The sequence below is a fragment of the Engystomops pustulosus genome, chromosome 2, assembly GCF_040894005.1.
Source record: "Engystomops pustulosus chromosome 2, aEngPut4.maternal, whole genome shotgun sequence".
Taxonomy (NCBI): Eukaryota; Metazoa; Chordata; class Amphibia; order Anura; family Leptodactylidae; genus Engystomops; species Engystomops pustulosus.
In genome coordinates this window covers 53,420,618-53,564,796 of record NC_092412.1, presented here as the reverse complement: position 1 = coordinate 53,564,796, position 144,179 = coordinate 53,420,618, and the positions used below count along the sequence as shown (strand labels likewise).

General features: G+C 43.2%; 2 protein-coding genes across 5 annotated transcripts; both read left to right on the top strand.

Moving 5' to 3' along the window:
• The first annotated feature begins 75,148 nt into the window (after positions 1-75,148).
• On the top strand, positions 75,149-81,981 carry ATP5MC2 (ATP synthase membrane subunit c locus 2). Of its 2 annotated transcripts, none has more exons than XM_072134632.1 (5): positions 75,149-75,269; positions 76,870-76,948; positions 78,748-78,825; positions 81,261-81,421; positions 81,743-81,981. In XM_072134632.1, exons 2-5 carry the CDS (start codon positions 76,910-76,912, stop codon positions 81,855-81,857), a joined length of 393 nt encoding a protein of 130 aa, XP_071990733.1. In that variant the 5' UTR covers positions 75,149-75,269; positions 76,870-76,909; the 3' UTR covers positions 81,858-81,981. The 2 variants fall into 2 exon arrangements, with proteins under 2 accessions (XP_071990733.1, XP_071990732.1); XM_072134631.1 differs by having other exon boundaries at positions 75,150-75,269; positions 81,258-81,421.
• A 2,493-nt stretch (positions 81,982-84,474) lies between these two features.
• Positions 84,475-141,498, top strand: ATF7 (activating transcription factor 7). Of its 3 annotated transcripts, none has more exons than XM_072134634.1 (12): positions 84,475-84,632; positions 112,552-112,607; positions 127,591-127,687; positions 128,316-128,437; positions 129,975-130,094; positions 131,808-131,962; positions 133,426-133,525; positions 133,628-133,744; positions 133,956-134,087; positions 134,510-134,707; positions 134,805-134,913; positions 135,445-141,498. In XM_072134634.1, the coding sequence occupies exons 2-12, from the start codon at positions 112,560-112,562 to the stop codon at positions 135,660-135,662; spliced, it is 1,416 nt and encodes a 471-aa protein (XP_071990735.1). In that variant the 5' UTR covers positions 84,475-84,632; positions 112,552-112,559; the 3' UTR covers positions 135,663-141,498. The 3 variants fall into 3 exon arrangements, with proteins under 3 accessions (XP_071990735.1, XP_071990737.1, XP_071990738.1); XM_072134636.1 differs by having other exon boundaries at positions 84,478-84,614; XM_072134637.1 differs by lacking the exon at positions 84,475-84,632 and adding an exon at positions 104,686-104,854.
• The last annotated feature ends 2,681 nt before the right edge of the window (positions 141,499-144,179 follow it).

Here is a 144,179-nt window from a genome sequence, read left to right as displayed (position 1 = left end):
TTGAGGTGCTTGCAGAAAAGTCAAGTAAGTTTAGAGATGGACAACTTGTCAGAACTATAGTGACACTTGTTTTAGATGACCAGCCAATTCCCATTGAAAAGTGTTAGTGGTCCTCTCACAAAGCAAGGCCTCTAGTTAGTATAATTTAAGGTGTAGTTAAACATCTATGATAGAAGATCCAATCTACATCAGTTGGTCATCTGGAGAGGTTTTTTTTTACTTTGGAGACTCTGTACCCCAATATTTATTGGACTACTTGATATATAATTGTTGACCAAACCAAAATGGAAGGCAGGACACATAAAACCATATAGATCCACCATGTGACAGCATAGCTTCTATACTATAGTCTTGGTTTATTATGTCTAACGCATTGTGCCTCCGTGCAGGCACTCATTTGCATTGTGATGGATATTTCACAGGCAGCATATAGTTAAGGGCACCATGTTCCCCAGGCTGTGATCATCCTCAAGAGCCAGAAGCCGAGATGGCGGCTATTCATCAGAGTCTATTCTTCAGAGAGTCTGCAAGAAGAGAGGGAGAGACTGTCCACTGTCACTGCCTCATTCATCAGGTGTAAAGAGGGAATGTGAGAGCCTGAGAGCGACGGATAGACAGACGCACAGACAGACAATGGATGATTTGGTTTGGATGGAAAATATAAACCTATGAAGATATAAAGAAATGATGTGCCCGGCCATGACAGCACATAAACCTGCTATATCTCAGGCTTACAGTACTTCCAAACCGCCGGAACATTTGCTTATTTTGCTTCGGTCTAAGGTTTCCCTTTATATTCACCCTGTCCCCCCCTCCTCGCCCTTTGCTTCGCTGTGATTCACGGTTTGCTGGTGCCATTATATTGCCGTATAAATTTACTTTATTCGCATCCAGCCTCATATTTCTAGCCTGGGACCTTGCGTCGGCTACACAATCCATTTATAGACAAATCAATTAAATATTTCTTCCTAATCTGTCACTTCTTATACAAAGATGCAAAGAATTATTGGGTGCCACGGGCATGAGTAACTGTGGACTTTGCGATAAGAAACCACTACCATTACCTGTACTGCTATTCTGCATAGAACCACTACCATCTGCCAAATGTCACTATTCCAATGGGGATCCATATTTTACCGCCCCCTATGGCATTTCTGAAGGCTTCAATGTCTCCAGTTTGGAAATGAAGGAATGACACACAGTATCCGGAAATTTTGAGCCCCTTTGGGGAAAAAGGGACCGATTTGGCAAGCTCTGTGCAGCGCTGCGTAATCTGTGTGCACTATATACATAAAGGATTATTATCAGGAAGGAAAGACGTGACATTTATCTAAAATGTTAAAAATCTAGGATAGAATTCATGGAATAAGACTGATGGTTTCATTTTAATGCTCTGAAATGTTAAAACCGTGTCACGCCATCTCATGTCCGAATCTGCAGTTTTTTCCACTGAATGTCTATTATATTAACAGGGAATTTTATGCAGCGTTTTCCTGATGTCAAGCTGTTATCTGGGCTATGCTTGGCAGCTCTCCCTACCAACCAAGATGCTACAGGCAGAGCAGGTTAATGAACCACGGAGAGAAGGAAACTTCTATAGAAAGAGCCCATAATTCTTCCACAGTGACTTATGGGTTAATAAATTATCCAAGACTCGTTCACTGGCTCAAACGAAGGAAATCCATGCGCGTTATTCGCACTCATAGGGTTAAAATATCCAGGTGTCTGAACACCTCCTCAATCTCCTGCCATAAATCTGGCTTGTTCTCATCACCTGAGCCTCTCTCCTTATTGATTTCCCTTTAATGAAAGTTAATTATAACACCGATTTAATTAATGGAATCCCTCTGCCGCTTTACGGCTTCCCGCATTAACGCTTTGAAGGGGGGAGGGGAGGAAAGTTTGCAGGCTAAGAGATAAATCAGGAATGTATGGTGGTCGTGCCGGAAACCGGTGAATATGTATTCAGATGGAAAACGGTATTAACCAAATTTGCGCTGGAGGGAATCGGGAGCTACGTGTCCCTGTATTATGTTAGATATTTTTCTCATTTTTTTTTACTCATATATTACATTGACATATTTAACCGCGGCGGTGTACAGAGATTCTCATTCCTATTACCCCAGGAGCTTGCAATCTACATATGGATAGGTTTATTTGCGTCAGTTCAATGTAATATTTGTGCATCTACATCGACAACTCTGCGATACGTGACTGTACAGTGTACCATGGAGTATGTTGGCGCCATAAAAATGGTTAATTGAAAAGAGGACAAAGGAAATCAGGGAACATAGTGCAAAAGTCCGGGTAAGGCTAACCCTATAAAAAGTGGGTGGTATAAAAGATACACATAGAAGCAGAACAAGGTAATTGGATAGAAATGAAAGATAAAGAAATAGTGAAGCAACTCCAAGACAAAAGAAAGAAATTACAGAGACCCACAGACATGAAAGCAGAGGAAGCATGAAGGGGGAGGGAGGCGCAGAGCCGCAGCTGCACAGTATAAAAGATTCCTGAGGTGCTGGGGACCCCTACTGGAGCAATGTGCAGGACCAGCTACCTGCAGGACCCAGGCTGAGTGTGACACATAATGAGATCTGGGGGAGACTAATGAAAGGCAGGGGAGGTAAATTTCTCTGGTGGTGTGGTCACAAAGTGGGTATTAATCATCCGCAAGATTCATGGGGCTGGAATACAAAGCAGGTGCCGGAGCGTGTTCCCTACAAACCATCACAGCATTTGTTTATATCTCTACTTCATCAGGACATGTTCAGACACGGGGACAGAGAAAGAAAAAACTACATGTGATGGATGTATGATAGGAAAAAACTCTACATGAGAAACCAAACGGAACATAAATTATCTGATAGTGAGCGAAATAGAATCGGTCCTGCTTCATACGCTGACTATGTGTTACACAAGCGTTACCGTAAAAGATAAGCTCCAGTTCCAACCAGATCCATAATCATCCTATAAGTACAAGAAGCATTGTGTATGGCACTTTATAAGCTTTCCAGGCCAGAAGTATAGCAAGTAATTATGGGGCCCCATAACAAAACTTTGAATGGGGCCCCAACTACAATACTTTCAGCAGCAGACTAAATTAATGACAGTGATGTCACCGTACAATGTTATTCAATGCAATGATGTCATAGGGCGAGAATAATGCACACATGGATCTCACAGTACAGGGATAATAAACAATGATGTCAATATATATAAATAATCATTGTAGTGATGTCAGAGCAAGGATAATGCACACAATGATGTCACTGTACAGGAATAATATACACAGTGATGTAACAGTAAGGGTATAATACACACAGTGATGTCACAGTACAGGGATAATACACACAGTGATGTCACAGTACAGGGATAATACACACAGTGATGTCACTGTACAGGGATAATACACACAGTGATGTAACAGTAAGGGTATAATACACACAGTGATGTCACATTACAGGGGTTATGCAAACAGATATGTCATAGTACAGGAACACACAGTGATGTCACAGTATCAGGGTAATGCACACAGTAATGTCACAGTAAATATATAATAAATACAGAGGTTTCACAGTGAAGGGGTTAAACAAACAGTGATGTCACAGTACAGGGATCATAAACACAGTGATGTCACAGTACAGGGATCATAAACACAGTGTGCACGAGACACAAATCGGGGGGTGGGCTATCGGATTACGCGCAGGATTTAACATTTTGAATTGTGTGGCAAGACACGCACTTAGAAGCAGCAGGAAGAAGAAGGTGAACTCTGGCGGACCTCGGCGGGGAAGTGACGAATGCAGGAACTCGGGCGCACAATCTTAGTGAATTGAGCCGGACATCATCTTCGTCGGACCGTCCAAAACGGGGATCGCGATAGGACCAGGTAAGTAAATTTGCCCCACAGTGTTACACTATGGAAGCTCATACTCAATTCTACTGCGTTTTTAAGATGCAAATGTTATTGATTATGGCATATTTTGCAGGAAATGAGGGTAGATGGCTCCAAATGGCTGGCGCTTCAGCAGTCGTACCACTAGTTGAATTCTACAAAGACCGCACTGCATGGAAATCACCCACAACGGGTACCAAACACCGTGTAAATTTATTACAAATATATAGCCAATTCATAGTAGCAAAGCATTACTGATAAAAAAGAACACATAGAACAGCCAATATTAGACTTATAATAAAACTACAAACATGTTTTGCTGGCCACCCAGTGGTTGTGTTGTTTGTCACAGCCTGTCACAGGCTTTTCTATCATGCTGTGACATTGAAGTTATCCGCTGTTATGACAAATAGAGTCTTAATCCACATGACTACATCTGTATATAATCAAATTAAAAGTAAATTAACATTTCTTGTGTGAAGAATACAATAAGTGTTTGTTTCCTAATGCTCATTTTCCAGGACACATTATAGCAAAATAACAAAAGATTGTGTGAAGCTACCAATAATGGGTTTAGCTCACAGAGCATTGTCTAGATTGGATCCAATGGGGCTTATTTACTAAGTACACTTTCGTCGTACTTTCCGACGTTTTCGGGTTTTACACGACTGTGACAGGTATTTAACGGGATTGTGTCACACGCGATAGTTTTTTGGCACAGCTGCACTGCTTCCATGCGACACAGATGGGGGGGTGGGCTGTCGGACGATCCGACTGATTCAGACTGAGCGCGGGATTTGACTTTCAAATTCTGTGGCACGCCCAAGCACTTACATGCACCACTAAAAAGATAGTGAACTCTGTCAGACCTGAGCGGGGAAGCGACACATGCAGGATATTGGGTGCACGATCTTAGTGAATCGCGGCACAGTGCGTTATCGTCGGACAATGGTGATCTCCTCCGTACGGGTAAGTAAATGTGCCCCAATGTATCCACAATGCATCAACGTATGTCATTTGCTGCCTCTGAATACAATTTAAGCAAGACTGTTCCATTGGAATCGACAGGGAATACAAAATACTTGTATATTCATTGTACAAATTTAATTTTAAGCATTATTTACAGAAAACCATGAACCCCTTTCACAATGTAATGGGGTCTCGTCAATGGTTGATCAATGAGCGGCTGCTGTAGACGATGTCTTCTGGCTTCCGGGTGCACTTATTGCTATGGTCTCTACAGGAAGTTTCCACCATGAGATTAACAGGATTCAGATTTACTGTACTGCGTGTAGCCAGTGTCTTACCATGTATGCGCACATAATGAACTATCACGTATCCTGATGAGAGCATACTAAAATCAGACGTTGTCTCACGCTGCTTTCTGAGCATTAAACATGCTGGGACATTATGAGCGCACTTTATGTTGTTAAAAATGAGGATAATAAACAATCGCATTTAGAACATTGCAGCTGCACAAACACGTCCCCCCTAATGGATACAGATACATACCAATAGATGAGAATTAAAGTCATGGCAAAAAGATTGTCAAGAAAATAACTATTCAAACATGTGCAATGTTGTGTCTCTTATCCAGTATTTTCTTTGTTTCTTTTATACAGGCAGTCCGCAGATTACTTACAAGATAGGTTCTGCAGGTTTGTTCTTAAGCCGAATTTGTATGTAAGTTGGAATTGTATATTTTATAATTGTAACCCCAGCCAAAAACGTTTTGGTCTCTGTGACAACTGGATTTTAAAACTTTTGGGTTGTCATAAGAACCAGGATGAACAATAAATCTAAATGGCAGACACCTTTGGTAACTGTTACAGCTTATCATTGTAGCCTGGGACTAAAATACATTAAATTACCAACATCCAGAGGTCCGTTTGTAACTAGGGGTCGTCTTTAAGTCAGGTGTTCTTAAGTAGGGGACTGCCTGTAGTTGGAAAGCATTCTATATAAAACAGCATCATGTATTTCATAACGCAATATTGTGCTCATGATACAGCGAAGAAAATGGAATTTAACCCCTGCCATACGGCTATAGACATCATATATGTACACACTCCGTGCAGATAGCATGTGTATAAATGTCATGATAGTGGTCATTTTGAAGCAGCTATATCTTCTGAACCATGGTGTCATACTAAACAGGAGAATTTCCACTCTTAAAGGGTTTGTCCAATTTCAGCAAATATTTCATATGGTTTCTATAAGGAAGTTATACAAGTTTTCAATATACTTTCTGAATCAATTCACAGTTTTCTAGATCTCTGCTTGCTGTCCTGCTATAGGACGCTATTTATTAATTCCAGTGGATTAAAATCTGTCCATGTGATGTGATTGATGTGCAGGTGCACGAACCGTTGTTATCACAGAGAGTAAGGCCCCTTCCACACTTGCGAGTGTAATGCGCTGAAATCGCATCACACTCCCAGCGAGTGCTGCTTGGATCGCCGGGGCCCGAACACTGCAAACCGGAACTGGACTGTCATGCTGAGTTCATTTCCGGTTTGCAGCGTTCCGGGTGGGCAAGTGCATCACAAAAAATAGAAATAAAAATAAAAGCTTTTATAGCAGGACAGCAAGCAGAGATCTAGAAAACAGTGATGTATTTATACAGAAAGTATTGCAGTGTTGATGAAGTATTAGGGCACATCGCCAGGAAGCGCATATGGAGAGGACTCACACACAAAGGCCTTACAATAAAGTTTGGGTGTTGCTTTTTTTTTTTTTTTTCTCTTCTGCCGGGGGACCAGTGGGGTGGGTGGGGGATAGGGTCACTATTGTGATTAGTATTGTTTGTGGTATGAAGTCAGAAGAGTTATAACCTTGGTTATTTGTACGGGGTACTTATGTGGGACAACCTGTGATGATCTTTTATAAGAGCTAAACTGAGTAAGGAAGGCTTAATGAGTCGTACCTCCTTTCCTTTTTGATGCTGTTCTCTGTGGGTGTCAGTAGACAAGAGAGTACCAGAGGAAAGTATTAGGAATCTATGGATTATTAATAATCTGGTAACTGTACAATATGGTAACTGTACAATTATTAATGTACTGTATTATACATGTAAAGTGAACATTTGAAGTACGACCATGTAATTTGTTGGCTGTGCCTACATACTTTGTTAACCCCTGACTTCGTCTGGCAATAAAAATGGTTTAAAAAAAAAAAAAAAGTTTGGGTGTTGCAGCATATTGCAGCAAACACTCACCGGTAACACCTGTGGTTGATGCTGGCATGCTCGCTGACATTTTGCTCCCCAAGGGTTTATATACCCTTGAGGGTCTAAAAAGTTTTTTTTTTAAGTTCTAAATAATAAGAAAATAATAAAAAAGTTTTAAGAAAATAATAAACACATAAATAATTAAAGTCATAAACATGTTAGGAATTGCTGTGTCCCAAAATTGGGAAATCGGTCTTATCAAAATATAAAAACAGTTTTTCCCAGCAATGAACCCTATAACAAAAAAAATAGCACTGAAATGTCTGAACCGCAACTTTTTCACCAACACATTAACACATAACATTTTAAGTAAAAGTGATCAAAAGGTTGTACAGTCTGCAAAATGGCTGCAATGAAACTGGCACCTTGTAGTATGAAGAAATATTTTTTTCATCCAAAAGGTTTTCATTTAAAAAAAAATCTATTAAAACGCAAATTTTAAAATTATGATAAGGAGGCTAAAGAGCTCTGGGGGTATTATCAGAGCCTCTCCATGCTGCAGATTCACAGTTTAATGAATGCAAAGTTCCATCCTTTAGAAAGACAAAACCAAAGTGGCGATATATGACCGAACACAGGGGTTCACATTTACTAAAAACAGGGCAAAATGCACTAAATCCAAATGTGCCTGTGTTATGTGAAGGGTGTGCCAGATTCTGTTTTTCATGAATCTGGCGTCCCTGCACTGCGTTGCGAGTGTGGTGCGAGTTCATCGCATCACACTCGCAAGTGTAGAAGGGGCTCTAGGGCTCATTCAGTTGGGAGTTTCTGACATCTGTATGGTATCTGTTATTTTTATGGATGACATACAGACCCATTGATTTCTATGGGTCTATTTACATGTCCGTTTTTTCGCTGTGCAGACTGTGAGAAAAAAAATTGCAGCATGCACTATTTTTTTTCTCACTTGGACTCATCTTTCTTTCTTTCATTCTCATTTCTCATCTGGATACTCCAGTCCATGAAACAGTGGAAAGGCAGAAAAGGGGCTTTAGTTATACATTTTTACAAGTTAAATTCAAAATGGATATATTCAAACCCACATCTATGGTTCATCTACAGTCCGGTGGGGGAAGGCAAAGGAAGTGAAAGATAAGCACGCACCTACATTGTCCATTATTATATGTTTCAATGTGTCTTTTCATATTTGTAGTGTGCAGTGTATAATCATTGGAGCTGCATGTAGCAAAAAATAAAATGGTATTATTTTTAATTATTATTATACGGATGTGTAAAAACGAATTCGGATACAATACAGATTGCACGCGGATATAACATCTCCATAAAGGATACATCCCCTTGAATGAGCCCTTATACAGTGCCAGAAGCCTGATCAAACTTTGCTTTGGGAGATTTATCAAAATTGTCTGAGGTAAAACTGTTGCAGTTGCACGTGGAAACCAATCAGAGCGCAGCTTTAATTTTATAAACAGCTGGAGGAAAATAAAAGCTGAGCTCTGATTGGTTGCCAGAGCAACTAGAACAGTTCTGCTCTCAGACACTTTTGATAAATCTCCCCCATATATCATCTAATAGTTGGTCTTGTTTATTGTATAATTTTGGCACAGTATCTTTTACCCACCAAGTCACTCACCCTTTGTTGTACTTGGAATAGTGTCTACAATCAAGTATGGTTCCTCCTTGGTGAGGGAAAAGTTTAAAGATCAAAAAAACATTCTTAAAAGTTGTAAAATGACAGTCATATACTATTTCCCAACCACTGGGCAAGGGAATAAGGTGGTTATGGAAAAAGTAGGCCCAAGCTCAAATCCCATTATAGCCAAGAAACACTTCACCGAAAGGAACCTTTCTAAAGAAAACTTGATTCCAAGCAGTGGCCAAACTTACTACACACAAGGTCAAAGTTGATTCACAGGGGGATGCAACCAGGCCTGAAGATGAGCAATGTATGCTTTCACTGTTACACTGGGCTGTCTAGGGCCCTCCAGTATAATTTTGTTTTCTCAGGCCCAGAATTCTGCAGTTACATGTAAATATTACGCGACACCCATACATTACTTTCAGTGGTTGCCTGTTGTCTAACCCTCTCAAGGACTGTTATGGTCTTGGAGGTCCTATGTATAATGTGTTGACTGTCTCTTTAGCTTAGGCACTCGTAGCAATGTGAGCCAAGACTGGGGTCCACCTAACTCAAGGGCCCACCGGTGGATCCCCTGTTTACCTGCAGACCAGTCTGAGCAGTATTGGATTATAATATAGACAGTTTGGGTGGTAGCCCAGGGCCCAAGCTTTCTAGGGGGCCCATGGCCACCCAAGCCACCTACCAGATTTTATATTGAAAAGGACACTTACCCATGAAATTCTCATACATCTGTTGAAGGTCTTGCAAAAGTCCTAAAACCACAGATTGACAGCAGGCAGAAGGGACACATCCTCCATTCTCCAACAAGCTTGATTCTAGTACCATATGTAGCAAGTGATTCTAGACTTGTAGGGGCAATAATATCCAGACTGCCCAGGGCCCATGGGAGTCTTGATTCACCCCTGAGTCTGAGCCTTTATGAACTACCAATATACGTAGTGTCAGCCAGGCCTACAGGGTGAATATCATTGGACAAGAAGTCTACAGTCACTACATTATTGTGCAATGGTTACTACCTTACACATTTGTTCTCCCCTCTATAATACTGCAGCTTGTTCTATGTAAGATAGATGAACCCCAGGGAAACATGCAGAGACCCATTGACATTAAGGTACAGGTCTAGCTACCAGTAATATGGTATAAAATGCTATTAAAATCTCCAAAACATAAGGATAACACACTCAGCACAGCACTGTAGGTCGCCATAGTAGATAATGGACTAATGGGGCAATGTACCATAGGCTCCAGGAATAAAACAGGGTTAATGAACCAATAACCTCCATCTCCATAGCAGGGGTTGTGGTAATGATGCTATGTACTGAGTACCCTCACAACACGACATGTAAAAGGTGAATGGCTTACACTACATAAGTTAACCCTTTGGTTCCCATGCCTGCCATATTTTGTCATTTATTTATTTTTGCACTACTTTATTATTAGAGTGATAACACAAGCTACACAACTAGGCAAGTGGTGTAGAGAGATCTTAGCACTAAGACATATTGGGGGAAATTTAGCATTATAGTTATGCCAGCCTTATATGACTCACAATTGTCTCAACTGCTGGTTTGCCCAAAAATGTGTCACTTTTTGTAACATTTGCCAATTTACCCCACTTCACCCTACTTAGGCTAGATTTAGCAAGTGAATTCAGCTGGAGAGATTTATGAAGTGCAACCTGGGGTGTAACTACAGTGCTAGTAGCCATAGCAGCCACTATGGGGCCCACAATGTCAGTGGACCCCATCATCTGGTCTTACACTAAAGAATGGAGGATGTGCACCATAATATACATGTTGTACTGCACATTGTACAGCATTTTATATATATATATATATATATATATATATATATATATACATATATATATATATATATATATATATATATATATATAATTTATGCTGTATGTATATAAGGTGTGTATATACTACATTTGTGTTTATATGCTGTACATCTGGCACTGTATGTGTGTATACATGGTGTACACATGCTCTAAATATATGTGTAATTGTGTGTATTGTACTGTATGTTTATGTATATATCTATATAAATGTTTGTTTATATATGAGTCTACTATGTATATTTTTAAGCGGGAAGAGGGCCCCATTCAGAAGTCTGCTATGAGGCCCTGCCTCTCCTAGTTACGCCCCTGAGTGCAACTTATCAAAATGTTGCAAATTTAGCCTCCTATTAATTTCAGTCCCATTCTTGCTGTAGGAACAACACAGGAATTAGTGGTGCAAAAATGTGTGACTTGTCTAATCTAATCCAATGCAGTATTACCCCTCATATGCCACACTGATCAAGCAGTCTAAGCCCCTTTGATAAATTTGACATAAAAAAACTGTCTAAAAACAGGTGTAAGAAGCCTGCTTAGTAATAACTACCACAAGAATATTCTTTTATAATCTTTATAACCTTTATTCAAAACCAATTTCTACATGAATTTTAATTTTTTTCTGTACGTGGTTAAGATTTTGTTTTCTGAGCTGATTATAAATGTTTCAAATCTGCTCAGAAAAACTGTAGCATTTCTTATGCATATGAATTAACCTTTAGGAAGAATCATATTATAAGTAATTTGCTTGGAAGTAACTCAAAATGTCACCTAGTATTGGTTATTAGTTTATGACCAGTTTCACAGGAACGTCCCCAGCCCACGAAAATGCACCTATATGTTGGGCCAATCCCATGGACAGAAATATGATGCTAGGACTCTCTGCTGGCCCAGCTGCAGCACCCCCAAAGTAACAGTTAATACAATTTCGGCTGGCAGACGGCTGGGGCACATGTATCATAAGTCTGCTTTTGTCCATCTGTTTTTTGAGACTTTTCTTGGCTTTTTTGCTTGATAGATGTATCTTAGCAGTTTTTCCTTATTGATAGATGTGGTGTTTGGTCTATAGGCAAAAAGTCTCCAAAAGTCGCAATCTAAATTTGTGACTTTTTAGAAAAGTCGCTACTTTCACATCTGGATTCCGGTGATAACTCAGGGAACACTGCAGAAAACTAGAAATTGACAAACTTTAAAAGGAGACAGTTTTAGGCGCAAAAAAATTTCACAAATGAGCACCATGAAAAATTAGCAAAATTAAAGAAAAAGGCAAGTCAAAAGTTTGATACATGTGTCCCCTTGCATCATATTTCTGCATGATGCAAGGACTCCCGTGCTGTGTAATGTGTGCAGTCAATGCGATCAGACACACATACGGGTCAGTTTGCACATGCTGAATGTGTTTGTGTGCATCCATCTTCTATAAAAGGGACATGTAGATGGGGTTCACAGTCACTTCAATAATAAGTACTATTAGATTAGAGACAAATAACAATGGTGCTCTACAATAAGAATTGGGATTACGGGGGAGAGCATATTTACTAAGGGTCGCACTTTCGTTGGACTGTTCACGGTTTTTGGGATGTGCACAGCTTTCACAGGTATTTAACAGGGGTTTGTGCTGGGATTGTGTCGCTTGCGATCGGATTGTGCTGCAGCTGCGTTTGCTTCCATGTGACAGAAATCAGGGGGAGGCTGTTGAACAATCCGACTGATTTGGACCAAGCGCAGGATTTAACTTTCAAATTGTGTTGCAAGACAATGCACTTACATGCACCGGGAAGAAGAAGGTGAACTCCGGCCGACCTGAACGTGGAAGCGTCACATGCAGGATATCGGGTGCACAATCTTAGTGAATCAAAGCACAGTGCATTATACATGGACTTTTGTGAACTCCGTGGGATCGGGTAAGTAAATGTGACCCTCTGTCTTTGACTGACACTTATACTATACTATATAGTATGAAACAATGTATCAAGACAGGAATGAAATAAAAAGGAGAAACATAAACATGGTCATTGCCCATGACAAGCGTCTAGATTCCAATTATCTTTAGAAAGTGAAGCTAAGAAACTTGTTTTATATCTGACGTGGTTAAAAAAAACACTTAAAGTAAGGGAACATCATTACTTCCACCCAGCCTGTAATCAATAGTATCACCAGCCCTCCATTAATTAACAACGTAATTATTAATTGACCTCTAAGCAGATTGCTCAAGAGCCATTTGCTAGAACTGTAAAACGCTGATGAGCTGTTGGCGCCCAAGGACATCATTTTCGATTCAAATTAAACATAGATAACACTTTCTGGCAGGTACAAGGTAGAAGCTGGAAGAAATGCTGAGTAATAAATCTTTTGTGGCCACAGGTTGGTAACATTGACCATGGCTGGATGCTAGATCACTGCACTCTGCTACAGACCTGGCATAGTCACTGCATATTCACATACATGTTTAATTTCAATTATTGCTATTATTTTAATAAATTGTACCAAAATCAAATGTAGGTAAAAAGATTGAACGTAGTGTCCTATCTGCAGTATGTTTTAGAGGGGTAGGAGCTGAGCAGATTGCTCATAGAGCATACCTACCAACTTTTGGAGTGGCAAAAGAGGGACCAAAGATATAGCATACCAAACCACGGAAATTTTTTGTGCCTTGCCCCTTTCCCCACACCCACACAATGTAATTTTCCCCTTTGTGTTCCTCATCTCCTGCTCACATTGTGTCTTTCCAGATCCCTGTCACATTGTGGCCCCCTCATACTGGAGCCACCCAGCAGCTCCCCCTCATATTATGTCCCCAAGCAGCTTCCCTTCCTCCCGGGCCCCCCTAGCCGCTCCCTTCATACTGTTTCCCTCATCTGCTTCCTTCATAATGTACCCCCCAGCAGCTCTACTTCATACTGTGCCCCCCCCCCCATCTGCTCCCTTCATAATGTGCCCCCCAGCAGCTCTACTTCATACTGTGCCCCCCCCATCTGCTCCCTTCATAATGTGCCCCCCAGCAGCTGCTGCAGGAGAACATTCCAGCCACTAGGAGTTTTATGAACTTCCTTTTGGAGGTGGAGACATCTAGTTATCCAATCAAGGAATCTTGTTACAAATAGATTTACATAAATCAAACATTACATCATCATTGGCCATTATGTAAACATTCCTGCCCAGGCAAGTGTTATGAAACTGCAATACTAGATATAGACAGTAGATGGCGCACAGAGATGATCAGGCCCTATAGATAGATGCAATCTAATAGGAATGTAATATTTTGTGATGGCTGCGTTAGCAGGGCTATTATAACAGCAGAACAATGAGAATTGTTACTTCCAACCATATACTTCCCCAGGTGGCCATCAGCTACTGGGCCTGGAATTAAAAGTATATACATTTGTGTATGAGTGTATACATGTATGTGTGTGTATATACTGTATGTGTGATTATTTTGTGTATGTGTATATGTATCTGCTGTATGTGTGTATATGCTTTATGTGTGAATATCCTCTATGTGTGTGTATATTCGCTGTATAAACTGTATGTAAGTGTGTATATGCTGTATGTGTATATGATGTATGGTGTGTATATACTGTATGTGAGTATAATGTCTATAGACAGACTGTATGACTGCATATGTAGAATGTGTGTATATGGTGTCTATATACTGTATGACTAACTATAAGATGTATATATAATATATGTTTATATATAATGCACATGTAATATATAGTATGGGCAAATTCGATGTATATACTGTAAGTGTGTATAAATGTATGGATGTGTACATACTACAGTGTGTATATACTGTATGAGTTTGGAAATAATGTATGTATGAGTGTATAAATGTATATGAATGCATAAATGTGTGTATGTATATAAGAATGTATACATGTGTGTGTGTAGAACTTTATGTGTGTGCATTTAAGTATATAAATGTGTGAATGTAGGAGTGAATAAATGTGTGTAATTGTATAACCATGTGTGTGCAGGAATATGTGCAAATATAGGAATATAGCAAAGTGCTTGCTATAAGCTTTCTTTGGAGCCTACTGGTGTTTTCTGGACTTCCATATTTTTTGATCTTCTGACCCCCTCCTGCAGCACCAGAGCCCTCTCACCCATAGATGTGTCACTTTACAATAGCATTGTGTGACACGTCCTGGGCTGCCTGGGACTGTAGGAGGAGGCTTTGATTGTGCTGGGGCAAAGATCTGAGTGCCCACATAGATGTGCCATAGGTTTGCCACCACTGGTCTAGTGTATGATAGGCAAGTACAGGCGGTCCCTGACTTAAGAACACCAACTTACAGACAACCCCTAGTTACAAACGGACCTCTGAATGTCAGCTAATTTACTGTACTTTAGCTGTAGGCTACAATAATCACCTGTAACAGTTATCAAAGGTGTCTACAATTAAGATTTATTGTTAATCCTGGTTCTTATGACAACCCAAAAGGTTTAATTTCCAATTGTCACAGAGACCCCAACATTTTGGCTGGGGTTACCACTATAAAATATACAGTTCTGACTTCCATACAAATTGAACTTGAGGACAACACTAACCTTTCTTATGTAACCCGGGTGCTGCCTGTATAGGTAGGGACGGCTGCAGGGGTCTAGCATTATGCTGTCCATGTCTCTACTTTCCTTTTCCATCTTATTGTCCGTTCCCAAATAGCAGCATTACAACTATAGAAACTCTTAGAAACTATAAGGTTTCTAAAAAGATCCCACAAACTGTTCTAGGAAAGTTTTAGAACATTTGTAAAACTCAACCCAGTGTACAATGAACTGAATAAAATGTTCTACTTCTATTAAATAGAATATACTTCATGAATATTTTGTTTATGTAAGAGATCCCACAAATGCCACATTACCGGGGACATATTTACAGCTTCCGATCAAATACACTAAAATACTGGAGTAGCCGGCTTAGCAAAGGACATAAAACCTGGATTGTCTGGCCACTCATACTGTAATGCCAGGTGGTCACTTTAGCCAGGCTTTGGATACGTCGAGGCCTATTGTGCAGCTGCGGTGGGCTGCACTCTTCGTTTCGTGGATCAGAGAGAAACACAAATCCATAGCAGACAATGTTATGCCCAGAAAAATTCCCACTCGCATGTGATGGGAGTGTGGGACCAAAGACATAAAGCTACATCTGTGTGTGAAGGAATGGCGGGGACCGGGGTGTGTTTGACTACACATTGTGTATCAGGGGGTTTGTGTGTTCACACTTGAATGAGTTTTATGGGAGCACATCACATTGTATTCGTTAGGGATATTGTTCAAGAGCGCTTAAGCCAATATTTCACAGTAATGAAGCAGCCGTATACCTTAGGATCTCCTTAATAAATATATAATAAATATTACCATATCACAGAAATGTAATAAGGACTAGGACATGGAATGCCATTTCATGCTCCTAATACCACCCCTGGGACCCCAGCGCCCACAGAGGCTGTAATTCTCTCTTCCTAACCAGCATTGACATTGTACTTTGCCTAAGACAAATTGACTAGTATGTGCATATGTAACTAGAGGGAGCAGAAGGGTATAAATATTGAGAGGGATTGAAATTGTAAAGGGAAGTCTCTGCTTTTGACATCTTGAAAGAGAAGTTCCGTGCCGGAAAACAAAAAGAAAACTGTAAGCCGGCACATTGTAATAGATTGTTGTGACCGCCCAGATAAATGTACTAGAGGAAGCGGAGAACCATATGTAATCTGTTCTGCTAAATAGATCTGTGTGTTACAATGTGTGTCGACAGCAGATGAAAAAAAATTACCTGCAATAAAGCAGTTAAAACTTCATCCTAAACACAATGGGGAAGATTTATCAAAAGCTGGCTATATCAGCCAATCTGGTTACTTCTTTTATTTTTAAAGAGGTCTCTGAAATATTAGAGCTGGAATCTGATTGGTTGCTACAGGATACTGCTTCACGTTTTATTTTCCCTATCTTTAATAAATCTTAATCTAATCAAATTTAGTAAATTAGGATTTGTAGATCCTTGTAAGGGTTTATCCACAAATAAGTTTATTTCTACAGTATTCTGTCTTTTTTCATATATGAGTGTAAAAAAGACACAAAAAGATGGACAATAGCTAGTTATTATTATTTAGAATAATAAAAGTGTCCCAAAGTGGTTTTGCTTTAGAACAAACTAATAAATAGGACATGGAGAGCTACCTAGAATCATTTAAATTCAAAATTCATGTGACATATTCCTTATGTGAAATGTATTACATGTTTGGATCCTTTTTGGGCATTACCAGAAAGTGTCTAGTAAAGACAGCTTGGCTTAGATAAAATGTGTCACCATGCGCCAAAGGTGGTGTTAGGAGGTTATCATGCCTGGCATGATATTAGCCCCTTAAGTACCAAGTCACTATAGGCCTTTCAGACCATGTGCTTAGATTATCAGGGTACAGGGTTTATCTACACTTTTATTTAGCTTCTGAACATTCTACTAGCATCTGACACATAGAAAAAGAGAGATGAGACAGATCAGAGATGATGAGATCCATGAGATGGTTATAAAACACGATGTCACTCTAATTGCTAACTCACCTAATCAATAAAACACACAGTCAGCTCTGCTAACTCACCTATCACACACAGAGTAAGCCCTGCTATATGACTCCCTCCCAGATAGATAAGGTTTCTGTCTGTAGCTTGTAGTGTAAGTCTCTGCACAGGCAAGAAGTGCCTGTGTCTGAGCTGGTCTTGTAATACATGGAGGAGAGCACTGCAGAAGAATTTGACCATAATCAAAAGATTTATGGTCATATACAGGGCCAACAAAAATTGTAAACACCCAGACTGATAGAGACAGGTTGGACTTATATTTGTGAAATGCTGTATTTTTGTTAATAGTGAATTGGAGAATGTGTTATTTTGTTTTCCTGAGTATATTTAAGAATCTTATCTCCATGGGAATACCCCTTTAAAGGGGTTGTCTGGGTTCAAATATCACTATTTGTGTCATGACTGTACTTTTTTTTCGGGTAACATATTTTTTCAAGCTATCAGCATGATAACTTATACTTTGCTTTACCAAAAAATCCTAATTTGTCAGTTATCACTCTCTATTCTTTTTACCCCATCCCTACTTTACAATCTTTTGTAGATTTTTACCTTCAAAACTTCCTTCGCCTTTCCATACTTCCTGGCCCATTGGTCAAGTGATTAAAGACTGACATTAAAATCAGACATGAACAACACTCAACGAAAGACACATGGCTAATATAAGAGGCAAAGTACGTGGTAAGGAGAATGTAGTTACAATGGAGTCTAAATGTCCTCCATTGAATGCTTTAGATTCTGGACCCCAAAGCCATACTACTGCTGTTGTACTGCGTTTGACTGGGGATGTGAAAAACTGTAATTTTCCCAGAGAAAGGAATAACCAACAGGAAGCTGAATTGGATTTTTAACAATTTTTCAACTTTAAAGACTTACAAATAAGTAAAAGATAAAGTAGTTTAACGCATTCCTTCATCACCTGCTTTGTCCGCCTTCAAGGTACAAGAGAGGTATAAACAGTGCGTCATGCATGTCATGTGCTGTGGCAGGTGCTGTCTGTATTTTCGGCTACTTAGAGGAGGACTGTGCAAGAACATCCCCTGTGTATGAGAGCAGCGTGTGTGGCTGACAGAGGGAGGGGGCAGGGAAGAAGGTTTGGTTAGACTAGGGGAATAATTCCGTGAAGGACATTACATCCCAAGCAGGCTCTTCCCCCCACCTTTCTATGAATGCTGCGTATCTCTTCAGACATTGTATCAGGACCGGCGTATAGAGCGGCGCAGTAAAGATGAGTTATGCGCTTGTGACAGGCTGCGAGATCTGATGATGGAAATGTTAATGGCCGCTCGCTGCCTTGCTTTATGGCCGCTGTAATACAGACTTCAATCATAAAAAGCATCGCCCTACATTTTAATGGCCCTCATCATCCTCTCTCCTCTGCCTATATCCCACAGATAAATCACGCCCAGCGCTGCAAATGAACAGCCCGTCTTTGGACGCCACACTACAGCTTCTGATTGGCTTTAGTCAGCTACGACATGGCTTGAGGGAGATGGATCTTATAGTATCACTGGTTTTGGTTCATTCTTGCCATGTCTTTTGGACTTTGTGGTTCAGATTTTGTTTTGTTTTTGAGTCTGAAGAATTCACTTTCTCATAGATTGTGATTTGGATTGGATCTGTGAAAGGTTATACAAATTTATAGACGCCTATAATAGAGATAACATATGGAAGAGATGAATCTAAACACAATTGATTTTGGGGATTATATAATTCCATGGCTGTTTATTCATCATGTGTCTGAATGAAAAAGTGTCAGAGATCAGAGCAGGATGGGGTTGTCCTTCTATATAGACTTTAAAGGACATTTATCTTAAACTCAAGTATACAAGTGGACCAGCATGTTCTACACTGCAAAAACACCTAAGGAAGATGAATAAATACCATAAGTACTTAAATATAATGTAGGGACACCCCACATATAGTCAGAAGAGGAATAGGAAATCCAACCACGGAGTATGAAGTACATGTAAAGTAATATTGATAAAGGTCAAATGTAAGGTTGGCGAGTAGAGCTTTTGTTTGTCCTGGTAAATGTAAAAAAGAGGTCTAGAACCAATCAATCCAATGTTTCTTGTAATGTTTTGTCTTGTATAAACCCAGATTACGATTTAACTCTACATCTGAAGGCAGGGTAGGGGAAGATCATGTCAAGTATACAATATCTACAAGGCACAAATAACTTCAAATAACAAATAATGTTCCAAAGCCTTAGTATAGGTTCCTCTTCTTGCTAATTCTTGTGTGTGTTGCTACTTTAGCTATCTTAGTTAGACCCAGGCATTTTATTAGACCTTAAACCTGTGCCATATGTCCTCATGTCTGCCCAGATACCTGACCTTGAACTTGTGGCATCTGCCCTAACTGCCTGGACCTACATAATTTATCCTGTCCAGTTCTGGGACCATCTGTCCTGACCTGAACCATGAGGCTCCACATCTATGTTGACTCCCATCACCTTGACCCGTTCTCATACCATGTTATTAGCCTGTCTCTTCAGTGACATGCAGCAAGATTTCCTGAACCAATCAGAACAGCTGTCACTAAGGCTTCCTTCCCTATAGAAAAGTTAACATATGAAAACTTGGAAAAACATTCCATTGTCCTTAGGAGGAGTCAAACCAATTTGTGCAGCTTTCCTCAGTAATGTGATGAATGGACCAGATTATTGAAGTCTGGCGCAGGGTCCTTAATAGTCTGGCACACACTACACTTGCCAATCTTGCTTAAACTGAATGTACCAGTGTTTTTTGCATTTTTTCCATTTCAATTTTTTGCTCCCCTCCTTTCAAATGCCATAACTTTTTAATTTTTCAGTATACAGGGCTGTATGAGGGCTTTATTTGGGCATAACAAATTGTCTTTTCTGGTGGTGCTGTTTAATATTCCATTTAATATAATGGGAAGCTTTGATAAAAATCCAAATGTTATGTAATTGACAAAAAAATACAGTTCGTGCCATTTTCTCATGGGTTCTGTTTACGGCTTTCACAGTGCATTCCAAAAGACCCCTCTCATGTATTCCTTTATTTTACTTTATTTTAACACTTTCCCTTACTATACAATCTACAATCACAATTCTACACTTATAGCATAAATTAACATAAATTAATATATATTTTTTTTGTTTAAAAATAGTGGGTCCCAAAAATGAGCGCAGTCAGATCTATGTAAATCTTGATGTGAAGCAAGGCTTCCCACCTTCAATGTCCCCATTTACGGTATGCTTTTTTGAAAGTGTTATTTTAAAAATGACTTTTAATTGTTCAAAAATTGTTCAATTAGATATCAAATGCTGCTTCTTTTATATACTGATTTGAAACTGCAACAACTTCTGCAATGCTCTATTGAATTTACACCAATTTAGAAAATCTTGTTAATCTAACACAAAAAAATGTCTAAATTCTAATGTCTAAAAGCTGACTGTAGAGATGCACCAAAACTATTTTAATTTTTTTATTCAACTTCCTCACTCTACATGACTTACTAGTACACCATGCAGCGCTAAAAAATGTGGAGGGCCCCATGTAGACATAGGATATGCTGCATATTGCAGAAAACACCCAACGCTGACACCTGCAATTGATGCCACCTTGCAAAAAATTACACCTTGCAAAATAAAGCCTGTATAAATGTTGTATCCTTGTGATCATACCGACCACAGAATAATGTTGAGGTGTTATTTGGAGTGCACTGTTAAAGTCATAAAAACCACAAGAAAATGGTGCTAACGTGTTTTTTCACCATTTCAGTGCACTTAGCATTTTTTCCCCGCTTCCCAGTACAAGGCATGGAATAATAAATAACAGCACTGCAAAGTGCAATTTGTTATGCAAAAGTAAGCCCTCATACAGCTCTGTACATGGAAAAATTAAAAAGTTATAGATTTTTGAAGGTGGGGAGCAAAAAATTAAAGAAAAAAGGCTGCGTCCTTAAGGGGTTAAAGAACAACTGTAAAGTTGCCGTGTCTGGCGAAATCCAGGGTTGGCCGGTCGTGTGAGGCTGGTGTCCCATTTATGTTATATCCGCATTTTTATTCAGTGTTTGTAAGTAGATCTCATTTTATTAAACTTTTATCTGCAAGACACACTATGCGATTTGTGTACGTATTTCTTTCAGCGGTCCACTGTGGTGAATGGTGGAAAAGGGGGAGGAATAAAACCACAGTCGCGTTGGTCTGAATGGTGGGCTATTCATATTGGAGGATCTATGGATTTGTGCCAGCATGAGAAAGAAATTATAAGTGAAGAGGACTGCTTGAAATATCCTTGAAAGAAAGTAGAACAGTGGAAAACATTTGGAGCTCCGGTCAGATAAAAATTTTTATTTTTATTTTCATGTGTTTTTAATGTTGGGACTTTCTGGATCGGTTCTGGACTGTTGTGAAGCTCGTTAAGAGTGAAGAGTGCAGCACGATATCACAGGAACGTTAATCTATATACATATATACAATGGAAATTGAGACAAATTGGCAAGTTAGAGGGTAACTCAGTTCATGCAAAGCTCTGGATGCTATAGTCTCTGTTTAACCCATCAGGAGCCTGTCTGTAGGGTATGAATCCAGAAGGATTCCTTCCTCTTTAGTAGGGTGATGTGGTCATCCCCACGTCTCAGAAAGTCCACTCTGTCAATCACCTGGAATTTCAGTTGATCGAAAGACCGGCTTTGGCAAACGGGCAACAGGAGGTTTGATGTCTGTATGGTGGACCTATGTTTCGACGTGCGGTCGTGCACATGTTGGGTGGTTTCCCCAACGTAGACGAGGCCACAGGGACATTTTATGATGTAGATGATGTATGCCTTTGATTTGGAATCTCTTACCCGTATGTGGGTGTGTAAAAGAGTCTCCTTTTTCAACATTAGTACATTGGGCGCAGTGCAGACATGGGAAGGTGCCCTGTTTTCTTGTGTTCAGGAGCGTCTGTCTGGGGACCCTTGTGTCTGAACCTATATCAGCCTATATCTGTCTTTTGAAGCATGGAAGGAATGGATTTTCAAATTCTTTGATCCCTGGATGGCCTTTTTGTAGAATGGGCTTAATGGATTTGTGTATCCTATACATAAATGGGTGGATTTGATGTACGAATGGTATTTGGGGTGGTTTGGTTCCGAATATTTTAGGCCTGGGAGAATAGGTTCTACCTTTGTTAAGGATTGAGTTTGGGTAACCTCTCTCTTCAAATCTTTTTTGCATGTTGTCCAGGTGCAGTGTAAGGTGGTCCATCTTACTGACAATGCGTTTGACCCGCTGGAATTGTGAGATAGGGAGAGAGTTCTTAGTTGATGTAGGGTGACAGCTCGTGTAATGTAGAAGGTTATTCTTGTCAGTTGTCTTAGTGTAGAGATCGGTCCAAATCCGCCAAAAGGTGGAGTCTTTTTTGACCATAGTGTCAAGAAAGCTGACCTCATCCGTGCTGTTATGCATTGTGAACTGGAGTTCTGTCCAGATAGAATTGAGGAAAGAAAAAAACTCCTCTAGGGATTCCAAAGGCCACTCCCATATGCAAAATATATCATCTATGTACTGTTTCCATACTGTACAGTGATCTGAAATCAGTTTGTTAGGGTAGATCATCCGTTCTTCAAAGTCTGCCATGTAGGCATTTGTATATGGGGGGGCCACATTAGAACCCATTTGCCATTCCCCGAAGTTGTATATAAAAATTGTCCTGGAACAGGAAGTAGTTTTTTGTTAAAACTATTTCCGAAAGTTCCATGAGTAGGTTCACTTGTTGTTCTGTGTATGGGGTGTTCTGAAGTAGTTTAAAAGTGGCTTGTAGACCTTTCTGGTGTTCTATTGAGGTGTATAGAATATTTACATCAAATGTCACTAAAGTGATGGTGGGAGTTGCTTTCAGAAGGTTTCGTATAAGTTCCAGAAAGGGGCTTGTTTCCAATAGGAATGATTTTGTACGGTGAATCAATGGTGTGAGGATTTTTTCTAGAAAAAAGATAGAGGTGACAGTATGGAATCTGTAGCCGGAACTATGGGCCTTCCAGGGGAATTGGTTAGATTTTTGTGAATTTTTGCAAGTGTGTATAGTACTGGAATGATGGGGTCTTGTTTGGTCAGAAATGTCCTTAAATCTGCCGAGATGGTTCCTAGCCTAGTATGTCTCTGAATAGTGTCTTGGATGGTGTTGGATATAGACGACGTAGGATCATGGTCTATGGGGTGGTATACTGTAATATCCTCTAGGTGTGATTTTTTTTGGCAATGTATTTGTGTTTGTCCTGTACAACTATCGCCCGCCTTTGTCTGCTGGCTTAACTATGATATTTTTGGGGGTAAGGAGTGAATAAATACATGATAAATGCATAGTAAGATCGACAGACAGACATCTCATGTAAACTGGACTTACACTGCATGTGGACACTGGCATGACTGGACTCTCTCAGTTGGATGGCCCGCTTCCCAAATATAAGGGAAGTGCTGGCCCTTAGCAGTCACTCCAATGTGTCCAGAAGTTAAAGTACTGTATTCATGTATCTGAATGTTACTGCATATTTGGATGTACCGTGTAAAACCTCAATAAAACTTTTTAAATGAAAAAAAAATTTATTAAAAAGATTAAGGCCCAGTACACCAATGCTAATGGAGTCCATTGCTATATTTCCATTATTTATAACTGCAAATATAACACGGCTGCTGTGCTACATTTTACCTTTGTAATTATTAGGAACATGATTGAAGGTAATCTTCCATACATGCAAGTCTATGGGAAATAATGGTATGCAGAGCTTTCATTTATCAGTATTAGGTGTCCATTAATAGAAAATTGTTTCTGAATAGCCCAATGCCCTTCAAGTCTATCACACTACAAAATCTTACATTGCAGCCTTAGGAGGACAGAATTATGTATGTAAAACATGGAAGGAAGTTAGCTGACTTCTTCTAAAAAAACCCTTATAGGGGTTGTCCAGTTATGACTTATACCCAAGGGTACACCCCTGTTGTACCCCAAAAGAATGGAGAAGCAGGTCAAACATGCATACTGCTGCTCCATTCACTGTCTATAATAATAATAATAATAATTCCTTTAGTTATATAGTGCACACAGAGCTTCCCAGATCAGTCCCTGTCCTCATGGGGCTCACAAACCAATCAACCTACCAGTATGTTTTTGGAGTGGGGGAGAAAACTGGAGAGAACATACAAACTTTTTGCAGATGTTGACCTGGATGGGACTTGAACCTAGGACCACTGCAAGGCTGAAGTGCTAAGCACTGAGGCACCGTGTTGCCCTATGGAAATGATGGAGTACGACGCTCGGCTATCTCCGCTTAATGACTAGAGCAGTAGTTGGGGTACAATGGATCCTGGTTCTTGGTTCTTCCTCGTCACTTCCTATCCAGTACATAGGTGGAAACTTAATTTTTCATGTGAGTGGTTAGATAACCTCATGAAGTTCACAGCCCATTCAGTCTTGGGACATAGACTTTTTTAACTTATCTTTTTAATCTCTATATTCGTAGCTTTTTTTTTTCGTTTACAAAGTTATATAGAGCCTTTTTCGCAGGATGAGTTATAATTTTTAATACCTTGTCTAACTTTTAATACTATATTTAAGAGGAGGGCTTGAAAATTGTGCAATTCTACCATAACAATTAGGTTTCCATGCATAAGTGCATGATGCTTTGAAAAACTCCTTACATTTTTACCTTTCCATGTGCAGAGCTGTTTGTTGCTTCTTATTTTGGGGAATAACATAACAATTTACATTGGTGTAGTTTTTTGGGTACAAATAACTTTTTTAGTGTATTTTTGTAATTAGGCACAGGGAATTGATCCTTATGTGAATATCTTATATAGTTCAGGTTCATCATTATCCATATTTTTCTATTAATAACATTTTTATTCTGCATATAATAAGTATGTGTGCTGTGCAATCACCTAAATAGCAATGGTTTTGCATATTTATGGGTCGTTTGTATAGTCAGTCTCCCGCATTGAACATTCTCCATATCAGTATTTAAAGCATATGAACTTCTGTATCCAGGATCAAGTATATTTTTCCTGTCTTAATCTAGGCATTATCTTTTAATGTGATTATGTCCAGTTCACATAAAATTCTTCTCGATGTCGGAGCGCAGTCATTTCAATCCAGCCATTTTGATTAATTACGTTGAATAATTGCTGTAGTAATATTTATGTTCTCTGCCTAATCTGTATTGTTATAAACTTGGATGGATTAAGCAGCTGGTAAGATGAGCTCAGGAATTTCGTTACTAATGAAAGCATGGGTACATTATTTTTATGTCTTCCTTGAGAATACTTTACAAAAGATGAACTTCCTACTATCACAAGAAGACTTTTATATACTGGATAATTTAGGGCACTGATTTGTTCGGCAGTCAGCATATCCATAGCTGGTGAAAGATTTTTTTTATGAAAGGAGTCCTCTATAAACATAAACAGTAAATATATTTCAACTGAATATGAGATGCTGCACATATGATGATTTGGGGGCAATTAATAACATCTGCATCTAAAATGTCCACAGATCAATCAGATTTGTGGAGGTGAAACTTACAGCCACCCCATATGACAGGTGTCCTCAATAGGTGGTAACCAGTGAATGAATCAGAAGCAGACAGATTACTTTTCAGTATAGTGCTCAGACCAGATTACAGTGAATAGGAGGCAAGGTGCCGTGACACAGTTCAGCCACTAAAGTGAAAATGGAGCCATTTCTTCCTTTTCTACTCTCTGTATATCTGCTACTGAGAACTGCTGATCCGTGTGTTGTGCTCAGTGTTGGACCTTCACCAATCTGATATTGATGACCTATCTTGGGATATTTCATTCCATGTTTAGCCTAGAAAACCCCTTTAATGCTGTCTTGATTCTCACAAAACATCTAGTATTGCTTTTTCCTGGCAGAAATGTCTTTGAATTCCACTTTAAACTTGTTGATTTCCATGGCAATTTTTCTTCTGTTATCAAAGTAGATATATCTGGCTAAGGGGAGGTTCCCTAGCACTGTTCAAATGTTGTCATCTGAGCATTCTGATTTTTTCAAAGACAATCACTGCTTTAGCTCAGCTCTCCCCCTTCCTCCTCCTCTTTCAGTGGCTGATTAATAATAACTATGTCCTCTTTCAGATGTTGTAAATTATCTTCTCCCTACAGTGGGTTACAGACTGGCTATGAAATGTGGTAGATGACAGTTGCTGAACACTGCTATGATTTTCAGTAGATGATCTTCCCCCTGCATTGTGTTATGCACTGGCTATGAGTTGTGGCAGATGATCTTTCCCTATACTGTGCTATTAACTAGCTATGATCTGTGGTAGATGATCTTCCCCCTGCATTGTGTTATGCACTGGCTATGAGTTGTGGCAGATGATCTTTCCCTATACTATGATATTAACTAGCTATGATCTGTGGTAGATGATCTTCCCCCTACACTGTGTTATAACATGGCTGTGGGCAGGTGAAGATAATGTGCTGTGAGCAGTTGTGGACAATCTTCCCTTATACCGTACAGTGAACTAGCTTTGAGCTGGCTAAGCAATGGTCAAGTAAACACACATTCATGAGAGTAGTTAGAGACATAGGGAGACATTTATCAGTGCTTCTACATCAGTTTTCTGGTGTAGAAGCAGTGAAATAATTGCAAACTCTAGCACAATGCAAGAATTTGTAATTAATATCGCGGCCACAACACCTCCACGCCATGTGGGCATGGACGGGACGTGAAGGGGCACATCCTCCGCTGGAGTGTTTGCAGGTTTTTACTCAAAACTATGTTCTGTCTACCAAAGCAGATTTTTTTTTTTTTTTTATAGAAGAACATAATATTCTTCCCAATATATTTGTGAAGTTTAAATCTCAGATTCTAACTGAGAATAGGGCATCAATCTATACGTTAAATTGCTACCAAAAGCTGTCACCAGAGGGAGCTTAAAGCTACACTGTATATTGTTCAAGTTCTGTATATTATCAAGGTTTAAGCTCTTGTTAAGCCAAATGGCATTCAATATATTGTGATTTTTGGATTATAGGACCTAAAAAATAGTTAGGTCTTAGTTATAGTTTTTTTCATTTCCTTGCCACTCTCACAAGTGACTGCTGTTGTGTATCTACATCTATACCTGCAACCTATCATTCACTAACAGGGACAAGAGGATAAAGAGAACCGCTGGAAATTATGGCTTCATAAATAAAGAAGTCTCATAACTATATTCTTTGATAGTTGTAAATGATAGCAGAACATTTAAACACTTTTTCACTTTATAAAGGAGACATAAAGTTCTTTAGATAGGCCTGGATGGGCCTGACCACATACATGTGACCCTGAAGTGAGTGCATGACAGGATTCTCATTGTATCTAATGAGATCCATAGACTTTTTTTTCTTCCCTTTTTGATATATTTGCTTATAGTCTATTATAACGGAGCAATTCCCTTTATCTACACCATTGCCCTCAGATGAGCAGCCCTTGTGAGTGACTTGTAAAAGTATCCATCACGCCTCATAATCATGTTTCAGGACCCTGACGTGAAGAGGCATGCTGTGTATAGAGCAATGATCGAAGAAAGCTGCCGTCTATTACATTAATAAGATTAGAATCTTATTACACTGTAGTTTGCGGTATGGAATGGAACAATCATTCAGTCCTCCTCATTCTTCTTGTCTACTTTACCAACCTGATCCTTAAGTCATATTCTCAGCCACAATTATACCGGAAGCTAGGATGTATTAATAAAGTAGACGGCCCTGAGTTATGGTGAGCGGCGGTAGTTAATTATGGTTCAGTGACTTACACTTCCCTGTCGCTGTACACCGTAAGTCAGCCACTTTATTTTTTATTTCACCACAAATAAAATTATGGACCTTTTCCTCATGGAAAAGAAATGGAGGATGGTTTAGGGTTGTGTGCAATCTACAAGTCAAAGGCAATGGTCCGTTGCAGATCAGTTTCGGATGGGGTGTGTATATGTTTCTGAGATATAGTGAATCAGGGGAACAAAATCTTTATAAGATAAGGAGTATAAGAGGAATGATTTCATCACAATCAATAACATTATTTTTGGGGTTTAAATAATTCACCAGTTTCCTACATATTGGGGCACATTTACTAAGAATGCAGTTTCCCTTTGTATAGAGTAGGGTGCGCCAGATTCAGGATTTCTGTAACCCGTTCTTCATGGATCTGGTGCCCCCTGCACTGCCCCAACAGAGTGCACAAACTTTTTACTGGTGCACCTTTAACATGGGGCGTGCAACACAATTCTGTAGGACTTTGCATGTTAAATCTGGTGCACGGTCTGAATGAGCACCGGAACGCCCCCTAATTTGTGTCGCATGATGATTAATGCAGTTGTACCACAAAAGGGTTGCATGCAACACAAATGTGGCGCAGGCACTTCTTAAAAGGGTTGTCCACTTTAAGCACATTCCAGCAAATAATTGATATTGTTTGTGTAATGAAAAGTTATTTAAATGTTCAAAATGTTTTTTCTAGATCTCTGCTTGCTGTAATGCAACAGGAAACGTCATACTTTACTTCCTGTAGATAAATACTGGTCCATGGTCATGTGATGCCACACAGATGGCCAGCTTGTTAGTATCACATAGCTCTGATTACTCTGTCTGATATAATGAGCCGGTCATAGGTGTGTCATCACATGACCATGGACCAGTGTTTATCTACAGGATGTACAAGAATGAAGTTTCCTGTTGCATTACAGCAAGCATTGATAGATTGGAAATTTATATACATTTTCATTACACAAAGATTAGCAAATATTTGCTGGAATGTGCTTAAAGTGAACAACCCCTTTAAATACCCGTGCAAGCAGTTTGCACTAGAAGGAACATGCAAAGTCAAAGATGATTGCCATCAGATGGTTGGCAATCCAACACCCAGAACCCTTAAAGGACATCTATCATCAGCTTTACTGGTGGTAGACTGTTATAATTTACTTTCTTTTAATGGTCTTTAGGGTCTAGCAATGTTTTGGATTAGTCTTAGAAGGACCAGATTCTCATAAAAATTACTTTATAAAAATATGCAAATTAGCAAAGAAAACATTATAGATTGGATGTATATATGTCATTAACTGGAAGCCCCAGCACTTACACACATGTACATCATTTCGCAGTGTGGTCACAATATCAGGAATGGAGAGGGCATCTTAAAAAACTGCAATAAGATAGAGGAGGTTGGACCCCACTATATTATAGCCACATATAGCAGAGTTGCAGGACATATGCCGGTACTCTGAACTTGTACCAGTGGACCATATTTTCCTGCCTGGTCAGGGCCCCAGACCTAGTAGTATTATGCACTTGCTTTGTAAATAAGGGCAGCCATTGGTATATTTTAAAAATGTTGGATTGGGTAGTTTGGAGGAGCTAGATCGTGCATGGAGGATGAATGGTAGAACCATCTAAGTCTTAAAGGTAGTGTAGGGCCTCAGAGAATATGGACTCTCCCTAAAATTAAGACCTGCATTTAGTCACATTCCCACCTTATACCCTTCATCAAATCACATGGTGGTAGTTGTGAACCCTAATATTCCATAGCTGATCTACTATGGTTGCAGAGAAGCCTGTATTTATAATTCAGGTCTACATTCTAGTCATAGATTCCTATAATTATCTGTATTATTGCAGGGAATGGTAAATAATATGATAAAGCACACCATGTATAAAGTGTATAAATGGAGCAAATACAGCAGAAAATATATGTAGACACTGGGTACTTTCTAATTAATTCTAGGATTACATATTAACACCAACTCTAGCGTGAGGATCTACATGTGAGAACATTCTTGGCTCACTGCTGGTTCCTTAAATGGTATTCTGAGCAATTGTGAATGGAGCTATCCATTATGTGACAATGCATGGTCACCATAACAGAGCACATAGGAAACAGGAATCCTTTTCATCCCATCATATACACACACGCCAATATTTTCCACTGTAAATAAGAAAAGATGTGCTTTTCCAACTGTCTGCTTCATATCAAGCTAAACCAAGGATGTCACGCTCAAATGTGAAAGAAAGCTAAATGTAGGAGATACAACACAAAGAGCCACTTTACTAAAGATCATAGAGGGTATTTGATATAACTTCTAAAATATATTCTACGAAAAAAAAGTCCATTTGTTCTCCACAAAATAGAGAGAATAATTTTGTAACTATGGTTATAGAACTATATATTGTTAGGGAAATATAATAAGAAATGTGATGTTTCCGTTCCCCTTCTTAATAGGAGAGTCTGATACTGTAAGTACTGAATGGGCTGTCCCACACTATACAGTCCCCTCCATCAATTATAAGGGGTATTGTGAGAGATATATATTTCTCTGCAGATGCCATCTTGGTCCAATCAGACGCCATCTTGTCTTAGCCGGGGGTCATGCTGACCACTGTCCAGCCTTGTCATGATTCAAACATCATTTTGTGTGAAATGTTTAGAAATTACTTTGTCCTCGCTGTTGTTTACCTTGTTTTTCTGTAGCTTCTCTGCTTGAAGGCCATGTTGTGACATAAACAAAGCTAACACAAAGACAAACATTGGGGCACATTTACTAAGGGTCCGTGGACCGCATTTCCATCAGGTTTCCAGACTATTTCCGTTTTGCGCCATATTTAACAAGGGTTTATGGTGCATGCGATTGGAATTTGGCGCAATAGCACCAACTTTCACGCAACACAAATTGGGGGGCGTGGCTGGCGGACAACCCGACTGATTCGGACTAAGCTCGATTTAAAATTCAAATTGTGTCGCAAGACACGCACTCACATACACCGGGAAGAAGATGGTGAACTCCAGCGGAACTGAGCGGGGAAGCGACACATTCAGCAAATCGGGTGCACGGTCTTAGTGAATCGCGGCAGACTTCATCCTCGTTGGACAACGCACCTCGGGGATTGCGCAGGAACCAGGTAAGTAAATGTGCCCCATTCTGTTTATATGAGAACAAGGCCTCTGGAAGAAATGGTGCATAGTTCACCAACATTTTTGGAGGTTTTGGTATATTCAGATGGCCTTTAGCATTGCAGTATTTTATCAACTTTTCACTGCCCCAAGCAGATGATTTTCTGTGTTTTATGTATGCGGCTGCGCGCTAATAAACATTGTGAGTCTGCATTTTTTAAGAGAATGGAGTGTCTTAGTGTCTGCTCTGCAGTTAATTTGGAAGTCACCTTAAACTGATAAGGGCTGTTTGAGGCCTAGACAAAATATACAGTATGGTAAACCCAGGTGTCAAAATATAAGTAGTAATTGGCACAAGACAGTAGACATATTCTCCATAAAAGTCTCTTTACTACAGATAAAGCAGGAGAGCTGCCAGGTCCTCTTTTTTCTTTATTCTGCACCATAGGCAAATAAATTGCTGAAATTCTTCAGGAGGTGCTTCCATGCTTTTTTTCTGGATTTACAAAGACTGTGAAGTCCCTCCTTTAACAGTGCTACTCCACTTTGGGTACCTGTAGTACAGACATAGAGCAATACAGTACATAAAGTACAGCTAGAGATCAGTACAGTATGTGCAGTACAGCTAGAGAGCAGTACAGTACATGTAGGACAAGTAGAGATCAGTACAGTAAATGTAGTACAGGTAGAGGGCCTTACAATACATGTAGTACAGGTAGAGGGCAGTACAGTATGTGCAGTACAGCTAGAGAGCAGTACAGTACATGTAGGACAAGTAGAGATCAGTACAGTACATGTAGTACAGATAGAGGTCAGTACAGTACATGTATTACAGGTAGAGGGCAGTACAGTACATGTAGTACAAGTAGAGGGCAGTACAGTACATGTAGTACAAGTAGCGTGCATTACAGTACATGTAGTACAGGTAGAGGGCAGTACAGTACAGATAGTACAGGTAGAGCGCAGTACAGTAGAGATAGTACAGGTAGAGAGCAGTACAGTACATGTAGTACAGGTAGAGAGCAGTGTAGTAAAGGTAGAGAGCATAATAGTACATGTAGTATAGGTAGAGGGCAGTACAATACATGCAGGACAGGTAGAGGGCAGTACAGTACATGTAGTGCAGGTAGAGAGAAGTACAGTACATGTAGTACAGGTAGAGAGCAGTACAGTACATGTAGGACAAGTAGAGATCAGTACAGTACATGTAGTGCAGGTAGAGAGAAGTACAGTACATGTAGTACAGGTAGAGGTCAGTACAGTACATGTAGTACAGGTAGAGAGCAGTACAGTACATGTAATACAAGAAGAGGGCAGTACAGTACATGTAGTACAGATAGAGAGCAGTACAGTACATGTAGTACAGGTAGTGAGCAGTATAGTATATGCAGGACAGGTAGAGGGCAGTACAGTACAGATAGTAGAGGTAGAGGGCAGTACAGCACATGTAGGACAGGTAAAGAGCAGTACAGTACAAGTAGTAAAGGTAAAGAGCAGTACAGCACATGTAGTACAGGTAGAGAGCAGTACAGTACATGTAGTACAGGTAGAGGGCAGTACAGTACATGTAGCATAGGTAGAAAGCAATACAGTACATGTACTACAGGAAGAGAGCTGTACAGTAAATGTAGTACAAGTAGAGGCAGTACAGTACATGTAGTACAGATAGAGAGCAGTACAGTACATGTAGGACAGGTAGAGAGGAGTACAGTACATTTAGGACCGGTAGAGGCAGTACAGTAAATGTAGTACAGGTATAGAGCAGTACAGTACATGTAGTGCAGGTAGAGAGCAGTACAGTACATGTAGTAAAGGTAGAGAGGAGTACAGTACATGTAGGACAGCTATAGATCAGTACAGTACATGTAGTACAGGTAGAGAGCAGTACAGTACAGATAGTACAGGTAGAGAGCAGTACAGTACATGTAGTGCAGGTAAAGAGCAGTACAGTACATGTAGTACAGGTAGAGGGCAGTACAGTACATGTAGGAACGGTAGAGGCAGTACAGTACATGTAGTACAGGTAGAGAGGATACAGTACATGTAGGACCGGTAGAGGCAGTACAGTACATGTAGTACAGGTAGAGAGCAGTACAGTACATGTAGTACAGGTATAGAGCAGTACAGTACATGTAGTGCAGGTAGAGAGCAGTACAGTACATGTAGTACAGGTAGAGAGGAGTACAGTACATGTAGGACAGATATAGATCAGTACAGTACATGTAGTACAGGTAGAGAGCAGTACAGTACAGATAGTATAGGTAGAGAGCAGTACAGTACATGTAGTGCAGGTAAAGAGTAGTACAGTACATGTAGTACAGGTAGAGGGCAGTACAGTACATGTAGGAACGGTAGAGGCAGTACAGTACATGTAGTACAGGTAGAGAGGATACAGTACATGTAGGACCGGTAGAGGCAGTACAGTACATGTAGTACAGGTAGAGAGCAGTACAGTACATGTAGTAAAGGTAGAGAGGAGTACAGTACATGTAGGACAGCTATAGATCAGTACAGTACATGTAGTACAGGTAGAGAGCAGTACAGTACAGATAGTACAGGTAGAGAGCAGTACAATACATGTAGTGCAGGTAAAGAGCAGTACAGTACATGTAGTACAGGTAGAGGGCAGTACAGTACATGTAGGAACGGTAGAGGCAGTACAGTACATGTAGTACAGGTAGAGAGGATACAGTACATGTAGGACCGGTAGAGGCAGTACAGTACATGTAGTACAGGTAGAGAGCAGTACAGTACATGTAGTACAGGTATAGAGCAGTACAGTACATGTAGTGCAGGTAGAGAGCAGTACAGTACATGTAGTACAGGTAGAGAGGAGTACAGTACATGTAGGACAGATATAGATCAGTACAGTACATGTAGTACAGGTAGAGAGCAGTACAGTACAGATAGTATAGGTAGAGAGCAGTACAGTACATGTAGTGCAGGTAAAGAGTAGTACAGTACATGTAGTACAGGTAGAGGGCAGTACAGTACATGTAGGAACGGTAGAGGCAGTACAGTACATGTAGTACAGGTAGAGAGGATACAGTACATGTAGGACCGGTAGAGGCAGTACAGTACATGTAGTACAGGTATAGAGCAGTACAGTACATGTAGTACAGGTAGAGAGCAGTACACTATTACAATAAAATATGTTTATGCTAACCTTGATCCAGTGCATCCTGTGCCGTCACGCAGTTTAGCCGGTTGTGGTTATTATAATTACATAATGGTTAATTATGCACCATTAATGTGATGATATTATTGCATGTTATATTTAGCAGCTATGAGTTTTCTACTAGTTAATAGCATAATTTACCGTATTTTTAATAACCATATATAATGTAGAAGGATCAAGGATCAGCACTAACAGATGTTTTTGACAAAAAACACTGAAAGAGCAGGTGGGGGAATGGAAAGTCTCAATGCAGTCTGCAAATTGATGGGATTAAGTCAGATCAGGGTTTATAAAGCCTCTCAGATGTTACAGCCGTCTGTGTGCGTAATCTCTAGCAGTGTGTGCAGCTATACTACACACACTGATACATAGGCATACCAGGAGGCTTTACATGACAGCCCCTAGTGGTAAGTCTATCCCTTAAAGCAGGGGTCAGGAACCTTTTTGGCTGAGAGAGCCATGAACGCCACATATTTTAAATGTTATTCTGTAAGAGCCGTACCATATGCACATGCCCCCCAGTAGATAGGTAGTCCCAGTCTCACGGGTGCCCCTGCAATCTACGTCTCGGATCGCAGGCAAACCCATGCCCCTCTCCATGGTGGTGCCCCTTTCCGAGTTCACTTAACTCTTTCCGGCTCCTATCCCAGCTGGCCAGCGCACGCGCGGCGCCACTCGCAGATTTAAAGAGCTAGTGTGCCGCTGATTGCCCCTGCCACTTCTCAGGTTCCTATAAAGACCGGTGGCTCCCAGCATTCCCCGCCGTATCTTAATGCTTCATGCCTATGAGGAAGCTTTCCACAGTGTTTCCTTCCCAAGTGTTGACCTCCCATTGTGACCCCAGACCTGTTCCGGGGTCACACACATACAGCACATACTCCCAGTAGATAGGTAGCCACAGCACATGCCCCTAGTATATAGGTAGCCAAAGCACATACTCCCAGTAGATAGGTAGCCAGAGCACATGCCCCCAAGTAGATAGGTTGCCACAGCACATGCCAGCCCCAGTAGATAGGTAGTCACAGCACATGCCCCCCAGTAGATAGGTAGTCACAACAACAAAAAAAAATTAATATAAACTTACCAGCGCCCCCTGCAGCCAACTCCTCATCGCACCCATGTTCTCATCGCACACATAGTATTTTGAGTAATATTTTGGCAGTGATTCTAGCAGTTACCATAAAAGTGGATAATTGTCTTTTCAGTCTAAAGCTTCAGATAGACTACAGCAGTAAATAGGTGATCTTTAAAGGAAACCTACCACCACGGATCTACCTATTAAGGTAGCACTCGTCTGCGCAGTCTCGGCTCTGAAGATGCATTGTTAGGTGGAACACAAGAGGCTACTTGGGCGTGGAGTAGTCACGCCGTGTAGCCTCAGCTCCGGCCACTCCACACCCCAGTAGCCTCTTTAGGAAATTTACATATTGGGGGAATTAAAATGTATAAAAGTTCTGGGCCACAAAAGAATTAGCCCTTAAAAAAATGCTATACTACTGTACCTTAATAGGTAGATCTGTGGTGGTAGTTTTCCTTTAAAACTTTTTTCAGTTTTACATTAATAAATTGAACATAACAAACTTTCATGTGTACTTGGGTTCAGGCTCACGTTTATTTCCAAGATCACTGCTTTCTGGAATTATTCTAAGGCTACATCCAAGCATACAGTGGTATACATTCTACTATTCGGCTCTTTCCCCCTGAAAGGGGGAAGAAGAGTGAACATCGGCAACGAGCAGAATTAATACAGTTACATTGTGGGAAAACACCCTCAGCGTATGCTCAGTGCAGGCTGGGGATGGATGCTGTACACTGTTATCCCCATAGCCTCTAATGGCCTCCGCTGAATGTATGCTAGGCAATTTACTAGGAACGCTGGACAAAACTTGTGGTGGAATTGACAAAAAAACACATTTTCTAATGACCCATCCTCTTTATTGTTTAGGTGCTTTTTCCTATATAGTGTAATGTGCTACTGGTTGTGGATGTTCTTCCTGTACCTTTTTGTTATACCCTGTTTTCAATTATTTTGCCTGTTCTCTTTGTGGAAATTGTCTTTTAAGCTGCACAGGTACCTGATTGCTAGATAAAGAGAGAGACTGGGGACATCACCTAAGGACTTGAATGGATTGTGGACTATTCCTGGTGGGTGCGGGGGATGTGGGTTTGTTTGTGCATCTGTTTCTGATGAAAACAAATGATATATATGGCAGCCAATCACCTTCCCCATTTATGAGCATGCGTCACTGCTGTTTTTGTTCTGCAATTGGGTTCAATAGCGCCATCTGTTGTGATCAGGGTCAGCACCAATAGAGGCAGTTAATGACAAAGATTAAACTGGGCATTTTTCTGAAATTACATAATAAACAGACATTTAAAAAAAAACTACAGTGCATTTCACTACAACATGCAAGTAATAATGCTTTGGGAGGTGGTGGAGTCCCTTAAAGTTACCGTACCTTCCTGAAAAGAAACTATAAGAACATCAGGGGACATCATATGTAACAATAATAACTTAAAAGTGAAACAGCAAAATGCAGACAAGAGCTTTCCTTAAATAATGTGTTTAATTTAAAATGTATTTGATGCAAGAAATCTAATACTTAACCATTGGACAAACCTGCCCTGTATACAAGGAATATTTTTTTATGAATAAATTCTTCTCTCGCCTGTCCTAATCTTGTCCAATCCCTAAGGGTATCAGTGCTTATAAGTTTATATCTTCTATTCTATTATTCCCAAAAGGTAGAAGAGAGGAAACAGGCATTTTGTAAAATAGATACATTACCTAAAGGTTATCGCATATATAATAATGTGGTCAAAGCTGTAGGATTTGGATATGTAGCATGGTGCATTGTCCTGAAGCTTGTTACTATGTCAGATACAGGGGAGTTTTCTCACATCACAAACACACTATTCATTTTCCTCATCTCCCCATAAAGAAAATATTATCTGGATTATATACACTGAGGTTTATGGTTACAGGAGGAGGACAACTTCAGATTGGAACTAGTCATAGGGATTCCCATCATCATATAAACATTCACAGGAGACCCTGTCCATCAGTCCCTGCTCTATTTTTTGCTGCGGTTTACAAGAGTTTCCTGATCAAAACATTAACTTCAGAGAAATTCATGAACTGTTCCAAAAAGTTAGACCTTAGCAATAAATTTCCTGGAACGTGTTCAAAAACACTAAAACTTTAGCAGCCAAGTGATCTTCAAGTAAATCTGAGGTTGTTTCTTTTTGGTTATTTTCTTTATTTCAGTAACAAGTTAATCCTCTTTATGACATAGGCACAAAGCAGAGAGATAATACAAAAAACAAAACAAAGCAATACAAAAACTATGGCAGTGAAATACAAAAATGTAAGTTGGATTCCTCTGATATTTCTATGAAACATTTCCCTTTTAACTTATTCAGTAATCTATTCTCCATTACAGGGGTTGTCATAGCAAACCTGCCAAGTCACAAAGACGAGGCCATCTCTCCACTGACATGGGATGGAGGACCCCAGTTACAACTTATTATGCATTTATAACATATCCTATTGTTTTAGAAGTGCCCTAAGCACCAAGTCTGAACACACCCCAGTCAAGGCCATATACACTTCACCATTGGGGGGTATTTATCAGAGTTTCTATGCCAGAATACAAGTGTAGTAGCCCTGAAATAATCACAATTATTTGCAAAATGCCAGTGATTGATCATTTTCCTCTTTCACTCCATCTTCACGCCAAGTGGATGTGGACAGGATGTGAAAGGGGCATGGCAGGGGGCAGAGTGTTCCAGCCCCGCACCTGCACACTACATAGGTGAACGTTTTCATGTTTTTTTCTGCAGCTAGCAGCTGGAGACCCCCAGAGTAGACCTATAATACTGGAGACCCATACCTCCCAACTTTTGGAGAAGAGAAAGAGGGACACAAAGCTCCTCCCCTTTTTCTAAGCCACGCCCATTGTCCCACCCTCAAGCATAGTATAATATCGAACTTGATGGTCCCCAAATGCTACAACGCCCCTTAATTTGCCCCCCTTCCCGTGGACCAATATAATATCCCCTAATGCAACTCTGTAACATGTAAAACATATAGACTGTCCTCCAGTCTCCTCCTGTAGCCTCCAGCCCCCTGTCCTCCTCCTGTAGCCTCCTGTCCTCCAGCCTCCTCCTGTATCCCCCTGTCCTCCAGCCTCCTCCTGTATCCCCTTGTCCTCCAGCCTTCTCCTGTATCCCCTTGTCCTCCAGCCTTCTCCTGTCCTCCAGCCTCCTCCTGTCCTCCAGCCTCCTCTTGTAGCCTCCTCCTGTCCTCCAGCCTCCTCCTGTAGCCTCCTCCTGTCCTCTAGCCTCCTCCTGTCCTCCAGCCTCCTCCTGTCCTCTAGCCTCCTCCTGTCGCCTCCTCCTGTCCTCTAGCCTCCTCCTGTCGCCTCCTCCTGTCCTCCAGCCTCCTCCTGTCCTCCAGCCTCCTCTTGTAGCCTCCTCCTGTCCTCCAGCCTCCTCCTGTAGCCTCCTCCTGTCCTCTAGCCTCCTCCTGTCCTCTAGCCTCCTCCTGTCCTCTAGCCTCCTCCTGTCCTCTAGCCTCCTCCTGTCGCCTCCTCCTGTCCTCCAGCCTCCTCCTGTCCTCCAGCCTCCTCCTGTCCTCCACCCTCCTCCTGTCGCCTCCTCCTGTAGCCCCCCTGCCTCCTCCTGTAGCCCCCCTGTCCTCCAGCCTCCTCCTGTCCTCCAGCCTCCTCCTGTCGCCTCCTCCTGTAGCCCCCCTGCCTCCTCCTGTAGCCCCCTGCCTCCTCCTGTAGCCCCCCTGCCCTCCAGCCTCCTCCTGTAGCCCCCCTGCCCTCCAGCCTCCTCCTGTAGCCCCCCTGCCCTCCAGCCTCCTCCTGTAGCCCCCCTGTCCTCCAGCCTCCTCCTGTAGCCCCCCTGTCCTCCAGCCTCCTCCACGTGTCCCCCAGTCTCCTTCTGTTCCCCAGCCTGCTCCAGCATCCTCCTCCTGTCCCCCAGCCCCTCCATCCTCTATCTTCCTGCTGTCCTCCAGCCTCCTCCTTCTGCTCCAGCCTCCTCCTTCTGCTCCAGCCTGCTCCTGATTTCCCAGCCTCCTCCTCCTGTCCCCCAGCCTCCTCCTCCTGTCCCCCAGCATAATCCTCCAGCATACTCCTCCTGTCCCCCAGCCTCCTCCTCCAGCCTCCTCCTCCTGTCCCCCAGCCTCCTCCTCCAGCATACTCCTCCTGTCCCCCAGCCTCCTCCTCCTCCAGCATACTCCTCCTGTCCCCCAGCCTCCTCCTCCAGCATACTTCTCCTGTCCTCCAGCCTCCTCCTCCAGCATACTCCTCCTGTCCTCCAGCCTCCTCCTCCAGCATACTCCTCCTGTCCTCCAGCCTCCTCCTGCCCCCCAGCCGCCTTGAGCATCCTCCTGTCCCCCAGCCGCCTCGAGCATCCTCCTGTCCCCCAGCCCCTCCATCCTCTATCTTCCTGCTGTCCTCCAGCCTCCTCCTTCTGCTCCCCAGCCTGCTCCAGCCTCCTCCTGTCCTCCAGCCTCCTCCTGTAGCCCCCCTGCCTCCTCCTGTAGCCCCCCTGCCTCCTCCTGTAGCCCCCTGCCTCCTCCTGTAGCCCCCCTGCCCTCCAGCCTCCTCCTGTAGCCCCCCTGTCCTCCAGCCTCCTCCTGTAGCCCCCCTGTCCTCCAGCCTCCTCCACGTGTCCCCGTCTCCTCCTGTTCCCCAGCCTGCTCCAGCATCCTCCTCCTGTCCCCCAGCCCCTCCATCCTCTATCTTCCTGCTGTCCTCCAGCCTCCTCCTTCTGCTCCAGCCTCCTCCTTCTGCTCCAGCCTCCTCCTTCTGCTCCAGCCTCCTCCTTCTGCTCCAGCCTCCTCCTTCTGCTCCAGCCTGCTCCTGATTTCCCAGCCTCCTCCTCCTGTCCCCCAGCCTCCTCCTCCTGTCCCCCAGCCTCCTCCTCCTGTCCCCCAGCCTCCTCCTCCAGCATACTCCTCCTGTCCCCCAGCCTCCTCCTCCAGCATACTCCTCCTGTCCCCCAGCCTCCTCCTCCAGCATACTCCTCCTGTCCTCCAGCCTCCTCCTGCCCCCCAGCCGCCTCGAGCATCCTGCATCTTCCTGCTGTCCTCCAGCCTCCTCCTTCTGCTCCCCAGCCTGCTCCAGCCTCCTCCTGTCCCCCAGCCTCCTCCTCCAGCAGCCTCCTGATTTCCCAAACTCCTACTCTTGGTGATCGGCTGTCATGGTAGCCTAAAGTCCCATTGAGACTAGTAGGCCTGCCATGTGTAATGATCTCTAATAGCAGATGAGAGGCTATTAGAGATCAGCAGTAATATTGCTATACACTAGTATTCCAGTATATTATATTAGAGAGTCTAAAATAATGGTAACATTTTTTTTTTAAAATTGAAAAAAAAAGAAAAATTTTAAAGCAACCCCCTTTCACTAGATCACATATATACACATTATATACCTGTCACACTGCCCCCACACATTATATACCTGTCACACTGCCCCCCACACATTATATACCTGTCACACTGCCCCCCCACACGTTATATACCTGTCACACTGCCCCCCCACACATTATATACCTGTCACACTGCCCCCCACACATTATATACCTGTCACACTGCCCCCCACACATTATATACCTGTCACACTGCCCCCCCACACATTATATACCTGTCACACTGCCCCCCACACATTATATACCTGTCACACTGCCCCCCACACATTATATACCTGTCACACTGCCCCCCCACACATTATATACCTGTCACACTGCCCCCCACACATTATATACCTGTCACACTGCCCCCCCACATTATATACCTGTCACACTGCCCCCCACACATTATATACCTGTCACACTGCCCCCCACACATTATATACCTGTCACACTGCCCCCCCCCACACATTATATACCTGTCACACTGCCCCCCACACATTATATACCTGTCACACTGCCCCCCCACACATTATATACCTGTCACACTGCCCCCCACACATTATATACCTGTCACACTGCCCCCCCACACATTATATACCTGTCACACTGCCCCCCACACATTATATACCTGTCACACTGCCCCCCCACACATTATATACCTGTCACACTGCCCCCCCACACATTATATACCTGTCACACTGCCCCCCCACACATTATATACCTGTCACACTGCCCCCCACACATTATATACCTGTCACACTGCCCCCCCACACATTATATACCTGTCACACTGCCCCCCCACACATTATATACCTGTCACACTGCCCCCCACACATTATATACCTGTCACACTGCCCCCCACACATTATATACCTGTCACACTGCCCCCCACACATTATATACCTGTCACACTGCCCCCCACACATTATATACCTGTCACACTGCCCCCCACACATTATATACCTGTCACACTGCCCCCCCCACACATTATATACCTGTCACACTGCCCCCCATACATTATATACCTGTCACACTGCCCCCCACACATTATATACCTGTCACACTGCCCCCCCCCACACATTATATACCTGTCACACTGCCCCCCACACATTATATACCTGTCACACTGCCCCCCCACACATTATATACCTGTCACACTGCCCCCCACACATTATATACCTGTCACACTGCCCCCCCACACATTATATACCTGTCACACTGCCCCCCACACATTATATACCTGTCACACTGCCCCCCCATACATTATATACCTGTCACACTGCCCCCCCACACATTATATACCTGTCACACTGCCCCCCACACATTATATACCTGTCACACTGCCCCCCCACACATTATATACCTGTCACACTGCCCCCCACACATTATATACCTGTCACACTGCCCCCCACACATTATATACCTGTCACACTGCCCCCCACACATTATATACCTGTCACACTGCCCCCCCACACATTATATACCTGTCACACTTCCCCCCCCCACACATTATATACCTGTCACACTGCCCCCCCACACATTATATACCTGTCACACTGCCCCCCCACACATTATATACCTGTCACACTGCCCCCCCCACACATTATATACCTGTCACACTGCCCCCCCCACACATTATATACCTGTCACACTGCCCCCCACACATTATATACCTGTCACACTGCCCCCCACACATTATATACCTGTCATACTGCCCCCCACACATTATATACCTGTCACACTGCCCCCCCACACATTATATACCTGTCACACTGCCCCCCACACATTATATACCTGTCACACTGCCCCCCCACACATTATATACCTGTCTCACCTCCTTGCACTGCTTCTGTATAACTTCTCATACATACCTCGGCATGCATGGCAGCAACCTCTACCGGGGTCTTCAGTAGCTCCTCCCACATAGGCGTCACATGGTCATGACCTCATCGAAGGTCCTTGACCACATTCACTGCTGTGATGATCCCCAGAGGTAGTGTGTGCTGCAGCCAGCAGGTGTGCCCTGCCCACCCGAACCCCCCGCCCCCCCTCGCGGTTATTGGCCCCAGGGACAATTGGAGTTTAAACATTTTTTGCTGTAATGGGACCAGGGATTATCAATAAAGCTTCAGTGCAGACACCTTACAGCTGATTTCATGGGTGAAGGCCCTTCTCAGTATAAAATTTGGTGGGTGGTTTGGGTGGCCACTACTAGAAGACCCTCCGAGCAGACATATAAAACAGGAGACCCCCAGAGAAGATTAATAGTACAGGAGACCCCCCAGAGCAGACTTATAATAGTGGAGAACCCTGGAGCAGAGGTATAATAATGTAGACCCCAGAGAAAATGTATATTACTATACTATTACTCCACTATACTATAGTGGAGATCCCCTCCCCAACCCCCCCGGTATACCATTCCCATCAGCTCAATGTCCCCCCTTTATGCCACCCCCTATCATCTCCTAATCCTCCTTGTATGCCATCTCCCCATCAGCTCCTTGTCACCCCTCTATGACAAAGGGTGCCACTTAGACTCCGGTCCCAGGTGTTGGCTAGTACCATCTCCCGCGTCAGATACTGGAGGCACGTCAGATACTGGCTGAACTTTCCGGTGTTGTCGCCCAGCAGTCTCAGCAGATTGCTGCCCAAGGAGAACTTCTTGGCCAAGTTGCTTCCGCTCTCCAACAGTTGCTTGACTCCCTGTGACTACTCCTGCTGCAGTTCCAGGACTACCCCTGCAACTTCTCCTGTCATCCCGGCTTGTCCACCAGCACCAGAGCCTAGGCTGAGACTATCTATGCCTAATAAATACGGTGGCAATCCCAAACTGTGCAGAGGATTTATCATCCAGTGCTCGCTGCATATAGAGTTAATGCCATCTCAGTTTGTCAGCGAGCGCTCCAAGGTGGCGTTCATCATCAGCCTCCTCTCCGAAAAGGCCCTGGCCTGGGCTATTCCTCTGTGGGACAGGAATGATTCGACTTCAGACACCTACGCCAAAGAGACTCATCTGTGGGTGAATACGCTGTCCGGTTCCGCACCTTGGCGTCTGAATTCTGTTGGAACGATGAGGCCTTATGTGTGACCTTTAAGAAAGGACTGTCCTCATGGGTTAAAGATACTTTGGCTGCCCGTGATATGCGGACTACTCTGAGTGGTCTTATCACCCTGGCCACTGTGATAGACATGCGGTTCTTAGAAGGATCTGAAGATTTGCGGCACGAGCAATCTCTAGTTCACCTTTCACGTCTGCCTTGTTTGGCTTCGGTCTTCCAGAAGCCATTCCAGCCTTTGGTTGTACAGTGTGCAGGTGAACCTGTGCAGGTTGACAGAGCCCGATTTATGCCTGGGGAATGTTCCAGACGTTTCCAAGAAAACCTCTGCTTGTACTGTGCCAGTCCCAAGCACCTCATCGGGACTTGTTAAGTCCATCACCAACGTCCGCGAAACATCAGCACCTAGGGCTTTTGGGAGAAGCGTCCTTAGTTGTGAATTGAGCTTCTCCACGCCTGACTGTTCCAGTGCTCCTCGGTGTCGGTACCGGCGCTCCCGTGCAAGTCTCAGCATTCCTGGACTCTGGTTCCTTGGGGGAACTTTGTGGATGGTGATCTGATCCGGTACCGCACGGAACCCATCCGCCTTCAGGTTGGAGTCCTACATCAAGAAAGACTGGTCTTCTATGTCCTGCCTCGCTCCATATCAGCTCTCCTTCTGGGTTTTCCTTGGCTTCAACTCCATGCTCCGGTCCTCAATTGGAACACTGGTATCCTGCGTTGGGGCCCTGAATGCCAATCTCGATGCATTTCCGTTCACCACTTCCAGTCTTGACTTCTTCTGTGTCTTCTTTGACTTCTTCTGGAGGGTCTGCCAGCTTGTTACCGGGACGTTGGGGATGTTTTCTCTAGAAAACAAGCAAAGACTTTGCCACCGCATCGTTCCTATGATTGCCCGGTGGATTTCATTCCGGGTGCTACTCCCCCCAGAGGTCGTTTCTATCCGCTTTCTGTTCCCGAGACATCTGCCATGTCCGAATACATCAAGGAGAACCTGCAGACGGGTTTCATACGCAAGTCCTCCTCTCCAGCTGGATCACATTTCTTCTTTGTCACCAAGAAGGATGGCTCCTTACGTCCCTGTATAGACTATCGTGGGCTGAACAAGATCACGGTTAAAAACTGCTACCCCCTGCCGTTGCTTACGGAACTCTTTGCTCGCCTGCGCCGTTCCAGGGTGTTCTCCAAGCTGGATCTCTGTGGTGCTTACAGAGAGTCCGAAAAGGTGACGAGTGGAAGACGCCATTTAATACCCATGACAGGCATTTTGAATATTGAGTGATGCTCTTTGGACTGTGTAAAGCCCCTGCTGTCTTTCAGTAATTTGCTAATTACATTTTCCGGGACCTTATCTATACGTGTGTCATGGTCTACCTAGATAACATCTTGGTGTACTCTCCAGACCCTAAATTCCACCAGACACACGTATGTCAAGTTCTTGGTTCATGCCAATCACTTCTACACCAAGGTGGAAAAATGCCAGTTTCACTAACACAGCCTTCCATTCCTCGGTTATATAATCTCCAGATCAATCCCTCAAAACTGTCTGCAGTTCTTCAGTGGCCACGTCCAGAAGGCCTCCGAGGCACATTCCACATTTTTCCACTCTGGTGTCTCCCATCATGGCACTCACCAAGAAGGGTGCCAATCCACGTGCCTGGTCTCCTACAGCTGAAGAGGCTTTCCCCCAAGTTGAAGTCCGCTTTTGCCTTGGCTCCAGTACTCACCAGGCCTAATACTAACAAGCCCTTTCATCTTGAGGTGGATGGTTCCTCCGTAGGAGCTCGTGCGGTGCTCACCCAGAAAGGGTCCAAGGGCCAAACTTCCACATGGGGCTTCTTTTCCAAGACCTTTTCTCCAGCTGAGAGAAATTATTCGATTGGAGACAGAGAGCTGTTAGCCATCAAACGTGCTCTAGAAGAATGGCGGTATCTTCTGGAGGGAGTGCTCCATCCCGTGAGTGTGTGCACCGACCACAAGAACTTACTGTACCTCCAGACAGCCAGCTCCTGAATCCTAGGCAGGCCCGGTGGTCATTATTTTTCTTCCCCTTCGACCTGCTCATTCATTTTCGTCCGGCTGACAAGAATGCCAAAGCTGATACCCTGGGGTGCAATGCACCGTGGCCCTCATCTCCCGTTACTACTGGTGGCCAGACCGGGTCAAAGATGTTCAGAAGTTTGTGGGATCTTGCTCCTTCTGTGCACGCAACAAAGCCTATCATCTTAAACCGGCTGGACTGTTACTTACGTTGCCGATACCCAGTCGCCCATGGTCCCACATGGCAATGGATTTTATCACCGATCTGCCTGTCTCTTCGGCCAGTACTGTTATCTGGGTGGTGACAGACCAGTTTTCCAAAATGTCCCATTTTGTTCCCCTTCCAGGTCTTCCGTCTTCCGCACGGCTTGCCAGATTGTTCTTCAAACATATCTTCCGGCTGCATGGTCTTCCGCTACACATTGTGTCTGATCAAAGTTCTGGCTTTCCTTGTGTAACCAGCTGCAGGTCAACCTTGACTTTTCTTCTGCCTACCACCCTCAGTCAAATGGTCAAGTAGAGAGGGTGAACCAGACTTTGGGCTGTTACCTCTGCCACCCCGTCTCAGCTTGTCAAGACAACTGGGCTGACCTTCTACCTTGGGCTGAATTCTACTACAATTCCCTGGACTCTGGGTCTACTGGCTCGGCTCCATTCTTTGTGGTCTATAGACGTATTCCTCGCCCTCCTCTTCCGCTGTCTACTCCCTCTGATGTCCCTGCGGTAGAGGATTGTGAGACACTGAAGGGGTTAACTGTGGATGGGCGGTATGTTTCCCCTAGGTTTTGCTTCTATGCAAGGCCTTAGTGCTGAGGTGGGTTTGTCCAGCACCTTGGACACAGGTGATGGGAGCAGCCTAATTAGCCTGGATAAAAGGACTCAGCAGAGCTGAGTGTGTTGTCTCTCTGTGGAAGGAGGCTGAGAGGACACAGCTCTGACCTGTGTGTCTGGAGCAGCCCCGTGATTTTTGTTTAGCGTGAGTTAGTGGACTCATTGTATAGTTAGCACCCTGACGGGTAGGTTTTCTTTTGTTTATTTAAATACCTGTATGTAAAGGCTGGTTTTATTTTGCTGCAATAAACGCAGGCGAGACCTGTTTGGACTGTATCCTGGTGTCCCTGTCTTGAAACTGCATCCTAGCACCCCGCTCCCACGGTCTCTACTGGGCCAAATCCCCACAGGATCTGGTGCAGGACCTCAAGTCTATTTGGGACCAGACCCACCAGTCCCTTCTATGAGCTACAGACCGTACCAAGACCCAGGCTGATAAGAACCATCGAGCTCCTCCTGTCTTCTCTCCTGGTGACAAAGTATGGTTATACTCCAGATACCCAGCTACAAACTTGGTCCCCGGTTCCTTGGTCCCTTTTAGGTAATCAAGCGCATCAACCAATGCGCATCCCATGTCTCCCTCCTGAAGCCAATCGTCTTGAACCGCTTCTCCTAGCTATCCCCTCCTCCTGCTCCTGAGGCGTTTTCCCCAGATGTCTATGAAGTTAAGGAGGTTCTGGACATGAAGATCGTGAGGGGTAAGCGGTTCTTTCTTGTAGACTGGAAGGGGTTCGGGCCTGAGGAGAGATCCTGGGAGCCCGAAGAGAACATTTGGATCGGACTCTCCTCCAGAAGTTTCTTGGGACCAAGAAGAACAGGGGGAGGCCGAAGGTGGGGTACTGTCACGGGTGCTCCTGCGATCCCGTGTCCCCCCGTGTGCCCCCGGAGCCCAGCTGAACTCACCTCTTCTGGCTCCAGCGGCGGTCTCTTCTGCTCCCGCGGTTAATAATAATTGGTGCTGGCCTGACATAAATTCCTGTTCCTTCGTGTAACCCTTGCCAGATCTTCAAGCCATCTCCTCAAGAGAAAGCCCCCCCTGTGTATCCTGCGTTCCTGTGTATCCTGGGTTCCTGTGTATCCTGCGTTCCCTTGTATCCTGAGTTCATGTGTATCCTGAGTTCATGTGTATCCTGCTGTCCCATGAGCCAGTCTGTTCCTGTGTCCCTGATCCGTGTGCCAGTCCGTTCCTGATCCGTTTGCCAGTCCGTTGCTGTGTTCCTGATCCATGAGTCCTAGTGTGCCTTCCTATGCTGTTCTCCCGCTGTCTCCCCGGGTACAGACTGTCTCTTGCATTACTACCTTGGCTGCCACCGTGGGCTAGTCGCACCCTGCCGCAGCAAGACCATCCCTCTTTGCAGCGGGCTCTGGTGAAGACCAGGTGCCACTTAGACTCCAATCCCAGGTGTCGGCTAGTACCATCTCCCACGGTGGTCCAGAGGATCCACAGACTCACAGTCCTGACAGGTGCATTTATGGACATGCAACTTTTTTTGACACAAAAACACAACATCGTATCTGTCAGAGTTCTGATAAATCCCCCGGATTATCTTGTTCCAGCATTCTCTGTTTTTCTCTCTAATCCAGCTCCCTTCTTGTGCTCATAGACTTGAATGTGATCTGGTGACTCTGCAAGCTCCAATTTTTCTTGCTTGCTTATGCCCCAGACCACTAAATCTACTATAACCTAAACAGGTTGCTGACGGGTGCTATAGCTGAAATCTATACCAGGCAGGACCTGGCATAGATATCATTTGGGAAGAACCTCTTAGTAATGGGGACATCATTTGGGAAGAACCTCTTAGTTTGGGGACATAAGGAGCCGCTCTTAATACATCCCGCCAATATCTATTGCTCACCTTGTATGAAGACAGATAGCTTATGTAGCTTACACATAAAAACTAAAAATTTAAAAAATGAAACCATGGACTTTTCCGTGTTCGCAAATGAATATAATCCAATTACTGCCAATAAATGCACGGCTAACAGAAAAGAAGAATTGTATTTACTGATACGTAGCAGCCTCTCCAGAAATATATAGCCTTAGGTCCACAATATAAACTAATTACATATAGTCTATGCTTTCATCATCTCTTAGCAATTTTATGTTGAAGTTTAATGTGATTTGCTCCGAAATTCAAAGAAAATGTATCATAAACCAAAAATACAATCAAACCGTCTTTCCCGGTTATGGACAACTGCGGGGCATATATCATCAGGCAATGTACAACAGATAAAACAGCACAAATATGTAGAAGAAACTAAGGAATACGCACATGTATCAATGAATTGCACCTTCCCATTATGACAGCCCCCCCTCCTTTCCAGACATGGCTAACTATTAGCATAAGGCTGCATGCACACTAACAAGTGCCCGCAGTACTGTAGCATGGTAGCCACATGTCGGCGCATGGGAGAGGAGGAGGGGGTGAGCACTGCTCATATACATATATACTGTATATAGTAGTCATTCATTATGTATTATACAGTATAGATGTAAATTAGAAGGCTCTGTAAATGTGTGAAGTTATTTGGGATACTGTAAGTATGTATTGGGCCTGGGAATTGGTGAATTCTATATGTAAATCGCTTTTATAATAATTAATGACAGACACAATATTATAATTTGGAAGACACTACATTTTAATTTGACGGGGGGACACTGTAAATGTTAGAAATAATTTGGGGGGAGCAATATCTAAGGTTAGTGAGATAGAGCTGCGTGCACTTTAATCCATACATAAATGCGAATATTTTTCATTTGTGGGTTATGTTAAAAATTTGGGCCCATTGCATATATTTTAATTACCTCGGGGAGGGGGGCAAGTGATTTCTTGAGATACGCCCTGTACAACACATTGGGGCACATTTATTTACCCATCCCGTCGCGATACCTGATCCAGAATGTCTGACGAGGATTCTGAGCTGCCACGATTCACTAAGATTGTGCTTCCAATTTCCTGCATGTGTCGCTTCCCCGCTGAGGTCCGACAGAGTTCACCATATTCTTCCCAGTGCATGTGAGTGCTGATCTTGCGACACAATTTGAATTTTAAATTCTGCGGTTTGTCCGAATTAGTCGGGTTGTCCGACGTCCTAGCTCCCCAATTTGTGTCGCATGCAAGTCGGCACCGATGCGCCACAATCCGATCGCGTGCGCCAAAAACCTGGGGCAATTCAGCGCAAATCATGAAATAGTCGGGAAACCCGATGGAAATGCGTCCAACGGACCCTTAGTGAATGTGCCCCATTACCATAAAAACAATGGCTAACACACATCTATAAAAAAACAGCCGTGTGAGAATACCCTAAAGGAGGAGAGAAACAGCTGCCGTGGCCTTGGAAGACTTGAAACCTCAGGGTTTAGCGCTGCTGGTTATAGTTACAACACACGGGTCACATTTATAGACCCCGCTGCGATTCTTACCCATGTGGTCTTGGCCTAAGATACCTATTTTGCTTTCTATGCACGAATATGATAATCAAGCATGAGTGTAAAACATCAGTGATATTATCATAGATTTTGTGTTACGTGAATTACACAAATACTACATGACCCTTTTACTCAGACGGCTCAACATATCGCTAAATAACTCCTGGTCTACCTCGCTGTAAACACTGTGCCCAATAGAGACGCCTTAAATATACTGTACAAGGAACCATTCATTTGTCTACCATTGTCTAGCACTTTATAAAAGGGTTGTTTAGGCCGAAGCCTCTAATCTTCTACTCGTAGCTTTCCAGCCTCTGGCAGCTGGTTGCCATATCAACGAGACCTGTGCTGGACTAATGGCTATTTCAGGATGTTATTTATGGCGGCGATTAGAGCGGATGCAGGATTTATGATCGCTATCTCTCAGAAGCCACATATATAAACACATGTGTACATATATTTAGAAATTGGGGAGAGAAAATGCTGTTTCTTGATTGGATAAAATGTCAGAGATGACTGTATATAAATCACGGATGGACGGCGCACCTGCACTGTTTTATATTGTAAGCCGCCCTGTCTAAACCATTGTGCCCATTAAATTAATCTATGACACAGAGTGCATGTTTTATCTGTTACTTATGTGCTGAAACAAAAACTACAACTCCCATGATGCACTGTAGGTAATAAAAGCAATCATGATGCACACATATTATTACACTGTCACTTTTTCTAGTGGTGTTTATACCAATATATCTTTTTACTTCAAAGAATAGAAACATGTCCCAATGACTGTATAATATACAATTTACCAACACACAGATATTAGAGACGAATAGTCACATTTCTGGCCAATAAAAATATTACATCTTTATTTGGTTACGGGTGCTCCTGCAAGTGGCAGGGTTGGGTCGCAGGAGCACCCATGTGTCTCCCTTTGCCTCCTCAGTTGTGCGGTAGGCTCACTTACCTGTCAGCAATCCAGCGCTGTCTCCCGTGATCCTAGGTCGCGCATACCAGCTTCTCGAGATTTAAAGGGCCAGTGCAGCACTAATTGGCAGTGGCCACCTGGCAATTTAATAAATAGCCAGCCTCTTCCCTCATGGCCTGCCGGACTTTCGTGCCATGTGCCTTAGAGGAAGCTGGCTCCTGATGTCCCTTGCGTTTATGGTGATTTCCCATTGTGACCTCGGCTCCGTTCCTGACTCTTTTGCTGCCAGCCCTGACCTTCTGCTACATCCCCACTCTGATCCCATGCTGCCTGTCCTGACCTTCTGCCTGACCACAACTCTGTGCCTGCCTTCTGATTCTCTACCTCCCCTTGACCGCCACCGCGTCTGTGGAGCAACCTGGTGGTCCAACCTGCTTTGTGGCGGGCTCTGGTGAAAACTGGGTGCCATTTAGACTCCACTCCCAGGTCAGCTTACGTCATCGTCTGCGGTGGGGCAGTGTGTCCACTACCCCTGGTTCCTGACACAGCATTTTATAGATCATTGGGGAGATATACAAACAAAATGAGATATGACAGAGTAATAACATAGTCAAATGAAATAATAGGAGTGATGGCCCTGCTCAAAAGAGCTTACAATCTATCATATTGACAAAGTATACTTTGTATACTAGTACGGCGCGCGTCGGGAAGGGGTTAAAGGGGTATTCCAGGAATAAGCATAATTTAAATTCAAATGGGTCATTAAAATATAAACTGATATGTAAATAGTAGTTATTTAAAATTTTGCTCCCCACTACGTGTAATGGAGAAATAAAATGCACTGGCCCTATAATGAGTCCTGTGACTTTGTCCCTGTGAAGGAGACACAGGACAGAAGATGGCCACTGATCACACACAGATGGCCGCTTGAATATAACTCGGCCAACTTTAGAAAGCCAGTACATCTATTTAAGCTCCATTTTGTGATTAATGACATTGAGTCTTGTTGTATTCATTTATTTATAGCATTATCAGTTTTTGTATCAAAAGTTCTTATTCCGGAATACTCATTTAACTCTTTACTGACAGTCCCTGAATAGTCTCATCTCATTGGAGAGCTGATTCATCAAGGGAAGTATTCTATAGGTATGGTAATCATTAGCCCCCTTATCTGTCTCAAGAGGACGGACCTGAGAAGGCTTTTTTTGAAACACTGCTCACTACAGGAGAAATGGTAGCAAAAGACACTGAGAAGTTGCTTTGCTTAATGAAGTATATTATAAAGTTTACTATTTTCTCCTGCTCTTTTAATTTCCAAAATAAATAAGTCAAATGGGTGCTCACTACAGGAGAAAGGGCAGAAAAAGACACCGAGAAGTTGCTTTACTTAATGAAGTATTACAAAGTTTACTATATTCTCCTGCTCTTTTAATTTGCAAAATAAAGACGGTAACCCAAAGGGTGGAGACTGTTCGGTTGCGCCTGGGCACAGGGGCCACAAGGGGCCTAAAAGGTGTCTCTTACCATACAAAGGTATGGACAATAAAATACAGCATGAGCCAGCAGCTTCATGTTACATCTTGGTATACACTCAGTGGCGTAACTAGGAGAGACAGGGCCCCCTAGCAGGCTACTGCATGGGGCCCCCTTCCCACTTAAAAAAATATACATATTAGTATACTCACACATGCAAGTTACAATCACATATAAATACACTCATGTACATATACACATACATACAGTGCCATATGCAAAATACTCACATACAGTGTATACAGACACCATATACACATCACATATATACATCACAGTATATGTTATATACATATTATGCTGGACAATGTGCAGTACAATATAGATATAAGTGTGCACATCCTCCATTCTTTATTGTGTCAGGTCAGATGATGGGGCCCCCTGACACTGTGGGCCCCATAGCGGCTGCTATGGCTGCTACCGCTGTAGTTACGCCCCTGTATACACTGCAACACATCTGCAGGAATTTGCAGGGGCAAATTTAACACAATAAATTAGTTAAAAATATTTGTACAAAACTAAAATTTATATATATTGTTTCAGACAGTAAATACAATCGCATCAGCTTGCCTCCATCATGGGAGGCAAGGCAGAGCAGACCTGAGCTTTGCATGTTACATAAACACTAAGCATTAAAGGGCTAAATGGATCGCCGTTTAAATACACAGATATGCAAGTAGTGTGTCAGTATAAATATTCCACCTGAGAGGACGGGTAACATTTCGGAGTGCTGGAAGTGTTTAATCAATAGAGAAAAAGCAGTCAATGGGTTAATCTGGCCAGTGGCTCCTGTGTGTTCCTCTCTCTGCTGCAGCCATAAAGATGAGTTACTGGCCTGGCCTGGTCCAAGGAGACAGGGTGTAAATTATCTGCAACAAGAAGAAGGACTGTGGGTTAAGTAAATACAGCACCATATTGACTCTGGCATTCTGTCAATGGCAGCGTCTGTCCTGATCCAGGGGAGGGGTGCAGGGCCTGGGGGATGGGAAAACTGTCTACCCATGGCACACAGCTCCAGACTGACCCCCTCTTAAATTAAATGGGGGCATTCTAGTCTTGTAATAATAGGAATAAAAACAAACAGTAATTACATTTATAAAGTGTTTTTTTACATCTGCAGTCAGGGCTTATGGGAGAAAGTTTCCAGAGAGAAGCGTCTTATAAGCCATAATAACCATCACATCAAAGGCAGCTAGTGTGGCATGCACGTGAGCAGTACAGGCCAGGGATTTGGAGCATTGTTAAATTTAACCCCATAAACCGAAGGTTTACTGTTGTAAACTTTATTTCTCATTATAAATGACAAATACAGTCTGGGTGCTGTTTAGTGCAGCCTAATGTGCCACAACAACATCTACTATGTCATCTGGAGACATTGGCTCCTACACCGCCATGTGTTTGTGATTTTTTTTCTCTTCTTGGCTTTATTTATATATTATATGCATATTACAAAGCAAAATACAGGGCTTCTCATAGGGGCACAATTACTAAGGGTACTGCACTTCTGTCAGACTGTGCACGTTCTTCTACGTTAAAACGGCTTGCACAGGTATTTAAGTGTATGTGCTGGAATTGTGGCGTGTGCAACATTTCTGGCGCAGCTGCGCTGGCTCCATGCGGCCCAAATTAGGGACCATGCCGTCGGTCGGTCCTACTGATTCGGACCGAGCACTGTATTTAACTTTCAAATTGTGTCCCGCGCCCTATGTAAAAGGTGCACCACGGGGAAGTGACACATTCATGATTTCTGGTGCAAGATCATAGTGAATCGCCGTATGCAGCATTATAGATGGACAATGCACTTTTAGTGACTTTGTAAGGCACATTTACTTACCCGTTCTGCCGCAATTCACGAAGATCGGTCCGCCGGAGTTCACCTTCTTCTTCCTGGTGCATGTTAGTGCATTGTCTTGCGACACAAATTGAAAGTTAAATCCTGCGCTCATCGCGAATCAATCGGATTGTCCGGCTGCTCACCCCCTGATTTCTATCGCATGAAAGCCAGCGCTGCTGCACCACAATCCGATTGCGTGCGACACAATCCCCAGTTAAACAACTGTCACAGAAATTACACAAAGGAGGGTAGTATAGACTCCCTACCTGATCCACCAAAGTTAGTCAGTCTACAAGGTACAAAACAGTGGATAATAATAATAAGGCCCCTTCTACACTTGCGTTGCAGATCACGTCGGAGTCTGATCAGGGTGCGATCAGGGTTTGGTCAGTGAAAAACTGACATTTTGCATCAGAGTTCAATCAGTTTTCAGTCAGAGTTTGCTCAGTGGGGCAGATTTATCAAGCTGTCTGAAAGTCAGAATATTTCTAGTTGCCCACGGCAACCAATCACAGCTCAGCTTTCATTTTACCAGTGTTCATGAATATTTTAAACGGGAGCTGTGATTGGTTGCCATGGGCAACTAGAAATATTCTGACTTTCAGACAGCTTGATAAATCTGCCCCAGTGTCTGAGTTTTTCACTCACGTTAACACGCGTGAAAAGGACTCAGGGCTGAGCTCTATCTTATCCAAGGCAATTGATGCGTGAAAAACGCATTGCACTTGAATTTGACTTGCATGTGTCTCAGAGTGCAATGAATTTTTGATTCGTCTACATAGACTTGCATTTTCACGTGCCTGACTTGCAAAAGTACAGCGCACTGAGATTTAATTGCGCGTTAAAAAAACGCACGTGTGTGCGTGAGAAAAAATTCAAGTCTGAAAAGACCCATTGATTACAATGGGTCAGAGTGCCATGAAAGTTCTGCGTGTCAAAAGCACTGGCAGAACACGCACGTGAAAAACGCAAGTGTAGAAGGGGTATAAAACTTAGCTTTTAGTTTTTCATTCCGCTAAAAAATTAGAATATCTAATGTGACTTAGAAAATATAGCTCCCTAACGGAGCAATGACAACCGTTAAAAAAGCTCAAACACACCTGCTTAAATGGGCGCTGGCTGCTATCCTTCTGGGTGATGTATCCCAACACCAAAGATCAGAAATATCTGGGTAGGAAATAGGTGTGTATGGTCAAAACCCTACATGGCATGTTTCGCCCTTATTTTGTGGGCTCATCCGGGGCAAAATAGACCGGAAAAAATGGTTGCCTTACCATAAAAACTAAGTTTTAAATTAGTTATCTACCGTTTTGTGCTTTGTTGTTAAATACCTGTCACAGCAGCGCAATCCCCGAAAATGCCAGAAAATCTGACGAAAGTGCGGCCGCAGATCCTTAGTAATTAAGCCCCAATGTGCCCCATAGTGTATATCGTGGTTCACAATCTAGATTCCAATAGAATCAATTAATAGGTTTTGGAGTGTGAGTGAGAACCTGTGCAAACAAATTGAAAACATATTCTGCATGAAAATGTCCTTTAGGCAGATATAACCCAAGACCCTAGTTTTGCAAGGCAATTCACTAAGACAGAATATTTGTTATGTATATCATGTTTTATGTTTGTTACATATATCATTCGTATATGCTGAATAATTTCATTGATAAATACATCACAGGGCAAGTTCTGATGGGACTCCAATATTTTTGGTGGGTTGATAAAGTGAAAGCCATTTCTTCTGCTTAAAAAATAGAATCAGTAAGGACCTTTTACATTGTTTCCCTAAAATTGGCCAACTGACCCATAACATAACAAGATTTTTAACACATCTTAGCATGGTACTCACAGTTCCTAAAAATTATTGGTCTCAGGTGTTACTTCATCAGAAGAGCAGAGAAAGAAAGATAAGTACACTTTAATTTTTTTGTGAACCTTTAAAAGGCAAAGGGCGAAATTAGTCATATGTTAGCTTGTGCGCCAGGCATAAGGTGAAAGTCTTGCCCCTCTGGCGCTGCTAGATACATCAAGAGGCTGAGGAGATGGCATAAAGGGGATATAAAAATCACAATACCTGGTGGTTCGCAAGGATTATTTCAGGGCTTCTGCACCAGTTTTCATGTGAAATGCTTGTATTAATTTACTTTTTGATTTTTCTTAGAGTTTCTTGTCCACATTTATGTGCAGTTTGCCTTTGGAGTGTGCAGGGTGCCCCAGATTCATGAATTGTAGCGCACGTTCTTCATGAATCTGGCGCTCCCTGCACTGCTCGACAGAGTGCACCAACTTTTCTTTTTTGGTGCACCTTTAACATAGAGCCTGCAACACAATCTGACACCGCATGATAATACTGTCTAACTGTGCACTGGAACGCCCATTTCTGTTGCCAAATTTTGTGTTGCTTTGGGTATAGTGCAGCCGCCATACAAATGTAATGAAAAGAATATGCAAAGCAAGGCAGAAAACTAGTCCATGGGCTTTAATAAATATGGACTTCCGGCTTTGGTTTGTGAATTTTTTGTTAAACCATTCTATTTTGCTATAGCTTAGGCCGTTGGGGGACGTATATACGGCCGCTGTATATACACTCACCGGCCACTTTATTAGGTACACCTGTCCAACTGCTGGTTAACACTTAATTTCTAATCAGCCAATCACATGGCGGCAACTCAGTGCATTTAGGCATGTAGACATGGTCAAGACAATCTCCTGCAGTTCAAACCGAGCATCAGTATGGGGAAGAAAGGTGATTTGAGTGCCTTTGAACGTGGCATGGTTGTTGGTGCCAGAAGGGCTGGTCTGAGTGTTTCAGAAACTGCTGATCTACTGGGATTTTCACTCACAACCATCACAACAAGAATGGTCCGAAAAAGAAAAAACATCCAGTGAGCGGCAGTTCTGTGGGCGGAAATGCCTTGTTGATGCCAGAGGTCAGAGGAGAATGGGCAGACTGGTTCGAGCTGATAGAAAGGCAACAGTGACTCAAATCGCCACCCGTTACAACCAAGGTAGGCAGAAGAGCATCTCTGAACGCACAGTACGTCAAACTTTGAGGCAGATGGGCTGCAGCAGCAGAAGACCACACCGGGTGCCACTCCTTTCAGCTAAGAACAGGAAACTGAGGCTACAATTTGCACAAGCTCATCGGAAATGGACAGTAGAAGATTGGAAAAACGTTGCCTGGTCTGATGAGTCTCGATTTCTGCTGCGACATTCGGATGGTAGGGTCAGAATTTGGCGTCAACAACATGAAAGCATGGATCCATCCTGCCTTGTATCAACGGTTCAGGCTGGTGGTGGTGGTGTCATGGTGTGGGGAATATTTTCTTGGCACTCTTTGGGCCCCTTGGTACCAATTGAGCATCGTTGCAATGCCACAGCCTACCTGAGTATTGTTGCTGACCATGTCCATCCCTTTATGACCACAATGTACCCAACATCTGATGGCTACTTTTAGCAGGATAATGCGCCATGTCATAAAGCTGGAATCATCTCAGACTGGTTTCTTGAATGAGTTCACTGTACTCAAATGGCCTCCACAGTCACCAGATCTCAATCCAATAGAGCATCTTTGGGATGTGGTGGAACGGGAGATTCGCATCATGGATGTGCAGCCGACAAATCTGCGGCAACTGTTTGATGCCACCATGTCAATATGGACCAAAATCTCTGAGGAATGCTTCCAGCACCTTGTTGAATCTATGCCACGAAGAATTGAGGCAGTTCTGAAGGCAAAAGGGGGTCAAACCCGTTACTAGCATGGTGTACCTAATAAAGTGGCCGGTGAGTGTACGTCCCCCATTGGCTGGCAACGGGCGCACTGAGCCGTAGGGAGATCACACATTGGTGTAAAAAGCCCCTGCACTAGTTTTCTGTCTGTCTTTGCATATTCTTTTCACATTGGGGCTTTAAAATTCTTTTCAGTGCAATCACTGGGGCACTGATGTCCACATTTACCGAGATGTGTGTGTGAATGTAGCCTAAGAGTGGTTATTTACTATCCTGGGCAACAATGGATACTACAGCTAATCATATATTTTCTTGGACATCAGTGCTCAAAAAAAAAAAAAGATGAATCTGTAGTTGTCCAATGAGATGACATTTCTGTAACATATGTGCAATGCCATCTGATGAATTGCTTACCATGTTTCAGTCGTCTGTTGTTTTAATTTATGTCCCACAGCATTGTGTAATGTAATGAGATATAGTATGATTACCATTCACCAGGACAGATGAGATTCAATTAGATTGAATAGAAGTCCACGGTGAGCATGCTACTACTCTACATGTGAAGGATGATGTGTGCTCAAATACTCAAAGATATGTTTAATCTGATTATGCAGAAGTTGATCCACTTAGAACTGCCATAAGCATTATGGAATATTAGGTTTATATTATGTCATCCATGAGCCTCAGTAAGAGAGGAGTGCCCTGAGACATTTACATATTCACTGTAGTCCATTAAATAGGGAGTATAGAAGGTAACTTACAGGTTTTAGCTTCTTTTAAAGGAAACCTACCTCGTGAAATAGTAGGTGTAAGCTGCAAATACCGAGCACCAGCTCAGGGTGAGCTGGTGCCGGAGCTTATTTTCGTTAGTGTCATAAACCGCTGTATCGTGGTTTAAACACTTTTTAATCTTTATATCTAAAGCAGCTTCGGCCATGCGCGTGTGACGTCACCGGCTCTCCAGCACTTCCTATGTTGGTGCGCCGCAGCTGCTTCAGATATAACGATTAAAAAGTGTTTAAACCATGATACAGCGGTTTATGACACTAACAAAAATAAGCTCCGGCACCAGCTCACCTTGAGCTGGTGCTCGGTATTTGCAGCTTACACCTACTATTTCATGTTGTAGGTTTCCTTTAAGGGGTTGATGTTTTTGACCTAAGGTCACTTGCTTATGAACAAGTTTCCACAGCCTCGTGTGTGAGCTGATTGCCCGGCCCACAAACTAAAGAGCAGGTCCTATTCCGGCCCCAGTTTGCGGCTCAGGCCACTTCATCTACTGACCTGCCAATGCCAATAACTCAACAATGCCCTATGGCAGTGATGGCAAACCTTTTCGAGACCGAGTGCCCAAATGACAACAAAAACCCACATATTTATTGCAAAGTGCCAACACAGCAATTTAAGCAGTATCTCTCTGTTCTACCACAAATTCAATAGAAGAAGACCTGCATCAATAAACTGCCCCTGCCCATACCTTCTCACTCTTTCTACAGTCCGAAGAAGCCGAGGATGTGTTGCTTTGAAATAACATTTTGAGAGAGGCAGCTACATTGCCTGTGCCTGCAGGTGAATTCTTTAAGTCATGTCTGGTGAACTCAGTGCTGGGGAAATGTGGCCTGGTTGCCCACAAAGAGGGCCCTGAGTGCCACCTCTGGCACCCGTGCCATAGGTTCGCGAACTCTGCCCTATAGTATTCAACTGTAATATTTTTTATAAGCTTATAGGTCTTAGCATTTAAAGGGTTGTCCTGGATCAAATTTTGTAAGGACTACCCTTTGTAGTCCTATGCAGTATGTAACAAGTGCACACAGTGGTCATGAAGTAATCACTGAGGGTAGAGCAGAGGGGCCACGCTGGACCAGAGCAGAGAGAGGTAAATATCAGTTCTTTCTTGTTTTTATACCACCCGGGGACAGTCCTAAAAAAAAAAAAGAAGTGACTATTAAAGTGAATAACTATGATCATCGTTTGATAAGGAGAGCTGTCAAGGAGAAGCATATCCCACTCAGTTTTTTAAGTTTATGTTTTGGAAGCAGTATAAAAGGTTAAGCATATGGATATGATCTAGCAATAACAATCTGTAAAAGTAAAAGACTGGGTCAGAGTCAAAAAGGAAGGTTTTGTGGAGTTTTCCATGTATTCATTGGTTATTACTTTCAGTGAATTGGGTAAAGTCATACCTACATATTGGCCATGTTGCCCTTCCTGACCTTCAAAAGATCCTAATGTACTATACTCCTGTGAGCACCAGGTGTGTGCACCACTTACCAGAGGTAGAGATGTAAATGTATGCACAGCACATAACCGAGGGTAGGCAGTGAAATACTTTGGACAATGTTTGCAAAGAAACCTCTGGATCCTGGCATTCATGTGGAAGTGGATGTTACTACGATGCGTACAAGTTTTTGCAGACCAAGTACAAGTCTTCTAGCAATGGTACTACCTAATGTCAATGGGTTCTTTTAGGAACAGGTGAACAAGATGAGGAACGTGACAAAGACTTTAAAGAGGACCTGCCAGCAGATTTTGACCACCATGAGTAACAATGCCTGGTGATAAAGGGTAACAAGTCCTCCCCATATTATCTAAAATTAGCTGCCAGTGCGGAACGGTACCTTAAGTACAGACGTTTTTCTGATATGCAAATTAGCTTTTGTGACTCAAGTCTGGTATATGTGACTCTTCTCTCTCTCATGCTGGCAGTGAGCCAAGCCCAATAATTTTGACTGACAGCTCTGTGTCTCTTAAAATTACTGCCCTGCCTCCTTGTACTTAGGGACCATTTGCTTATATTCAATATGTGATAAGGAAGGGGTTGAGGGCACCCTAAAAAATAACTTTTATTAGTATATTAAAAAGGTCCAAGAATTGGACAGCAAAACCAAACTAGTAAAAAGCCAATATACTCATGACAATCAAAAAGCCAATCAGTCTAACCAAACATATTAGACTTAGTAGAGAAGTCACGAGAAAAGTGCATATACAGACCACAGTGCAGGTAATAAATGGAGTGCATCTTAAGGCAGAGGAGCTCTGGGGCTCTAGAAGGTAAGCAGAGATAATCTGAGACTGCACCTAGAAATCCCTGCCACTATGCTTGCCCTATAGCCCATAAACTCCCGTCCTAACAAGGACAGGCCCAGGGAATCCCTCAGCTTGACTAGAGGTCCCTAGAAGACCCTACCACAGCAACAACATATATATACATATATCACAGATTGTAAACTACAGGTCGCTCAGGGGTAATGAACAGTGGTCCACAGTCCAACGCAGTGGTGTACCTAAGGAGGCCACCTCCTCAGGAGACAAGTGGAAGGAAGGCTCTGCCCCACACTCTGACTCACAATCTATTTGGGAGGGAAGATGGAGACACAAGGTGATGGACACTTCCCATCCGATGCAAGGTGTGCATTCTGTGGGATCGGACCATCACACCGGCCTGTTTCCACAAATGTCTACAACTGGCTTTAGGCTGACTTTTGTTTATTATCATAGATATGCATGGAAGAAAGATACTTCACATTATTCCGAACATTAAAACATAACTGATAAGAATGATAGCACAGCATGGCAAATAAAACAACAAGAAATCAAAAGATACGAGGAGATGAGAAGTGACAATTTGCAGACATAAACATGTGAGTGGGCTACGGTAACAAGGAGAAAAAGGCGAGAAAATATAATAAAAAGAATCAGTGAGATGTAAAGTGAGAGTAGCAGATGGCGAGAGAAGGAATTTATTTCCAGGCACTCTCCTCTCTGCCCTGCGGGTAACAATTTTAATGCCATTTTTTTCCCAGAGACATTTAGAGGAATGCTTTACTTACTCAGCATACTAGAGTAAAAGCTTTCTCTCCATCCCCCCATTGCCTTCCCTTCTCCTCCCCGTTGCTTCCCCCTCCTATCCACCCCAAGAAAAGACCAGTGTACATGCTCTGCAGAGCCCCATAAAAATGCAGATTACGGACTCAGGATGAAATAACATCCCGTATAAATCCCGCCTCAGGAAGATGAATCTGGCCAGAATTGAAACATTCCTCTGCAGCGCCTTTTTTAACTCTTTGCTGCGAATCTAATTCCGTGCGCCTACCAAGCCCACCCACAGACTTTACTGTGTCTACCCAAGAAAATATGTCTCATCAACAGACCGCCAGAACCGAGAGGCAGTGAAGGAGTTACAGACGCCATAAATAAAAATAGGGATTCCTTGTCAGGATTAATTGCATTTTTACTACTTAATTTTACTAGTGAATCCGTCTCGATGTTTTCAAGCCATAATGTGGTTGACCTATAAAAAGAAAAGTCCCATAAGATTTCAAAGAAATGGTTTACTATGATACTTAGGAAAATTAAATTTGTACAATGACCTAATTCTTTGCGGCTTTGGAATAATTTTAATTACAATAAGTTGTGAACAGTGTCGACAATCTTCATCTAATTTTTAAGAAGAGTACAACCCCACCCAGACTAACACATAAATAAACACAAGGACATAAGCGTTTGGGTAAAATTTATGGTACGTGATTATGTCTGCTATGGCTAAAACTGAAAACAAAAGTCAGTGTGCTATGCCATTCCCTTTACCACAACCTCCATCCCTATTCAAATGACCTGAAAAGAGTCATATTTTGCCTGCAATTAACTTATAGAGGCTTGGAGGGGTTGTTGTCACATCTTTCACCCCTATGTTGGGCTCTTTTGCAGCTTGTACCATAGTTCTGGTGTCATCGTACAGATGAAATTGTAGGTCTCAGTGCTTTAGAATAAAAAATACAGGTAGTATATTTCTGGAAGTGTTGTCAATTCATGTGCCCCTATCTTGGGCTGTTTAACAGCTAGAACTATAGTTCTCATGTTATTGTAAAGATGCAACCTTCAAAGTCTATAGATAGAGATAAAGGTAGTTAAAGTGCCAATTTTGCTTGGGATCATTGTCCAGTTTTGGCCAAGCTTTAGCTTATTTTTTTCACTTTACAATACTGGTCAATGTAATGACTGCAAAGGGCACATTCCCTGTGGCTCCAAAATATTCTCCTATCATTCCCATCTTCCACCATACTCTACAGCTAGTATAAGGTCTTTTATGCTAAATTTGGGGTTCGCCATGGTACTGGTCATTATGGCCAAACATCTCCATTGAGATCTTTTGTGTAAAATGATAGCTAAAATGGCTTGGCTAGTTTCCATAGCGCTTCTAACAATGCATAAGTGAAAAAAAACTTAGAAAAAGAAATAAAGGTTTTCCACATGCCTCTTTAATGGTAATAAACTACAAAATATTACAATAAGTGTCATCACATCTTTCGCGACCAACCTTTACAACTACAGTATAATGTTATTTTTCCCATACCAATTTTCTGTTTTGTTTCTGTTTGTTTAGTGACCTCCCTTTCTCAGTGTTTTTGAGCCTAATTAGCAAATCTTCAAAAATAATATAAAATGTGTCATGAACTGAATTATAGAAACCCAGAAAATAAAGTTATCACATTATATTTCACATGTGGTAAGAGCTGTTAGAAAATTCAAAGATTGCAGTTTTTTGTTAACATATAACAAAAAAAGTGACCAGTAACAGGCAGTTTTCATAGGTTTCCTCTCACTGTGTACCCAAAAATAGTACGATTAAAAACGACAACTTGGCACCCAAAAACCCCAAGCAAATAATTGCTTTTCTTAGTCAACATAAGGCTAAAGGGAACCTAACAGAAGGATTAAGGCACACAAACACCACCAACCTGTTATATAGGACATTGACTGAATCACTAACCCTTTTAAGAGATTATTGGAAACGCTATACAATTGACCCGTAAGGAGTCACAAGTACAGAGAACTGTCATGATAGGTTGCCCCATCCATCTGACTGGCTGCTATATTATAAAAATGTACTTGTCTTAAAAGAAATCTACCATCAAAATCCATCTTGATAAACCAGGGACACTTCCTTATAGATCCCGGCACTGTGACCTTCTTATATTTGTTATTCATGGCTTCCTTCTTTTTAAGATCCAACATTTAAAATTATGGTAATGAACCATAAGGGTTCCTGGGGGTTGTTACCAGAAACCATCTATGCAGCAGATTCATAGGCTGTTACACTGTGCAGGAGCAGGTCCTCCTCCCACCGTGTGCTGAAACTTCCTCTGCTACAGTGAGATTACAGGTGCATACACACATGGCGTTAAAGCATGTGTTTTCAAACAGATCACATACAAACCAACAGGGGAGAAGTGTCAAATAAAATCAGCTAATATAACTGGTAGCAACTCACAGCAAATTCACAGGAGACAGATGGGTGTGGTGGAATTCAATTACATAGACACAGGACCAGGATCAAGCAAAGTGTGACAGACAGCCTTATCAGTGTCTGATGCTGGATGATAAATCTGATGTCCTATATGACAGTGTCCATTTAGGCCACCCTCCTAGGAGAATATAACAGAAAGTCACAGAACACAGGAGATGTTTTAGAATATCGGGTAAACTGGCTGATTAAATTTTTGATTGGAGGATATTTCTTTCCTTTTCTTCTAGCTGGCCACTATGTCAGCTTCTTCCAGCCACAACTCATCTGCAGTATTTGCAACCAAAAAGGTTTTAGGTCCTCACTTCATCATCTTCTTCACTTTCTTATCACAAACTAAATATTGTTTTCTTGCTCCCTGAGAGGTCACTATTATGCCCCTTCGGTATTCAATATAGCAGCAGTGCCCTGAGAGTAGCCAATAGAGTCAGAGAGCATACACTGCATCCAATATAGTCACTGTATACTGTAAAGAATATAGTAACAATGCTCCCACAGTTACTAATATAGCAACATTGCAGTTAATAGAGTCATAGGGCTCCCACAATATTCAATACAGTCAATGGGGTCCCATAGTAGCCAATATAGTAACAGAAGCCCATAGTTACAGTGCCCTCACAGCAGCCCATATCCACACTGCCCCAGGTAGCCCATAGTTACAGGGATCCAGTATTAGTCAATAGTCAAAGGAGTCATCAGTAGCCTATAATCTCAGTGACCTCACAGCAGCTCTTGCCAGTAACCACAGGGCCCCAACAGTAGCCACTAACTACAGATAGTACAGTACGGTAGTAGCCAATAGTCAAAGGATACAAACATTAGCCAAAGGACCACAATTAGCCAATAGTCACAGTGCCCCCAACAGTAGCTCATAGTGTCAGTGCCCCTACAGGAGCCCATAGCTACAAGGCCCCAACAGTAGCCAAAAGTCACAATGCAACCACACACTAGCTAAAAGACGCAGAGTCCCGCATAGTAGTCCATAATTACAGTGCCTCCCACAGTTTCCCTCAGTCAAAGGGCCCCCTGTAACCCCGAGTCATAGAGCCCCCAACACTAGCTCATAGTCAAAGTGCCTACAACAATTGCTCATAGTCACAGAGCCCCATGTAGCCAATAGTCGCAGACAATTTAATAAGTTGAATACTTACCTCTTCGCTGCTGCAGTCTTCATCCTGAGCCCTGCAGAGGTGCAATGACATCATCATATCCACCCTCAAAGGGTCGCATGCATCACAGGTCATCTGTGATCTGATACATTATGGGGTGGGATCGCAGACATCATTATGTTCCAATGTTGCATACATTGGTTAATGGCAGCAAATACAGGGGCTATCATGGTAATCAATTGATTCAGTGTCTTAAAACACCAGTAGTACAATTAATCAGGAAGAACACTGAGATTCTGGGGTTTCTGTTTTTGCTGGGCCTGTGACTGTCCCAGTATACCACCCCTGATGGCGGCCCTTTACTACTGTATGCCAGAAGTCTTCAAAAAGAACTTACAAGTAATGTTTATTGAAAGGAGATTTCTTGCATTTAGAAACACAATAAGAAGAATATTACATGATCAGAATTGTGAAAAGTGCTGGTTATCACTCCTGTTCCAATCTTTATATGTCAAGGTCTGTACCTGGCCTGACATTTATCAGCCTTGACATCTATTCTACCCAGCTCGATGTGCATTAGCTTTATAGAGAGCGCACGTCTGGGCATAAACTGGTTGCCTCAAGCACTGCTTATGTCTGGCAAGAACAAAGGAAGATCAGCCTAGTAAATCCAAAAGAACTGTTGCTCTTTTGTCTATATTTTGCCAATGCCCACACATAGTAGATTTCACTAGAGATGGCATTTTCCAACAAATGGTATTGTCTGTGGGCAGCTTGATACCATGCCGAGTCTAATTGTAAAACAATACAGATGAAAAACAAAGATGTCAATATCACCGGTGGCCACATCAGCCTTGTGATTGCCTTAAAGGGGCCAAATGTCATTTTATTACTGTATAAATGTATCTACTCAATGTAGTTTCATTTATATAGAATTACCATTACCATCAGCCATTCCAACAGTCAAAGTGCCCCAACACCGCAGCCAATAGTCAGAGTGCCCCAACACCCCAGCCAATAGTGAGAGTGCCCAACACCCCAGCCAATAGTGAGAGTGCCCCAACACCGCAGCCAATAGTCAGAGTGCCCCAACACCCCAGCCAATAGTGAGAGTGCCCAACACCCCAGCCAATAGTGAGAGTGCCCCAACACCGCAGCCAATAGTCAGAGTGCCCCAACACCCCAGCCAATAGTGAGAGTGCCCAACACCCCAGCCAATAGTCAGAGTGCTCCAACACCGCAGCCAATAGTCAGAGTGCTCCAACACCCCAGCCAATAGTGAGAGTGCCCAACACCCCAGCCAATAGTCAGAGTGCTCCAACACCGCAGCCAATAGTGAGAGTGCTCCAACACCCCAGCCAATAGTCAGAGTGCCCCAACACCCCAGCCAATAGTGAGAGTGCCCCAACACCCCAGCCAATAGTCAGAGTGCTCCAACACCGCAGCCAATAGTCAGAGTGCTCCAACACCCCAGCCAATAGTGAGAGTGCCCAACACCCCAGCCAATAGTCAGAGTGCTCCAACACCGCAGCCAATAGTCAGAGTGCTCCAACACCCCAGCCAATAGTCAGAGTGCCCCAACACCCCAGCCAATAGTCAGAGTGCCCCAACACCGCAGCCAACAGTCAGAGTGCCCCAACACCCCAGCCAATGGTGAGAGTGCCCCAACACCCCAGCCAATAGTGAGAGTGCCCCAACACCGCAGCCAGTAGTCAGAGTGCTCCAACACCACAGCCAATAGTCAGAGTGCCCCAACACCCCAGCCAATAGTGAGAGTGCCCCAACACCCCAGCCAATAGTCAGAGTGCTCCAACACCGCAGCCAATAGTCAGAGTGCTCCAACACCCCAGCCAATAGTGAGAGTGCCCCAACACCCCAACCAATAGTCACAGTGCTCCAACACCGCAGCCAATAGTCAGAGTGCTCCAACACCCCAGCCAATAGTCAGAGTGCTCCAACACCCCAGCCAATAGTCAGAGTGCTCCAACACTGCAGCCAATAGTCAGAGTGCCCCAACACCCCAGCCAATAGTCAGAGTGCTCCAACACCGCAGCCAATAGTCAGAGTGCCCCAACACCCCAGCCAATAGTGAGAGTGCCCCAACACCCCAGCCAATAGTGAGAGTGCCCCAACACCCCAACCAATAGTCAGAGTGCTCCAACACCGCAGCCAATAGTCAGAGTGCTCCAACACCCCAGCCAATAGTCAGAGTGCTCCAACACCCCAGCCAATAGTCAGAGTGCTCCAACACTGCAGCCAATAGTCAGAGTGCCCCAACACCGCAGCCAATAGTCAGAGTGCTCCAACACCCCAGCCAATAGTCAGAGTGCCCCAACATCGCAGCCAATAGTAAGAGTGCCCCAACACCCCAGCCAATAGTAAGAGTGCCCCAACACCGCAGCCAATAGAGTGCTCCAACACCACAGCCAATAGTAAGAGTGCCCCAACACCCTGGCCAATAGTAAGAGTGCCCCTTCAGCAACCAGAGTGCCCCCACAGAAGCCAGAGTGTCCCCACAGCACCTAGAATTCCCTCACACAGTGTCCCCCACAGTAGCCAGATCTCCCCCACAGCAGCCATGTGGAGTGCCTTCACATTTACTCACCTTTCATCATGCAACCAAAGCTACAATGGTTTCCTTCTTTACTCATGTGTGCGCCGGCTGTACACTTTGGGGTCTAAAGCTAGTAGACCTTATGTGATAACATCATCACATCTGCTGGCTTCAGAGCCATCGCGTACAGCCACCACACACAAAAGTAAAGAAAGAGACCGCAGTAGCTTTGAAGTAACGTGGAATGGTGAGTATCCGAGTACCCTGCTCTTATGCTGCTCTCCTGACGGGGCCGGGTGACAGAACTATAGGAAAGAACAGTAATTCATCCTGCAAGATTTATACTTATTTATACCTCATGGGGGAATGGTAGGACACAGAACAACCTGAAATTCTGCAAACACAAGGCCTATTGGGCAAATCCGGAATGACACTCATGCCATATAGCACACTTTTTTTTCTATTTTCTGTGACATCCTGGGGGGGTCATCTATGTGAGTGCATTGGGGCTTTGTAAAATCAGGCAGGAATATTCAATTCTTGGGGATTTTAACAATAGAACCCCCAATGATAGGAGTTTTATTTGTAAGGTGAATTTCAGTAATTATTAGTTTAGTTGTGTTATGACATTCCCTCCCATAAGGACAATCTTTTTACTGATCTCATGGAATCTTAATATGATTAATAATAATTATTCGATAACCATCTGCCCTCCTTTAACAGTTCTATAATCAAGGTCTTATTACTTTCCGCCTCTCTGCAGAATTACAGGTTGGTCTGTGTCCTTGTCCTACCATCCCTCTATGCTGTTTCATATTATTTTCTATGAGGTATAAACAAGTATAAATCTTACAGGATGAATTACTCTTCTTTTCCGTAGCTGTACACAGAATAAACTCCACTTTACGTAAATTTCTCACTGGACCGGAGGTTTATTGTTCTACGTTCTGAAAAAATAAAACATGAAATAACTTTCGGCACTAGCTGACAATCCTTTATAATTTCCAATGATAGCTTTGTGCCAATTTCATTCATTCACGGCAGAATTATCTGGATTCGATTATGAGGCGTCTAGTCATAATAAGATTTCTAGCATTATAATGTTAAGGCTCTGTGTCAGTATGCCCCCTTGTGGCGCGTCGGATCACTGCATGGCTGTTTTGTTACAAGTAGTCTTGAGTCAACAAAAGGAGGTTTTGGTTCGATCTTTTATTTTCTTAAGACATCCCATGGATTTAATAGGAACCTGCTGAGAAAAGCATAAACTTGATCTATGTGGTAATAAGACTGTCAGATAACTTGAAACACGAGAGATGGTAACAAAGGATTACAGAATGATTTTAGAAATATGGAGACAATTAGTCCCCCCAATACGTCCCCCATACATGTGTGTGAATGTAGCCTAAGGGTGAAAACACACGTGGCGTTTTTAGGAAGTTTTTGGTCCGTTTTTAGTTAGTGCGTTTTAAGATCGTTAAAAACGCATGCGTTTTTGTCCGGTTTTCCGAATTTACGCAATTAAAAACGGACTAAAACGCATGCGTTTTTAAAAACGCATGCGTTTTTAACGATCTGAAAACGAAGGGTGAAGACACACGTGACGTTTTTAGGCTGTTTTTAGTTAGTGCGTTTTCTGAATTCAAACTGGTCAAAAACGGCCCAAAAACGGCCTAAAAACGCCACGTGTGTCTTCACCCTAAGGCTGGCGCCACACGTATCGCTTTGTCTGCGCTTGCAAACGCAAATGCAGACAAAGTCGCGCCCACTAGGGCGGGACACGGCCCGATCGCATCGGCGTCTCTATGGAAACGCCTGCGATCGCTAACGAGCCGCCGGTGTTTCGCGTTAAATAAACGCAAAACACCGGCGGCTCGTTCCCGATCGCAGGTGTTTCCATAGAAACGCCGATGCGATCGGGCCGAGGCCCGTCCCGGTGGGCCCGACTTTGCCGTTTTTAGATAGTTAAAAACGCAGGTGCAGCTTAATACTCCATATTCTAAATACTTAGGGATAGTAGTCTCTGCTGTAGGGTGGTGGATAAAGTATGGTGGAAGGTGAAACATATTCGGGGATACTTCCCATAACCTTATATGGCCTGATTTTTTGTATGCTGAAAAAAATGACAAAAAAAATGACAAAATACCACATTTTATGCAGTGGACATCTAGAGGTACAGTTTTACAATTTAATTCACACATTGGACGGGGCATCTCTGAAAAGGTTTGACCAATTACGGGAGTTTTCTTGACCTCGCTCATGCTTCTATCAGGTTTCGCAGATCCGACTCGCAATATCCTCTCAAAACTGAGTTAACCCGATTGAGAAGGCTGCTAGTAACCTGTTGTTGGATTTACTGTAGTATGTATGGTATATCGTAGGATTAGACAACCTAGGGTTAAAGTACCTTTTGGAGACAGAGTGCCTAATATACAACCAAAACCCACTTGTATGTCGCAAAGTGCCAACATGACAATTTAACCAGTAACTTATTGATCCCTGCTGTATCACAGGTTTTAATCGTATTGGGGTCCTGAGTTCACCAATACAATAGAAAGATGATGGAGAAATTTGGATTGTAGCTTCTCTCCAGGGACCCCTGAAGCGGAAGAATCAGAAGACCCAGAGCAGGAGCTCAAATGACAATCCATCTCTATTCACACCTTCTTGCTCCTCCTGTAGTCCTGGCAGCCAAGGATGTTGCTTTAAAATAGCTCTGAGCATGGCACTTTCTGGGCTGTATTGGACCGCAGGAGGAAGCCTTGAGTCCTAGCTGGCAAACTCTCTATTGGGATGAAGGCCTGGGTGCCCACAGAAAGGGCTCTGAGTGCCACCTCTGGCACCCGTGCCATAGGTTCGCCACCACTGCCCTAGGGGGTCTGAAAAATAAAAAAAAAATAAAAAATAAAACCTTCAAATCACCCACCTTTCCCTAGAACTGATATAAAAATACATAAAGACGGTAAATCATAAACATGTACAGTATCACCGTGTCCCAAAATGTCTGATCGATCAAAATATAATAAGGTTAAAATGGGAAAAAAAATTTGTACACAAGGTTTTAATTTTTTAAAATGTATTTAAACACAATAAAACCTGTATAAATTTAGTATCTCAGCGATTGTACCTAACCAAACCAAGCAGAGGTGTTATTATTTCACTGTATTTGGAATTTTTTTCCCGTTTCCCAGTACAAAGCATGGAATAATAAATACCAAAAATAAGCCCTAATACATTTCTGTACACTGAAAAATTAAAAGGTTATAGATTTTGGAAGGTGGGGAGCGAAAAATGAATGAAAAAAGGCTGCGTCCTTAAGGGGTTAAAGTCAAAATATAACCCGTTGAACCTTATATATAGTCAGTGCAGTAAAATCTAGTGGCTTTCCTTAAATGCTGATACCATGGTGCCGATCACAGCTTTGTGGTTTCATTTTGACCTTAATCTCACCACAATGCATGCTGATATGTTGAGTATATTTATTATAGATGTATTATAGATGACTGGGAGCACTACTGCTGGGACTCTCAGTGATCACTGTATAGGAAGAAACTGCACGTGAAGTCAGCTTTAATGGTTTTTCTGACATTGGATTGGGGCTCTCTGCTGCTTCAGATTTTGAAATGGTACAGAAATGAATACAAGTCCCAGTCGCCACGCTCACTGCTTCTCTGATCGTTCTCTCTACTCCTCTCACAGATCACTCGGCGGTTGGGTGAAGGCGCCCATGTGAACCTAACACTAATTGGCTTGTACTTGGCTGGCAACCAGTTCAGCAAACCTGTGTTGCTACTTTGCTGGTAGGGGCCCCCCTATGAGTAAAGTGGTGCGGTCCCCTGGCCCTCCTCATAACCTGTCCCTGCCCTGGACCTATTTAGCAAAATATCATCAGTAAGATTCTTAGAACCTAATTCAGACAGTTAGCACACAGAGTAAGGTCTCTTCATCACAAGACTTTTTCTCTAGCGAGTGCGGTATTTCATCAGTTTGTCATCGGATTACACTCGGTCTAAACACTGCCACCAACTATTCTAGTATTTCTGCAATGCTGTCCAATAAAAAGCAGCGTGTCCTACTCTATTCCAAGTCCTGCTAGAAAAACCTCCACTGAAGTCAATGTGGGTGTGAAAAAAACTGACAACACTAGGATGCATCCTAGTGTGTTCAGTATTTGCAAGTTTCAAGTATGTAACTCAGAGAGGAGAAAATCTGATGGAAAATAATTAGAGGTATAAAAGAAAATGGATGGTTGGAAAGCGCTAGGACAGAACTTTGTACAATCTCTGATCAAATACAATTTCCAGTGTACAAAATCGTACAATTTGACACTCGGATTGTGTGCGAGGTTACCTGTGGAAGCCAAAGTGGAGCCCTGCCATGTAGAATGCCCTTCTTTATGGCAGATTATTGTAGTATTGCTACGTTTTGGACTAGGTACACTTTTTTTTTTGCCATTATTGTCTCTAAATATTTAGCACAACCTTGGCAAGTAAGGAAGCCATGGCTTGGAATGATGGGACTCTGGAAGAGTGTTGTAGACCACTGATTTTCAACCAGTGTGCCGCGACACATGGTCGGGCGTGTCGCGGGGAAAGTTCCCCAAACTATGGTGCCCCCTGTGTTTTGTTTCCCAGCGATGCGCAGTTACGGCTTCTTACAATGTAGGAAACGTGTACAATAACACATGCGCAAGCTTTGAACCTCGCACGACAAAATGACGTCACCGAGGCCGGCGCATCATCCTGAGAGCGGAGAGACTCTCGCATTTGCCCACCGCCAAGGTAATGCCCACCAATAATGCTGACTATATGAGCTTTCGCCTGAGTATATGAACTGTTGGCAGAATACTCAGCATATGAGCTGGTACTTTTAGTACTCCAGCAGTATACTGCATATAACAATGAGAAATACTATAGTCATGAGGCTGGAGTACTACAAGTACCAGCTCATATGCTGAGTATATGAGCTGGCACTTGTACTCTGGCCTCATGGCCATAGTACTTCTCATTGTACCCCTTTATATTGCAGTATATGAGCCACATAATAATCAGCACCATATACTAAAAACAGGGAGAAACTGAGAACTGTTGAGGAAGAGCTTTGTGTGTGTCTTTCCACCATTCCTGCCAGGATATCCCTTTTGTGTTCATTGAAACAGGCCCAGGTTTCACACCGAGTAAAATAAATGTAGAATCTATATTATTAACTATATGTATAATATGACTGTTTTAGTGTCATTTTGTGCTATTTTGGTTGGTGGTGTGCCCCAGGATTTTCTAAGTATAAAAAGTGTGCCGCGGCTCAAAAAAGGTTGAAAATCACTGTGGAAGACAATGCCTTGTGACCTGTGCAGGGAAGGACCCATGACCATCATTGTTTTATACAGATCTATGTATATGTTCTCCATTTGATACAGCACTTTAGATGGCTGTACAGCCAATATCTCATTGTTCTCCAATTCCACAAGAACCACATGTGAACACAGACTTTATGCAGGAAGGGGTAAATGCGCAGTTAAGTGTATGATCATAGTCTTGGTGGTACTTTGACATTTCAGTCTAGACCAGGGCTGGGCATTGTACAGCCCACGTGGCACATCTGGTCCGCTGAGTACTTTGGAGCAGCCGGTATGAACGCCTGGAGATCATGTGGAGACAGTGGGGCCAGATAGTAGGGCTTGTCTGTCTGCTATTCATACATTTTCATCTGCCACTGTGAAAATGGAAAGGGGACATTATAAAATGGAGCAAATGAGAGGGGGGTCACTATAAATGGGGCAATAAGGAGAGGAGTCACTATAAAGTGGCGCATAAGGAAAGGGGATATTATAAATGGAGGGCATACGGAGAGAGGACATTATAATATGGCACATAAGGAGAGGTGGTCACTGTATCAGGGGGCATAAGGAGAGGAGGTCACTATAAAAGGGAAAATAAGGAAAGTGTGTCACTATAAATGGGGGCATAATAATAATAATAATTCTTTATTTATATAGCACACACAGATTACACAGCGCTGCACTAAGCATGTCAAATTGGTCCCTGTCCCCAATGAGGCTCACAATCTAATCAACCTAACAGTATGTTTTTTGGAGTGTGGGAGGAAACTGGAGGAAACCCACGCAAACACGGAGAGAACATACAAACTCTCTGCAGATGTTGACCTGGGTGGGATTCGAACCCAGGACCCCAGCACTGCAAAGCATAAGGAGAAGAGGTCACTATAAATGGGGACATAAAGTGAAGAGGTCACTATAAATGGGGACATAAGGAGAAGAGGTCACTATAAATAACGATATTAGGAGAGGAGGTCACTATAAATGGGGTAATAAGGAGAAGAGGTCACTATAAATGGGGATATAAGGAGAGGAGATCACTATAAATGGGGTAATAAGGAGAAGAGGTCACTATAAATTGGGATATATATAAGGAGAGGAGGTCACTATAAATGGGGACATAAGTAGAGGGGGTCACTGTAAATGGGGATATAAGGAGAGGAGGTCACTATAAATGGGGGTATATATAAGGAGAGGATGTCACTATAAATGGGGATATAAGGAGAAGAGGTCACTATAAATGGGGATATAAGGAGAAGAGGTCACTATAAATGGGGGCATAAGTAGAGGGGGTCACTATATAAATGGGGATATAATGGAGAAGGCATTAGGTAGAAATAAGTATATTAGTGCGGCCCTCAGAAAACTTTCCACTTTCTAATGTTCCCCCATGAGAAGATGAATTGATCACCCCGGGTCTAGACTCTACAGGAGAGGTACCGGTTACAGAATCTGCACAGAAATGTCTAACACACATCACTGCCTATACAGATGGTAAAACTGCAGCGTGTGCAGAATTACGATGTAAAAACCGCACCATGTAAATATCTCCGCACTACAGCCACGCACGATAAGCAGCGCTAGTGTGGCATTTTTGTATTTTCAGAAAGGTTTTCAAAGTTGCCCTGTTCTCCGCATAACCTTCACACGCCCCGCCCGCTCCTACAACCTTTCAATGTCAGGGTCAGTCCTGCAGGTGCATGTGTGTGTGTGAGAGAGAGTGAAGGGGGGCACGCACTGACGTCACTCGCACGACGCTCGTCCTATCCCCTGCATCCTCTACACTCCCGCCCACTAGATGTCGCTGTGAAGAGCAGTCCTCGCTCTCGCATCCAGCGCTTTATTAAGGGGCGCTCTGTGACAGCGGGCATGCGCATTCTCTTCTGTCATTAGGTGGTCTGTCGGCGCGTGCGCAGTGTGGTCTCGTTCCTTCATTCTCTCCCCGCCAAGGTGAGGCCCTGCGGTTCTGCAGGCTGGTGTTGGGTTTGCGGTCTGGATGCGATTTGTGTGCTGGGAGGAGGCTTCAGGGGCTTTGCATTGGTGTAGTGGACGGGTGTTTGTAGTGAGATGCGTGGTGTTATCGTGCATACTGCCTCTGCGGGGAATATGACCTTGTGTATTGCCCCTGTCAGTGCAATGATCAGCCTGCCGAGCGTGCATGTGGGGCAAGCCGGGGTAGTGCTGAGCAGGAGGACAGATGAGTAGTGTGTCTTTAACCTTGTGCAAGGTGTTGTAGCCCCTGCTCACCTCAATAGTTACCACTGCAGTGAGATCATCAAAGGGAGAGCCCTTGGGCTGACACATCACATAGCAGATCCCTTCTTAAAGGAGCACATCACTTATGTACATTGAACCTGCACATATTTATGGCTGATCATATATAAAGGGCCAAAATAAGATTTTTATCCATTGTAGTGGTAGGTTCACAGCAATAAGAAATGCTGTCTGGTTAATAACCCCCTCCCTTCCCTTATACACTTGCTAAATGGATATTGACCTGCAGTATGGACACAGAGCAGAGCTCTGTTGCAAATGTCGTCTTCTACATTGAATGCAGGGGGAAAATATGGAGCCAAATTCCAGTGTTCTGTATTCTGCAATATAACCGCTGATACCAGCATCTACTCTGCTCTTGTCAGTGCCCCTGGCCGCCCTCTGTGTACAATCATCATGATCACTGCACCTACATACAGGCCACAGGTGTCACAAGTAATGGCCCTTGCTTGAGGCCAGTGTAGAGGGACCAGGCCAATGCGTTTTTATTCTTGAAAGGAAATCTGCATGATCTTGCACATCAGGTCTCACTTGTGTGAATTTACCCATACTAGACATTTTCCACATCTTAAAGGGGGTGTCCAGAGGTTGAAAAAAAATTCTTACTTCCCAGAATAGCAGCACAGCTGACCATTGTTTGTCTTGGTACTGCAACTTTGTAGTATAATGATGAATAGAGCTTAGTCAGGAGTGGAGCTGTTTTTTGGAAGAATGCAGCAGATATTATATAACATCTGCACAAAAAATTTTTTTTTTTACATGTTTTACTAATAAGCAGAAATGAGTAATCTCTGCTTGTTTATAGTATTTCAAGGTCATGATATGACCTATTTATAGTATCAGTGTGGGGGGGGTGGGCCTGAAAAAAAAATGATTGACATTGAGTAACAAAACAGAATGGTGCAGAAGTACAACTCTGTTCCCTCTGTAGTGGCCAGCTCCAGGAACTGCAACTCAGCCATTCATCAAGTCAATAGATGAGTTGTGATAACAAAGCTTAGCCGCTGTTCTGACTGTTGCAGATGCTGTTTTTGTTAGCCCTCCCACTTATTTGTTATTGATGAACAGTTATATGGATAACTCTTTAATACCATGAATCTGAAATCATTTAAGATTCTTTCTGATTACAGGACAAGTCTCTTATATTAATTAGTCACAATTGGGAAAAGTTGCTCTTTTTGCCATCAATGCTCAGGGAGTTGCCTATACGACTGCAGGGGTAAATTCTAATTGGTATGAAGGGATGTTTAGCATTAATGTCTGTCCTCTTTTATAGCACCGGTCTTTGCATTCAGTCCGTCCAACCTTCCAGCAAAATGTACGCTTGTGTCAGACTTATGTCCAACCCATCCATGGTAAGTGTCTTATACTTCTGCGTCCCTTCAGGTCAGATTCTAGTTATTTGTTTTATTATGACACTGATTCAGGTACAGAGATGCTGGCTGCATCAGAGTAGATTGGACAAACACCTATACCCCACCCTCCCCATTTACACTTAGTTCCCAACCATTGCAGACATTCTGGCTCTGACACCTTCACTTCCCAAAGCATTAGGCTGGACTTTGGTTTGGATGCATTTTAAAAAACATGTGACCTGTTTGAGCTGCAGGCTGTCTCCATGTTTTTGCTCCTGTACAGCTTGTCCTGTCCCCACTGATTTCGGGTTGACCAGGCTGTAACCTCTGAGCAGGAGGTGGAGCTAGACAAGAGCACAAAGGTGGGGGCCAAACTCTGAGGAGTGAGTAACAGACAAGTCACATGTTGCTTTTTGAAATGCATCCAAAGCCCAGCCCCTGTGACTACCCCAGGATTTTGCCAGGGAGCAAAGTAAGTTATAACACACAATTATATTGTAATGCAAATGCTTAGAGGAAGCAGAAAGGCAGATTTGCACTGCAGGTGTAATAAGCTTCTGCAACCTGTCTTTAGTGAAAATGAGGTCCCTGGTGACAGGTTCCCTTTAAGGAGTTCATGTCCTATTCCTCTATTTTTGGTTCCAAGTAGCCCAAATAGATTATCTGAAGATTCTTTAAAGTAGTTGTCCACTTTGGTTCAAAAAATTGATTATGGTTTGTGTAAGGACAAGTTATACAATTTTCCAATATATTTTGAAATTCTCTGCTTGCTGTCCTGCTATAGAAAGCTTCTATGCTGACTCCAAGTAGATAGAAACCTGTTCATAGTCAGGTGATGGACACTCAGGAGCAGGTATCACACAGCTCTGATTACTCTCTGTGGTAACGGCTCATGCACCTGCATGTCCATCACAAGACTCAGGCTACATTCACACTAACGTATGGGGGACGTATATACGGCCGATATACGTCCCCCATACACTTCTATGGGCGCACGGCACCTTACGGGAGCGGTACGGTGCGGCACCGTACCGTTCCGTACCCGGGAAAAAGATAGGACCTGTCCTATCTTTTCCCGTAATACGGCGCCGTGCGCCATAGGTTGCTATGGAGAGGGGCGGGGGTGAGCTGCGCTCACCTCCTCCTCCTCTCCCCGTACACTGCCGTTGCCCGCTACGGTACGGTACGGGCGGGCAACGGCAGTGTGAATATAGCCTAAGAAGAGTTCTGTCCACTGGGTGTAAGCATAGAAGCTTTCTACAGCAAACCAAATTAAACACTGAGGAATTGATACAGAAAATATATTTGGAAAATTGTTCAACTTTTCCTTACACAAACCATATAAAATTTTTGCTGAAATTGGACTACCCCTTTATATTTTTGCTAATGATGGTCTTGACATTGAAAATTAATATCTCAGAACTTCCTTGTCTCTTGTCGCAGTCTAAAATTCTAGATTCCCTTTTGATGTGTAGAAATTTCAGTGACCTTTTAAGTATAGCCAGGACAATAGTCTATTCAGATGCCTATATCTTGGACTCTAACCTCTAGAAAATGATGGCACTAAATAAAGATTAGTATGCACACTTGGCTCCCATTTCATGTGGTCCAAATAAACCTCATATTATCTGATTTCACGGATATGGGCGATGTTAATATGCAGAAATGTTTTGATTACACACTTGCAAGTCTCGGTGAAGTGTCTGATTCTTGAAGACTTACAACTTTGGATGACCTTCTTATGTTGTTTTTGTAGTGTTGCTCTTTAAGATCTAATTTTTGTTTCCTTGCATACATAGGTGAGGAATGGCGCATGCCTGCTCTGCAGACCCCTCTCCACCACCCTGCTGAGCCAACCTGCAGTCAAGACAGAGCAGGTATAGCTCCACTTACATTCATGAAACTGACAGGTTGCCTTTTCAGAAGTTCTAGTAATGGAAAAACTGCAAGCACCAAATATACAGTATATCCTATTTGCATAGCTCGGAAAGTTTTCAGTCCATAATTGCACACCATGTACTAGCTACTCGGATGTCCTGTGGGGTTACACTTTGTGTGACTATATGTATATATGTAACCCTTACATGACATCGGGCAAGTTCGTTTCTCCCAAACTTCATTGACTCTTCAGAAAAGAACCATACACATACAAATATCCCATCAATTGTTATTGTAACTTTGTACACATGCATAAAAGTAGTAAGTATTGCCTAATCCTTAGTCCTTAGAACATTGCAATTATATTGTTTCACCTGTTTGTGAAGACACTGAGGGAGATATATAAAAAGTGGGTGAACAGTTGTACTTCAGTCATATTCTGCGGCAGCTAAATTAGGCTAGATGATGCATCAACTATGGAGTCCTGCTTCACACCAGCTATTAGTTGGTCTAGTTTACTTCTTAATTTTCTAGGGCTGGCTTTTGGAAAATGGTGTAAACCCTCATTAAATGGAGTCTACCGCCAGGATAAAGGATTGTATGCAAATGAGCCATAGCCTTATTTGCATACAGTCGGTCATCCTGGTGGTAGATGTACTTTAAATTTGCTGCACAACATTTAGAGTGGAAATTAACTTAATTCCGGCTTGGACCAACGGATGCATATTTAATATCCTCATTTATGGACTAAACATAAGGTGATATTGACTACTTTTATGTATACACACCAGAATTGTGGTGGTGTTGTACAAAGTTAAAATATAGAATTTATCTGCGTATGCATCATTTCTGATGCTTGTTTACAAATGAAGAACAAGGCTAAACTGTGGAGTGAGCAAAGTTGGTGTGACGGGAGGGAAAGGAACCTGTCATCTGGAAGGTCATTTTTAAAATGATAGGTCCCAATGGCCTCTTGCAAAAAAAAAAAAAAAAAAAAAATGTTGTCATGCCTCTGAATAATTCCAATGCTTTTTTTGATGGCTTCCTTAAAGGGGTATTCCAGGAATCAGCATAATTCATATACAAATGGGTACTCAAAATATAAGCTAATGTGTAATTAGTTGTTATTTAAAATTTTGCTCCCCTTAGCAGAAAAATGCTGCTGACATAGACTGTAATGAAGAAATAAAATGCTACCGGCCCTTTAATCAGTCCATTAATTTCCTCCATGCGGTCCGGTGACCAGCAGAAGATGGCTTCTGGTCACATGTCCACATCACATGTCCTGCACCTGCCTGGGCAGGTCATGTGATCACCACTATGTTTGGCTGTAGTCGGTTGGTTGCAGTGCATTCAGTATGGCCAGTGTTGTGGCCATCTTAGTGATAACTCCACCTAATTTAGAGAGGCCATAAATTTAGTAAATCATAAAATAAAATTATTTAAGCTCCGTTTTGTGACTAATGACATTGAGTATTGTTGTACTCATTTATTTATATCATCATGAGTTTTTGTGTCAGACGTTCATATTCCCGGAATACCCCTTTAACATTAACCCCTTCACGCATATCGCAGCAAAGACCCATCACTAACGCCTGCAGTCGTTGCTTGCACTGATCGCGGGTGTTAACCTTTTCTTTGCCAACTGCAAAGTCGCCAGCGGCACTAGAAGCATCGGTTGCCATGGTAGCCTCGGGTCTTCGTCTGACACGAGGCTGAATGGCTTCTGCCTAGCCATTTACAATGAGACTGTGGCTCATTCTCATGTATACTGTGCAGAAATGCCATATACTGCGATACAGTTGTATTGCAGTATATGGTAGGAAGGATCTGACATCTAGGTTTAATGTACCCAAGATGGTCTAAGAAATGGTGAAAAAAAGAAAATAATAAATAACATTACGGGAAAGCAACATTTGTTACGCACAAAATAAGCACTCACACAGCTCTATACACGGGAAAAATTGATTTTTGAAGGAGAGCAAGAAATGAGCGGAAATACCCTGCATCCTTAAGGGGATAACTGGCTCCCAACTAGCAGTGTGTGTAGAGTCCGTAGAGGGAGGCGTGGGCTGTCCAGAGGGGAGGGTTTACCAGCCAGGGCAGCTGTGCAGAAGCAGGGGATATCTACTGGATCCAAGATTGAAAGCCATTAGACTTCAATAAGCTACTATTTGGGGTTAATTTAGTGAGTTACTGTTTCCCTTTAAAATCAGTGGAATTATTCCAATGCCCGACAAAGGCATTTTTTAAATCAATATGCTGGATGCTATTGTATCCTGGAATAATGTGAAAATAACTTTCCTGAGGACAGGTTCCCTTCTTATGAAAATCTCCTATTGTACCTAATCTCGTAAATGGTAAGACTGAATCATTATAAAATGTCTGTGCTTTTTGCTTTGCTGTCTAAAGCCCTATTTTGTGTTTCCAGCAGATGGCACTGGTTCCAGCTCGAGGAATTCAGAGCAGCGCCGTGTCCCGGGATATTGATACTGCTGCTAAGTTTATTGGTGCCGGAGCTGCCACCGTAGGAGTGGCCGGGTCAGGTGCTGGTATTGGTACAGTGTTCGGCAGCCTTATTATTGGATATGCCAGGTAAGGGGATTAATGCATTGCCCAAATTCTAGGTCCTGCCATAAAAGTATCCCATGTTTGTGACAATAGTGTCTTAGATTGAACCACATTTAAGAAAAGCATGAAATATTTTTTTTAAACTCATTATCAACTATGTTGGTAGTAGTATGGCATATACTTAAATGTATCTGATAATTTAATAATCTGGACAAACCACTTTTTTAATATTAAATGATATAAAATATTTGGAGAATATTGGAAACCCTTAATAATTCATAATGTTTGTTGCATTTACCCTTTCCTGAATGTTATACCATATCTTTCATTTTCTTTGTTCTGCAGGAACCCATCTCTGAAGCAGCAGCTGTTCTCCTATGCCATCTTGGGTTTTGCCCTGTCTGAAGCTATGGGACTGTTCTGTCTCATGGTTGCTTTCCTTATTCTGTTTGCTATGTAAAGAATCTTCTGTCCTGCAGATCCTCTGTATGTCATACGGTGCTCTGTGGCGCTGGTTCTGGGGTGGTTCCCTTGCCATTAGATATGACAGTCAAATCTGGGAAATAAATAAATTTAAAAACATATTTGCTTGTGTTTCTGGTGTCTGTCTTCTAATATTTTTATTTTATTTTTTTACAAGTTCGTGTGTTTTTTTTTTTTTTTTTTTTTTTGTCGTACAAAATAAGTACAGGTTTTGACCTGTATAGTGGTGTCTATGTATGGAGGCTGCTTGAGCTCACAAAAATCTCTTGGCCTGTTTTGCAGCAAATTTGTAGCCCTAGCCTTTTACATCTTAAATATATATATAATTTTTTTTTTTTTTTCTCCACCTGTGCAATTGATGCAAATATCAGGTGTGAAAAGAATGCTAACTATATGATAGTCAGAGGTGGTTTGTAGGGGGGAAAAAAATGAATAAAATTCTTACTAAACAGGACAGCATATGCAATTATTAATTAACAATTCCAGATGCTGTAATTCCTGCATAAAACATAATTGCTTTATACATTAGAACAACACTAATCAGCGCAGAGGTAACATAGGAACACGGTGCAATGTTGTCTCTCCAGGCTGTGGCAGCTCTTGAACAGCTGCTCAGTCTCTCCGCCAAGTTGTCTTGCCATGATATTGGCAGCTGCGCTGTTTATTACAGTTGTTCCTGTGTTTTAGAAACACTGCATTTTCCACGAGGCAGAGCAGACGCGTGGGAAATCGGTTTCGTGCATGATAGATATTTTTAGGAAGGATTCGTTTTGAAATATCATAGAGAAACAGGAGCTGTAGCCAGACTGGACGTCACAGTGGTTGAAGTGAGGGCAGTAAACTGCAGTTTGATGTGTGCCTTCTTTAAAGGGGTTGTTCAGGATCAGGGTTTAAAAAAAAAAAAAAAAATGGGTCTAGTATGATGTAAAAATAACAGAAAAGAACTTATCTCGAACAATCCATATAACTGGTCCAGAAGCACCCACTGTATAGTTACGGTGGGCAGTTCTGGTCTCTAAAGCCTGCACCATGGTGTATTTACAACACAGGGTTTAGGAGGTGGCAACCGATCAAGCAGCTGAATGTCATGTCCCTGTCTGCAAACAGCTGCAAGGGACCCTGGAAAGACAGAAGTGATACTTACTGCTACTGTACTGTGCCCATCAAAGAGTAATAGTATTATGCTATGCCTTTATTTGTAGAATAGTAATCTCAGTACTGTGCTCAGACCGTTTGTAAGATAAAAGCAGTGGTAATTTACTTTAATTTATTTGCTGGATAGAAGTAGTAGATGTGTAGCATAGTCAAAAACATGTAGCAGATCCTGGATCCACTGCATGTTTTTGCTTGTGCTGGACTGGGAACAAGAGTTGTCTGTGCTCCAACCTTACCAGAAGCTGCTGCATGATCTTCAGGTGAGCTGACTCTATACCTTCTCAGTATGTGTAGAATAGTAGTTTGAAAACTGTGTTGTGCCCATATGTATTTGACAGTGTATAAAACTTCACAAATAGTATACAGGCAGTGTATATAAGATGGGGTCCATAGGTTCTTAAGTTGAATTTGTATGCAAGTCAAAACTGTATTTTATAATTGTAGATCCATACAAATTTTTTTTTTTTGCCCCAGTGACAATTGGAGTTTCAATATTTTTTGCCATAATGGGACCAAGTATTATCCATAAAGCTTCATTACAGAGCCATTACAGAGGATTATTGCAGCTTGTAACTATAGTAAAGCATCCAGAGAGCTTTACCAAAGGTCACAGTGGGCACAGGGTCCGTCTTTAAGGGTCATCTGTAAGTTTGGTGTCCTTAAGTAAGGGACTGCCTGTACACTTGAAGGGAACATGTCAGTAAATTTAATTCCCAATAAATAGACATATTGTAAAATTGCAAAACCCTACGCTGCACCTCCAGTATGAGGAAGCTGTCAAACACAGCCAAAGTCTCACTCAATTGTCTCATGACCCCTGTCGCAGGAATTATTTTCAGCAACTCACACACAGCCAAAATCTCTCTCCACTCCCTTATTCCCCTTTGCTGAGGAAGTCCCATACAGCCCCATGGAATTAATCCTGTTTTATTTTTTTTATTATTTCTGTGGTCATTATTGGCTGCAGCATTTACAGGAATAGATAGACAGAGCATTGTCACCCCATCAGCTTGAGGGTGCGGTCACACGTCGCGTTTGACTCATGCGTTTTTAAAATTTGATATTAGAAGGCAGGAGGCCATGGATAACAAATATAAGAAGATATCTACAGTCACAGTGCCTGGATCTATGTGGTTTATCCTGCTGGATATTGATGATAGATCAAGGTAAGTCATGGAGGAGGGACAGATCAGTGCGGAGGGTCCTGATCTTCCCATGACCAGATTTATCTTGCATAATACACATGCAATGTAATAGCACAGCCAGGCCTGCAGAGGCCGCTGTGCATCTACTCACGCCACACATTCCCATAGACATCCCGTCCCCGCATACCACGCTCTCAGCTGTCAGTCAGGTCCCTCAGCTCCGCCCTAGTCGCATTCTTGTCAGTCACCGTGACCCCGCCCACAGAGTTGTCAGTGCCTGGCCCCGCCCCGGTCCCCTGACAGTCAGCTGGAAGCGCTGCACGTCACGAGGCAAGGGGCCTGCCCCGCCCATGGTGTTCTCGCGAGAGCTGAGGATCGGGGCGCCCGCGCTGCTGTAGGTTGCTGGCGGAGGAGAGCGGGGCCGGGACTCGGAGGTAACGAGACGCGACACGGTGAGAGACCACCGCCGGGAGCTGACCGGTCCGCAGCTTACACATAGCATGTCACTCACAGCCTCGCCGACACAACGCCCCAAATACCCTAGAGGTTGTGAGAGGCCCGAACCTGGGAGACGCCCCCCCTTACTCGGGTCTGCTTTGGCTAGCCAATAGGAAGCGGCGTGGAATCAAGTGACAGCCTTCATAGCCAATAGGGACTTAGAGGCGGGAGTAACAACAGGCCTGGGACAGAGTGTACGCTTCACAGACTGTCTGATCTCCCAGCCAACACTGTCTGCTCAGTGTCTGCTCCCTCCCCCGGTCCTCAGTGTCTGCTCCCTCCCCCGGTCCTCAGTGTCTGCTCCCTCCCCCGGTCCTCAGTGTCTGCTCCCTCCCCCGGTCCTCAGTGTCTGCTCCCTCCCCCGGTCCTCAGTGTCTGCTCCCTCCCCCGGTCCTCAGAGTGTCTGAGTGTCTGCTCCACATCCCTCCCCCGGTCCTCAGAATGTCTGCTCCACATCCCACCCCCGGTCCTCAGTGTCTGCTCCACATCCCACCCCCGGTCCTCAGTGTCTGCTCCACATCCCACCCCCGGTCCTCAGTGTCTGCTCCCCATCCTTCCCCTGGTCCTCAGTATCTGCTCCATATCCCTCCCCCGGTCCTCAGTATCTGCTCCATATCCCTCCCCCGGTCCTCAGTGTCTGCTCCACATCCCTCCCCCGGTCCTCTCAGTGTCTGCTCCACATCCCACCCCCGGTCCTCAGTGTCTGCTCCCCATCCTTCCCCTGGTCCTCAGTATCTGCTCCATATCCCTCCCCCGGTCCTCAGTATCTGCTCCATATCCCTCCCCCGGTCCTCAGTGTCTGCTCCACATCCCTCCCCCGGTCCTCTCAGTGTCTGCTCCACATCCCTCCCCGGTCCTCTCAGTGTCTGCTCCACATCCCTTCCCCGGTCCTCTCAGTGCCTGCTCCACATCCCTTCCCCGGTCCTCTCAGTGTCTGCTCCACATCCCTCCCCGGTCCTCTCAGTGCCTGCTCCACATCCCTCCCCGGTCCTCTCAGTGCCTGCTCCACATCCCTCCCCGGTCCTCTCAGTGCCTGCTCCACATCCCTTCCCCGGTCCTCTCAGTGCCTGCTCCACATCCCTTCCCCGGTCCTCTCAGTGTCTGCTCCACATCCCTCCCCGGTCCTCTCAGTGTCTGCTCCACATCCCTCCCCGGTCCTCTCAGTGCCTGCTCCACATCCCTCCCCGGTCCTCTCAGTGCCTGCTCCACATCCCTTCCCCGGTCCTCTCAGTGTCTGCTCCGCATCCCTCCCCGGTCCTCTCAGTGTCTGCTCCACATCCCGCCCCGCATCGCTGCCGGTCCCGAGCCTGATTGTCTGCTCCCGCCCCGCATCGCTGCCGGTCCCGAGCCTGAGTGTCTGCTCCCGCCCCGCATCGCTGCCGGTCCCGAGCCTGAGTGTCTGCTCCTCCTCAGATCTGCCCATAGTTTTTGTTCCCATTCAGTGTTTCTTACCATTATGTCTGTTATCTCTTATTGCCCTACCAGCCCTTACTGATGGCTAGGATGAGGTGTGCTCCATGTGTTGTGCCAAGAGGGTTTTGTACCGAGCGTTGTCTGTTTTTATATGCATCACAGCGGCTCAGTACTGTAAGTGTCCGGCCTGTAGTGTCTACTCGCCTTTATCTAGTGCTGGGTCTCTCTTCCTGCCTGTGCCCCTCAGTGATGGTGTCTGGCCTTAGTAGGTTTTGGGCTGTACCAGGCAGTGATGCTTGTGGCCCTGAGTTGCCCTCAGTACTGTCTGCATCATCTTTATCATTCTGGTTGGCTGGGCACACGTCTGCTGGCATGGTCTTGCCCTGTGTATAACAAGGGTCTGTGGAGGGATTATTATTTGACCACTGTTATAGCACATAGGAGGTTTTGTGCCAGGATAAATGTTTGCTTTACTGTTATTGTTAATATTTGCTCTCCATTCTTGTTGCAGTGTAATCTAGTGGTGACATTTTACTGTATCCTGTGTATGTCATTGCTGTAAACTTGTGGCACCCATGTCAGCACCTCAATGTTTGTAGTACAATTGGCCTTAGTCAAGTCATAGCTCATTTTAGTTCTAGGGAGGCAAAAGACTGCACATTGTCTCCTCCCATGTTGGCGTGAGGGGTCTATAGTGTTGTATAGGGCAGTAAAACTTCCTAACTTTTTTGAGACAACCGCCCCCTGTGACATATTATCCATTTTTCTATGTTCTGTGTGTAGTGGAACCTGATAAGGATATAGACCCACAAAACTACACTTACCTGTTATCAGGTCAGTGATACGGGGGTCACAGTGATTTCCTTCTATGTTTTAGGACAGGGGTCAGGAACCTTTTTGGCTGAGAGAGCCGTTAACACACATATTTTAAAATATAATTCTGTGAGAGCCATACAATATGCACATGGCCCCCCAGTAGATAGGTAGCAACAGGACTTCCCCTCTAGTAGATATGTAGTCCCAGTATATGGCCCCCAGTAAATAGGTATTCACAGCACATGTTTCCAGTGGATAGGTAACCCCAGTACATGCACCTAGTAGATAGGTAACAACATCACATGAGCCCCAGTAATAGGTAGCCACAGAACATGCCCCCAGTAAATAGGCAGCCCCAGCACATGTCCCCAGTAGATAGGTAGTCCCAGCACATGCCCCCCAGTACATATGTAGCCACAGCACATGCACCCAAAAAGACAGCTAGCCCCAGCACATGCCCCCAAGTGGATAGGCTGCCACAGCACATGCCGCCCAATATATTGATAATCACGGCACATGTCCCCCCCCCAGCAGATAAGTAGCCCCAGCACATGCCCCCAGTAGAAAGGTAGCCCCAGCACATGCCCTCAGTAGATAGGTAGCCACAGCACATGCCCAAGGCAGATAGGTAGTCATAGCACATGCACCCAGTAGATAGGTAGTCATAGCACATGCCCCCAGTAGATAGGTAGCAACAGTAAATACCTCCCAGTAGACAGGTAGCCCCATCACATGCCCCCAGGCTGCAGTAGATAGGTAGTCACAGCACATGCCCCCAGTAGATAGGTAGCCCCAGCACATGACCCCAGGCCCCAGTAGATAGGTAGTCACAGCACATGCCTCTCAGTAGATAGATAGTGTCAGCACATACTTTCCCCCAGTAGATAGGTAGTCACAGCAAAACAAAAAAGGGAATATTCACCTACCTACTCTCCCTTCAACGGTTTCTCATCACTCCCGCGCTCTTCTCTGTGACCCAGGCACTGCTGCCATCGTTGCTTTGGTGCCTGGGTCATAGAGAGGAATGAATGCTGCTCTACTCTATGACACAGGACCGTTCACCTTAAAGGGGTTTTCTTGTCTGGGCATTCACATTCTGTTTCATTAATCTGCCATATATAAACATTTCTTCAATTAGATGTTATTAAAAAAAAGTTAATTTCTCATAAATGTAGTCATATGGTTCCTTAGAAACAAAACTATATCCTTGGATACGGCCACCTCTGCTGGAGGTATTGCACAAAGACACAAAGGATGTTTGTATATGAAATGTCCAGGAGTTATTGTATGTCCTACAGCCGTCCTGTGGTAATGATCGTTGAATCCAGGTGGTCAGGCAGGACTCAATAGCACATGTCTGGCCACCTCTGCCAAAATGTGAGGTGGTCGTATCCGAGGAAGCTATCTCGTTTCTAAGGGACAACATTGCTACATTTATGATAAAATTATCTTCACACAGAAGATAAAAACATTTTTTTTTAATAACATCCAATTGAAGAAATGTTTACATATGGCAAATGAATTAAATTAAATGTAAATGCCCAGATGGGAATACCCCTTTAATCAATGGTGCAGCGATGGTACCTTGGTCACACAAAGGATGCAGGTAGCGGTAACATCCCTGCCTGCATCTAGTGATCATCGCCGTGTGTGTGCCTTATATGTACACACTGTCCATCGCTATTAATCAATGATTTGTCTGAGAGCCAGATGCAGCCATAAAAAGAGCCACATATGGCTCCCGAGCCATAGGTTCCCTACCCCTGTTTTAGGAGATACAGTGTTATGCCGAAATGACCTGTAAGGAGTCATAGGTGCGAAGAAAAGACACGGATGACCATCCAGGAACATCATTACAAGTGTGACTGGCAGCACTGCCCAGTCCTGAGCCTGGGTGCCTTCTCCCACCGTAGGCCGAACCGGGGTGTGTTCTCTCACCCTTTACCGGCCTGGGTCAGAAGTTATCTTATGAAGATGTACTTGTCCTATGGGACATAAGTTAAGCCTGGTGTGGTCAGGCCAATGTGACTTTTCTCCAATCCCTAGATCTAAGAAGATCATCACTCATCATTATTTGTATGCAGCGTTCACAGTTTTTTCTTATTTTTGTTTAATTCTGAATCTACCAGACTCTAAAAGAACATCATGGTTATATCATTACTGTCCTGCATAACCGTTTGATGATCTCGACGGGTGGTTGATCTTCATAACGAGAACCTATTTTCTCTGTGTTAAAGAAAATCTACCATTTGTTTTTATGCATTGTGAACCAAACATACCCTGAGGATGCTGTAGTGACACTGATAAAATTCATGGGGGATGGTGCAGCAATTGATTTCTTCTGCCTGTCAGGGACAACACGGTGATTATAGCATTCTCTGAAGCAGTGCATAATTGGGTTAAGAGGAGAAGCGCCAGGGCAACCACAGGAGCAATAATTTTATAATATTTTTTTCAGCAAAACCACTCAGTTCAGGGATCAAGATGTGTTCCAGTGTACACAATGTATGCACCAGTGTAGCTACAGCATTCTCAAGGTATGTTTGGTTCATAATGCATAAAAGCAAATGATAGATTCCCTTTAATGTAGCTGGTGTCTTCATACTGGTCTTGGCTTGTCTGGTCTTGGCTTGTAATTAATGGGGTTTTGTCCCCTGTAGTCACCAGAAGTGGGGTTTCATGTTCCCCAAATCAATAGAGCGTATGTCAAGTAACTCCCCTGTGTAGTGGTTTGAGCTGAACTTCTGATTCTGTACATTGTGTAGATTCAGATCTGAAGAGGGAACCATATTCTCTGATCACTGTGGGGTTGGGTGTTAGGTCTCCACCTAGCGCATAATGCTTATCAGTATGAAAAATTCAGGATAGGGCCTAACTCGCTGATTGGTTGGGGCCTCAGTGATGAGACCCCCGCAGATCACAAAGACGAGGGGTCCGATGGGGTCCTAGTTACCTCAGTTGGACCCCTCGTCGGTCCGGGAGAGTAGTGGAGCAGGCGGCCGCGCATGAGCATTTTGCTCCATTCATCTCTATGGAGCTGAAGGAGAGCACCGAGCGCGGTGCTCGGGAATTTCCCTCGGCTCCATTGAGACGTATAGAGCAGAACGGTAATGTGGATAGGGCCTAAGTTGATTTGTGGGAAAACCCCTTTAACGTGCACCCCGGATATAGGGACATTGGTGCTCTTTAGGTGCTTTGGACTTGCAGTCTAGTGGATAATTTATCCAAACCCTACAGCACATTGTGAAGAATGAAATTCTCGTCTTGAAATTCCCCCTGGTCAGACACCAGTTAGACACCAGACATAATGACATGAACTTTTTGCAGGTTTGTTGGGAGGTTCACCTTTTCCGGTTGCCCGGCATATTTGCAGAAGACACATTACAAGGTGTCTCCTGTATCTTGCAGACTGATACAAAGACACAAATATGAGGAATAGCAACTACTGGTTACATACAAGAGACGTTCTTTAGGTTTGTACTGGAGTTGAATTTAAATGATGGAACATTTGATAATTGTGATTCCAGGCAATTTTTTTTTTTTTTGTGACAATTGGTTTTTTGTGTCGTCATGGGAACAATGATTATCAATAAAGCTTTATTACAGACACCTTATAGCTGATAATTGCAGCCTGGGACTGTCTGTATTCTGTATTGTCTTTGTTTACATGGGAACCCCTTTTAGTTTTGATGCTGGAATTGTGGACAAGTGGAATTGTCTACTTTGGTGATTAAATATTGTTATATAGTTATTCTTTTTAGTGTATCATCCGGTTACATTGTGATGCTCCCGGATCTTCTGATTTAATATGACTTTACGGTGTCATTGCAATTGCAGAACAAAAATCCTAGTTGGCTTTTTCTGCCCCATCCCCTCGGCGCACCAGATTTGGGGTCCTTCTTTGTTGTCGTGTGATAGTAAAGAACAAGCCGCCTCTACCGGTTACACAAACTCTGCCTGTTCTTCAAGAGCATTCAGCTCTGATAAAGATGCTTTGAATCCGACTTCAATAGTCGGGTATTCAGGCCTGAGACTTGTAATCCCTTCCATTGTATACCATGAGACCAAATTTTCTTCCCAGTTGTCGGGATCATTTTTTTTTGATGATGTGTAAAACTAGCCATAGATGTGACTATTCTCATTAGCCGGCCACCCGTGAATGATTGCCTCTAGAACATAATAATTATACTTAACCATTAGTTCCAGTTGTAGGAATTGAGTGCTGCTGATCGGGCCTCAGGTCAGATCCGCTCTCAGGTTTTGCCCTCTGGCTCGTGATCAGTCACTTCAAGAAATAGGTGTACAGCAAGGGTGCTTAATTTAAGGTCCAATGCAGGTGGTCATGATCAATTTCGGGAAACTTTCTTTATATTTCAGTAATAGGTGTGGACATAGGGGGAGATTTATCACAAGTTTCTGAGGTGAAGCTGTTCTAGTTGACCATGGCAACCAATCAGAGCTCAGCTTTAATTTTATAAACAGCTGTGGGGAAATGGAAGCTGAGCTCTGATTGGTTGCTATGGGCTTATGATAGACTTATGATAAATTTCCGCCATAGAGTCACGGTTGGTTACGTGAATCACTATGAAGCGGTGATTGGTTTCCACTATTTAAATGGCTGTACTTTTGCTGCAGAGTTTCCATAGTCAAATGAATTTAGATGCTGTCAGTGCAGACATTCTCACTGCTTCTGGAACAACATTTACAATGTGAGACTGTATGTAAATATAATGCAGGATATCAAATACCTCCAGGTTGCACAGTCATCTGGGTTTGTTCAGTGTTTGGTTGCCTTGGGGTCTGTTCACACAGACAAAGTCAAATTGTGTATTTTCATTTTCACGAGTGACACAGCTGCAGTTTTGCAAAAAGAAAAACCAAACATTGCGTTTCACCTTGAAACTTTTCGTAGCACTAGGAATTGAGCTTTAAAAAAGAGCGATGGCCGAAGTCCAGAGATAGTTGTGTGCAAATTGATATACTACAGGACAGTGGTGGCGAACCTATGGCACGGGTGCCAGAGGTGGCACTTGGAGCCCTTTCTGTGGGCACTCAGGCCATCGCCCCAATTTCACCAAACAGGACCACATCCACCAAATCTTCCTGCAGTCCCAAGCAACTTAAGAGATGCTGCTCTCAGTGCTATTTTAAAGCGACACTTCACTAGCTGAATTGCGGGAAAAGTGAGAAGGTGTGGACAGAACTGCATTGTCTTTGGAGGTCATCCTGCTGGACCCACCATTCTTCCTGGAGAGAAGCTACAATGATGGTCTGAATTTGCCCACCTGCTTTCAACTGCACTGATGGCCTTAGGAGAACCAATACAATTAAATGATGTTATAGAACAGGTAGCAATAAGTTACTGCTTGAAATTCCATGCTGGCACTTCATGGTAAATAAGTGGATTTTGGTTGTAGTTTGGGCACTCGGTCTCTAATAGGTTTGCCATCACTGCTATAGGACTTGTACTGAAGAACCCTGAGGAGGGCGCTGTATTGGATAAATAAGAAGCTTCTTTGTCACATCTCCTGCTTTTTTTACCTACCAGAATCATGGGGTTTATTTACTGACCACCTTTGCTTGAAGTTAATGTCAGGTTGCTGGGGGTCTGAGACCCTGCATCCCCATTAGCTGTTTGAAGAGAACCGCAGCCCCTTCCTACCTACCTACCTGCATACAAGATGTGCAGAACTTTGGTCTGCAAACCATGGAGCGTTATATGAGGGTCCTCTGACCGCAAACAGTCCCGTGGATAGTTATTTGCAGGCCGACATCGGCAGAAGATGAGTGGGTGGAAGCTGTTGGAGCTTGGCACCGACTGACCGCAACGCGAGAGCTGGAACGCCGGTAGGGGGTAAGTAATGGTTTGTTGTTTTTATCAGCCCTACACAGCCTGCCTGCTAAGTTTTTTAAAATAATTGGACAACCCCTTTTATATGGCCGTAGGCTTTAAGTGAGGGCTGACGTTTCTACACCCCTCACCGGAAGCACCACTCAAAAAATCAGCCGTATAAAATGGCTCATCTGCCGAGAATACGGATTCATAAAACTTCACAGTGAAGGATAGTCTGGCAGACCCCATGTACATTTAACTATGTCGGCCGATTCCCCCATTGTATTTGGCCACCTTTTATGTTATGTAACCTCCAAAATGACTTCGACCTTGTGGTGTGAACTTAGAGACTATGAGATTCTGCCCTAGATAATTTTAGTTCTGGTAGAGCGTTATTTGTGGCTACTATGAACGTAAAGGAAATCCACTGCTTAGCTTGTGGTAGATTAACCCTTGACACTGCTCGTTGGCTCCCATCATTGTAATTACAATTGAGGGAGAAGTGCTGCTGGGGGTTGTAATGGCCAAAGCACCTCTGGTTACACCCCCTGGATGACCTGGGCTTGGTTTGCATAAAAATAAAGTTAAACGGAACCTGTCACCAGGGACCTCATTTTCACTTTTATTTCCAAAATAGAGATAATAAACTTTGTAATATACTTTTTTTTTTTACCAAAAAGTTTTTGTGTCCTATTTTTACTCCCTTTTCTGCAGTTCTGAAGTCTGTATATAGCAGATAGATGAGGAGAGGACAATAAAGATTAACTCCTTACAAACCTTGAGAATATTTCACTTGATAATTCAGTTCTGTAAGGAGATAACTCCTTCAATGAGTAGACTTGTGTCAATAGAAAAGTTAGCAACGTCTCCTTAGCTAGGGGCTGAGAGAGACCTGGATATCATGGGTTATGGGGGAAAACATTTAATTCTTATAAGTTGGACTTGATAGACTCGCTGCTTTATCCATTCTTATTTACTATGATACAGGAGAAAAATATATGGAGACTCCCTGCCAAGAACAGCAAAAAAGGGAGAAACTGGACAAGACCCTGTGTTTTCCTTTAATAAAGTGTATTAAAATGTTTACTATTATCTTCACTGTGCATTTCTGAATGAAACTGTTTCAAATATTTAGTTAGCTTTGAAGGAAACCGGTCATCAGAAATTACCTAATAAACCTCTAATAGTATGTTGCCAAGCAGCTGAACACTTTCCAGGTGATGTTTCTTTCATCCAGAAAATCAAGTGACATGTAAACTGGTTGTATAAGTAAAGAAGTGGGGTGATGTTAACACTGAAGTCAAGCTCTCTCTTCCACAGAAAGCTCCCTTCACAGTAATTGATGGTCCTGCATCCTATTCAGATCTCCTAAAGTCCGGTACATGATGTCAATCACAGAAAAAGAGGTGATCACAGCTCCCCACCTTGACTTCAGTGTTAAACTCTCCGCCTCCTTGACTTTATACAACCAATTTACACCTCGCTTCAAAATTGATTTTCTAGATGATGCCACCGCACTGGGCCATGAAAGAAACCAAAACTAGAAGGTGTTGCTCTCTTGTGTGATATACCGGTAGTGCTTTATTAGGCCAATTTTTGGTGAAGGGTTCCCTTTAAACTGTATTTAGAAATTGCGATTTCTGATACTTGGTAATTATAACCATCGTTAGATTATTTTTTCATCCTCTATATTCTCTACTGATGACTGCGGCAACTCCGTAGAAATAGTGTTATGCTCCAAATCAGATGCACAAAAAGAGAAGGTTTTATTCAGCGACAAAAGCTAACAAAATATAAATAAAGTACAAAATGTGGTAATATCAGGAATCACCATCAAAATGACATGGGATTTGGTGTTCCTGATGTTCTCTGCAGTTTATAAATTACTTTCTCTTTCATCACCTTTAATTCTGGAATATAAATGAATGCAACACATGGCAGTCATAATACTCACTACACCCTGTGATAAATTATTTAAAGGATATAAATTATAAAATGGGGACCATTCCAAGGGGATTCCACTGTACTAGCAGCACAGAGGTTCTCTGAAAACCTGAAAATTTTGAATAGCTTTAAAGGACTTGTGATGGTCCATTTTTATTCTGGAAGTTTGCTGTTATAAGGCTTACAAGTCTGTTAAAGGGAATCTACCATTAAAATCAAACATAGATAAACCACTATCAGATACAGACACCGTGACTGTGGTAATCTTCTTATTTATTATACATGGCCGTTTCGTTGTAATGTCAACTTTTAAAATTATGCTAATCAGCTTGAATGTCTTTGGGGGTGGTACTTGAGCACGTCTCGCTGCCTGGATCTATGAGTAGGGCCACGTTCAGATGACCATCGTGGGGACTAATATCTGATCGCAAATGTCCCCATAGAAGCCTGTGGTGGTACAATGTGCTCAACTTACCATTGCAGCAAAAAAAGATAGATCCTGCTCTATCTTTGGGTGTAAGAACGGTGGTGCAGTGCTGTTTCATATAGAGAGGGGAGGGCTCAGCAGCGCTCATCCATCCTCTTCTCCTGCGCGCTGCATGTCTGACAGGTGCTGAGGTGGCATGAGGTTTATGTTATGTAGGACTGCGTGTCTGGCGGGTGCTGAGGTGGCAGGTGTGTGTTACGTGGGACTGCATGTCTGGTGCTGAGGTGGCATGAGGTATATGTTACGTAGGACTGCGTGTCTGGCGGGTGCTGAGGTGGCAGGTGTGTGTTACGTGGGACTGCATGTCTGGTGCTGAGGTGGCATGAGGTATATGTTACGTAGGACTGCGTGTCTGGCGGGTGCTGAGGTGGCAGGTGTGTGTTACGTGGGACTGCATGTCTGGTGCTGAGGTGGCATGAGGTATATGTTACATGGGACTGCGTGTCTGGCGGGTGCTGAGGTGGCATGAGGTATATGTTACGTGGGACTGCGTGTCTGGCGGATGCTGAGGTGGCATGAGGTGTATGTGAAACAGGACTGCATCCAATTTGTGCTCCTTGTGCCTAGCCAGAAGTTCTGGGGGAGGTAACAGGAACCGCTTCAACCAATGAGTGGCCTCCTAGGACCATGGGACAAGCAGCTCCCTATGGATCAGAGTGAGATTTTCAAGAATAATGTAGTTTAGGAAGTAAAGCAGTGTTCACACAACTACCATAAAAGTCTGTTGTCTTTGACAAGAAGAGTAGGGCAGTGCTGTACTTTGTCTTTCTGTTCTGGACTAAACTATGCGCTATGCATCATGAGAGATTATTATTATAATTACCTGCCCCTGAGCTGTGCCGGTATCTGCAGAAGATCCCATAGGCTGAATCCCTAGTGGTTATCCGTAATTATGATATGTTGAGTAAGGATTGGGTTTTCTTTAGTACAACCCCTTTAAATGAATGTCTTCAGAGGCATACACCACTTTTTTTTCCCATTCATCTGTGGCATTTATTTTGAGAAGAAATGGCTATTTCCTCAGTAAGGAATCTGCTGAATGGGTGTATTTTGTGCCTTGTCCACCAATCGGAGCAGAGTTTACACTAGCACTAGCTTCCCGCTTTCTGATTATCCCCTGGAGTCTACTTGGGAGCATAACATTGACTTCCACATTCTTGTTTCATTTCACACGTGAAGCAAAAAGTGTTTGTTTTTTTTCCTTGAGAAATTGTGTAATTCGGCCATTAGTTGTTGGTGTACACATCTATTATGTCTGCAATGGATCTCGCTGTAAAAGGGGCCACTTGGCAGGAGAGGAGCTGACTTTACCAGTTTTTTTTTTTTTTTGGAAATCAACCATCAGGTTTTATGACAAATATTTGGTAACCTAGAGCTATGTGCCAGGCTTCCCCATCCCGGTATTCCTGTGCATGAGGATACTGCAATAACCAGTGATGGTCCAGTGATAACATGTTCAGTCCAGGAAATCTCACCAGCACATGGAGCGAGATTCAATGACTAGACTTGCTTGTAGACCCCTCATGGTGGGAGTTTGACCAAAAACTGGTAAAACCTATTGACTCGAGTATAAGCCTAGTGTGGGAAATGCATTGGTCACAGCCTCCAGCCAGTATGTAGCTGTCCAGCACCCTGCCCCCCAGTAAATAGCCTGCCAGCCCCTGCCCCCCCCCCCAGTATAAAGCATGGCAACCCTTGCAGTATATATCCCCCAAGTATATAGCTGGCCAGCCCCATCCCCGAGTATACCAAGCCTATAAAAAAAAAAAAATAACACTGTACTCGTCTTTCCGACACCCCCCGCAGGTCCTATTCTAGCTTTGGGTGCTTCGACTCAGTCTTCGGGTTTCTCTTTGGGTCCCGGCCCGCGCACACACCAATGTCAGCTGCTTGCCAACGGCATTGTGTGCGCCATCAGCATTACTTAGGGACCTGAATAGGAGCCGTCGGACCTGGAGCACCCAAAGCAAGAATAGGACCTGCGGGGGACAACGAGAAGATGAGAACAGTGTTAATTTTTTATAGATGTCTAGCAACCAGAAGTGTACAGTGGCACATGTGTAGATGCATGTGGAGAACCGGGCGGCAGGCTCTGGTTCATCTCCGATTGTCTGGGTGCACATTCAGACGGATTCTGACCACAGGCGCCTATGGATTACGTCCGCAGGGGGATAGAACATAGCCAGGACTCTATAACCATTGTAAAGTGAACTATAACATCATTTTTTTTATTCTGTGAAAGCTATTTCTAATATAAAATCTGGCAGTGTATCTATTATGCTCTGGAAGGGGGGAGGGAGCAAAAAAGGAATCTCCTGGTGACAGGATTGTAAATAATATGCACCTGTGTGTTTTATCATTTATTTTTTAATGAATCGGTGCTGATCTAAAACATTTTTTTTGTGTGCGTTTTTATACTTTTTCTTTCTCTCAATTTCTTCAAATGAATTTTTCTATTTTTTTTTTTTAATAGTCAAAAAGAAGTATGTAACAAATAGGAAATGCCTGGTTTGCTGCTCTTGAGCGTTGCGCTGGTGGGGGACATATACTTTTCACCATCTCCTCTAGAAATATTCACGAGGGCTATCTTATCAAGAGAAGCTGGCAGAGCCGGCGATCAATGCTGTATTGTGTTCCAGGTTTTCCTGAGGATGTGTTTAATGCTGACAGAAAATAGCTGAGCCGTAGGAACAGTTGTGGGAATTCTATTTTGAGCGTTCGGGGTCTGGATATAAAAGTGTGGAGGAGGGAACAAAGCTGATGGGATTTACCATGTGTCCCGAGCCATCAATGTGCACTCTGAATAGCCGGCAGCGGCTGGAAAACAGGACTATTGAAAATGTGCCACACTGGAAGTGGCCGGGGAGTAGCTCTAATTTTGGAGGTTGTAGCGCTGAGTTGTGTTGGCGTACGTATCCGTTACATATTGTTATTGACTTTGTATAGCAACCAATGTTTTCTCCTGTATCCCGGTGATAGGACTCGTTCTACAGGAAATACTTCAGTCTTGTCTGGTAAATGACACGGTGCCACAAGGACATATGCTTTATTTTGGAACTGTATATACATATGGCCGACAACGACAGTGATTGGACAAATACATATTATGTGGCATCATTTAAATTGAAAACTTTTTATTTTTTGGAGGCGGGGGGAGGTTGTCTGACAACAAGTTTTGTCGACGGGTTCCGAACCAGAATAATTCTAACTAAAACTTTGGGTTATAGAACAGCAGCTCTGGGAGTGGAAGCTCTGCTGCAGTAACTCAGTTTGGCCACTGCACGGTGGATGGAGCTCGCAGCTTCTGCCTTGTACACAGTTTAGTTCCTGCTCTATAGGCAGCTGAGTATCGCTGATGGAGACGAGTGTTTCATCCTACAGTAGCTCAACATTTCCTTTAAGGTGATATGATTGGTTGCTATATGAATATTTAGATTTACTAAACTATGTCTAAATGTAGACCAGGTCCTGTTATTCTGGAACCAACAGCTGAGAAGAGGAGATTAGCCAAATGAAGTTGCTGTTCACATTTGTGTTTCCAAAGTGTGATGTTAACGTGGTGTATGTGTGTGTAAACATTGTCATGCATTTGTATTGTTAACACATACATCAACAGTTGTGTTCCGTAGACACAAATGTTAACAGCAATGTAATTAGCTAAATTAGACATGTCCTATATTTTCCCCGTTTATGGAGCAGTACGGTGCCGCATGTGTGCGCCCATTGCCGTTGATGGGCGACGCAAGTGAGCCCCCCACGGTCGTGTGTATGAAGCCTATAATGGGGGAGGTCAGAAGTGTCTGAGAGCAAAACTATTCTAGTTGCTTGTGGTCACCAATTCAGTGCTCAGCTTTAATTCTAAAAAACTGCTGTGGGGAAATGAAATCTGAGCTCTGATTGGTTGCCGTGAACAACTAAAATAGATTTGCTCTTGGACACCTCTGCTAAATGTCCCCCATTGTGATTGCATTATATTTACATAGCATTAACATCAGGTGCAGCCATGTTTTTGCAAACACATTGTTAACGCAATGTAAACACAAAATCAACGTAGCTTTAGGTTCGGCAACACAGAAACATGTTCACCCATGGATAACTGACCCGATTATTGCTGGTCTGACCCCACAGACTGAACACATTGCACAGTGCGGGAGTGTGCTGGCCGGCCGAACCTCAACTCCGGGACTGTATCAGTGTTGGTGGTGCAGTTTGGTCGCCAGACAGGGAGTCCTAGCATCATATTTCTGTATAATGCAAGGACCCTCCTTCTGTGCAATTTGTGCAGTCTGTTAGATCGGACCAGTGTACGGCTCTGTTTCCACGGACTGAACATGTTTAGTGTACTGCCGGTCTTACCACGAGCCCCCCTCCAGACAGAAGGTATTGCGGGCTCCAGAAATGTCAGTGTAAGTCGGCACCAGACCAGAAGTAAAGGTTCTAAAACAGCAGGTCCTGTCCTGGGCTGAGGCTGTATTAATGGTATGTGCGCTGTATGGAGATGAGTGACGGTAGTGATGAGATCTTGTGACTGCACATGGTGCACCTTGATACACACCAGGTCATGTCAGCGTCTCCCAGTGAGTGATTGTGTAAGCGGTGTGCGTCACTGGGACTTCTGGAAAGTGAAAGCTTAGCGACGTGATTATTATTTTTTCCTCTTTGTTATTTACCTCTTAATGTTCTACAGCTTATGATACAGTGCATCTAGTGGCAGGGGTATGTTATACACTGTTATTAAGGTGACATACTTGGGGTACTTTCACATGTTCTCATTTGACATTGATTTAAATCCTTGTGCTTTTAATATAGGTAAATATATTACATATACATTATATACCGGGATTGCAGCCCAGGCGGAGCATCAGTGCTCCATTTGTTAGGGACCCTGGATCTTGTGATCGCTGGGGATCCCAGAGGTCAGACCCTGAGTAATAAGAGACTTGCCATCTTTACTGTATACAGGCGATCCCCTACTTAAGAACACCCGACTTACAGACGACCCCTAGTTACAAACGGAGCTCTGGTAATTGGTAATTTACTGTACTTTAGTCCTAGAGTACAATAAACAGCTATAACAGTTATCAGAGGTGTCTGTAATTAAGCTTTATTACTAATCCTGGTTCTTATGACAACCCAACATTTTTAAAATCCAATTGTCACAGAGACCAAAAAACATTTGTCTAGGGTTACATTGATAAAATATACAGTTCTGACTTACATACAAATTCAACTTAATAACAAACCTACAGAACCTATCTTGTACGTAACCCGGGGACTGCCTGTAATGGTAATAATTGTACTAAGCGGACAGTCCCCTCCAATTCTATGGAATTGTCACTTTTAGGCTACATTCACACACATGTATGGGGGACGTATTTACACTTCTATGGGCTCAAGGCACCGTACCGCTCTGTAGCCCGTAGAAAGATAGGACTTGTCCTATCTTTCTACGTGATACGGCGCCGTGTGCTGTATATGCCTGTGGAGAGGGGCGGGGGTGAGCAGCGCTCATCCCCTGCTCCTCTCCGCAGCGCTGATGTATGCCTGCTGTACTATGGTACGGCGGGCATACATCGTGTGAATGTAGCCTTACAGAGTAATCATTAAAGTCAAATTACTGCCAATTTCCTATTGGTTGGGAAATGTAAAGTTAGACTTTCACACGTTGCGTTTAGTCTCAGTTCACACTTGCGTCTGGTGTTTGTTACATTCTACATCTTGGGGGGGGGGGGGGGCGTTATAGCAGGTGAACAGAAAGTCTCCGTTATAATCGTACATTATAATGATTAGATTATATTATAATAATAAGACGCAGGATATTTCTTTTTCTTCATAACGGAAGGGGCAACAGAATGAGCCTTACATTGAAATTATATTGTGTTAGTATTGTCTTTACATAATGTTTATATTAATACATTGTTAGGCTACATTAACATGATGTATGCCCCCATACATCGGCATTGGGGAGAGGAGGAGGGGATGAGCACCACTCACTCCCGCCTCTCTCCATAGTGATATATGGCCGCGGCACCGTATTACGGGGAAAGATAGGACATGTCCTATCTTTCTCCTGGCTACGGAATGTAGGGCGCCGTGAGCCCATTGCCGTGTATGGATATATGCCGGCTGTATATATGCCCCCCATACGTTGGTGTGAATATAGCTTTAATTGTAACGTGAAGACAAGGTAGCGGCAGTGTGTGAACAAAGCCTACGCCTGTCTAGCTTTAAACCTCCTTATTGTTGGCTTATATTACACCCAAAAATCACCTAATATTTTGGCACAGGGGCATTATTAATGGTAATACTAAGGAATGTGTTCATTTGCGGCCCTTGTCATCAGTGTGTGAGGTCCCCAAGGACCTGCACCAAAATTAGTAGCCCGGGCATTCTGCTCTCTCTTATATGGGGGCTGTGTAAACCACAGCTGTATGTATAAGGACATTGATATACATTGAATTCCATAGTATGTTGAAACAATGGCTAGGACATGCCAAAAACATTTGTCTGCATGTAGCCTTAGGTTGTGTTCACACATTGCCTTTATGTAGCGCAGTGTTAAAATAATTTTAAGATGATGGTAAACAATACATGAATTTAGGCACATTGATAACACAACAATGGAAGTGTAATGTGTGAACATGGCCTAAGGCAAAGTCCCTCTTCTCTATGTCACCAGCCAAGCCTTAAAGGAAATTTACCATAAAAATCCATCACAATTAAAGGGACACACTTACTCATAGATCCAGGCACTGTGACTGTGGTAATCTTCTTATATGTGTTATCCATGGCCTTCTTCTAAAATCAACTTTATACTAAAATGCTAATGAGTCTTGCAGGCTTTGGGGGTGTTACCAGAGCCCCTGCATGTTCCAGCTTCACAGGCAGAGGGAGGAGGAAGTTCTGAGGGAGCAGTGTAACACACTGTGTAGATACGATATGCAGGGACTCTGGTAACCTCCTCAGTAGCCCTTCAGGCTCATTACCAAATTAAAATTACCATGTTAAAGGTTGATTTTAGAACTAAGGAGGCCATATTTGTGTGCTCACACATGCGAGTTACAATATAAGCATATATACAATTTAACCATATAGCAACATACGGCATAATACAGTATACATACACCCCATACTCAGTATTCCCCAAAATTGTAAATATATCACAGATACAGCATATATAAATCACATATATGTAGTTTACATGTTATGTTGTACAATGGGGGCCCCCCTGACACCGTGGACCCCATAGCTACTAAGGCTGCTATCCCTGTAGTTACGTCCCTGAAGGAGGCCATGGATAACTAACAAATATAAGAAGATTACCACAGTCAATGGGGAAGATTTATCAGATGTAAAACTATTCTAGTTGCCCAAGGAAACCAATCAGAACTCTGCTTTAATTTTCTAAACATCTGTGGGAAAATGAAAGCTGAGCTGTGATTGGTTGCCATGGGTAATTAGAGCAGTTCTGCTCTAAGAGACTTTTGATAAATCTCCCCCAATGTGCCTGGATCTATAAGTGTCCCTGGTTTATCATACATGATTTTGATGGTAGATTTCCCAGAGATGAGCGGAGCGCTCTGCAAGCTCCGTCAGCTGCATAGAGATGAATGGAGCAGAACATGAATGTGTGGCTGTCCGCTCCATTCATCTCTGGGAGCACCACAGGGTCTGACAGAGCTACCTTGGACCCCTCGTTCTAGTGTTCTGTGTGACTCCCGTCACTGAGCCCCCCCCCCACCTAACAGCAAGTTAAGCCCTATCCCCTTTAAATGTCTAAACCACTTTTTGTTGCAAACTTGTTGATAAATATGCCGTATTGATCCTAAAAATTGTGTTTAACAGATGCACCATTTTATATATTAACCCCTTAACGCTCTGCGCCGTAGCTCTACGGCGCAGAGGTATAAGGGATGTATGAAGAGGGCTCACGGGCTGAGTCCTCTTCATACAGAGGTGGGGGTTTTTGCATTTTGCACAAAACCCCCACCGCTAATAACCGCGGTCGGTGCTTGCACCGATCGCGGCTATTAACCCCCTAAACGCCGCCGGCAAAGTCGCCGGCGGCGTTTAAAAGACGGCGGCGCGTGGGCGCCGCCATCTTTTTTTCGATCGCCACGCCCCCGAACGTCATCGGGGGGCGGCGATCAGTTGCCATGGTAGCCTCGTGTCTTCTTTTGACACGAGGCTATCTGGCAGCTGCATATTCGTTACAATGAGCCAGTGGCTCATTGTAATGAATGTGCTGCAAAAATGCCATATATTGCAATACAGAAGTATTGCAGTATATGGTAGCAGCGATCTGACTATCTAGGGTTAATGTACCCTAGATGGTCTAAAAGATAGTGAAAAAAAAAAGAAAAAAAAAAGTTTAAAAAATAAAAAAAATTAATAAAATATTAAAAGTTCAAATCACCCCCCTTTCCCTAGAACGGATATAAAACATAACAAACAGTAAAAATCACAGACATATTAGGTATCGCCGCGTCCCAAAATGCCCGATCTATCAAAATATAAAAACGGTTACGGCCGGCGGTGACCTCCGAGGCGGGAAATGGCGCCCAAATGTCCGAAATGCGACTTTTACACCTTTTTACATAACATAAAAAATGAAATAAAAAATGATCAAAATGTCGCACAGACCTCAAAATGGTAGCAATGAAAACGTCGCCTCATTTCGCAAAAAATGACCCCTCACACATCTCCGTGCGCCAAAGTATGAAAAAGTTATTAGCGTCAGAAGATGGCAAAAAAATTTTTTTCTTTTTTGTACACATTCGTTTAATTTTTGAAAATGTATTAAAACACAATAAAACCTGTATAAATTTGGTATCACCGCGATCGCACCGAACCAAAGAATAAAGTAGGCGTGTTATTTGGAGCGAAGAGTGAAAGTCGTAAAAACTGAGCCCACAAGAACGTGACGCACGTGCGGTTTTTTTTCAATTTTTCCACATTTGGAATTTTTTTTCAGCTTTGCAGTACATGGCATGTTAAAATAAATAACATTACGGGAAAGTAAAATTTGTTACGCACAAAATAAGCCCTCACACAGGTCTGTACACGGAAAAATGGAAAAGTTATGGATTTTTGAAGTTGGAGAGCGAGAAATGAGGCGAAAAACCCTCCGTCCTTAAGGGGTTAATACTTGTCAGCTTCTTTTTAGTTGATAGAGTTGGCTGAAGTTTTATGTTAATCGTGTGACTACTTTGTTGTATCACTTAGTCTATGACTTGGTGACTGCTGGAGCCTTGAGTAAGTGGTGATTCAGCGTTACATGTGGCTCTCCGGTCACTGTACACCCTGTTCTGGATACTCGTGAAGACGTACAGTAAGTGTACAACATGCAGAGACATAGCCGTCCGCTGGTATTCTGTGTGATAGACACCGGCGTTGTGATTTTCCCCTCCCTCCCACACACACACACATGCATAGTCTAGCCAAAGCACAGCATAACTGAGTGGGCAGCAGCCCTACAGCTCTCTCCTCCGCACATGTGGGGGGAAGCGCAGAAAATAACACAAGCTGCAGGAGCCCGGCCATTGACAACTCTGACTGTGTCTAAGAGATGAGAAGCGGGAACTATGTCTGATCTCTCACTATCCCCACACAACCTTCTGCTCCTTTACCTTGTCTGGAAGCTGTGCACAGGAAGCAGAGGAACTTGTAGCGTTACCTAAGGGGTGAGTAAAACGCCTACTATACGTAGTAGTGACTTTCTGAGAGTTACTCACTGATCATCTTGGGATTTGTAGTTGCACAACTTTTAGGGGGTCGAAGTTTGTAGGCCGCTCATTGACTCCAGCGATGGAGACATAAAGAATGATCCGAACGCTTTTAGTTTTTTTTTTTTAGAATTTTAAATTGAGGAAATCCAAAGCTCGGCCCCCAGAAGTCTGTGGTGTTTTTTTTTTTTTCCCCTCTCGCATTCCACAGTTGACTTTGCCTCTCCTAAGCGGGCAGCGAGCCAAGGCGGTGGGACTCTGTTGTTTTAACAGCAGCCTCAGAATAGGAAACGAGGAGAGAATGATTGGTTTGTGCCAGCACTGCAGCTTTGTAGGGATCTGCTCGCATCACCTTTGTGTCTCTCCAGCCCGCTCTGTGCAGTCACCTCTGGCTGCGCTACAAGCCCCAGCAGGTTTATGTGTTTATCTTCTACCTCGGTGTCCAAGTCGTCGTTTCTATTTCGGGGAGCTCCGTATTATTGCATTCGCAGCTTGAATGCTACGCTTCAGAGTAAGATCACCTTACCTTTCATGTAGGCCTCGCAAGTACAGGCCGCATCCATTTATCAAAATATACTTTGTGGATCACTTTCCCCCAGTCTCTTGCAGTGTTTGAATGAGAATTTTAGTTTTTAGTCTTATTTGTCATAAGAAAGAAACTATGAAAATGTGGTACAGGGCATGTAAAGCCGTGGGACTCCTTGGTCCCCATTTATCAGGGACTGCAATAGATCTTTATTCTACAATTTTGACTTCATGTGTTATCGGGTTTTGGTTTCCTGGACTTCTAAGTATTTTTCATAGTTCTTCAGAAATGTTTCATCTCTGTATAAGGTTACATTAACACGATGCATCCTCGCTGTGCGAGGAGGGGATGAGCGCCGGAGAAAGATAGGGAGGCAGCATGCGCCCATTGCCGTCTAACGGGGATGTATATACGTTGCCCATACAGTCGTTTTACTGATGGTAGAGTAGTTCTCGTCATCAGTTCCTGAAGATTATCCTATTATCCTCAGGACTTTTATTATAACTTTATACACGGAGATTTCAGCAATATAGAGTTATAGGGAAAGATTTTATCAGAAGTATCTGAGAGGAGAACTGTTCTAGATGCCATGGAAACCAATCAAAGCTCAGCTTTTATTTTCCCGCAGCCGTTTAAGAAATTAAAGCTGTGCTCTGATTGGTTACCATGAGCGACAAGTACAGTTCTGCTCCAGACGCTTCTGATAAATCTCCCACATAAAAATTATGCTAATCAGTCTGCGACGCAGCGGCTACGTCACCAGAGCTCCTTGTAGTACAATTTATTAACCCCCCTAGTTATGATACAAGTTCGGTCCATACACAGTGCATCAAGCAGCTGAGAAGAGATGGATACAGGCAGTCCCCGGGTTACATACAAGATAGGGTCTGTAGGTTTGTTCTTAAGTTGAGTTTGTATGTAAGTCGGAACTGTATATTTTATCATTGAAATCCCAGCCAGAACTTTTTTGGTCTCTATGACAATTGGATTTTAAAAATGTTGGGTTGTCATAAGAATCAGGATTAACACTAAAGATTCATTACAGACGCCTGTGATAACTGTTATAGCTGTTTATTGTAGCCTAGGGCTAAAGTACAATAAATTACCAATATCCAGAGGTCCGTTTGTAACTAGGGGTCGTATGTAAGTCGAGTGTTCTTAAGTAGGGGACCGCCTGTATTTGTCTATTCTGTATATCGCAACGATGTGCATCTCGATGACGTGATATATATATTTTATTTTTTATTTTTTTTACATAACTCCTCATGCCTGTATTGGTAGATTTTTAAAGTGGTTGTACCAATGTTCACCCCATCCATGAGATGGGGGATAATGCTGATCAGTGAGGGTCCAACTGCTGCGATCCACCAGTCTTCAAAATAGCATTCCAGACCACAGGGGGTCTTATTCTCACTAATTCTTTGAGCTGCTAGTTGAGCATGTGTCCCACTGCATTTGTGCATTGCTTAGGTATCTCCTGCACTCACTTACCGTATATACTTGAGTATAAGCCGACTCGAGTATAAGCCGACCCGAGTATAAGCCGAGACCCCTAATTTCAACACAAAAAACTGGGAAAACCTATTGACTCGAGTATAAGCCGAGGGTGGGAAATGCATTGGTTACAGCCTCCCAGTATATAGTCTGCCAGCCCCTGTAGCATACAGCCTACCCAGCCCCTGTAGTAGGAAAAAAAATAACACTACTCATCTCAGACTGTCTCAGACAGAAGAGGACCTATGGGTGACGTCAGAAAGGTGAGTTTTGTCGTTATGTTTTTAGTTGACTCGAGTATAAGCCGAGTTAGGGTTTTTGTGCTGAAAAACTAGGCTTATACTCGAGTATATAAGGTAGACAGAAAATGAAACTGCCTTAGGTAACTGAGCGCTGTGTTGTGAATAAGGGGTGATTTTCTAACTTGGTAACACCTCTTTTATCCTGAGACCCCCTATAGGGAAACATATTAATGGGACCCTCCAGTGACACCCTCTGTGGGACACCATCTGTTGAAATAAACATTTGTGTAGAAATACTGCAGACAACATAGAAGTTCAATGGGTTCTCTTTAGAATCAATGTTATCTGCTATCCTCAGGACGTGCCTGCTTATGAGTCAAGTGACAGGTCAGATGCCCTGCTGCTTCATTCATTATCTATGGCACTCCTGTGAATAAATAAGTGGTGTATGTTTATTAGAGGGTCCCAGTAGTCACACCCCACAGATTAGCTTTTTACTTTATATGCTTTGGATAAAATCTTGAAACAACATTTTGATTGTCTGATCAGTCCATCTATCTTCACTCGGAGCCTGTCTAATGAAGTGCAGATTATCGTTATTTTTGTCCAGCCAGTTGTCTTACAGCCAGATACAAGAACTTGAGGAGCAAAGGGGACATGAACGAGCTCCTGCTCCACAAAGAGGAGATGGATTAAGATATTTCTGACTTATAAAGTGCTTTTCCTCTAACAGCAAATAAATGATATGGTTTTGTAATGAAAAGTTATACAATACTTTCTGTAGCAATTCCTCACGGTTTTATTGATCTCTGCTTGCTGTCCTTCTACAGGAAACTTCATTAAGGCCCCTTGACTTACAGACGGACCCCTCTGCTCCCTGTGACCTCTGGAGAAGCTCTCTGAATACAGGCGGCCCCCTACTTAAGGACACCCGACTTACAGACGACCCATAGTTACAGACGGACCCCTCTGCCCACTGTGACCTCTGGTGAAGCTCTCTGGATGCTTTACTATAGTCCCAGACTGCAATGATCAGCTGTAAAGTGTCTGTAATGAAGCTTTATTGATGATCCTTGGTCCCATTACAGCAAAAAATTTTGAAACTCCAATTGTCACTGGGGCAAAAACAAAAATTTGTCTAGAACTTCAATTATAAAATATACAGTTTCGACTTACATGCAAATTCAACTTAAGAACAAACCTCCGGACCCTATCTTGTACGTAACCCGGGGGCTGCCTGTACATTACTGTAGTCCCAGACTGCAATGATCAGCTGTATAGTGTCTGTAGTGAAGATTTATTGATAATTCATGTTCAAAACGCAAAAAAAAAAAAAATTAAAAATCTAGTTATTACTGGGGCAAAAAATAACTTTGCGTGCTAGTAGGAACTGTATATTTTGTAACTAGCTCCAAATTCAAGAACCTATCCTTTAGGTAACCCAGAGACTGACTGTACTCTCTGATATAATGAGCCGTGCACCTGTGTGACATCACATGACCTCGGATCAGTAAACAATGAAGCTTCCTGTTGAATGACAGCAAGCGGAGATCTAGAAAACACTGAAGAATTGATACGGAAAAAAAATTTGAAAATTGTATAACCATTCATTACACAGACAAAAAACCGCCCCCTTTAATTGTAATATCAGATTATTGGAAGTGATAAAAAAAATACTGAAATAAATACATATTTTATCATTTCTTTAAGCCAGGAGCTGTATTGGAGGTTTTTCTTGGCATGCTTATGGCTCTGGGGGCTGGACCTCAGAATTTGGGGTAATAGAGTTACATAATCGGGTACAGCATGTGTAGTGTAGGAATGAACAGCTGTTGTGTAAAATAGTAGTCATTTTCAGTCGGATTACACGGATGATAGAGGAAAACCTTCTGCCCAAGGCCCAATGCTGACACTTGATGGTGTATAACACGGCTTCCCAGCAGAACCAGCGAGCGCAGTGCTGCCGACTTGGATCATGTCCCAGGCCCTGAGCTGCTCCAGGGAGGAATTGCTTTTTCCCTTTACGCTTCATTTAGAAAAAATAATAATAAAAAGATCCACATGCACAGCTTATGTCCTGCAAACTGTGTGCAGCCGCCTTTCCCAGGAAATGCTTGGGGTCTGAAGCTTGTAAGACAAGCAGCCCACTTCTATCTATCAGGAAAATGTGCACAACTCCTGTGTGTGCCGAGCATGTGTGTCCTCCTCGCTGTTCTTATATGGAATGGGGTGAGGGCGTGCTGCAGGTAACACCCCTGTATGAGAACATATAATGAACCATCTCTGTGTTCTCAGAAAGGAAATTACCATCAAAATCAAGCATGATAAACCAGGAACACCTGTGCACTGTAACAGCCTGTGAAGCTGCAGCACTGAGGGGTTCTGGTAACAATCCCAGGAGCACTCCAGGTTCGTTAACATAATTTTAAAAGATTTTTAGAAGGAAGGAGGCCATTTATAACAAATTTAAGAAGATTACCACAGTCACGGTCAACAGTCCTGGATATAAGAGTAAGTGGCCCTGGTTTATCATGATGGATTTTGGTGGTAGATTTCCCGAACTCAGCAGGTCAGTTTAATTCTGGTTGCCTGTGGTCGGGCTGGATGTTCCAGGCAGCAGACACTGTGAGTGTAATGCCAGTTGGATGCATCATCACATTTGCAAGTGTGTAAGGGGCTTTATAATGTGCTCATCCTAAAGAATATGGCTTTTATACCTATTCTGGTAAATAAGTGTCTTATTAATGGGAGACCAATCAGTGGGACTCCCACAGATCACACAGGAGGGGGGGGGGGGCGCATGTTCCTGCAATGTTAGTAGAGGGGGAGTATCTCCATTTAGCCTTACAGAGTTTATAAGGAATGTTGGAGTATAGCGCGCCTCTGTCTCCATCAGCCACACTATCACTGAGGGTCATCTCCAACACCTACAGCTACTCATATTTTAAGAATGTAAGAATACATCCCTGCAGAGACAACTATTTACCTGGTGGACAACAGAACATGTCGGCAAATGGTTAAGCCAGGTAGTTTAGGGGTCAGTAATGGTATTGCTGGTGGTTTACTGGTTGATACCAATGGTCAGCTTAGTTCAGGTGAACCGTGATCTGTCCTTGTGAATGAGCCCTAATTGTATAGGGCAGATAAACGGGTTATCCTGTCCACAAATGTAAATGAACTGTCCGTAGGATAGCCCAGCAATATGTTATAGGTGGGGTGCTGCACCTTGTACAGAAGCAGGCAGCTCTGTCCGTAGTTTAGTGGCCATCTGGGATTACTGCAGGCTCCGCTTCTATTACACCCTACACTGTGAAAGGAATGGAACCTTAGGCTCCAGTACACACACAGTTTTTGGTTTAGTGTATCCCAAGGCATCACACCCCCTTCGGATTAATGGGGGTGCTGGTTGTCGATCTCCTTCATATTGATGACCTATCCTGTGGAAAAAAACCCCTCCTTACTGTAACATCCAGTGTTTCTTACATCCATGTTCTCCGGAGTTGTTATAGGTCACTTGTCTCTTACTAGAATAACACATACGCTAAGCTTTTTGAATACTACTTAGAATGATGCATCTACTACTGAAAACATTATATATTGTAGGACTACATTTTAAATATTATTTTCCCCACTCAGAACCAGAGGTCTGCAGACATCTTATTTGTGGAATCTTAAGAATCCTTCCCCCCAATCTAACAATGTCTCTTGTGTTTCTGTATTGTAGTAAAGGGCAAAGCCTCAGGGTGAGGACACCATTGGAAAATATCCCATGCTACCCTGCGGTTATCCCATGTTAGTCCTTGTCGCCCTGCAAATAAAATATCCTTGTATTCCTAATATTTCCATAGGTAAAATGAATAACTATTATCAGTAATCGTCAAATTTGGTTACATCAGCTTCTTAAAAAGAAAGTTCATGCTTTTGTTTTTAAGCAGATGTATAATTCAGTAAGCCTGTAATTCTGTTATATTTCAGTATTTCATTTTATCATTTCTTACATCCATTTATCTGATACTAAACTCCAAATCTTGTGCATAGTTTGTCTACTAGCTACCTGATGCCACCACCAGAGGGAGCCTAGGAGCTGATACAGATCTCCATAACAGGGTAACATAAGACCTTGGCCTAGGTAGAATCATGATAAGTGTTGATTGTAGTTTACATTAATCTGTTAATACACAAACAATAGAATGGGGAATGTAAAGCTCCATCCACAGACAACCCAGTTGCAGTAATAAATAACGAAACCAGAGAGGACTAAAAGGGGGGGGGGGCGGGGGGTGTTATCATTTTAGCTTTGCTCCCTTTGAAGTGTATTAGAGCTTACTGTGCAGTAACCAGGTATGGCCACTACAAAAAGAACTGAGAAGTGCGAGGGTTTATCTAACATTGGGGTTTTCTATCTTGAATCCTCATGTGGTAGTGTACCCCAGAGGACATGTTTGTGCTCTTTGCAATGCATTGTATTCCCTGCGGGGGGCGCTGCATATTTCCTAGGAGAAGACAAGCGGATGAAATGACAGGAAAAATGAATTTAGTGATGATTGGATTGTATCTTGTGGCCGCCTTGAGGTGGTGAAATGATCAGTGATTTCCTTGGAAGTGGGGACTGGCTTCCAAATCTTGCACCTGTTTAACCCAGCACTAGATATTGGGAGTAGCTGTACAGTGCTCATCGCTGCTCGCACTTGGAACGCGGCCTGGGAGAAGTGTGAACCCGTATGCCCCTTTCTGAAATCATACACCAGATAGCAGAAGCTTGGATGAGGACGCTGCAGCCATTTATTTATTGTTCATGTTTCCAGTGACAATCGATTCACTATCCCGATGTGTTATGTTTCCAGATTCACACCAGGGTTAAGAGCCGTTTGCTGTCAGTGAATGGAAACATCTTTGCCTGTAAAAAAAAAACCAAAAAAAAACCATGTAGACTTGTTGTGGTCGAGCAGGATCTTGAGGCCGGTTTTTACAGGAACTATTAGAATCAATGGTCTCAGATTCCTAATAATGGATTATGATCAATTTTTTCCCTACAATTTCTCCATTGGATTGGTTTACAGGACGCTGCACAATAAATACTACAATCTATACCACAATCTTTCAGAGGACCATATATGACCGCTGTATGCATTGTGCACGGCACGGTACAGTTGGCGTACACATGTCACCGCACCATTGTAAGGAAAAAGAGCATGCTCTATCTTCTCCGCATGTACTTCCCAGCAGCACACCTCCCTATGGAGAGGGAAGGGGTGAGGAACACTTGCCCTCCACCTCTCCAGCCGAACGTGTGCTATGCTCGGGTCACATTTGTATCAGAAGAGCCTATAAATGTTTATATTATTTTCTACGGCTTACTCTTTACTTTTTTTTTTTGTTTTTTCCCTCTGCAGAAAAAGTAATGGGAGACGATCGTCCTTTCGTGTGCAGCGCCCCGGGCTGCGGACAGGTAAGGGATTTCCAGATTGTTTGTGTATTTGCATGTCGCATTACCCTAGCATTTCTTAGAAAGTATGTGGTGAAACAGAGAGAAGTATCCTGTTTGCACTTTCCCTTCTTCACAAGTGACAGTACTATCAGTATTGTAAAACGGGTCCATCAGGTTCAACAGTCGTGAGGCTATGGCTGGCCGCATACATCAGATTATAGCTTACAACCAGCTCCTCATCCAAGTCTCCCCTCCCCCCAATGCATTCTTATCTCGGCTGAGCGTGCATGTGTTCTAAGTAGGAGAGGGGTGTAAACCACTGCCTCACACAGCAGGAAAGGATTGGGCATTCCCACACTCTGTACACATCAGATGTCCCCCAAACATTACTGTAAGGTCAAATTCAGATTTTTTATTTTAAACTCACCAATCTATAGGTCTTGTGATGTAGGATAACTTTTCCTATTACTTTCATTACCTATGACCAGTAGTTCCTTTGCTATCCTCCTCAGTGTGGCCAGTCCCTGCACAATCTGGAGGGGAGGGGAGGTCATGTAATGCCGCTCTTTGGATGCAGATAGCTCCTGCAAAGAAAAGTAAAAAGGTATCCCCATATATTACATCCCAATTTTTGGTCCTGTGTGCACAATCATTTCATCCTTTCAAGCTTTGGTATAAAATATGGTATGGCAGATGTCTCTGCTGCAGTTCGGAACAGTCCTAAGTAATTAAATGGGCTTTCCAGACAAAAGCTATTGATTGGTAACATATTCCTGCAGAGTACAGGTACATCCACAGGTAGTTTCTGCAGTTTGCATCAGTGATCTCAGTGTAGCGATTCTCTTGGGGGCAGCAATGGAATTTTATCTCCCGGCTTCATTAAAGACAGAAACGGGCGACCGCGCAGGGATGGGATTGAAGGACCCCCACTCCCTTCGTTTTTGGAATGTGTTGAGGTCCAAATTATTGGACCCCATCTTATGAGAAAGTAATGGGGAAAAAAAACAGTGAACAGAAACATTAAAAATGCCATGTTTTTTTCCCCAGAATATCCCAGAATATACTTATTGTAAAATTGGCCTTGAATGGGTTTTACCAGCTTCCCTGGAAAATTCCTTTAAAGTGAACTGCAGGCAGCATGATCCAGCATAGGTGCTGATCTATAATTTTGATGTATAGTTTTGTGGGTAAAGATTCAATGTTGGTTTATATTTTTTTGTAAAATGTATTTATTCTGCTCTTTTCTTGAGAAGTCAAAAAGGCGATAGAACTGCCTCACTGACTACTCAGCACCGAAAACACGGTCCCTGCAGATAGGACACTATGTACAGGGAGCTCACCACCTCCTGCTCTATAACATGCCCCTGCAGATAGAACACTATGTAGGATCTGCTATTTTCCTCTTGCTCTATAACATGCTGCTTACAGATAGGACACTATGTACAATCTGCTCAGCTGCTCCTTCTCTATAACATGACGCTTGCAGATAGGACACCATGTAAAATCTGTTCAGTTCCTCCTGCTCTATAACACACAGCCAGCAGATAGCACACTATGTACAACGTGCTCAGCTCCTCCTGCTCTATAACATGAGGCTTGCAAATACAGTGACATGTAAAATCTGTTCAGCTCCTCCTACTCTATAACATGCTGCCTTTTGGAGAAATTCCCTCATTACTTCTCCATAGGTTAGATGTCCAGTGCCTGAATGGTGGGGGTCAGACCGATGGACTTACAGCCTACAATGAGAACCAGCAGGGGAAATTGGCCCCATTATAACGAAGCAGTTATTGACCATGCAGAGCTACTGCTTCATGAAATCCAAGCACAGTGGGGGGATGATAATATGTATATGTTAAATATATATACACACACTATGTGAATATATAAAATGTGTGTGTAACGTGTCTTGTGCCTTGCAGTAGGAGGTGCTGAGTACAGTGTACGATAGTACAAGATCCCAGTTCCCCTCTGGTATATGGGTAACACCTGTTGCTTAGAGATTACTGGGATCTATTAATATACCTTTCTTATGCTGCAGGATAGTAGAGGAGATATAGGACTTGTTATATCATCAGAAGGGGTATGGGTTATCTATGGGATAGTAACATGGTTAAATTTAAAGGAAATCTACCTAAAAAATCAAGCATGATAAAAGCAAGGGCACTTACTCATAGATTCAGGCGCTATGACTGTGGTAGTCTTTATTATCCATGACCTCCTTCCTTGTAAAATAAACTTTTATAATTATTCTAATGGGCCCAAATGGTTCCTGGTAGTGTTACCAGAGCCCCTCCATGCTGTAGATGAACAGCTTGTTACACTGTGTACTAAAACATCCTCTGCTCCAGTGAGATTGCATCAGGCAGAGGCAGGGGGAAGTGCTGAGGGAGCAGAGGGGGAGACTGTAACAGTCTGTGAAGCTAGAGCACAGAGGGGCTCAGTAAGCTACAGAACTGCGGAGCTCGGATACCACCTCCAGCAGCCTTTCTGGCTCATTGTTATAATGTTAAAAGTTGATTTTAGAAGGAAGAAGCCCATGGATAAGAAATATAAGAAGATTACCACAGTTGCACCGCCTGGAGCTATACTAGATTTTTGATGGTAGGTTTCCTTTAAGCTCATTTCTATCATTTGCCATACCTTTATGGTCAGCACTTGAAAGATGAGCCCCCCGATAGCAGCAGGGACCTGGGGTTATGGTCCATGATCGGAGATAACCATCTCCAGGAACCATAAAACTTTCTCATGCCACGCTCTAATTAGACCCACAATAGTATCATTGAAAACTTCAGTTTGTACTGCAAAAAAAGTGACCCCTCACACAGCTTATTACTTGGCTGGAGCTTGGTGAGTTGTAGGTGAGTTCAGCTGATTAGTGTATGGAGCCATAAACTACAGCTATACCCTATACAGCGGCTGCTCTGTAGTATTAACAAGGAGCTGAGGTACTGACACTAAACAATGTATGGAGCTGTTTGTACATCATTGCGGGGCATGGTTGTCAGGCGCCCCACCTATTATAAGGATATCTGGACATTTTGTTTATAGGGGTTGTCTCCTAATTTGTGGATGGGTGATAACAATTTGATTGCTGGAGATCCAACTGCTGGGACCCTCACTGATCACAACAATGGGGGTCTCGTTCTCACTAATTGGTGGAGAGGCAGGTCAAGGAGCCCTGCTGCTCCATTCCATACAATGGGAGTGTCAGATATTGCCAGACACAGCGCCCCTCATAGACCGTGCACGGGATTGGCGGATATACCTGAGAGCAATAGTATTAAAGGTGTTTTCCCACAAAAAAGGTCCACAGGATAGGACCTAACTTGCTGATCAGTGGGGTCTCAGATCACAAGAACAGGGGGTCTCAAGATATTTTTCACAGTGGAATCTGTACTCCTGAGAAATCCACATCTGGCTCTCCCCTGTGTGCATGTAAGGGGCAGTAGGACCCCAGCGCTGTGCGCATGCTGTATATTTCTAATGTTCTCCTTAATGCAGATTTTGGTTTCTATTACAAAGGTAAAGCGATATCTATGCGATATATAGCGACAAGTCAGAGTATGGAAGGTGGGTGAAAGTTTTGGAATTTCGCAGCGCTATCTCCAGCCGGGTTTATCCCAGAACATTCTGATCATTTGTCCCTTGAGGAGGGCAGTGTTGAATGGAGATATAAACATCTTATGGTTGCTAGGTCTCTTCTTGCTGTTATTTTTGGACTTGGCTCTCCGATCACCAGCAAACTCGCAGCTGAGAACTCAAAGGCAATCCTACCTCAGTCAACCCTGGTGATACCAGAGAAGGCCCCTCACATCTGTTTTCATCTCATATTAAAAAAAAATATGTTAGTTTGAAAATTCCCTAAAATTTCTAGTCATCTTTTTAATTTGGGAACAAGTCAAGCTTTTCGTAACCTTTGATGATAAGGAAGTGAAAGTACATTACAAAATATCAAAGATGCAGGGGAGCGTCACTTCAGGTTGCCCCTATCTTTGCTTCTCTGCTTATTTTCACACAATGTTTTTTTTTTAACCTGCTGGTTTACCTATTTATCATATAAAAGAGGGAATCTTAGAAAGGACATTTCATTCTGTGTGAGGGGAGTAGTAGTTGAGTTTGATATAATCGGATGACTGCATCTCTCTAACTTAAACCCACTGAAAGGGTTTAATTGAAGTGATCTAGTATGTTTCCCAAGAAAATCCCATTATATGGACTTAGAATCGGAAACTATTAATTTATAGTCCCATTACCAAGTTAATATTTTTTTTATTATTATTTGTTTTTTTTTTAGTATTTTCACACACACACACCCCATCCGAGATTTGACGTAATAGTACTGCATGGCGGGAGGTGCGTTTCCACATTTTGCAGTACTATTACGTGACGCTGAACGGAGCCGGCACCAGAAGCCACGGGTGTAGGCTGTATGTTATAGCCCACACCTGCGATCAGAGATTCCTCCAATTGCAGGTGTTAACCCCTTACACAACACAGTCACGCTTGACTGCAGCATGTAAGGGGCATCTCTGCTTACGGGAAGGGGCGGGGGGGGGGGCTGCACTGATGGCATGTTGAGCATGCTTAACTTTAAGCGCCCGCATCGGAAACCATCACCCTAGATGCACCAGCAATAAATACCACCCAACCACATACTGCATTCAGAGCAGACAGTAATAATAATGGAGACCCGCAAAGCAGACAAATAATACTGGAGACCCCATAAGCAGATAATATTGAAAAATCGATAGAAAACCAACAAAACTTGAGATCCCTAGAGCATAAGCCTACTAATACTAGAGCCTCCCAGGGCAGACAGCCACGCAGCAGCTTCTTCTCTTTTTTACGTGTCGGTCTGTTCTGTGTCCCTCTCTGGTTGTATGCGCCGGCATCAGGACCAAGAGCAGAACTGTGCCCGGAAAGGTAGAGGACCTGGGAGCTGAACAGTACAGCTGACAAGTACCACACTTGTTCCTCTCTGGCTCCCCTGGGCCATTCTATTCTGGCTTCTCAGCAGCACTCACTGCTACCCAACCTCCTTCATCAGTGATCTGCCATTAGTTCTAGAAAAACTAAAGAGACTCGGACTGTCAGTAGGATGAAGACAGCAACTTGATGCTTGACAGGCCGCACATGACTATGGGTTATGCATCCTCTTTTAGGCTCTTAGCTGAGATGAGTTTGTGCTGTACTTTATGTACATGCTCAGTAGTGAAGCTCCTCTAATAATACAGATCAAAGGAATAAGGCACTGGGAAACAATGGCTGCATATATCTCAGCACTGACCAGGAAAACAGGACTGTGGAGTCTGAGTTGGTGACCATCCGTGGGCATGGGAGAACACGCATCTGTATTTTTTTTTTAATGAAAGTGACATTGCCGTTTCCTGCCACGTACGTAATCCTTATAAAAAATATGTTCAATATAACGAGTATCTTCAAACCCTTTTACTTCATTCCTCCGGAGACTCGTAATTCCAAGGCATTATAGGCGACACCTGAAGGTTCGGCTCCCAAGAAATATTATTAAATGCTGATAAATCTTCCTAATTTCTTTATACCTTGTGCCCCAAAGAACATCCCTGATGTGAGACCTTGTCCTGACGCCTCATCTTCTGACAGAAACCAATCAGTGGGACCATAACTCATCAGAGACGTCTTAGACTCTGGACTGCTCACAGACCTGTAGAAACTTTGTGGTAATGATGGTAAAATCTTTCCATCTTTTAGTTCCTGCTGGTCAGGACACAGTTCTGTAACTTGGACTAGAATAGAAACCATTGACAATCTCCATGGCTTTGGTGTTAATTTGATACCAGAGCCCTCGGGCACCACAAACTGTGGACTCGTATTTGTGTTCTTGTGGGGACCTGCAAAGCTTGCAGTCCTCTGTGGGAAAGTATTGATCTGAAATAAAAAAAAAAAAATTATAAAAAATTAAAAAAAATGTTATCAAATTTTTGAAAATTAATAGAGCTGTTAAGGTGGTTTACTGTTTAAAATTTCTGGTAGAAATCAACTGACATTCCAGAATTTTTTAAATAAATTGACTACTGGGTGTCTAACATTGTCCAATCCGCCCTGGCCGTACTATACTGCCCCAGTCACAGGGCGATTGACCACGCCCATTTTAATAATCTAGAAAAAATTGCAAACTGGAAGTCAGGAAACATTGATCCCGAATTATTATTATATAGTATTTCCACCCTGGTCGGAAGTTTCCGTTCTCTTGTTTGGTTGTTACACCCAAGGGTTGCTGTCACCCGGTGACACATGGCAGACTCGCTTAGTCTCGAAGATCAATGAATTCTTAGAGTTTGGTGTCCTATCCCTGAGGCTGGAGAGTTGCGTGACAGATCTACCTGACACTTGTGTCTTATTCCAGTTTGTGCTGCACCATAACAAGATGCTGCCTGCTTTCTCTCCATTTATTATAATATATGTGTATGTGAAATATTCCGGGCCCAGGAATATACACACAAAATCCTCATGTGGTGTGGAGTTTACTCTGCACATAGGAAAGGATGCAGTCCCCCCATTTCCCCTGTGTGCAGATCTAAGCATGGCCTCTTCCTAAACAGCACTACCCCTTTAAGAGAATTGTGAACCTCCCCATCCATTGTTGGATCCATCCTCCTGCTCATGCTTGGATTTGGTATCTGCAGGTGCATATGTTCAGTACTGTAGTGGATGCTATAGTTGAGGTGACTTTAATGTGCTGATGTCTGATCGGCGCATGCGCAATATCATGGGTAGAGCGGAAATGCGCTATAAGTGAAAAGCAAGTTAAAATCAATAGGGTTTTTTCTAAACCATAAAATAGTGTTTTTTTTCCCCCCTCTAACCTTCACTTTGACGAATAAACTCTATTAAAAAATTAATAAAAACGACGTGGACAACTTCCTTGCTGTTGCCTAGTAGTCCGTGGTTGACCATTCTCCCAGTGTCATCTCCTGGTGCATATACATGGTCGTCTTAAAGGCAATGTTTATTTACACAATCCAGGGCTATTTATCGAGCACATAGATGCTACATTTTTAGAAGGGGTGTTTCATTCACAAATCATGAATCTCTAACCACAAGAGCTGCAGAATGAACGTGTTTCGCATAACTCGGATTCCGTCTTCTAGAAATACCTTACACTTGCACTTTTTTTCTATGATAGCGTCTGTCATATTACAGGTTTCACACTTACACGTTACGTGACATTCTCTCACTGCCGGGGGCACTAGGAAGCAGGTTCATGTTACTGTGTACAGTGAAGATTCTTCATCAGTCATAACTTGTGACAAGTGTCTGGTCGTACACCCTCCTAAAGTCCCCAGGTGTGTTTCCTGTACTGCACCCGATCTGCGGGCAGAATATTTTTAGCACATGTATGTTTTAACAGCAGCGGCATCTGACCTTTCCTTTTCCATCATGTATTACACACACTGTCGGTTCTGCACAAGGATTACAAAAACTGAATGAGATTGTGTTGTCTTTGACAAAATTCCAGTGGGGGAAACAGTGATTCTTTATGCGCCTTTTCTTGGATGAATTATCTTTATTCCCTGAGACCATCGTAATGGTGCAAAATGGAAGCTGCCAAGAACTATACATTTCCTATTCGTTATAACCATTAGAGAATAGATGGTATTTGGTATTATCCAACCATTGAAAATGGTACATGATACAACATTTTTTGGACCTCCAATTCCTCATACAAAATCTAGGAGAGAATGGATTGGAAATATTTTGCTACATTTTCTTACATTACTTAATAGAATTTGGGTGGTATAGTTAGTGATCCTTTTTTAAGCCAGAGGTCATATCTATTTTAAGGCGAGATTTATCTAAAGCTGTCCATAAACATTAGATATATATATATATATATTGGTCCAACCTTCTGATTTGGGTGGACTACGTTATGTTCATGTGGACTACTTTATGTTCATGTGGACTACGGTTTGAATGTAAGTATTAGGGGAAAAGAGAGGAGGAAGTGTATGCTGGATCCAGCATGCCTAATCCGTTTGTTACATATTCCTGCCATCTTTCCAGACTCCCTGTATAAATGCTCAACTGCTTCCACCACATGTTCATATGTAATAACTGGATGAAGCTGCTCCCAAAATGTAAAGACCGAACAATTCAATTCCCATTCCTCATCTTTATCATCAGCAGAGATCCTCACTAGACACATTAGAGGGTTGGCCGGAAGAATTTGACTGATATTCACCAAATGTCTATGGCCTTAGAGGGAATTATGTGGGATAATCAAATAAAAGCTGAAGTGAAATGGGGCAAAATATTTGAGAATTACCAGAAACATCTGTTTTCTTTTATTGGGCTCATATATAGGGGTCACAAATCTTACTATTCCTGGCTGGTAACCCTTCTGATGCCATCAAGTGGTTACAAGCTTAACCCTGTACATACAACATCTGGGAAAGCATCTTTATGTAAGAAGGTTTCCTCCATGACGCATTCCCCTGTACTAGACGTTCATGTTGATTGTTTTTGGTGAATAGAAATCCTCACTTGATCTCATAGCTGCTGGATGAGGTGATTCTGTGACAAGTCTTGTCAGATCCCGGGCACTTTACATTTGATAGGAAGCCAGGTAAATGCTGATCCCTTCCTACAGACAGCAATAAGCATATTACAAACTAGTTTTACTGAAAGTTATTAACATTGCATTAACTCTGTGGCATGACACGATGAATATATACTTTTATCTACAGCGTTTGTTAGCGCGCTGTAAACACAATTAGATTAAGCCTTTACATCAAGCTTAAGCTTGTGGTGATCATATATTTAACGCGATGTGAACACATCGTGTGAACGCAACCTTAGGCATGCGTTTTTTGAAAACGCATCCGTCTTTGGCCCATTTTAATTTTCAAAACAGCATGCATTTTTCAAAGGACTGCTTAAAAATAGCACAAAAACGGGTTCAAAACGCCACGTGTGCCGCCGGCCTTAGGCTGCGGTCACACAGTACATTCTTGTTCACTTCTTGGTGCGTTTTTAAACACTCTAAAAAGATGCTTTTTAAAACGCATGCATTTTTGCATGTTTACCGTGCGTTCAGCTGGTATGAATTAGTTTTTTCTTTATTTGCGGAAGTTTAATCAGCTGTAAAGATGTTAATACAGCTGCTTACACTTCCAAAGATGAAGAAAAACAGGTTCAAACAATACCATATTCAGCCAGTGGCAGGAGTGGTGCTGTTTCTGTCTGCTCTGCCGTAATCCTTCATCCTGCGCTCGATCTATGCATATTTTTGGCCATAGGCATTTGTTCCCTTCACCTCTTTTAAATAATGTCTTCCTCATTCCCCTAACAAATGAAATTGGGGGAAATCTCCTGATATGCTGGAAATGAATTTTAAAACTCAAGTTCATGTGAATGTGGCTTTACTGACCAGCAGCATACCCCCTCGTTCTCAGGTCCTGATAGAACCAGGTTAGCCCTTTAAATTTCCCAAATATTAAACTGATTGCAAGCTGATAACTTCTTTACACCATGACTGAAAATGGCACTTCCCCTTTAAGCATATTACACCCGCAGTCCCACATGTGTAATGACTCATCACAAACTGCAAGAAGCGTCATGTCAGTCCAAATCCAGACATACTGTTCCTCTCTCTCTACATTTGGTTCACGTTAACCTATAGCTCGGCGTCTGCCAAGATGATTATGGAACACAATGAGAACTGCATACTTTCCCGTAATTACACGATATGTCGTGGCACGATGCGATGGATACGAGATACTCCAGCGTTATATAACTGTACGCTACTACACTACTGTATGAGAAATTTGTGCATGATTTTCTAAAGTAGATGGAAAAAAATATATACTAGGTGAATAGTATAGTAACGGGTCACTTCTCACAGTCCGGATTAGTCACCGTCATCCTTTAGTAGCCGTGTAACACTGAGTCTTTGTAACACCGGTAGTTGTCTGACTCATACCTGATGATGCACATAGCTTTCCTTTAGGACAAAAAAAAAGTGCCCCCTGGTGTTGTAAAGTAAGAGAAACCGGACGACTCGCTGATGACTCACAAGCAAATGGGAACTGTATCTGTAGTCACTGAGAAGAGCTCCTGCAGACGCTGACAGGGAGATCAGTAACCAAAGGAAACGCCATTGTGAACAATCCATCTCGTGTTTTTGGAATCTCTCTTCTAATAATGTCATATTAACATTAACCCACTGAAACTCAGCTCTACCCCATAGTACTCTTATTTGTTAGTTGGATTCCTAAAACTTGGCTAAATTGATTTTAATAAAGGCATTTAAAAAAATAGGTTTTCTATGGAGGGAGGAGGGGTCACCTCCTCCTCCTCTCCAGCTCACCAGCGGTATGCCCACCCTGCGCAAATACCGCCGTGTGAATGCACTCTCACTCATAGATCCGGGCACTGTGACAGTGGTAATCTTTTTGTATTTGTTATCCATGGCCAAATTAAAATTATGAAATGAGGGGCTACCCTAGACATCAAGGGGGAGATTGGCTATAAGTCTCTCAGGGTGCAGTCACACGTCGCATGAAATTTGCCTAATTAAACAGCTGTTAACATTTGCGTTTACAAAACGCGAGTTACCGCGATGTCAACAAACATGTTAACAAACTGTTGCAATGCATTTTTAAATGCATGTGTTAGACGCAACATGTAACTGCACCCACAGAGCAGAACTGCTCATGGCAACCAATCAGAGCTCAGGTTTCATTTTCCCACAACTGTTTATAAAAATAAACCTGAACTCTGATTGGTTTCCTAGTTGGAGATTTACAACCTTCCTTGAATAGTCATGGAAGTGAAAGCTGTCAATCACTGCCTAGGAGTGGCAAGTCCACAAGGAAGAGAGATTTAAATGAATAGTCATACTACAGTCATGGCCAAAAGTTTTGAGAATGATACAAATGTTCATTTTTACAAAGTCTACTGCATCAGGTTTTATAATGGCAATTTACAGATACTCCAGAATGTTATAAAGAGTGATCAGCTTAACAGCAATTAATTGCAAAGTCAATATTTGCCTAGAAAGTGAACTTTTCCCCCAAAACACATTTCAACTTCATTGCAGGCCTGACTTAAAAGGAGCAGCTACCACCGTTTCAGTGATTGATCTCCATTCCTGTCCTCATCAACACCCACACCTGTGTTACTGGAGCAATCTGTCATGATTAAGTAGGAGGCTGGTACTTTGCATCATTGTTTCTCTTCTGTTAACCATGGTTATCTCTGCACGTGTTTCTTTAGAGATAACCATGGTTAACAGAAGAGAAACAATGATGCAAAGTCATCATTGCACTGCACAAAACTGGCCTAACAGGGAAGAGTATTGCAGCTAGAAAGATTGCACCTCAGTCACCAATCTGTCGCATTATCAAGGAATTCAAGGATAGAGGTTCCATTGCTGCCAAAAAGGCTCCAGGGCGGCCAAGAAGGACCTGCAAGCACCGGAACGTCTCTTAAAAGTGTTTCAGCTTGGGGATCGGGCTACCAGCAGTGCAGAGCTTGCTCAGGAATGACAGCAGGCAGGTGTGAGTGCATCTGCACACACTGTGAGACTGCGGAGACTCTTGGAGCGAGGCCTGGTGTCATAGAGGGCAGCAAAGAAGCCACTTCTCTCCAGAAAAAACATCAGGGACAGACTGATATTCTGCAAAAGGTGCAGGGAGTGGACTGCCGAGGACTGGGGTAAAGTCATTTTCTCTGATGAATCCCCTTTCCGATTGCTTGGAGCATCTGGAAAACAGCTTGTTCGGAGAAGACAAGGTGAGCGATACCACCAGTCTTGTCTCATGCCAACTGTAAAGCATCCTGCAACATTCATGTGTGGGGCGGCTTCTCAGCCAAGGGAATCGGCTCTCTCACAGTCTTGTCTAAAAACACATCTATGAATAAAGAATGGCACCAGAATGACCTCCAAGAGCAACTTCTCCCAACCGTCCAAGAGCAGTTTGGTGATCAACAATGCCTTTTCCAGCATGATGGAGCACCTTGCCATAAAGCAAAGGTGATAACTAAATAACTAACTTAGGGAACAAAACATGGAGATTTTGGGTCCATGGCCTGGAAACTTCCCAGATCTTAATCCCATTGAGAACTTGTGGTCAATCATCAAGAGACGAATGGACAAACAGAAAACAACAAATTGTGACAAAATGCAAGCATTGATTGTGCAAGAATGGACTGCTATCAGTCAGGATTTGGTGCAGAAGGTGATTGAGAGCTGCCAGGGAGAATTGCAGAGGCCCTGAAGAAGAAGGGGCAACACTGCAAATATTGACTTGCTGCATTAACTCATTCTAACTGTCAATAAAAGCTTTTGTTACTCATAATATGATTGCACTTGTATTTCTGTACGTGATAAAAACATCTGACAAACACATAAAAATCATATAAAAATATAATATCTGTGTCATTCTCAAAACTTTTGGCCATGACTGTACACAGATTAGCAAGTAGATTATGATATGATCTATAATCCTCTAATGTGCAAATACTGCAGAAATGCATTCATCTGTATGATCAATTTATAAGACTAATGAAATCTACTAAAGAACAACGTAAAGGAAGTAGAAAGTTAAAGTCCTTTACTACAACGACGAAAAATATATAAAAGGTTATGACCGCCAGTGCGCCAAGAGGAAAAGAATAAAAATTCCTGTGGTCCATAGGTCTAAAATTGCCTCTTTTTATTGAGGCTTCAGCCCTCTCATTCCTCGTTCTCTTATTGTAGACAATTGCTGCTGCGTCTTTGTTTTTTTTTGTTGTATCCTATTGAATAATGGAGACGATCCCGTCTAAAGAGGTATCCAGCAGATCTGCCTCCCCCCTCGCTCTCCTTCAGCCCAGAGGAAGTGGAGGAACATGGCTGTGTGATTGTATGTGTGCAGTAATCCCATAGCTCTCATGTTTCCGCAGGCTGTGCGTGCCAGGCCTGGACACGGCTTCCAGGGGCCTATTTTTCCTGAGGTTGTTTTGGCACCAGAAGCGCGGGACTAGAGGGGGTGCGGTGCCCTTTATTCACTTTTCCTGGCTGCTGGAATGCATTTCTCAGCTGTTAGAAGAACTCCCCGTATTCTCTACTATTCCCCCTCCTAATCCATCAACGTGACACTGAGGTGGAGCCGCTCGTTGTGTCTATATTTTACTTAGAAGCTGTGATATCAGTGCTAATAAGTCACAGCAGAAGTCCTGACTGATCACATTACTGGTCCCGGGCCTGGGAACTGCATGGTCCAACTCTGGGGACACTGTGACAATGCAGCCCTATCATTCTTAAAGGAAATCTACCACCAGGATAAAGAATTGTAAACCAACCACACTGACATACTGGTGAGTGCCCCCTCTGGTAGGTTCTGCTTTTTTTTCAGCTTCTTATTTTTACAAGAAAAAGGTTTCACAAATTATGCAAATGAGCCTTCGGGGCTCCAGGCTCTATAGATGTCAATGGAGCTTGGAGCCCCAAAGGCTCACCCGCATAATTTTTAAAACCTCTTTTTCTTAAAAACAAAGGCATACGAAGCTACAAGAAGAGGAGATCCTGCCAGAGGGGGCGCACACCAGTATGTCAGTGTGCTTGGTTTACAATTCTTCATCTTGGTGGGAGGCTGATCTCTGCCGTGCATCTCTGGTCACCCCGACGACTTCCAAGCGCGCGGATGTATGCCAGACACACATACGTTCATCTGAATTCGCCCTCATAGATCCAGGCACTATGACTATGGTAATCGCTTATATTTGTTATCCAAGGCCTCCTTCCTACTAAAGTCAAGTTCTAACATTGTGATTAAAAAATATATATACATATATACTGTATATACTAGAGTATAAGATGAGTTTTTCTGTACAATTTTTGTGCATGAAGAAAGAAGAGCTGCCTGTGGCATTGGAGTGGCGAGTACTCAGTTTATTTTTTTAAGTGCTGGCCATACCCCAGGCTGGCAGGCTATATACAACAGGGGGCTGTCTATATAGTACAGGGGGCTGTCTATATAGTACAGGGGGCTGGCTATATACTACAGGGGGCTGGCTATATACTACAGGGGGCTGGCTATATACTACAGGGGGCTGGCTATATACTACAGGGGGCTGGCTATATACTACAGGGGGCTGGCAGGCTATATACTACAGGGGGCTGGCGGCTATATCCCTTTTACCCCCCCCCCCCTTTCCCCATCGATAGGACTTCAAGGAGCTGTCACCAGGGCCCCATCTGTGCTGTGCACTTACTGTGTGCTTAAAGGAAACCCACCACGTGAAATAGTAGGTGTAAGCTTCAAATACCGAGCACCAGCTCAGGGTGAGCTGCTGCCGGAGCATATTTTCGTTATTGTCACAAACCGCTGTATTGCGGTTTAAACACTTTTTAATCTTTATATGTGAAGCAGCTTCGGTGCACCAAGCGCGCGACCGTGCGCGCCTACATAGGAAGTGCCGGAGAGCCGGTGACGTCACGTGCGCATGGTGCGCCGAAGCTGCTTCACATATAAAGATTAAAAAGTGTTTAAACCACAATACCGCGGTTTATGACAATAACGAAAATAAGCTCCGGCAGAAGCTTACAACTACTATTTCACGTGGTAGGTTTCCTTTAAACTTCCTCTAGTGCCATGAGATTACATCAGGGGGAAACAGTATAACAGCCTGTAAATCTACAGCACAGAGATGCTCTAGTAATGCCCACCAGAGCCCTTCAGGCTCATTGGCATAATTTTGAAAGTTGAGTTTATAAGGAACTAGGCCATAGATAACAGTCTCAGTGCCTCTATCTATTAGTAAATGTCCCTGGTTTATCATGCTGGATTTTGATGGTAGTTAATATTTGCAATGTTCCATTTCTGATGGCAAGATAAGTGCACATCTCTTTAATGAATATTGATTGCTTTATTGGTTGTGCAGGATTTTGGTGTTGTGCAATGTGAGCTGCAGTACTAGGCTGTGCCTCTAAATATGCTTAGCGCTGTTAACCACGCATTCTTTTTTTTTATTGCAGCGTTTCACAAATGAAGACCATTTGGCTGTACACAAACACAAGCATGAGATGACTCTAAAGTTTGGGCCTGCAAGGACTGACTCTGTGATCATCCAAGGTAGCGTCACCTGCTTAAGGGTTACGATTGGCGTCTTTCAGAAAAATAGGGCCTTGTCGCCCATAGCAACCCATCAGATTCCAGTTTTTTTATTTTCCAGAGCAATTTGAGACATTGGGCAGCAAATCAGACTGTGACTGATCACACATTGACTGCCCTATGTAAGGGTAAAGCTTTGAGTCTGCACGGCCACTTAGTTCAGACATATTGAAGGTTCCATAACTGCAAACTCAGCGCCTGTCAGTGACCGCATAGAGCACTCGGCTTGTGAATATACTAGACTCATACTCATTATCTGATGTAACCTACCATGACTATATTATACTGGCTTGTTAGAAAACACTAAATATCTGACAACTACTATATGCAATTGCTGATTAATGGTTAGGAAGCACCCAGTACACAGCTGCCCGTGTGATGCTGTGCTGAGGCATCATGGTATTGATAGCAGACAGCACAGTCAAGAGTGTTTCTCATCCGAACAGATATACGCCTGCGCTCTTCAAAAAAAATATTTTGTAAATTGGTTACATTTTTTTTCTTCAGTGCATGTGGATATATATTATAGATGCTGTGTGCTTTATATCAGGGCTTCATGTATAATCACCCGTGTCTCCTGTCTTCATAGATCAGACTCCCACTCCCACACGGTTTTTAAAGAATTGTGAGGAGGTCGGTCTATTTAATGAAATTGCAAGCTCTTTCGAACATGAATTCAAAAAAGGCACCGAAGAGGAAGATGACAAAAAGGTGAAATATGACAAGCGCTGCCATTCCATACAGAGTAACATAACCTACTAATTGATGATTTTTAAAGCGCACCTTTTACCAGGAATGTCATTTTTAGGGGGTGACATGTTCCAATAGAATATGCTGTGCTGATTGTAAAAATGCCTTTGTCAGCTTTCTGAAACATTCCAGTACTTTACAAAACTTTGTTTCACATTATCTGGCTCCCTGCCAGTAGCATGTGGAGAGTCCTGGGGAGGAGTGGGGGCAGTTGCAGCCTGTGTGTGTGCGCCTGTGGCTCAGTCTTCTCACGCATGCTTCCTCTCCTTCACACTCATCCAGCTCTCTCTCCCCACTTCTTGTCATGTACATTGAGCAGGTAGGAGATTGAGGGGGATGGTGTGGAGGATAGGAAACATGTGTAGAGACAGGAACATGCAGGCTGCAACTGCCCTCCCCTCCCCTCCTCCCTGGGACTTACCATTAACTTCTGACAGTCAGGTAATGTGAAATAAACTTTCATAAAGTACTAAAATAATTCAGAATGGTGACAAGGGCAATTTTAAAATCGGCATACATTGCTGGTGACAGGTTCACTTTAAAGGGGAATCCACACATGTCTTTAATCGATTGCTTCATGATATGAACAATAACAGAATGTCGTTCATTACACCCCTGCAATGTGCTGTTCCCATGGGTGTTACCATTTCTCCTCTCAGTGGGGTGTATCCTTATACAGGCAGTCCCCGGGTTACATACAAGATAGGGTCCGGAGGTTTGTTCTTAAGTTGGATTTGTATGTAAGTCGAAACTGTATATTTTATCATTGTAGATCCAGGCAAAAAAAATTTTGGCCCCAGTGACAATTGGTGTTTTAACATTTTTTGCTGTAATGGGACCAAGTAAAGCTTCATTACAGACACCTTACAGCTGATTATTGCAGACTGGGACTATAGTAGAGCATTCAGAAAGCTTCACCAGAGGTCAGAGGGGTCTGTCTGTAACTATGGGTTGTCTGTAAGTCGGGTGTCCTTAAGTAGCGGACCGCCTGTATTGACAAATGCTGATTGTTTAATGGCACCCTCCTACTGACAACACCCGCAGTAAATTTACTAAGTGGAGTAACATATTTTATTTGCTTAATTTGGGGGAGATTTATCAGAAGTGTCTGAGAGTAGAACTCTTCTAGTTGCTCAGGGCAACCAATCGGAGCTCAACTTTCATTTTTGCACAGTTGTTTATAAAATTACAGCTGAGCTCCGATTGGTTTCCATGGGCACCTATAACACTTTTAGCTCAGACACTTCTGATAAATCTCCCCCTATATGCCGATGATGGGAATAACCTTTCGATACAGGTTGTGATTGTGCTCTAAAGCAAAGTTACTTCATGCACACATTTAGCAGGATGAGATAATTTCCTGGCTTTCATCTTTTTAAAGTTTTATCAAAAGAAAAAAAATATGTGCATTATTTCCAGGTGGTTATTAGAGAAACTGGTTTCAGATGGAATTTCTGTGAGACGCATCATGTTCATTCCTTCCCCTTGTCTCTTGCAGAGTGCGGGACCACTGGACATGTCTTTACCTTCAACTCCTGATATTAAGATTAAAGAGGAAGAACCAGTAGAGGTGGACTCCTCTCCCCCAGACAGTCCGAGCTCATTTACCGAGGAAAAGGTAGTCCTACCTGGCACACACCCTTACAGGGCTTCCTTGGAATTGAAGTTTATAGTTAAGGTCCATGCACCTCAGGGCGGTGCGCACACGGAGTCCTTATGCCTCTGTAATACATGCTGGGTACACAATATGACCATGTATTGTAGAGTTGGTATTCCTAATTTTTTTATTTACAATGCTGTGACTACTGCACAGTCTTAAAGGGGTTGTACCAAGTTTTATATTTATAAGATAACTGATCAATCATGTCCGACCTGTCCTCCTTTATTGAGGGACTCCAGGTTGAAGCTGTGTCCTGCTGCTTCATTCATACTACAGCAGGGTCATAAATTGCTGAGCACAGCGCACAGCTATCACCAACATTCTCATTCACTGTCTGGTGGAGATGGCTGAACACAGTGGCAGGCAATTCTTGACACTCCGTTATTATTAAATGGATCTTCAGGACACATTTCTAACCTGGAGCTACATTCAATTAGTGAGAAAGGGATCAGTAGGGTCAGAAGTTGGTACCGCTCATTCAGTATATTGGTGATATTGATCTTCTAGGTTATCAAATTTGAACAGATAGAAAGACAGATGTTATAGGGAAAATATGAATTTTATTTATTGGATATCAAACATAGAGATTAAAAACAATTAAAAGTCCCATGGCTAGGGAAAGCAGAACGAAGATCCCCAATATAGAATACATATGTAGTGTGACAACAAATGATAATGGTAAAGGACAATAGCATAAATATAAAGTACTGAGTAGAAATAATAAAGATCACATTACCAAAAGGAGAGGTACAGGGCTGGAGAAACCGGGAGATCACATGTGCCCCACGCGTATCGCCCGTCAAGCGGGCTTCCACATGTGATCTCCCGGTTTCTCCAGCCCTGTACCTCTCCTTTTGGTAATGTGATCTTTATTATTTCTACTCAGTACTTTATATTTATGCTATTGTCCTTTACCATTATCATTTGTTGTCACACTACATATGTATTCTATATTGGGGCTGGACTCTGGGGGATCTTCATTCTGCTTTCCCTAGCCATGGGACTTTTAATTGTTTTTAATCTCTATGTTTGATATCCAATAAATAAAATTCATATTTTCCCTATAACATCTGTCTTTCTATCTGTTCAAATTTGATTTACTGTTTCAGATGTTGTTATTATAATTTTGTGACCCATTTTTTGCAAGTTCATGATCTTCTAGGTTATGTTTTCTCCAAAATCGAAATATAAAGGCCTCCTGCACATGGCTGCGGAGTGGTCCATGTCTTGAATGCAGATTTTGTTTGTGTGCCGTGTGGTTTGGGCATCAAGATTTTGGTGAGACCTTTACGCCAGGTCACTAGAGGACACGGACTCTAGCAGAATATTAGCATGTTACAGATTATACAACAGCAATTTCCATGCGTAAAAATAAAAATCAGCAGCACAGATAAGAGATCTTCTGAAGCTCATAACTATGAGATGTGGAATTACACACCAGTAATATGGAGCGTGTGTATCTAGCTTTAATGTACTAGGGTGAGTTTTTCTAAGAGATGGTGATAGGAACAGCTGGTGAAACCACCAAAAATCAGCTATATTCCTGAAGCCTCCATAGAGGTAACATTGCTTGTAACAGTGAAATGTTCTGGACCCTATGAGTTTGTATGCAGTGTAACTTTGCACATTGTTCACTAATTTGACTGATCATGTATCTTGTCACTGGTTAAGGTTCCACCGAAGCCGCAGGTCAGCTCTACGCCCACGCCAACAATAGTACGGCCTGGGTCACTTCCCCTCCACATGGGATACGATCCTCTGCACCCAACACTGCCTTCCCCTACATCTGTCATCACTCAGGCCCCTCCGTCCAACAGACAGCTAGGGTAAGGAAGCCATAGTCACAAGCTCATGTCTATTCTTGGTGTTCTTGCTCTCCACTATTGTCTTTTTTTTTCTTTTACAGCTCTCATGTCTGTACTTCGTGTTTTCTTACCTCATATAGATTTGTCTTTATTGAAATGACACTTTGATTATGCTTAGAGCAACGCAGTTATAACTGGCGGGCAGACCTCTTGGCCCCCCTCAATCATTGAGATTGAAGGTTACATTCTTCAGTGATATTGACAGGATGACATGTCCCAATGTCATCACCTTATAGTATGGGAACATCCCTTTTAGGTGGTTTTCTATATGTAGAGCCCACTATTTATTACCCATCAGCCAGCAGCCGCGGAAACCTCTTCTCCTTACACCACGTTGGGGCACATTTACTTATAGGGTCACCGGAGTTCACTAAAGGGGATTGTCCATCTATAATGCAGCATGCAGCAATTCACGAAGATTGTGCGTCTGAAATCATGAATGTGTCGCTTCCACACTCAGGTCCAACAGAATTCACGATCTTTTTTGTGGTGCATTTTAAACATAGGGGGGGAGACACAATTTAAAAGTTAAATATGGTGATCAGGCCGAATCAGTCACGCCATCTGACGACACGTACCCTAATTTGTGTCACATGGAAGCCAGCGCAGCTGCGCCACAATAAGGGTGGCCAAAAAGGTTGGCGCAGACACTTTTTAAATAACTGTGCAAACCGCTTTAGCCGCGAAAAAGGTGCACAGGGCGACCCTTAGTTAATGAGCCCCATTGTCTCTGCTCTTGAATAGTAGCACTATTCAATTGGCACAATTTCAAAATGTATTTCATGCTGTACAGATATTTGAAGTTTTGTTTCCAATTGTTTTCACTTAAAGGGTTGTCCACTTTCAGCAAATAATAATTGATATGGTTTGTGTAATGAAAAGTTATACAGTTTTCCAGTATACTTTCTGTATCTATTTCTCCTGGTTTTCTAGAACCTCTGCTTGCTGTCATTCTATCGGAAGCTTCATTATTTACTTACCCCTGGTCATGTGATGTCACACAGGTGCACGGCTCGTTAGTATCGTAGAGTAATCAGAGCTGTGTGTTATAATGAGCTGTGCACCTGTGTGACATCACATGACCAGGGACCGGTGTTTATCCACAGTAGGTAAACATAAAAGCTTCCTATAGAACGATAGAAAGCAGAGATCTATAAACCTTTGAGGAATTGATACGGAAAGTATATTGGGAAAATTATACAACTTTGCATGACACAAACAATATCTGTTATTTGCTGAAAGTGGACAGCGCCTTTAATAAAAAAACTTCTATATGATCAACCTGATCTTTGGCCCAGAATATCTACTTTGTATGAAATTTCCCTAAGCTGAGCGCAGAATGTAGCCTGGTACCTCCCCCAAGCCTCTCCTCTACCCTGTCACATACTTGTGGTCTTGTACATGATGTGTGTTGTGCTTTGCAGTTCCCCGGGCAGCTCTCTCTCCCTTATGATGCACCTTGGTAATGGGCACACCGTTCCTTTCCTTCCTGGCCCTCATGTACAGATGCCGTCTGTTATATCGGTAAGGTGATCTCTTGTCCCTATGTACATGGTTCCTACTGTCTGGCTTTTGCCCCAGTTTTTCGTATTATTCTCATCTTGTTTGTTCTGTCTTTTGGCTTAGTTGGCGAGACCTATGAACATGGTGCCCAATATTCCAGGGATTCCTGGGCCCCCAATCATCGGTGGTGCCGGGCACATCTCTCCTTCTGGTCTATCAGCTCATGCAGAAGCCAAATTGGTGAGTACCTGGACAGCAGACCTGTGTAATAACTTGCATGTGCCTTACATTTTGGTACAATACCCCTTCAAGATTCTTTATGATTAGTTTGATTGTAGTATCATTTTAGGTTCCATGTTTATCAGGTAGCCCTAAATCTTTGGCTGTACTGCATACCTTTCACTGATTGTGGAGTTGCTCTCTATGTTTTCTTTTACATTTATATCTCCAGAGACTTAAAGCCTCTCTTACTCAACAAGTCCCATCGTCACTGAATGGAGGGATGGCTATGGTAGCATCACGCCCAGAACAGAGCCAAATATCGGTTCAACACCCCGATGCACCTTCACCTGCGCAGCCTCAGGTCAGAAGGCAATTAATGTCAATGTGGAGTCATAAAAGGGAGAAGTCTTTAGCACCTGTATGGGGGATAAATCCTGGGTCAGTGGGGGTGTAACAAGTGGGACCTCCAAATCGCCCTAAGATAGTAGCATGGAGTGTGAATGGAGCAGCAGGTTACATGCTTGACTACGGCTTCTCGTTTTGGTCTTGTGGATAAAGGGCTTGGTTTTTCTTTGTGAGATCAGTAATGGTCCCAGTATTTAGGTGCACAAAGGGAAGGAGGATACAATCTATATGAGTATATGGAGACACGACGGAGCAGAGCAGTGGGGTTATTGTGTACTGTAAGCTATTCTAAACACATGGGTTTTCAGGCTATGTTGGCAGGAGGGGAACAGCCTGACATGAATAGTTTCTTTGTCTTATGTCAATTGTATTTTTCAGGTATCTCCCGCTCAGCCCACCCCAAGCACCGGAGGAAGGCGACGGAGGGCAACAGATGAGGATCCAGATGAACGGCGCCAGCGTTTTCTGGAAAGAAACAGAGCTGCGGCCTCGCGTTGTCGTCAGAAGCGAAAGGTTTGGGTATCCTCTCTGGAGAAAAAGGCAGAGGAACTGACCAGTCATAATGTGCAGCTTAGTGTAAGTAACTAATGGCTCGGGGTGTACTGGCATCACATTGTCCTCTCTACCTGATAGACTTGGCTCAATATACACTTGTCTGAATTTCCACCTGCAGAATGAGGTTACTCTTCTGAGAAATGAAGTAGCCCAGTTAAAACAGTTGTTGCTGGCGCACAAAGACTGTCCTGTAACTGCCCTGCAAAAGAAAAACCAGGTCTATCTAGGTGAGTAGCTCCCTGTAATGGGGTTGGATTTGCCTTTCTTTGTCAATGTAATACTCGCTTTGTCAGTGTTATTGGCTTATCTCATCTTAGACGCTATAGACAAGTCCTTTCACAACACAACTATGCAATCCACTTTAATGAAAGAAGAACTTTCAAAGATTATTATATCCCCCATTACTAATGGGGCAATCTAAAGAGAGCAGAGGAATCTAAACTAAAAAAGATGAATGACACCCAATTAGTTCATTCACTGACAGCAAGTAGGGACATCTAGATTGTGGACTGGTTTTTATTGTTGCCTTTAAACCATTTATACAATTTTTCAGTAAATGCTTTTATCTTGGTGCCTGCGGAGCACATGTGGGGCTGTTTTGTAGCAATGGCTCAGGTGTTGTATATCAGATGTATGTGGCCGTCTTTCATCTCCCCGTTGAGACTCGACCATTGCATCATCAATCAGAGTTCAGGTATTTTCTTTCTGTGTGTTCAGGACTTTATTCTACTTTTTTTTTTGTTCCTTCTTTTGTGCAGAAAACCTCAAAGACAGCTGTGATAGCAGAGGCTCCCCAGCCCCGGGCTCCCAGCACAGTTCATTGTCCTCGGCCTCCCCTAACGGGCTCCGCTCACCGGCCGAACACATGGCCACTTCAGTGCTCACGCAGATGGCTAGCCAAAGGACAGACGGCCATAGTCAGATCCTACAGTCACATGTCATCATGTCACCACAGTCACAAGCAGCCAGCAGATGATGTATTTACTCCATCAAACCTAGAACTAACCAACGGGAAGGCCTCAGCCCCGAAAGACTGAGCAGAATAACTAAGCCCCAGCACAGAACGGGCGGATACGGATTATAAGAAATATATATGCGTATATATATTTGTTTTTAAAGTTCGGTTAAGGGTGTTTAGGGACTATAATTTTTTTCTTCTTATTAGTGGCTAAAGCACTAATCTTCAGATCCCATCAGGTCAAATCAAGAAACTCGACAAGGGCTGACGTGTCCCTGTCCCCGCACCCTGCCGCTCGCTGTGTGCTGTATATAGATTTCAGCTCTGAGGTTTACCATTTCAGTGCCAGCAGGGTGGGTTGTTTCCCTGGTGCTCCTTGTCTGAGCGTTTTCCCTGTCCTGCTCCATTTGTGTAACCGATTATTACTGAGAAAACGCCCCTTTCCATATTTTACTACTATGATTTTTACTCATTATTGGAAAAGGCAGTGCCCTCCATACTTTACCTGTCCATGGCATTTCAGTGTTGGGAGAAATTCAATACAGACGAGGCCTTAATGCGCAGTTGCCTTCCAGCCCTTGATACTCCTGCATCACATGAAGAACCCGCTCTAATCCTGGAGACCAGCCTGGTGCTGGATGGACACACGACCCGGTCCTAGAGGGAGTAGTGTGAACAGCGTCATAAGGAGGAGACCCGGCTACTGCATAGCCAAGAATCGGGGGATGCTCTCCTGCCGCGTGATCAAAGATATGTCTGTGATGCTTCATAGAAAAAAAAATCAGCAAGTCTTCCCCTCCTCCAGAAATGCTGCTGCTGTTTCCTTCCTCGAACTTGAAGATTGGTCTCTGTGAGCAGCGTCCTTCAACACTAAATGGAAGCAGCAAAGCAGCTTCTTAAAGGGCCTTTCCACAGTCTTCCAGTAATCTGCAACGTGGGTGACTTGTGACCTCTCTGGGATGTAGAGGCGCCTGGTGGATGTACTCCATGTACTGTAGGTACGGCACTAGCTTATCCTTACTGCCGTGTTGATTTGAGGGCTGGCTTCACGTGCCACTTGCATCGTCCTTTATCGAGAAAAAAAAAAACTTGTGATTTTTGCACCAACTATATAAGTACTATGATTGCTTTTACTTCTAGCTCTTTCAGGTATTGTTCTATGCAGTCATCACGTGGACCTAGAGAGATGCTACAGGTTTACTGTCAGGGTTCAGCAGGTAATATTAACCATTGATCATGGAGTTTACAATGTAATATGCAGAACATAAGATGAGTGACGTGCGGTCTCGTCCGGCCAGGCTTTGTGAGGGCAGATGCCTCGAGCTGTCGGATTATCCTGGCTAATATCACACGTTACCGGGAGAGGCACCCGCTCCATTCTCCTTGCTGGGATACACTACATTGTCTTTATTACAGTGACATTTCACACTGCTTGGTGTTAATTATATACAGATTCCAGATATGGGGTCATACTAGCCATTTGTGTAGCCGAAATAAGGTAAGTGAGATGTCGGATTGCGGTCACATGATTCTACAAGTACATCCCCCGCTGCGCCCCTAGAAGTGATGTATGGCGCCAGTACTGCAGGGACATCGCCATTGTGCCCTAGACCCGCAGATATTTTATTGGTGGAATTATATGTTTTTCGCTTTGCCATTTTAATTTCTAAATTATCGTCTCTACTGTACAACCCTTGTACTATATATATGTCCTATAATTCCTTGAAATATCCCTTTAAGATGTCATATGGTAGAGCCCCACCATCTACCATCAAAATATATCATGATAAACCAGGGACACTTACTCATAGATTAAGGCACCGTGGGAATGTTATATTTTTATCCATGCCCTTTTTTAATTCTATAACCTACTTTTAATATTATGCTAAAGAGCCTGAAGGGTTCTGGGGGGTGTTAAGAGCCCCTTCATGCTATAGCTTTGCAGACTGTTACACTGTACAATGAGCACTCCCCCATCCGACTACATCCGGCAGAGGAGTGTGGGAGACAGTGTAACAGCCTGTGCAGCCAGAGCACGGTTTCCCCCTCCTCATGTAATCTCACACATTGGGAGGGGGAAGTGCTTCTTGCACAGTGTAACAGCCTGTGAAGCTATAGCACAGAGGGGCTTTGGTAATGCCCAACAAGGCCTCCCTGGCTCATTTTCAAAGTAAGAATCACTAATATAAGAAGATTACCACAGTCAGGGTGCCTGGATCTACGAGTAAGTGTCCCTGGTTTATCATTATGGATTTTGATGGTAGATTTCCTTTAAGTTTGAAAGAACAACCCCTGCCCCGGAGGACTGATGCATCTGTATTCTGATAAGGGATAGACTTTTAAATGGAAATTTTTACCTTTTTAACAAAAGTGTTCTTAGGATAAAATGATTGTTAGAGAGGATCTCTCAGATATTTAGCTTTTAAAGGGGTTTTCTGGTGTAGCTTGCATTTACATCTGTAATATGTATAAACTGAGCCTAAAGGCTGGGTATTCACCCAATCCGCTCTGCCAAAAAATTATCCAAATTCTTTAATTGTCTTTATAGCATTTGGGGAACTTCATTATTTGGATACAAAGCTCTAAACTCCCTGTGAAATCCCAGTAATGGCCACCAGAGGGGGCGGTGAGGTTTACTGCAGAGTGTGTACAACCTTTGCAGTGTCTTCCAGGCGCCCTCTAGTGGTTTGTATTGGTATATATTATGTAATGAATGAATGATTTCAAGTTCTGTAATGAAACCGTTTACCCCCCCTAGTAAGGTATTATTTACCTCATCTCATGGTGATATCCGCCAGACCTTTCTTAATAGTATAGCATTCTAGAAAGTTTTGTATGTCATTGCGTACATATACATTCAGTATGGCCGTGGTTGAGCCGTACTGATCTGTCTGTGGGATGTATTCAGACAGTTTTATCAAGGTTATGCCAGAATTTTTTATAGAACCTGCTGAATGGATATTGCATAAAGAATAGGTCAGTCCTTTGTATCCCCAAGTTAACCCCCTCAGAAGTGTGTGTTCCCATTTTGGTCATCATATTCTAATTTTAAACCCTGAAAATGAATTTTATATGGGGATTTAGAAGGAAATATTATAGCCATACCTATAATGAGAGGAGCTTTTTATATCCTATATCACTTTCCTCTATATTTCAATAATCAGATGTACAGGGATACATCAGCCATATGTGTAATGTCAGGGCTGCCCCCCCCCCTTATTTCATCTTCATTCTACCAAAGACCATGCTGGTTTGTGTGATGGCCGGTCGTGAGCTTGAGTTGTATATTCTCTCAATATCCGCATTATTAATATTATTGCACTAGCGTACAGAAGAAGCCATCTATACAGTGGTCAGGCCTGTGAGGAGGTCCAGATCCCTGCCCTTCACCAGTAAAGTGCACTTACAGGCCCGGGATTATTGGGGTGTAGTCACACGTTGTAGTCAGAAGAGTCTGAGAGCAGAACTGTTTTCCAAGGCCAACTAGAACAGTTTTACCTTGGAAACGTATGATAAATCTCCCCCTATTATAGTGTATTCTTTTAATCAAATTGGCAAAAGAAAAAATCTGAAAATGTATGGATACCTTATATTTGTGACTGTGAATCTTCAACGTGACCTAAACTTCTAAACTTGACCTTGATTTTTGCGGATCCAGGACAGTAAATCTAAATGGGCCATTGGTTCCTCAAAGCCAGATAATCTCTGCTGCCGTATCGGAGAGCGGAGCCGAGCGCTGTGATATATGGGATGATGATTTAGAACAGGATTTCCAAGTAAAAAGCAGAGTAAATGGTGAGCGGACTCCTGGGAGAGATGGGAAGAGTCCTGATTTCTCTGCCCACACACAGTGATTGGCACTTTCTGTATGTGTGTGTACAGGAGGCTATGAACCCTGTTGTATGGGGGATAAGCAGAGCTCCCTGAGTGGTGTGTGTACACAGGACTCTTCCTGCCTCTCCTAGGAGTCCTGCTACACATCACTGAAGCCTTTTACATTGCATCGCTCAGCTCCTCTCCCACTCTCATACCCAGATGGGGTACAGAAGTCGCCTAGCTTACGGATTGTGCCTTTCGATATATATATATATATGAGGCCTCATATAGGACCTAGCCAGATTTTGGTCAATATTTTATTATTTTACCAAGTTGAGCTTTTACCCAATTATTGTACTTTTAGTGCCTTTCAATGTGTGTAGTAGAATCTTTACAGTCCGTCCGCATCTGGCAACCTAATTACAGTTTTAATTCTACCCTGAAAGAGCGCCACTCTCATTGTCTAGGGTGTGTCTGGTATTACAGCTTGGCCCAGTTCCCATGAGATTGACCTGCTGCAGTACCAGGACGCAGTTATGTGTTACTATATGTCTTTCTCCCTGATTACACCTAACTATCCTCTATCTGCATGTGTCTACCCTGCATGGGGTAACCTAAAGCCATTTTCTGTATAGCCTTATGATATTCCTGCAGAGAATCTCATCTGATGTGTTTACATATCAATTATATTCTAAGTGATGAATAACCAAATGTGATTTCATGCGTGTATCCATTGCCTGGTGTAGATGGCTGGCATCCATGTATTAGCAGGTTAACATGCCACTTACCCCCGGTGTATTCTTGTGTTATTCCTTCATGTCTGGGCTTGGATTTATTTAGCTGCCTTTTATTTTCAGAGAGGTATTAAAAGAGGAAACCCAGTAGAAATGATCTTTTTATATAGTATAGATGTGTTAGGATGCCGTAGGTGGCATGTAACTCATCCTCGCACGGATCAATGATCTCCCCTATTAACTTACCTTAGCACTTAAGGGGCCCGAGCACTTGTACCCCTTTAATATTGCCCAGTGACCCTTTACTTGTTGTCTGTAGAGATTAGAAGTAGTGCCAAAGGGGCAACAATTTGTGTCTGATCAGAGTGACTGCGTTTCCTCTTTGATTTTTCTCTGGGATGTTCCTCAAACATGGGGCCGTATAGAGATGTGCAGCTACACATACACTACAGTACTGGAGACGCCTAATCAGAACTATTGTGTCTTTCCCTCATGTTCTGAGCTTTCTCATGGAAGGTTAAGTGTCTTAGTATCGTCTATTGTCAGAAGAGCTTCTCCGTCTGTATGGACATCCTACTGTATGATGGAGCATCTTCACCAATGATCATACATTGTATCTTCTATGTAGGAAAGGGAAGCGTTCTGGTACATGGGATGTTATATTACTTTTTTATCTAGAAATGTCCATTGATACTGTGCAGGTTGTCCCGCTCTTGTATACAGTGCCCATATGCCTTTAGGAGTATATAGGACTTCTATGGTGTCTGCTGACATCAGCCATGTGCAATGCAATACAGGATGGAAACTTACTGTACATGACTCCTCCCGGGCCAGACACCATCACCGTTTTTATTATTATTGTGGTTTCCTTAAAATATATGACTTTTTGGATACAAAAAGTGCAAAACGGATGAGTGGAGCGTATGGATTGTGCGCCATGCAAAGGCAGGACAGCTACTGAACGCTAGAAGATGATTTGGACTTCAGTGTCTGCAGAATATCGCAGCTATACTGCCAGTGAGCTACCATTGAGAAGACAAAGATGTGTCCTTGTTTAGTTACTCAGGTACATTTCTTGCATTAATCTCTAGACCTGAACACTTACAATACCGCAGGGTCCCCCAGAGCCGGGGGCTGCAGGTGTCGCTTCACCATTTCACCCATCCACCAGAGAACTGCAGAGCAAACTACTCTGGGTGCGGGTGGGTCCAAGGCCTTGTCCCTTTCACCATTGTTGACACCAAATTAATGTTATGTGCCTTTTATTTTGTTAATCATGTAACAATAAACTCTGTTACCAAGTACCTGGAGATTGTCTGTCTGATAATTATATCATCTATAGCTCTACCATGTCCACCAGTAGGTTCCTGAGGTGTAGCGGGGATGGTAAGCTGGGTGCTCACCTTAATATTTTAGTTTTACCTGTGTCCTTGGTAAAAGTAGCTGGAAAAAAACACACCCCAAGATGCAATTCTGCTTTTCCACATAATGTCCCTGATTAGTAAAAAAAAAAAAAAAAAAAAAACTTGTTTTATTGAGAGAAATAAAAAATGCTTTGAGTTTTCACGAATAGTCATAATAATTATGCAGCAACTTAATAGTTAACCTCATGTTGCAAGTGATTACTGTATCTTATATCTTTTTTTTTTTTTTTTTTTTTAAATTAAAGGAAATCTATCATTTGCTTTTATGTATTATGAATAGAGATGAGCACTAAAATGCTCGGGCGCTGAAGTCAATGGGAGACTCGAGCATTTTTCAAGGGGACCAAGGCTCTGCACAGGGAAGCTTGGCCAAACACCTGGGAACCTCAGAAAAGGATGGAAACACCACGGAAATGGACAGGAAACAGCAGGGGCAGCATGCATGGATGCCTCTGAGGCTGCTTAATCGCACCATTATGCCAAAATTATGGGCAACAGCATGGCCATGACAGAGTGACAGAATGAAGCTAGATAGCATCTAAAACATCCAATAATTGACCCTGACACTATAGGGGACGGCATGCAGAGGCAGCGGCAGGCTAGAGAGTCTCATGGCGACATACCCTAAATGGACCAAAGGAGGTGAAATGATTTCCTATGTGAACAAAAGGTTGACGGTATATTTAGTCGATAACACAGCATGGTGGCGACATAGTGACCAAGTTCCATAACGTATCTGGTGAAACACCCGAAAAATGAGCCTGACACAGCTCTTTTGATAAGGGAACGACATGTGGAGGCAGCCATGGAGACGACTTCCATGATTAAGAGCGACAGTATGGGGCATCCATATTGCGCTGCTATGATTGCAACTTCAGGTCTCCAGCATGGCGGCGACAGATGGGCCGAGTTCCACTATGTATCTGGTGAAACACCTGAAAATTCTGCCTGACACAGCTTGTTTGATAAGGGGATGATGTGCTGCATATCCTCTCGTGCTCCAGCGTCTGGGGTATAGAGAGTTGAAAGTTGCGCATGGAGACATTGGTGGACACTGTGGAGGATCGTGGAGGCAAAATGGACAGGAAACAGCAGGGGCAGCATGCATGGATGCCTCTGAGGCTGCCTAATCTTGGGATGGAGCTGGGGCCAGAAGGGTTTACTCTGAAAAAATTATAATTTTCAAAGCAGGCCGGGTCGATTGAATATTTCACCTAGGAATAATGGAATAGCATAGTGGTTCTATTTTTAATTGTTTTTTCGGAAATGGTTCCATGATTAAGAGCGACAGTATGGGGCATCCATATTGCGCTGCTATGATTGCAACTTCAGGTCTCCAGCATGGCGGCGACAGATGGGCCGAGTTCCACTATGTATCTGGTGAAACACCTGAAAATTCTGCCTGACACAGCTTGTTTGATAAGGGGATGTATGGAGGCAGTGAACTAGTAGTAGATTAAAGGTGCTGCAGTTAAACCTATGTTAGTTGGATCTTGGGATGGAGCTGGCGCTCCGCTGCCAGGCGAGCTTTCGCCTATCCAAGCCCCTGTCTCTAGGCTACTCCCCAAACAGCACTTCTAAGAACCTTTTGTATAAGATCAAGTGTAGTAGTGTTCTTATAAGTTTGGGTTATGGCGGGTGAGGGGAATGTAAACAGATGCGCAAGAAGTGCTGAAATAATATCGGTAAATGATAAAAGTTTGCCAGTATATTTTGTGGATTACACAGCAGGGTGGCGACAAAGTTAACAAGTTTGATGTGGAAGCCATGAAAACAACCCAAAATTCTGCCTGACACAGCTAGTTTGCTAAGGGGACGACTTTTGGAGGCAGCTATATGGACGACTTTTGGAGGCAGCTATGGCGATGACGTGTGGAGGTAGCAATGGAGACAACGTGTGGAGGCAGCTAAAAAGACGATGTGTGGAGGCTGCTATGGAGACAATTTAATTTGGATAGTGCCTGTATGTGGCAGTACAAAAAATTGTTTAAAACAGAGGACCGGGTAGGTGGCCCTCCAGAAAAATTAAATACATAGAGTGCTATAGCTAGAGCCAGTTGGCCCTGGCAAAAAAATAGCCAGGTTTCCTCTGCTTTAGTGTACAAAGAGGAGGAGAAGGAGGAAAATGAGGAGGAGGAGTGCATAAATTATTCAGGTTGAGCTTCCTTCACCCGGTGGAGAATGGAAATCCTGAGAAATCCAGGCTTTATTCATCTTGATAAGCGTCAGCCTGTCGGCGCTGTCAGTCGACAGGCGTGTACGCTTATCGGTGATGATGCCACCAGCTGCACTGAAAACCCGCTCGGACAACACGCTAGCGGCAGGGCAGGCAAGAACCTCCAAGGCGTACAGCGCCAGTTCGTACCACATGTCCAGCTTTGAAACCCAGTAGTTGTAGGGAGCTGTGTGATCATTTAAGACGATGGTATGGTCAGCTACGTACTCCCTCACCATCTTTCTGTAAAGATCAGCCCTACTCTGCCGAGACTGGGGACAGGTGACAGTGTCTTGCTGGGGTGACATAAAACTGGCAAAGGCCTTGTAAAGCGTACCCCTGCCAG

Excerpts from the sequence above, each read along its gene's own strand:
- ATP5MC2 (XM_072134631.1), top strand. The coding sequence starts at position 76,910 with ATGTACGCTTGTGTCAGACTTATGTCCAACCCATCCATG. Across the intron at positions 78,826-81,257 it reads CTGCAGTCAAGACAGAGCAG|CAGATGGCACTGGTTCCAGC; the intron begins GTATAGCTCCAC and ends TTGTGTTTCCAG. Across the intron at positions 81,422-81,742 it reads CTTATTATTGGATATGCCAG|GAACCCATCTCTGAAGCAGC; the intron begins GTAAGGGGATTA and ends TTTGTTCTGCAG.
- ATF7 (XM_072134634.1), top strand. The coding sequence starts at position 112,560 with ATGGGAGACGATCGTCCTTTCGTGTGCAGCGCCCCGGGCTGCGGACAG. Across the intron at positions 130,095-131,807 it reads GCTCATTTACCGAGGAAAAG|GTTCCACCGAAGCCGCAGGT; the intron begins GTAGTCCTACCT and ends TCACTGGTTAAG. Across the intron at positions 134,708-134,804 it reads GTCATAATGTGCAGCTTAGT|AATGAGGTTACTCTTCTGAG; the intron begins GTAAGTAACTAA and ends TTCCACCTGCAG.